Here is a 144179-nt window from a genome sequence, read left to right as displayed (position 1 = left end):
GGTTTTTTTCACATTAAGGTGCTGTCACATGAAGGGTAATTTCCTGCTTTTCAAATTCCTAGTCAGGACTGTCTCATTTACCAGAGAGTGTGTCTGATAGCTCTTTTCTGGAAATGATAGTTGTGTGCAACTACATTCAAAACTGATCCTGAAAAGTGCATGATCCACAGACATTTCATGTTCCCCAATGTATGGCTGCTGGTACCCCTGAAGAACTTAAGTGAACATTATGAGAAGTCTAGCAAGTTTTACTGACAGTGGAACCAGGGTAGAAAAATTTATTGGTGTTTCTTTTTAGATAAAAATTTTCTAGGCTTGTTCTTAACAGGAGCACTGAAGGTAACTGAAAAATAGGTATGAGATCTCTGGACTGCAGCGCTGAATCTGAAAGTATTAGAAGTACAAGTTTTCCTGGTGGTTAGTCATAGTCCCACTGCAATCAGTTCATTCTAGAAGCAGCTTTGTGAAGATTCCTATTAAGAGAGAAAGGGAGCAAGTTAAACAAGAGTGGGAGAAATCAAAGACTGTGTCAGGGGGAAGTGGCTAATAAATGCTTAGGAGCAGGGATGAAATTCTACTAAGAGAGGAAGTACTCAAAAGGGGAGACAGAAAAGGAGAAGAAGAAACACACTGAATGGAATGGAGCAGAGAGTGGAGGGCAGAAGGAGTGATCTTAGAACCCAGAGATTAGAGGGGAGAAGATGAACAGGAATCCAGCTGAACAGCCCTAATCAGCAAAAGAACAAGAGTTAAGAGTGTAAATGTGAAAAGTTACTAGGAATTGAAGGGGATTTGTGAACTCTGGCATATTTCTGTGTTCCACATAAGCTATATCCAACTCCAAAAAACAAGGCCACCATTGTGTTCCATCTCATGTTCCTGTATGTTGCTGTGGAAACAGTGTCTCCTTCCTGGACACTCTCATTTATACAGCTCTTTACATCTGAGGCATCTTCTTACAGCTGGTATGAAGGCACCATGCTGAGGTCTTGGTGTTCACTAGGATAATTAGGCAGTTTGAAAAAAAATGTAGAAATTGCATGGAGAGGGATAGTGTATGAACAAATGAACCTATGTTTGTATATGATGTAGATAAAGACATTTTTAGCTATCCACCAGTTATTTACAATGAGATATTACCATGATCTTTCAATATTTCACACCATAGCCTGGTCAAAGCAGGTCTTCAGAAGAAATAAAAAATATACTTATCGTGGAGTATAATTGAAGTGTCCTAAAGAAACACGACTGGTAGAGAATACATTAGGAGGTACAGGCTTTGTGAAAGTAGTTATTTTTACCTTCTGCATTGTAAACATAGTTACTATTACATACAGCTAAAATCTATAAGCCATGTATTTGTGCTTCTTCAAATGGGGGTTGTTCCCCCAGTTTGAAGGGTATTTTTACTTGGATTATGCAGACTCTGGCTATAATATGAAGCAGAAAGTGGAATGAAGATTTCATAGAATCACAGAATATGCTGAGTTGGAAGGGACCCATTACAATCATTGAGTCCAACTCCTGGCCCTGTGCGGGACTCCCCAACAGTCACACCATGTGCCTGAGAGCATTGTCCAGACACTTCTTGACCTCTGTCAGGCTGGTGCTGTGAGCACTTCCCTGGGGAGCCTGTTCAGCGCTCAGCTACCCGCGGGGTGAAGAACTGTTTCCTGATATCCAACTGAAACCTCCCCTGACACACTTCAGGCCATTTCCTTGGGTTCTACCACTGGTCAAGAGAGTTAAGAGATCAGAGTCTGCCCCTCTGCTTCCCCTCATGAGGATGTTGAAGACCGCAATGAGGTCTCCCCTCAGTCTCCTCTTTTCTGGGCTGAACCTATGACTCTGTTTATTCTCTAAAATCTTTATTATTCTAATTAAATGAAAAGATAAAGACTCAAGAATGTCTCATAATAAACCGTATTAAGCCATGTCACTGGAGACTACTGATAGCTGGTTTTGTAGTTTATATGTTTAAAACCCTACATCATTTAATCCCTGCAAGCCTTTTCCTCATCGTACATCTGCAGATTTTGGATTACTTAACTTTTTATTGCGTACAAATCAAGCAAAACCATCTCAGAAAAATATGCTGCAGGCCAAGCCAAGGCAATACCTTATAAGGCATTTCATAGCAGTTCCAACATGTGTCACAGAACAGCTTTCTGCTCTTCATCATCATATGTGAGTCAAATCTGCAATGCCATGGGAGAGGAGTTACTTCATAAAATGTGTATGAAATTAAAAGGGATTTGAGAGAAACTGTCCTGTAAAAATGGAGTTATTTCTTTGTCGCTCTGATGATCATTTAACTAGTTTAATTTGTAGCAAAACCAAAAACCGTACAGAAAATTCAAACTGATGTTTAAACTTTAGCAAAATATGTTCAGATATTTTGTTATGCTACCTGTCTAGGAAAATACTTTTCTTACTTAAAAAAAAAAAAGGAATGAAGAGACGTCTGAATTTGCCTAAACCTGAGGGTTTCACTTTAACAAATTGAAACAAAATAATGTTTAGTCCCGTAATAACAAATTTTGGATTAGGCAACCAAACTTGAAATGTTACTGACTTGGATTTTATGCTTTTAATTCTGTTTTTAAACCATTGGTTAAACTTTCTAGTTTACAGGTGACCTTTCCCCTTACCCCCACCCCCCAGTGCATTATATGTATGGCAATCAAATAGGTTAATTTTTTAAAAAGGCACAAATAACCTATGGCCTTAAGGTGCCTGTAACTGAGGTGCTTGATTCAGCCATTAGTGTCGGGTCAGCTGCACAATTCAGACCTCAGTTACTACATCCTCCAAATATGTGAAGAATTTGAGACTGGAACTTAGATTTCAGTCCCTTTCAAATTCACCATTTTTCAGAAAAGTGAGGAAGCAGTCGTGCACTGCTGGGTGAAAAGAATCCTTTGGAATTGAAAACCTCTGAAGTTAACATTAGTCTTTTTCCAATTATTTCTTCAATGAGTTTTAGACCAGACCATTTCATAGTCTTTTGACATTCTTTATGGCTATCTGGTAAAAGTACAATATAACAGAAATGTGGTATCATTGGCGACATGCTGAGAATAATGCAGTAAGCACAAGGTTAGAGAGGCTCCTTTCTGCTGTTTTAAGAACCATTCCCAGCAGAAACCATGGGAATCTTATATGAAAACCAGAATGCTTTCTTCAGAACAATAATTATTAACAGATTTTTGCAACAAAGAATACATGTGGTGAGTTCCCAAAGAAGACAGACTAGGCCAAGGGCTGAAATTTTAACTATTAATTGTTACCATCTCCTTCCTACCATTGCCTCCCACAGCAACCACTAAAAGCTAAATTTCTTTGTGGGAACTCAGGGCAGCAAATCCAAGTTTGGAGGTTTTTTTGGAAACTACTTGATATATCTGCATTTTTGTAAATTTTAACAAGTACTATTTGAACCAGTCCTGTGTTCAAGTTGTTGCTAATTCCTTGAGGAAGATCTCCCTCTGAAAGTGGCTGATGAATTTTGCTGGTTTTAAAAAAAATAGAAGCAGGAATTAGACTATTTATAGCTCTAGTGACTAAGCATATAGATGGCAATAGTCATATGTGAGAGGAATCTCAGGATGTGAGACCATCTGGTGCTCTATGAAAGAGGCCAAAGGCAGTTTTCAGTACACATCTGTAGTCCATCAGGTCATGCATATCCCTTCCAGAAAGAAGAGCTGCTTTCCGAAAATTTGCTTCTTTCCAGAAATTAACATTATGTTATTAGAGTGCTATCCACACAGGATTTTTTTTCTATCCGGTAGCACAGAGTTTAAGGATGTGGCTTACTTCTTTTAAAAAAGGTTTAGAACTGAGTGAATTTATATATGCTCTTAGAATAGAGCACAAATTAATATTAGAGGTTTATTGCTTGCATTTATAGCGTAAAGTCAGATGTTGCAGCTCTTGATGTGTGTCCATTAGAGATAACCTATTCGATATTAATAGAGTCTAAAAACTGATGATTTTGGTTTCGTAACACCGGAGGAAGACAAGGAATGTGAGATTTCCATTCCTTTGCCTTCATCTGACTAGGTTTTTATTACTTTAGCTTTTCAGTTTTAGTTGGATCTGCTAGATCTTATTTTGAAAAGCCAAGTGGAACAAATTATGTAAGAAATAATGTTTCTTCCAGCTGTGAATGGAGGCCTTATAAAAAAGCTATAGCAAGAATTGTTGTCAATTTTCTATCAAACATGTTTTCACTGGTAAACTGTGATTTAAGTGTGTAATTGGCAAAGGATATAGAGATATATATTTTTATATATATTTTAAAGGGCTTGTGATACCATGCAGTACCTTGTTAGAGAGCCTTGTCTGCTTCCTTTCTGACTCATTCAACTTGCTGCTGTGGAGCCTTGGCTTTCAGAACCTCACATCTAGGGAATATCTGCAATCTGTTTCAGGACTAGAGATTGCTAAACTGCCAAGAATGGCTTACTGGTTTTAGTTCCCAAGCATGAACTTCCTCCTTCAGGTGTGGTTCTAAGGATGTCCTGGTACCTGGGACTCAACTTCTCAGCTGATCCTGCTTTCAAAGGGGTGAAAAACCATAGCTAACCCTGCACTCTAGTTTGCTCCATTGTAAAAGCAGCACGTACTCTCCAGTATTTCTTCTGGGTATTCTGTTTTATTTTGGCTCTTTTAGGTGTACAATAGAAATGGCAGGAACATCCATCAAGTGGCAATGCTTAGCCCTCTCAAAATTAGGAAAGAAAGAAAGTTATCTTTCCACTAAATTTTTTTTCTTGTTTTTGAATTCTAGATAGTGTAGATAGAGTTCAAATTCTACTTAGACAAAAAAGTAAAACTTGTGGGCCAAAGATGCACTTTTATTTTACTCCTTTTAAATAGTTCCGTTTAAACTGCTGGACCGGTTTTATAGCAAAATTCCTGTATTTTTATATTGTGAAACAGATTAGAAAAACAAGTTGGAGTTTGTATTTTAGCATGGGTATAATTCTGTGTCTCAAAGAGGGAAGAAAAAAAGGGCAGAAAGCAGCTTGTTTTCAGGTTCTTCCTTGGAAGGGTTGAAATGTATTACTTTTATGGAATATGTTTTGCAATGAAAATGTTACAATCTTTTGGCCTAAGCCCTCTGGAAACTCTAAGCAGCTCTATTAACTTCATCTAAGACAACCATCTTAGATGAAGTTAAAATCTCCTGTATGTGTATTTCTGTTGCACAGACCTCTTATCCAAACCTGTATTTCTTTCCTTCTTATCACATGAAATGGTGGAGAAGATTTGATGACTCTAATCATCACCTTCATCATCTAGCAGTTTGCAAGCAATATGCTGAAGGAAAAGTATGCCAGAGTTCCATTCCACTGATGTTTCTGGACATATGAGCACTATTCCAATCAAAATACTGTCAGAGAACCCAGTTCTATTTTGTATGTATTCATTGGAATAAGTTCACATTGTGCCACTGAACTCCACAGTCTATTCAAAACATTTTTGTAATAAATTACAAAGCAATAGGATGCTGGGAAATACAAGAAATTAATTAACTTTTACCTGTGACAAAGAAATTACATGCAGCACTTGAAAGAGTTATGTAAGTTTTTCTCAGTGAGTTTATACTGACTGCATTCCACACATACAGTAATGGAGGAATTAGTTGTGTCAGCCACTGAGTAGCAGCCAAAATCCCACAGGAGTAAGAACACTATTTAGAAGCACCCATCTACAGAGTAAACTCTAGAATGCTCCATAATTGGCTTTGTATCTTGTCAAGTGCATCTATACAGGACTTCTCTGCACTGCAGTGTACTCTCTGCTTTCCTGTTGCAAGCAGATCACCTAATGCTTTCATGTTCATTGAAACCATCCTAAAAATTTCCTTTGTTGCTTAATAGAACAGGAGATTCCAGTGAAAATCTTGCCTTACCTGAAGAGGGCTTATCTTAATTCTTGATGAAAAGCAGTTTAGTTCTTCAGACTTTACCTTGAGTGTTTTGTCTATTCATGCCTGACTGGACATTTAGCCAAGTTGACGTGGAGACTCCTGGGCAGTTTGTACATTCTGCAAGAGCTCTGCTCTGTCCATGAAATTGTTGTTAGAGACAATCAAGGTGTATCACCTGCCTGAACATCAGTTTCTAAAATATTACTGGGACTCTGTCTAAACAGGAGACTGAGCCTGTCAAGGCCTAGAACAAGCAGCGAGTAGCTCTGAATCCTGGCGCCCGTGCTGTTTGCCAGTGTCATCGTGGTTATTCAATATCATGCCTTCCTGCACCCCTCTAGTGTTTCATCCATCCAGGATGTTGAGTAAACATTAGATCTGGCTGCTCCATTTACTACAAAGACAAAAGAACAAACAGACCCTCTGATCATATCCCAGAAGGACTCCAGTATTTTGTTGGGCTGCCTTCCACATAGTCATTCAAATGGTGAAAAGCCCAAAGAACATATTGTTTCTTTTTGGGTGCTTTCAATTCCCTGTTCACTGTGCTGGGGATTTTCATCCCCAGGAAACCTCAGAATAAAGGAAGCCAATCAACCATCTGCTGAACAGCATGTGCAAAACACAAGGTTCTCTGACCTTGGACAAAATCTGTCTTGATTCTGGAGAATCCCACACAGTCACAGAGGGTTTGCAGGAGTGGTCAGCTTCCCAAGATATTTCCCCAGGGCTTTGGTACTTCACTGCACTCCAAAGCTTCCCCGCCCCCACCCCCCCCGGTTCCTTTGGGCTACAGACACCTCCCTGCTGTCTCAGCACTGTTTTCAGCAGGATACTGGCTAATGATCAACAAGTGAGGGTCAGGAGGACAGTATATTTCCATTGAATGTTCCAAGACTCCTCTCAGGAGCCAGGCCCATGCAGCCCAGACTTAGGTCTGTATTGTTGGGTACCACTGTTGCTTAGTAACAATTAATACCTTACTTATCTTCCTGTGCATAGGCTAGAAAACGTACAGCTTCACAGAGGCAGCCAACACACATACACAGACATGAAAAAACAGCATTATCTGATGGATCTTCCCTAGGCTCTGAAATACATGAGATGCCACACAAAGAGGCAGCCCCTGATTTTTTCATCTCCTGATAACAAGACAAAAAAATACCTCTCTTTTCATCCATGTTCCTCTTGAAATTGCTAAGTCTTCATGTTTTCTGACAACACTTAGAATAACTTAAGCCAAACTGTGCCAAAAATCTTTAACATTTGGGTTTGCACCTTACAAGATGCTTTGCTCTCCCAACTCTCACTTGGTGGCCCAGTACCATTTTCAAGCAATTTTTCATCAGATATTTTGCCTTTTGTAGCTGAAATACAAACCACTAGTGGGACCAAGTTCTGTTCTCAAAGATACATTGTTGCTCCTTCCTCTATACCACCTCTTCTGGAGCCATGTGCTCCCGCAGCCCTGTTCACGTTTTCCATTGCAGTCAGGTAACCCAGCCCAAGCAATGTTTGTCACAGCTCCAGCAGAAAACTTTTCTGCCCTTATTGCAAGTGAGATCAGAAAGAATGAAGTGATTGAGCTGACTGCAGGAAAAAAATAATCTTCTTAAGCACATGTGGCCTTTAGCCAGTCTGGGGTCTAATAAGGAGGGATCAAGCCTCAGTGCCTGGCCCTATATCCAGCACCTCTAGCACTGCTGCTGCTATAGGTGAATGTGGCCATCCCTGAGGACTGGGACCTTAGCCAGCACTTGGCAATGTCTGTATGCTGCTCCTGTCCCACCAGCCTCTCCCCTCTATCACATTTGGAGAGGTCCCATATGCCCTGCTGAAACTCTCAGTTACAGTGCCCTGGTTACTTAACTTTTCATGTGCAAAGGAAATATTTTGAAATCTCAGGTGTTAATACATTTAATAGTGGACATCACTGTATAAACTTTGGCTGGTTAAAAACAGGTCTCCCATATATGCAGTAAAGGCAAATAGGAAATAAAAGCTATCTAGTAACGAAAAAAATAATGATACATGGCTCGAGTCACATGCATAACTGCAGTCTACTGTAACAGTTCCAAAAATCAAAAAGGAGTCTCTTCTTTTCCAAAATAGAATTGTCTTTAGTACAAACTTTTAATTAAGCAATCAATTGCATTACTTTTGAGCATAAAAATGGATTTTTAGTCAAAAGAAAATTTCTAATTTTTGTAAGACTTATCAGTCTTATTAATATTTACAGGTGTATACATAATTTAATATATAAATATCCAAACTATCCTTTCAAACACAGGTCTTAGTAAGTGTGCATTTATTTTAATTGGTTTAATTAATTCAGTTGTTGCTTGTGTTGGTTTCTCTCACATTAATTTTAAATGTGTGTAGGTGAGTACAAGTTTGGAGCAGTACACCAAATACAGAGGTTCACACAGACCCATTGAACACAGCTGGCATTTCTTGTTTCCAACAAATAGTTTTCAATTTTCCCAGGACATTCTACCTCCTCCTTGCAGAGTGGTTTGGCCACGATTTCCAATTGTGTGAGTCAGATGTTCTTCCTTTTCCATAGCCTCCCACTTTTGTATCAATCTTTTCCAGATTCATGGAGCAAAGAAATATAAAGCATTTGAGAACTGAGTGATGTAATGAATGATTCTAAATTTTAAAAAATAGTAGCCTTTTAATCTCTGAAAATAAATTGGCTAGTTTGTGAATTGAAAGTGTACAACTACCAAAACGCAAACACAGATATTTTTTGATACTAAGAGATTTTCTTTCTGTAAGCAAGAATTTTAATTTAATAACTTTCAGTCAGCTTCTTGGCATAGATTTTGAGCCACAGATGAGACATTTAATTGATTTTTTTCTATTCCCTAGCACACAGAAATCCAGTTTAAAAAAAAAGTAACTCCAACAACTCCCTTGCATCGAATAATCAGACTTGAGGGGCCAACACTGAAGCCAGATGAATGTTTCTTTTCCCACACTGGCGAAAGCAAAACCTTAATTACAGACAAATTATTATTACAGAATGTGTTTCCCCTAATATTCCCATAATGTGGTTCGTGTTTGGATAAAAGAAAGCTGAAAAAAGCAATTTGATCCCTTCTTCTGCTGGCTATAGGGCCAGTACTTCAGCTTGTTAGTTTCTTAGAAACCCAGCTAGTCCTACCACAAATAGGTAGACCCAATTGGTGCCAGGAATGTACTGGCTTATTGCAGCTTTATTGCGAAAAGAAACCAGACAAGTAATGAGGGGAAAGTGCACTAGCAGCAATTTTGAAAAAGGAGGGGTTTGGCATCCAGTGACATATTTTTCAATTTCTTAAAATATGCTATCCAAATAGAAACTTGGAAATAAATAGGTGGACTGATAAACTCTACCTCAGAAAAAAGTAGTCTGGCTTCTGACCTGTTATGCCTGTGTCTGTTCTAATGAGGAACTCTGAAAGCTCTTCGTTCAGAAACTCAAAAAGCAGCAGCGAGCAGTGGAGAGCATAACACTGCCTCAGGGAGCCAAGCCCTGAGGCTAATGACAGACATCTCCCTCAAGTTAAATAAACATGCTGGAAATGAATGAAGACAGATGTTTTTTAAAGTCAAATATATGGCTGAAATCTTTCCAAACTCATAGGAACTTTGTTCTTAATGTGTGATTCCTGTGTACTCAGAACTCTGCCAGAGGCCTTGCACTCCAACAGTCTGTTCCAAGACCCTACAGGAAGACATTAAATACTGAATTTCTGATTCTTCCTGAGTATTTGGAAATAAAAAATTTCAAAACAAAATCTATTGGAAAAGTTGTGATGTATTTATACAGAAAGATCTCTATTTATTTGGAAATGTGTGAAACAAACCTCTAACCCTGTTTTGGTATATAGCCTACCTTTATTCTGCCAAAGGAAATACAAGTCCCAAGTCCAGGCAAGCTGGGAGCCTGATGTGCTCTAGGTACCTGCATTGCTTAAGATAGGCTTGGTAACATCTCCTTTTGGTAAGGCACTTCTGTGTGAAAGACTGAGTCGTGGAACTGCATGGCACCCTGGCTAGCAGCTGACACTGCTGCAAGGTGTGAAGGGGTGTGAGGTGGCAGGCTTGGGCTGAGCGGGCATAGCTGTGCTTGTGTTCAGGGAGTCTGGATTTAATTATAAATTATTTAATTATAAAGACATACTTAAGTTTAAACCTCTATATAAGCAGAGCTGTCAAAGTGTAGTCTGAATATGTGGATAAATGTTTATACCTAACAGATGTCACTTCAGAAGTCAACATAGCTCCCACCAACAAACCCTGTGCAAAAAGCCCACAAAAACAGATTCATACCTTCAAAGTCAACAAGACTAGACCTTCTCAAAACAAATCTCCAAGCTGAGAGTGGTCTGTATCTATGACATTTTCATTGGCAAAAATGTGCTGGATGATTTCAATTATCACAATACTGCATAAAGACAGACATCCTGTAAGCATTCAGGCTCCAGAATGTCTAGCATGTAGATAGTCTCAAACACTACCTGAAATAATGCTCAGAAATGAACAAAGAGAATAAATGCCATGCATTCTTTATGGTTTGCATCATCAGGCAAACAGACACACGTCTTACACCATCATTACTAAACCACATTGCTTAAAAATTTAGTAGCTTAGAAAAGAGTACTTGAAATACTACAATCTCAATTTTAAGAGGTCATGACTGTTCAAAAGTAATCCATATTAGTATCATGTTAGTTGTACTATCTCATACTGTATTTGCATATGCTACGAAAAGATTTTAACAGCCTAAACCAGAGACTTATGGCTTCTGACCAGCATCAAAACCAAAGGCATTGAAATTCTTTGAGAAATACTTTGCTTATGTTATTTCTATCTCAAGTAAAAGCATATGACTGTCAGAAATGCCTTGGGGACAATAATCACTTTTCACAAAGTGGTCATCATGATTTTGAAATCATGATAGATTCCTAGAGTTTAAAGATACAGTTAAATACCTACTCTGCATTTAAAATCACCCCCAAGTTTTAAGTTTTTAGCTGTCCCTGCCTCTGAACCCAAACTAATTATCTTCAAGTAGTTCAGCACTGTACTGATTATTGATAGTATTCCATAAAGGACTTCCTCCCTGAGGTAGTGTATAGTAGGAAACAGTGAGATGTAAGGGTATTTAGTATTCTTTCCCTACTAGCAGACCACTAACAAGGAGCATGTGTTTATATTTGTTCTTAAATTTCAAGGGATTTTGGAGAAAGCAAACCAAAGTAATTGTATTAACAAAACTTACTTTTTTCAACTGAGAAAAACTATAAAAGGAAAGTAGAGGTCTAGGTGGTACTGTTTTTCATTCTCAGATAAGGAAACTGGGTCACAGGGGGTTAAGTGCCTTGGTCAAAGACACCTGCAAACTTTATCCATCAGTTCTGCTGACAGCTATGATGCTTTTGTTTATATGTATAGACACATGTATCTTTATATTGCTGTAAGGATAAGTCATATCTGTTTCCATATTAGTTCAGTTCAACAGCAGCTGTGAGAGCCATGATCTTTTCTCACAGTTTTGTAAAATGTCCCGTGAAATAGAAACAGTATTTGATTGACTGTAGTGACACATCAAAGCAAGTGGCATGAAGTCATGTGCTTAATAAGCAAAACTTCTGGGTCAGTGGAGAAAAGCCTTTGGCAAAGGGATTGAAATCGACAAATATATGTTGATGTGGAGATTAGACAAAGTTTCTCTCCTGTAAGAGACAATGGCTAAAGGTTACATGACTTCAAAAGTTCCTCTATTAAAATAGAAAACTGTGTTCTCTTACTGTCACAGCTGAATACATCCCAGATTTAGCTATTGTTTCATATTCTAATACTTGAGATTTCACTGCATTTTTTGATAAATGTTAGAAAATTAAGTTCGTATTTTTATAAACACCAGTGTGTTTAGAGGTTATGTACTGGATAGTATACTATCCACAGCTCCCACATCTCACTGTGTTTCTGGACATCTTTAGTCGTGGAACTGTTTAACCAACAAAAGAAATAAGACCTGGAAGATCACCTGATTGTACAAATTCTTATTGTTACACTTAGATCTGTTTCTGAGGTAAACATGCTTTTATCTCTCTGTTCTAGTGTCCTAAAATAACTGCTGTGGTCATGTCAATATTCATTCACAAATCTGTGTGAACAGATTTTTAAAACCCCAAATTTCACTTTACTGTGCTTTATCAACTTTGATAGGAATTTAGGGTTCACAAGGAATGCAGAATTAAGATATGGTAAGCTCTTAGTAAGGTAGATAGAGAGCAGCTTCTCTCTTTCTGTTTCATTTCATTGTTATTTTTCTGCATAATGTTTTATTTTCCATGACACAAAATTAACTCTTTTGGTATTTATTTCTAGCTTCTTACCAGTAGGCATTAAACTCTAAAATGTGACTCTAATGCAGTCTGGTTGTAAAATCGTTTATGTGTAAGATATTATATGCAGATTATAGGACATATGAACTGTAACATTCAGAAACACCATATTTTGTGACATGTATAGAGCAGTGTGCATATGTATTTTTTTATATATATATACACACACACATATACTTGCCACATACATATGTGTATGTATAAATATGTATACACCACACAAGGGAAAAAGCTCAATTAAGGAATTACACCTCTTCTTTCTAAAGAAGGATTACTGCTCAGCGCTAAGGAATGTAAGAGTCCTATTCACAGCAATTTCTGACGCAGCGTTTAGTATAACCATACACAGACATAACAAGCAAAAGAACTGGAAAATATTTGTATAGTTTTTAAGTGCTAATAAAGCTGATAACAAGCACAACTGCCACAGACATTATGCAACATGGAGTAGTAAGGTCTGTTTCTAAAGGATGTGGTTTGAAAGAGTTAGAGTAGAATATTTTTTAAGGGATAGCATCACTCAGCAAGTTTCATATGTTGGAGTTTTTCATTTCTCTGGGGATTTTAGATGCTAAATTTTAGCTTGTCATAGGGAGTATACCATTCATGTTTGTTTTTTAAATTAGGGAAAGGACATATTTTGGAGAAAAAAGAGACATAATAGTAACAAAAGCAACAATAACGATGCCATGAACTGTTTCAGTTCTGTAGTTTAAAATAATTTAGAAATGTAATTTGTTCCATGGCAGACGAGGTATTAAAGGCAACCCTTCAGCTAAGTAGATGGAAAAGAGAAAAGGAAAGAATGACAAGTTGTTCAATCAACTTTGCCTCAAAGGAAAATATATCATCAGGCTGCAGTCTCCTGCCTTGCTCTGTGGTGCACTGAAGACAGTTTTTGGCCCCTCGGACATGTCATTGCCACTTGACACAAATCACTGTAGACAGCAACCCATGTTTTGCCGAGTGTTTCCAGGGAGGATCATGGGACAGAACATGTTGCTGCTTGCTCTGTGTGCGTTCTTGCTTTCTCCTTCTTTTTTATCATTGTGTGGGCACAGAACCAAGGTCTGGGCATTTCAACATTCCATAGCCTCTCATCCGTGCTGTTCCATCTTCTCACCGCGCCCTCGCCGCCACGCGTGTGCCTGTCCTGTTCCCAGCACTGCTGGGCCTGGCAGCCGTCCCTCAGGACCCGGAGCTCAGCCAGTGCTGCAGAAGCTCTGCTGGGGACTGGCTTCTTTGTAGCCCTGCCAGGGACTCACTGTGTTTCTGGCCCATCCTGGTGGCCCTCCTCAGCCCCAAGCCCCACACCTCTGTGCCTACCCCACAGCTGAATTGGTGCCATGAGCTGCACCTCCTCATTATGCTCAAGCTTCATTCCCATGTTCCTCCCTTGCCCCAGGTCTCACTCCTTCATCCCTGCCTTGCCCCTGGAACCCTGCCCTGCCATCTGCCTTCTTACCACACCTGGTTCAAACCATCCTCCCAGCCCCTAAGCTTCACCCCACCAGATTTACTCTGCTTCCAAAACAGCACAAGGCCACAACTCCTCAGTGCTGCCCTGCCTGTCCTACCACCTCTCTCAGCCCAGGGCCCCGAAGTTCTGGGCTGCACCCCCAATGGCATCACACCTCCTCCCAGTACTCCCGATTCCATGTCTCCTGTCTGCCTTTTCACAAACTGTGAGCTCAGTCCCACTGTCCTGTGTCATGTGCTTGGTGGCACATATAAAACTGAACACAGATACTGTCCAAACCTCACTAATTTGTGGTTTATTCTCTTAAGATGAGCACTGAGTTTATGCTTTACTGAGTGTAGAAACCTATTCATTAATCTGTCAGATAGGCATGAAATGAAGTGCAGGACAAGATTTCAAGTATCACAACTCTCACACGGTTCCTGGGATGGCAGGTCTCTGCACTGACCTGTTGTGACTCGCTCTCTATATCTTCTGTAGCTGATTTCACGTGATTAAGTACTTTCCATATTTTTCTTTTTATGGCCTGATCTTCTTTGACTTAGACTTATTCCACTGAGAATTATGGTCATCATTATTCCTAAACTACAAAAACTCTTAAGCTCAAGTTTAAGAGGCTTATCTTTCTGAATTTCTTCTTATCATTATGGAATTAAGTAAATTCGACATGTTTTTCCTAATTTTCTTTCCTTTTTTTCCCTGTCTGCTTAAGTAAATGAAAGTGTGAAGAAAAAAGTCCTTTCTAGTTTCAGATTTGACACCATAACCAAGAGAGTTCTCATATACTATCTAAGCACATACATTTTTGATCATCAGAAGAAAACAAAAACATCTTTATTTCTGGCGATAGGATCTCTGACTTTGACATATATCAGGAAAACAAGTACTTTGTTTTCTCATCTTATTTTGACAGTACTTTAAGTTACTTATTTATATTGAGGATTGTCAAATCAGTTATTATGGTCTGAAGTGCAATTCCAGTGGTGTCTGGATCCTTCTTAATAAATAGCTACAGTTAGATTCTTAAAACTCAAATGCAAATTCACATTTCCTTCAAACTCTGAGACTCAGCTGGCAGAGGAGAGTTTCAGTTAAGTTTCAGACTATACAGACTCTCTTTGACAGTGAGTAGATAATATATTTTTATTTTACAAAAACATACCTGGAGTGAAAATTTCAATTTTACTTATAGTATTTCATTAGTGCATTGAGAACACTTTTGTATTAACATAAGTATTTAGTGAATGCTTAACTCTTAAAATACTTCGGCCGCAGACTTATTAAAACAATGTAGATCCATGTCAACTCATGCAGTAATGCAAGAATCAGAATGGAGAACACTATCACTGAAATGTATTTTCATCACAAGTGAAATATTGACATTTTCATAGAGTTCTGAAAAAAATAAGAACCAGAATGCCAAAATACTGCATTTTGACATAATCAGAAAAAAAACCCCACATTGAAATATTCATGATTCTAAAACATTAATATCCATTTGCTTACATTTCAAATTGATTTAGAATGAAACAGTATTTCCTTCAATGTCTTCAGGGAGATGGAGTTTGAGGAGTTTTCATGTCCCCATTTTCTGCATTGTCTAATAAAACATTTCAGTAAAAAAACTCATAAAAATGCAGCACAGGAAGATTTCAAAGGGCCTCATCCTTTGCAAGTTTCATCAGTTGCATCCTGCAAAAAACAGCACTGGCTCTGATGCAGCATCTGCAGTGAACTGAGTGCCATTGGAACTGTTTGTAAACATGTGTTATTAGTTTGGAAAGATATTTTTGTGTTTACAGGAAAAATACAACATCTCAGAAGCCAACATTACTTACATATGGTTCCTCAAGCCTTGCTTCTCCTACTGTGTGCAGACAGCAATGTCCTGCAAATGGCAAAGCAGATAATGGTTTTGATCCTTAGTGTATGTCTGAAAAGAGGGCACATCTTATGTTAGCACCACCTCCCCCATCTGAGACATCTTCTACATCTGGTTAAGTTAGTCAAGTCAATGACTCAATATTGTTAAGACTTTTTCAGAGCTCCATACATAACGTGATATAAACATTTTGTATTTACTGCTAATAATCATTCATCAGATTGTTATTTTTGGCAGTCATTATCTTCCCAGAGGAATAAATAATTGCATTAAATTGGAAACGGCTGGACTCTCTATAGTATAAATGAAAGAGAGTTAACGACATCTCTTGTTTCCACTTTTATAGGTTTACTTCACTTTAATTTTAAGCCATGATGAGGGAGGACTGCTTGGAGCAGCTGCTTCCTAATGTATACACTTTAGAGATGATTGTTAAGTAAATATTTTGTAATGTGAAGATAACTGCATAGCTCCTTCCTGCATTGTTTACAGACTTTCAGACCCGTTGACTTCAGACATTTTTACACTGTTTTCTAGATCAGTCAACAGCTAACTGGAAGAGAGAGTAAGATGATTACTGGCAATTCTGGGAATGGAATAGCACTGTAACAGCAAATTGTAGAATGGGAGAGAAAAAGATTAGTAGGCTAATTCTAGAGGCCATGAATAATCCACAGGATAATGACAGAATAACATTTTTACTGTCAGACAGATATCCTGCAGAAAAAACCTTGATCAGATCACTTCGATCAACACTGATCCACATTCAACTGTTCATGTTTGGCATCCTCTTAAAGCCTTAGAGCAGAGCAATTAGCACAGCAAATACATTTTATACAGTTTGATAAATGTATGCTCAGTTAGATTACACAAGGTTATTAGATTTTGGACCAGATGCTGTGTTTCCAAAGCGCAATGGCTTGGAGGAGCTGGAGCACAATGAATCTTCCTGTTCCCTTTCAGAGAGGCGAAGTCAGGTCCTGGAATGTATTCTGGGGCTCCTTCTCTGTCTCTCAAGGACCCTTGCAGCAGGGCAAACATTTGTCTTGTGCTGTGCCCCATCACTGCATGGATGAACATACTGTTTAGTCTAGATTAATGCTGGCTGCCTTTTCTGGTAAGATGGCTGCTTGACTGAAATGGGGAAAAGCCATTATGTAGCCCACTACTATTTGGTATTTCAAGGGAAGATAAATAAGTTCTAATTGTTTGGGTAAGCACAGTGTTATTTATTGCTTTACAGTATTACAACTTAGCTGTTCTACACATATTCACAAAAAATCCAGAGAATATAGAATTAATGTGACTTCTGAGCCTGTAGGAGCCTGTGGCAGTCTGTCTGCTAGGAAGCACTGACACAACTCTGCTAGGTGCATGCACCGCTGTGCATTTGTGAGGTGGACAGAGGAATAATCTTTTTGCAGTCATTTTGCATTTTGCTTTCTGTTGTCTTGCTGACCTACAGTGGTGCCTCTCAGTAACAGGCTGATTACTGCCTACCTAGAGTTAAACTGGAAGTAGAGGCATATACACAAGGTTTATTTTTAATACTTTACTAAGTATATTTGTCCACTTAATCTCTTATTACAACTGGCTTCTGTCAGTTGTAATTTTTGTAGAAATTCCAGCCTGGCAGTTCCAGAGACATTTTCTGTCTGTCCAATAGGCTGTAACTACAGGGCTGCTCCAATTTAGACCACTTGAACTGTGCAAGCCCCATTTGATGGGGCCGTAAATCAGAGTGAGTCAGTCTCTATCACTCTTTTTTCCTTTATCTACTTTTCATTTGTTTTCTCTTTTTCAACATTGGTGTAACAGGCTAAAAACAGATCAAATAAATCACAAAAGGAGTATATTAGAGACAAAAAAAGGGAATGTATTGCATATTCTATTTTCTGTCCTCTTTATATTGCTTCCTTTCAGAAGAATGAAACCACGTAATGACGCTGTCCATCTCTCATTGTGCCCGGGCCACTCATTTCTATGAATCAAACCACAGATGGATAGTTTTGCATTGTCTGCTCATCTGTCCATTGTCTGCTCATATATCCACCCCTCCTTACTCCTCTTTCAGCCATTCACATTCATGCTGAAGGTTCACAATATTGTGACTTAACTATTCACATTTCAGTTTAGAGAAATATACAAGGTCCATGTGGCCATGTAGCCAACTGGTAACAAACTGGTTTGTCATGTTTGCTTTCAGGAATGTCCTGTAACTCAAAATATCTGGTCACCTGTATCCCCACAGTGCCATTACTTTCAGGTTATGGTCTCAGCATATTTGTAAACAGGCCTATATATGCCTGTAAGAGAGGCTGGAAAGTGGGTAGGCCTGAGGCAAAAAAAATTGAGGCACAAGTTATTAGGTTTAATGAAGTTTTTAACTATCAGTTATTCAACTATAGTTTTTAACTATTTATATAGTGTTATTTGACAGGCTCTGATATTATTTTGTCATCACTTTTTAAATACAGACAACACAGGAAATTATCTCCTCAATGTTATTAATTATATGCAGTGTATTGACAATTACGAGCTGATTTGTGCTGCAAGCCATACACCAATCAGATTTACAAAATCAAATCAAGAAATGCCTGTGCTTTTTATCAGCAGCAAGTTGATTACAGAAATTTATCAAATTTTTGCATCCATTTTACATGCAAGAACACTTGAGTATTTCTGTTTACCAGTGTGAAATGTTTATTATGAAACTGTCCATTCAGTATTTGTTTTCAGACTCTTATCACTGAAAAATAACAGTAAAACATACTTGTGATCAGCCATGTCACAGCTGAAGAGAGAAGTTTGGCTTAGACCGGGTCATCAGTGAAGGGGAAAAAAGTTTAAAAAAATGAATTAGTTGAAAAAGACAACATAAAAGAAATTAGTCAGTGTCATTTCATAAACAGAAGAAACAGCTGAATGAGTCATTATTCAATTAGTTTCATTATAGGAGGAAAATGTATACACAGTAACTACTGTAAAAGATGGTGAGTATCTCAGCAGCTGTGACCATGTAGTCTGTACTCTGAGAACATCAAAGATTGGATGGCATCAGCAACTAACAATATGGCTAATTCTAAGTCCCTGAATAAATATACACAGACCACAGAAAACACGGACACTCTGACAAACGTGTTTCCATCCCTGGAGACGTTCAGATACGAGGTGTGACAGCTACAGAATTAATTTGTTGAGACATCAGGAAGGGCAGCAAATATTAGCAACCAGTGTATATTCTTCTACTTATCCCTTTCTCCTTTATCACAGTGAGAAATGACAGATGACAAGCGTATTGAATACCTGCTTTTGGTTTTGTCCCCATCCCTTACTGTTCTATTGTTTAATGTTTCCCAATTCTTCTGAATGTTTCGTAATAGACAGACAGGATTTAGTCCATTTCTGTATTTTGCCACTGAAATAATGACAAGGAGTGAGATTCATGAGATTTCTGAATTCATTCTGTCTATATTACTCATTCTTACTTGTAAGTAAGAACCAAGAAAAAATCACAAGAGATTGTCTGAGAAACTTTGCTATCTACACTCCTAATGTCTGTTTACTCTCTGATGACTCAAGCACTTAATATCCTTGTCCTGAGGCATCTCTCCTCTCCTCCTTAACTTTCCTGTTGCAGGAGCTTTTGCTTCTGACCATAGAACTTTTGAGACATCAGTTGTTTTGATTTCTCTGTCTCACCAAATTTTCTGTACTACACCTAGCACTCTTTGCCACATGATATATAGAGATGGAATCTAAAGAAAAATGGACAACAGCATGAAAAATGAAACTCTTTAGCCACTATTAAAAAGCTACTTCTCTGATCACTAGTAGGCAGGAAGTGAGATTTACACATGAGGATTTCTAAATTATAAAAACTTGCAATAAAGATGAGTATGAGACATGAGGAACTTCCTTCCAGTTACCAAAATTACAGATACTTCCGAAAATCTGAAGTGTTGTAGAATACCAAAATACCGTCATTGAGTTCTCATGAAAAAGCCTGAAAAGCAAGTTGCAACATGAAAGATGTGACTAATGGCATGATTTACAAACATATTAGCAGAAGAGTTTTTAAAATAAGGTATAAAGGAACACAATACCACGTTTGGAAATTAATTATCTTTACACTTTCAGTTTCAAACAAAGGTTTTAGGGCATTACACAGCAACACAAACTGAAACACGGAATAGGGATTGTCAATATGGATAAGAAAACTTACAGCTACTTCCAACAGATCTGATCAGATGCCGTTTAAGAGGCTGCATCCATGGCATGCATTGTTATACCATGGCTGAAACACTATTTACTTTGACCCCCAGTATTTGTTTCATAACCCTCTTAGAGTGATAAGTAACGCAGACCACACATGCTAAAATTCTGTGGATTATGCCTTTTGTTCTTTTTAAAGTATCAGATACACATTGAATGTATACTTCTCTGGGACCTAGTGAGAATGGAAATTCCATTATTCTGTGGAAAGATGGCATACAAAATTATTGTGTTTATTAATGATTTTCGAAATAATTCAAGGAGATCTGGCTCCAGCTGTGACTCCCGATGATGTGGATGTTGAAACTTCTTTGCAGATAGCTGGTTCCTGAGGGAAACATATCACAGTTGAATGTTTTTATTAAGATTACATTATCAAAATAAAAATACTTTGGTTTTGGTGACTACTACCCCAGTAAAAAATGCAATGTTTGATTTTTTTTTTTTAATAAATCAGGTGGAAATAGGAAAATGGCCACTAATTTTAAAATTTCAGCAGTCTTGTTTCATGAGTACTATTAAAGTTGTAACTTACATGCAATACATGTATTTTTCTCCTTACACTGAGTATGGTGCACAGCAGACAACAATCAGACAAACACAATAAACAAAGCCATTTGTGACAAAGTCAGCATACTTTTATACATAGATTGGAGGGTGCTTTAGGAGTGTAGATGAGCACAGCTGCCACCAGTTTACTAAGCAAAAGGCAGGACTAAGGCCTGGAGGGCTGAAAATAGTTGCTGGACAGCAGAAAGTCGGGCACAGAAGAAGGGGAAAACTATCTAAGGACATATCCCTACATTTAACCCAAATCTCATGCAAATTTTTCCTGCAAAAGTGAGGAAACAAATTACTATAATTGAGTAATTGTATGGGGCCCACTGTGAGTGCAGGTTTCTGATGTGTCCTGGTGTGCTTTCAAATACTCCATTCTGAGCTGTACCACCCAAACCACTATGACCCATGGGTTTATATGGGTTCAAAGAGAAGCCAGAAACAGCTCAGAATCACCTTTTGCCTCTAACTCTTCTAGGAGAGTTATCCAAAGCAATCAATTTCTAAATAGTTTTTTATATGACATGTTATTTATCTTCTGAGCCAAGTGTTGACAGAAAGCTGAATTACTTCGAATTGACTTTAAACAGGGAAATTGAAGTGTAAAGTTCACAGGTCAACAAGGTGAAGAGTAGCAAACTCTGTGAATAAGAGTTTGCATGATTAGCCCATAGACGTTTGTTTTGTCTCATTGCTTTACTGGTACACAGGAAGGACCATGGGAATTCCCAGATGCATCCACATCCTTTGGGTTTTACACTTTCCTCGTTAGCGTTATCAGCAACATTATGTTTTGCAAATATGCTACGTGGACAGGAAATTAGTATACTGCTATTGCTCATGTCAGTTTGACAACTTCAAATTTTAGTCACTAGAAAGAGGGTCAACATCCTTTTTTTAAAAAATATCTTTCCATTATTAAACACACAATGATTGATGCAATATGTTATTTCCCTAAATAGCTGCTCAAAGAAGATATTTTTACCTTCCATCGAGTGTTTTTGTATAATACATTGCCTCATAGTTTTCTCCACTGTAATGATATGCAGTTACTAGGACAAATGTAGCTTGTTGTGAACAGCTAGCAGCATGCTAACTCTTTTTGCTGCATGAATGCTATCGAAGTACAGTAGCTATCCCACGACTTTACCCATAATGTGACAGAGTAGGAATAGTGTTTTTCTGTGGTTTAATCACAACAGATGACTAACAGTCCTTGGTTTATGTGCAAAGATAAAAATAAATCAAAACTGCAACAGTATCTAGACATTTATATACATTTTGCTTTACATAGGTCTCAGTGTAAGCCTGTATTTCAATTTACCTAACACAATAACATTTTACACAATAAGATTGCTTATAATAAGCATTATGAACAGAGTGATGAGTTGTTGCTGCAGAAGCAGAATTATTACTTGAAGTCTCAGAAAAATGCAGTTCTTTAATCTTAGTAATGGAAGAAAGTTAACTTTAGTGACAATACTACAAAATTAGTTAATATTGATCTTACTGCTATTGTAGGAAAACTATTTCTTCTTTCACTTTAAGTGATCGATGGAAACATTGACACAAAGTAATTCTATTTTGTATAAAACTATATATTGATACTGGAATTACCAGCAGGCAAATGGATGAAAGCAGAGTAGGGCTGGCCAATGACATGGAGTTCCATGCTTCTGATTTTAGAATCCAGCTGCTCTGCCTAGCTGAACTTCATGGATATATGCAGGATAAAATTTTATAAGTTCTATATATAACATGTAACAATATTATATATATTTTTGGATAATGGGAAAAAATAAGTATCATGGAAAAGACTTTAGATTTCAGGATTCCTCTCTCTGAAAAAAGTTGTTCATAGTATTAGATTCCAGGAATTCTTAATAGAGTATTATTTCTCTAGCTATTTCACATTTAATTAGGTTTTGCAGACCAAACCACTGTTCTTAGCAAATATTTCAGCTATTGCACTCTTACCCTATAAAGAGCTGTGTTTATAAGAATGGCTGCAGAAATTCTGAGTTAGAGCTACTCATCTGAGAGAGTGCTGATTCAATGTAAGTTTAATGAAGATGAATAAACTGTTTACTTAAGTCGTGCTGTCTCATACTCTGTAACACCACCAGTGACTGCTGGTTCCAAGTTGATTTTCTTGTTGATTTTCTTCTCATGACTAATTAAGGTGAAACATAAATTGATCAGGTAATTTATGAGAAGTCTCTGTAAAAAAAATGAAGGTAAACCAAAGGTAGTATAAAGAGTGGGTCAGATAAATAACAGACATCCGTGGGCCATTATCTGACTCAACATGACTGGCCACATGCAGATTTTATAAAAGGGCCATTCAGACATCAGTGTTTGGAGAGCAGATTGATGATTCTTTGACAAGGGAGCCTATTGGCACTAAGCAAATAGCTAGTCACCTTTCCTCCTGCTCTTAACAGGCTGAGCGAAGCAGGGTGTTCAGTATTCCCTTTTCAAGCAATAAAGATGCCATATCTTTAAGTCTTTTTAACATGCATTGCAGTGGAACTTTGGATACTGTCAAGTTGTACAAAATTTATGCAGAAGCACATTATTTTCCAGGAAGATCCTTTCCCTGGAATTCCTGCCTAAAATAATGACTATTCTCAGGTATAGTAATTGCAGTAATAGGCCACACTGTGCAGTGAATACAATGAAATCTACAAATGGACTACTAACTTGAGTAGATTCTGTGCTGGCTGCCTGTGCTGTTGTTGGGAGCGTTACATTTGAATAAACTAGATGGTCTAATGCCTTCTCTGTATAAAACCGTTGTTATTTTTAGGAAGAAAAAGCAGAATAATATATGCTGCTGCCCAAGACTCACTAGATATTAGCAGACTTTGTTTTAAAAAGACAGCTGATGAATACAGAGAGAATTGTACATGCTGTTAAACCTCCATACAATAAACATCTAGACACAATAAATCCATGAAATTAGGGTGACATTTCCGCTAGAGGAACCAGTGAAAAGCAGTGCTTGGAAAATCCAAAACTGAAAGCAACAACAAAATTGCACTCAAGCCTCTTAGCAGAGCCTGTTGGAAAGCAATGCCCTCTACCTGGGTTTGCCACCTGGAGCTCGTAGCTCGGAGCAAAGCACAGGCTGCCAGGACTGCTCGAGAGTGACATCCAGTGGGAAATGCACGGGGCAGCCGCTCCTACTGCAGTCGGGGCACTTTGAAAGGCCGACAGTCCAAGCTGTCTCTTTGGATTCAACACGATTATTTTTCGCTGGCAAACACTCAGTAGCCAATTCCATTAATGTAAATTGTCCTTACAAGCATCTTGTGCTGGCAGAAAAGACTTCCCTCTAGTCCTGGTAATGATTATACTGCTTATCTTAGTGTTGATAAAAACCACAATACTGTGGTCTCCACCCAGCTAATGAAAACATCTCATTGTTTTCATTCAGAACTAGACCCGACTCTGTAGGTCGCAGATGTTTCTCCAGATTCCATGTGGTCCAACTTGATTCCTTTTGCAACCCCGCCTGATTTGGGTTTATCCTAAGTTACTCCTTTCTCTTTGCTTCTCTCAAGAATGTCTTCCATCCTTCCTCCTATTTACACTATTTACAGAACAAGCCATCTTTCCCCAACCTTACAAATCCACAGCTTACACTTTTCAATTCCTCTAAAATTCAAGCAATTCCTTTCCCTGGCTTTTTGAGAGGATGCTGTGAAGAGCAATATTACTTGTCTGTTCTCTCTATTGAGACACACAGGTGTCTGCCCTTTGGACCAGAGAGGGACATAAACAGTCCTGAAACACAGACATAGTTCCAGCTCAAGCTCTTTCATATTATGCTACCCATGCCATTTACCAGTCAGAACCCTGAGTACATTGAAATTCTGATTTCCCACAAAGGTACAGCTGTAGTCTCGTCTGGCTGGGTAGGTAATGTACCGTGTGATCCTGAAACATTGATCCTCTTGATCTGTTCTAAAACCTTGAAATGAGTCACCTCTAAAGCTTATTATCAAGTTCAACTCAGCAAACACTTTCCTAGGGTTAGGCTGTGCTCCAGCTTGTGTACTGACGGGAATGAAAGGGCTCTTCATGCAGATCTCTGCATCCTTGTGTGGAAAGTGGAACAAATTAACCTTGTGGTATTATACTCTTTCCTTGAATGATTCATATATTTGGTAAATCACAGGAGGGATAGTGGCTTGCAGCAGTAATCTAAAACTATAGAGACAGTAAGATGTGCACACTCCATTTTTCTAGACCCCTGGCTAAGCTACTCAATGATCATTATCTTGAAATAAAAATAGAGCTTCTCAATGCATTGGAGATATCCAGAAGAATTCGGTTAATTAATTTTGTTATTAATTTGTTAAATTCAAGTGAGAAGGCTGAGAAGTAGGCATCTCAAAAATCATCAAATTACTAGGAAAAAAACATTGCTTATTTTATCTTTTGTGCGTTTTCATCATTATATGTATAAAAGAGCATTTAAAGAGTCCAGCTGTAAATGTATGATGAGGTGGGGTTTTCTAGATGTGCAAACAGAAAAGCTGACATGGAGCATCATAAAGAAACTAACTCAAGTCATCAGAAGGATTGGATTCTTTAGATACACAGGACAGACATCAGCCAGTGGATCCAGTGGAGCAGTGACCATACTAGCAGGCTGATCAGAAACCTGGCACTGTGCTTCAGGTTGTCAGCCAGGCCCAAGTCTGTCAGAGCACTCTCAGGTCAACACTGAGGATATTTGCTGACAGCAGAGGAAAGGTGATACACTGCTTGTGAAAGAGAGTGGTAGCAGACCCAGATCTTTTTATCATTCCCCACAGTCTTAATCTTTTATGTACCTTCAGGACTTGTGCTATGGCTTGTTTATGCCCATACAGCTTTCACAATCTGCCCTCTTCTTCCTTGGTCAGTTTTATGCCTCCCTATACCAGTTCTAGCCTCCCTTAGATCTCAAGTTCCTACTTTTTTCAATCTTCACCTCCCTTTTCAGCCATTTCCTCCTGTCTTTCAGTCTCATTCACATCCAGCCCCATCCTTCCCTCGAATCCTGCATGCTCTCCCTTGCATGCCAGTCCTCCGTCCACCTCCTCTCTCTGGCTGCCATTCCCCTACTGTCCTAGACTTACATTTTCCTTGTTTCTAATGTCTTTGCTGAGCCAGTCCTGGCTTTCAGTCTGTTACTGTAGCTCAACAGAGGCATAAGTGAGATGAGGTCATAAACACCAGGTCTTAGAACGCAAACCTGACTAGCAGCTTGAACACAATAGGAGGCATTATGTTCAGTTTCTGGGTGTTACAGTTCAGGATATTCCAAGAAGCATAGCTACATACAGAGAACAGAGCCTGCCTGCTAAGCTATTGTATGTAAGCAAGACCATTTGAGAGCGATGGAAATTATGCTCAGCTGCACCTTCTCTAATTAGGCAGAAAATGTTTGCTTTTGAGTTGAGTTTCTCAGTTGCTGTGTCCTGTTATTAAAGTAATTGGTGTCTGTTCCTTGTCCTACCCAGAAGGGGATACAGATAGGGATAGTCATCTCACTTAACCAGTCTAGCAAGGAACTGTCATGTTTTCATTTAGCATCTTCCTCTCCCAATCCACATTCCTACTCCAGTTTTAACCAAGTAGGTTTCTTGGTAAGAAAGTTGAGCCCTAAGTGCAGACAGCATCAGGATTCATTCTCAGTGAATAAACACTACACTCATAAGAAATAAGAACTTTTTAATTAAAGCTTGGAGTCAGGAAGCTTAATTTCACATTTGATTTTTTCTGTATATTCTGTGTGACTTCATGAAAAACAAAGTCGAAAAATGCCCATGAAGTTACACTGCTGCTCATCTCTCTTGCTGATGCTGATAAACATGTTTGAAGATGGTTAATATGAAAAATATCCTTTAAAAACTACTAGTCTTGGAAGCGTAAGTGTTAATCTCCCTTTTTGTGGTTCCCCCACTGCAACACACCAAGCAGGTTGAATGGTTAACGTCTTAAAACACAAATAAATCACTGTGAGTTCCCGAGTACTCCAAGATTGTAAATATTTTCTTTTCCTTTACAAGAAACATTACTTACTTGAAAGATCAGCGAAGATTTATATGTGAATGTGGAGCCTCATCATACTAATCTCCCATGGAAGTGGCTGTAGCTGGATACAAGATTGAAATGAAGATATTTGCATTATAAAGTTGGCATCTTGTGCATGTAGACCAGGGGACTGAGACCAAAGGCTCCAATATGGGCTTCTCACCAGAGAGAGAGCACAAGCCAATGAACACCTCTCTGCCCAAGTCATTAGTGCTCACATAAAAGGAAAAGTTCTCTAATAATACTCTTTTCCCAGAATTCATTTTCATCTCATTTCTATTTCAACACTACAAAATGTCACTTCTAAATTTCCCTGCTCCTCACCGAATGGTCGAATGACTCAGCTGCAGAACCAGGCTCTATCCTCTCAAAGCGGTAAGACAGAAAATTCAAACTCGACCTTTTGGGCAATTTTGGGCAGGATTGGACAAATAACAAGCAAGAGGTTTTGGTATTACACTTTGGATGTGGATGTTTAAATCCTTTGGTCCGATCTCAGCCTTGCTTCCTGGTATTTTCTTCAGCTGTAGCATGTGGATCCTCGTTTGTGAATACTGGCTCACCATGGTGTGAGGCTCTGTGCATTCATCCCAAATGCTGAGCTGGAGCTCGAAACTGGGAACCGAGCCCCACCTAGTGACACATGATAAAAGTACTCAGCTGCTACTAAGTAGAATAAATGTTCAATTTGATCATGTTTGAAATTCAGGAAAAAAAAGTACTACAGTTAAAACATTTCATTTAAATTTCTTTTTAAAAAATCCTATTCTAATCTTGAGTTGTTTTCTAGTATTTCTAAGATAATTTCTGCTAGACTTGCTGAAGAAATAAAATAATTATGATTGATACTTCTCAGTACAAGCAGGCCTCTACTGCTGATTTCAGTGTTCTTACATGAACTTTGGTTACTTGGATTCTGGAGTTTATTAAAAAACATTTGTTCCACTTGCTGTTTTCCTCTGTTCACAGTAAGAATGTAACACAAATCTTAAGGAGGATCATTCAAAAAGTGCCAGATCAACAGCAAAATATTAGCATGTGGTGACAGCAAGTCATCAGATTCTAATATAGGCCTTCATCACTGGTATTGTTGTTCAAGATGATTTTTCTTAATCAGATAATGATTCTGTCTCAGAAAACTCTTTGTGTCTAGGTTAAAGGTTATTAATAATTAAAAATAAAATAATAATTAATAATAAAAAAATTAACTTCTCTTATAAAAAAAAAGGGTTATGTTTCATGTGAAACTTCACATTTGTATTTCAAGGCAAAATGGCTTTTTCCACATATTTTTAAAGCACAATAGCACAAAGTGAAGGAAAAGCTATTTTCTCTGTTTTGGTTTTATAAGCACAAAACTACCCTTTCAGTTTTAGAATTTTATTCTAATTTTCACCCAGATTGTTAATTTTGGAGATATTGTATAACTTAAACTTTTGGAAAAATGTCGTTATTTCCAGTCAGCTTAGAAGGACTCTGAAATGCTCTAGGGCAGAGATGAATTCCTTTTTTTTTAAATCTGTTTCTGATATTACCTATTTACCTACGTTTGTCACCAAGGCTTCATGCTGCACTTTCTCCAGAGAACCAGAATATGTTGGGTTTGTTTTGCTTTTCTTCCCTAGACAAGGCTGGCCTAGTGCTGTGTCTCCTATACAAGATGGACCGATTCTTAAACAGTTTTGCAAAACAGCTTTCATTTAATTCAATTTTATCGCAGTTGCAGATCTTGTGGTTCTTAAAGAGGACATTTATTTGTTCCACTGACTGTCAGGAAGAGAACAAAAACATACTTTTAATATCCTTTCAATTTGTAATTTTCTCTAAATTATTGAGCTGAATTTAGTGAACATAAAATTAAAAAGGCAACAGGGACAGCACAGAGAAAACATGTTATTAAAAGTGGCTGATAATTCCTGCATTCCTTGGTCATCTGAGTTACAAGGATTGACATAATTCAGCGTTATTCCTCTTACTGCAAGCTATTCCTGCATGCAAAATTCCTATGAACCTAGACGAGAGGTATGTATCGCCTAAAACAGCACATCAGCGTGATGTATCTGTACAAACAACAACCAAAGAGAAGCTGAAAAGGATCTATGACTGACTGTGTATTGATAATGCAGCCAGAACAGCCAGACGGGTATCAGCATCAAAGGGCTTTACAGGTAGGAACAGCCCCCATTTTGTGCTGGCAGTAACAAACCTTCAGTTACTCCCACATATAAGCTCATGAAGGGTGAAACATAAAATGCCACCCTGGCCGGGGGCCCTGTATAAACCTGAGGCTGTGGAGGAGCTGCCGGCGGCCCCCGAGAGCGCGGGGCGATGGCCGGCCCCGAGCGCTGCGTGCCCCGAGCGCTGCGTGCCCCGAGCGCCTCTCCCGGGAGCCGGGCTGCGGGAGTGAAGCGCCCCGGGGCAGCAATGCCGCTGCCTCCCGCCGGCGCAGCTGCCCCGCCGCTCCGGGGCACAGCCCGGCCTCAGCGGCGGGCGGAGCTGCTGGCGGTGCCACCGCCCGGCCGGGGCGCTCCGCCCGGCCCGGCCCCGCGGCGCTGGAGCCGAGCCCCGGGCAGCGTCGCTCCGCCGAGGCGGCTGCGCCCCGGTCCCGCCCGCCGCCCGCGCGGAGCACGGCCCGGCCCGGCCCGGCGCGGCCATGGAGCGGAACCGGGAGCGGCGGCAGGTGAGCTCCGGGCCGGAGCGTGCCCGGGACACCGGCGGGGGCGGGCAGAGAGAGCGGGGCGTGCGGGGGAGCAGCGCACCTCGCTGCGGCAGAGAGCTGCCAGGTGTTCGGCATTGAGAGCGCCAGGTTACGCGCTTACTGAAATCTCCGCAGCTTGGAACTTGATTTAATTTTACAGGAAGTTCTGTTGTTTTCTTTTCTGTTGTTTTCTTTTCTGTTTAGGACTCTGGAGATAGTATTTCTGAACTACAGGAATGGAGACCAGTCGCTTACAGAAAGTGCACAGACACTCTCTGGCTGCTCCTCTTCTGTCTTTTCTGGGCTGGCTTGGTAAGCACGCTTGTTTGGTTGGTTTTTTTCCTGGAAGGAAAAATCAGATCCAATGTTAATGGGATTCTGCATAGTGTCACACTAAATCTAAACTGAAGTTGTCACGGGCACACGTCCCAGGATTGCCCAGGGACGTGTGTCTGTCGCACTTCCAAGTTCTGCCCGCGTGCTTCAGATACCATGTATACAGAGGGCTGGGTTATTTAGAATTCGCTTTTTTGTAAATCAGTCCTGGCTCGGACCGGGCTCTTTATTCTACTTATTCATTGTGGCTTTAATATCTTGCAACGTGTGTCCATCTGATGCTACTTTTAGTCACTATCTGTCCCGTGCTTACAACAGTGTGCAAGCTTTTGGGAACAGGCTTTGTCTTTCTGAAGTGTGGATGGGGTTTTTTATGATATGCCTGCGTCTACTCAGGATTCCCATAAATACACTTCTTAATTCCATGCATAGTAACTTTTTAAATGGAAGCTAATACAGAATATTACCTACATATTTTGAATACTGCATGAATGTATGGTGAACTTTTGTTTTTTACCTGCTGTCCAATGTTTAGTGCTTTGATCAGTGGAGGGAATGCCACAAATGAAACATGTCAAATGGTAAGGATTTAGGATTTTTGTTTGGTTTCTCTCACTGTTTTTATTGCTCAGTTTCTGTGAAATAGCGTTTTGCATACATGTATCAGTTTTCTTGTGTTTGATCTTATTTTTAAAACATTCAAGAAAATGTAGTAACTCTAATTTGTTCACATAGTGAAAAAAATTGAAATCACATTAATAGCTCTGTGGAAATGGATATCACAGCCATGTATAGATACACCCCTGTAGCTATTACTCTGTTACTTAACAATATTTATGGCTTGTATCCAGGATTCTGCACTTAAAAGAAAAAGAATCACCTACACAGTGGACCTGTAACACCCACCTTTAGAAAGAATGCCAGAATTTTTCTGAAAGCCTGTTTCATTTGAGTTACAATTCCAGCTCATTTCTTGCCTTCTGAGACCATTTTAATTATTAACAAATACTTGTTCTGTAAACAAACTGGATCTGGAAATATTTTGTTATTGTAGCAAATCACATCCACAAGTAGTATGTCAGCTTGAATTGAGGAGTCTCTACAAAGATGTCCATATTGAGACAGCATTAACATGCCATCATAATTTTTAAAAATTACTGAACTAGTTAAGACTGCAAAATAAGAGTCTACTATAAGCAAAAATGAGGACTAAAGAAGCACATATGTACACATTTGTGTATTGAGACGTGTTTTTGCCCAGATCCAATCTTTAGTCACAAGCATTAAAAGTAGAAAAACAAATAAAGGCTCTAAAGCTTAAGTAAGAAAGCAGTTGTGCTGGATCTGACATGTGCAATCTGTCTCGAGCACAGCCAGTATTCAGCCATATCCATTCAAAGTAGTAGTGGTTAATGTGGGACTGAGAAATTTTGCTGCTGCCAGCAGCTGGCGCATAGCCACTGAGCCTAGTGATTGTCCTTGGTGGATGTGAAATGGGACTTGCACCTCATGGGAAAGAGGAGAAGATTGGGTCACTGAGTTCTTCAATAGCTGGAGTGCTGTGGAGACCAGCCTTTGGGTAAAATAGTACTCAGGAGTTCACCAGTTTCAGAGAAGAATTGCTGCTTCTTGGCACTTGCAAAGGTACTTTCCAAGGGTTATTTTGGCTCTCACGAGGTACAGGAGGATTTAAGCTGCATTCCTAGACAAGGTGTTTTATTTTGACTAAGGATTGCTGCTGCTTGGCCAGCAGAGGTACTTAGCAGCCTCTGGGGTTTACAGGAAGATGATCTACTGGAACTTTGATCTGACAGCAGAACAACTAAAAGGTCAGGGCAGTGCACAGTGTAGCTTTCTCCAGGTTTTTCACATGTGTTAAGGAGTGCTCCTTCTGAAATTTCAGGTAATCTTCATGTTAATTATACTTGGTGTTTAAAAATACCTTTCATTAAATTCACTAGCAGCTTCAAAGACCCATTATGGCAGCAGATATATTGCCCAAGTGTGTCTTGAAGGTCACCCTGTAAAATCGGATGCAGTGAGCACATGAAAAATCACCATTTGAGTGATCTTGCCTAGTGACACACATGAACTTCACTAGGGACAGTGTTTAGCATCTTACTAATGCTTTTATTTTAATCAGGACCTCTATCTTTCTTCTCCTGTGTTATTCTGCTTATTTTTTATACTTTCAACAATAGGTGAAGGAAAGCTCTAAGGAAGCAATAGGGCTAAACTTGTCCATATGACTTGCTCTGGCCTTGTGCAGACGGGTAAATTTTAGATTTAACTGTTTGCAACTGCAAGACAAAAACGTATGACTTAAAAGGAATATTTATTAAATGGGAAGAAAAAGCGATTGTAGCAGGCTTTCACATTAAAAAAATATTTTAACAGATGTTTATAAGTGGCTATGCTGTGGTGGCTGGTGCTGCAGAAAGACTTGTGCTTGGATATGACAGCTTTGGGAACATATGTGGTCGGAAGAACACTCCTGTAAAAGGAGCAAATCTTTCTGGATTGGACATGACTAATAAAAAGTAAGTACATCAGATAATGCCTAAATAAATCAAATGTTTGAGAAGTTAGTAAAATGCATATCTTCTAGTTGTCAGTCATATACATCTGTGTATCTATACATCGTTGTATTGAAAGGCAAAAAAGGTGGGAATAGTGCAAAAGAGGAGTGAAATTAAAAAGTTAAAACAGAATTTGAAAATGTGCTGCATTGTTACACTTTATGCAACTGCCTTCTTAAAGAGGGTCTTAAGTGGGACTTCAACCAAACAGGCAGTCATTCTATATAGCAAATCTTTGTACTTAAGGAAGTTGCAGGCTGCAGTTCCCAGTCATTCCACTGACTCCTTCTGAAAAAGTTTCATTTGCTTTGTAGCACTTTAAAAAGATGGAAAGAAGGTTCAGAATTAAAACTTATAGCAAACCAAGAAAGCTTGTTTTTGAGAAGAGGATCTTTTTTTCTTTCTAGGTACGTGTTCTTTTTGAATTCATGCAGCCTGGAAATGCAAAGCCTCAGAGTCAGTTCACTTTCCTTGTGCGTGTCAAGTTGTCCACAAGAGCAACTCAACTCCTTGGAAGATCTCCAGAGTTTTGCAAGGAATAATGGTGTGCCACAGGGAATATGGGTATCCTAGTGTATCTGTAGAACAGTTGAGCAGCTTCCACTTTGTTTTTTACGTTTCTTACACTAGGGAGTCATACCTTACCATTAATCTCCTGAACAGTTCATGGTAACAGAAAATAAAATGTCTTGTTTCTGTTTAGTTTCAAAGCCATAGTTTCTAGCTCTCTTATGCTAATTACAAAGTTGTTGATCAATTCCTGCACAGTGCTGAGGTTATGTAGCAGAAAACTGACTTCTGAGAATGAACTAGTGAAGTTTGGCAGGGGTGCCAGTAGGTGACCAGAGTTCATATGCTGTTTGAGGAACTTGTCCAATTGGTTCCTTTAAATTTAATTAAAATTATGGTGGAATTACTAATTCCAGGAAGACACAAGTGTTTTTATCCCTCTAGACATCAGATCCCAATGTTTGGTATTCCATTTTGTTGTAGTTTTGCTATTCCATTTTTGTTGCACCTAAGTACCACACAGCCTCTCACTTCCCAGCAAAACCAGGACACACCTAGAAATTTTATTTGATTCTGGTGTTCAAGATGAAAATGCTGTCAGAAGTAGCTGTTGTGTGAAAGAGACTCCAGTTTATTCATGTCCAACATGTAAATAAAATAATCTGTAGCCTAAGACTTATTTCATGGAGTTTGTAGAAACTTCAGACCATATGAATGTTAAAGGCCATTTTTGTTAGAGGTCAGTATCCCATTCTTTTTTGTTTTGATGTTTTGATTGGCAGGGATTGCTATTTAAATGGACAATATTTGTTTCAATTTTATTTTGGGGTAGTTTGACATCATTTGGTGTGTACAGAAAGGTGTAAAAACCTGTGGTATTATACAAGTATTTTCAGTCTAACTAAACATAATTGTATCAAATTCCAGCTGCAACTGCTTACATGTTTATGTCAAGGGAGAGAGAAGTCTTGCATTTTGAATGGCTTGGATGTATCCAGACTTTCTTTCCCAGAAGCACTGTATAATGGAGCAGAGTATTATTAGCAGAGTACCTGGTAATATTTCACCAACATCCCAGCACAAGTTAGGTTTCTGCATACATGTATATTCTATTCTAACTCATGAGGGCCTGACTCTATTGTGGCTTCCCCCGTTTTAGATTTTTCTCTTATCCTAATGAGCAAAGATTAATAGCCAAGCATGGCACTGTGGAACAGTGTGCCTGCCTGGAAGATAAGTGTAGTTAAATCTAGAAGGCAAAGGGTTCTTCAGAGGTTGCCTTAGATTTACTCAACTACCTAATTTGTTACTTACATTCCCACTGGAATATCAGGGATGAGAATGGCCTGCTAAGGGATCAAACCAGAAGTGCAAACAAAACTTAGTTCTTAATGATTTTCTCTCAAATTTTTACTAATCTTCAGTTACTTTTTTCTTTTTTTACCTTTTTTAGGTTCTTTTCTTTGCATTTACAACCTGAATGTTTCCAATTACACACTAAATCCAAAGGCAGCTCAGCTCTGTCCCACACTGCCAGTTCCACCAAGGTAGGAATTACTGGGTATTTTATAATATCCCTGAGTCCGAACAGCTTCTTATGGATTGTTACTTCCTCACATTTTGTGTTTGGCTTGATAGTTCACAGTCAGGATGGGTTTGTTTTGTTTATTTATTTTTGTCCACGTATCCTTAAGAGTTCTTTTTTGTGACTGTGAACATGCCAGTGTCCTGTCCCACAGAATAAACAAGGACTGCATTCCCTTCATTCCTTTATCCTTTAGAGAGTTTTCCCTCTCCAAATTAGGAAAAAAGCACTCCGTATGAGGAACAACTTACCTCCTGCACAGACTTTTTCTCTCTCCCTCAATGCCAAGGATGTTATCTCGGGCTTTGCTTCTTACCCTGAGCCCAGAAATTTCCATCAGAATAACTTTATAGCCAGCTGGTTTGAAGCACGGATCTGTGGATGTTGCTGTCTTTATAATCTGGCATTTGTGAGTCAAAATTCTTAAACCCATGATTTTAAGTGCCACTGTGTCATGAAAATTCAGCAGAGAATTGGAATCTGTTTGCAGGGCTAAGTCATCTAGTCTGAACAGGAGAAAATGGAAGAGCAAGGTGAACAGAAGAGAGTAGGAGACACATAAAAACGTTTCATGCAGTGGATCAAAGGACAGCATGTAAATTGATGAAAAACTATGGCGTTTCACTTATTTCCTCAACTTTCTAGGCTTTTTTCTGGTTATCAAGAAACTTAGCAAAGTTATTCATCTTGCACAGTAATATTTCATAGTAGAAGCCAAGCTAGTTAGAGGAATTTTTAACTGTTGATGACAAAACCTCTCCTTTTCAGGTAAGAATATGCCTTTGACTGTTGTAGTGCAGCACTGCCAAAGTGGGACAATAAATATATGCAAGAAGCTTGGCTGGGAGTGCCAAATAATTTTGTATAAATGTTTGGTGCCATTAATTGTACCTTGCACACATTGTTTTGGTATGGCTTTTAGAATGCTTAAATATCATAAAAACATTGCAAACTGTTTGTGATCTAGAATTATCTACAACAGCGTAGGTTACAGCTATGTTAGCATGAACTTCTTTTTTACATAAACACATGGGAGCAAAGCAGATGGAGCCTGACTAGAATGGGAATAGGAGCTGTGTGCTGATGCTGATAGTAGTCAATGAGAGAGATGTTAAATGTTTTCCCCAGGCTGATCTTGAATGGATCTGTTCTGGTATAGCGAAACAGCCATGGCACCATTAGGAGTTTATTTTGAAGCTGATACATAAAACTACTCTTTATAACAGAATGCTCTCTGTGGAGAATGGCAGGATGGATCTCTGTGGATTTTAAACTGTTTGTCCAGTAATTAATATTTTTTACTGCTTTTGTTTTTAACCTTTCAGTAAATCCTTTCCATTATTTAATCGATGTGTTCCACAAAATCCTGAATGCTATTCCAAGTATGCATCTGTCTTAATAAGTATGGTTAATGAAATGGATGTTTTTCACCGAATTCTGAGTGGAATATTGGCAGGAAGAGATACTGTGATAGGACTGAGTGTCCTTGCACTAGGTAAGGTTATAAGTAAAAAGTGAGTAATGATATTCCATTAAAAGGTTAAAATGTTTCTTATAAGTCTATATGTTTATTTCAAAAGTGGATTTTTTTTCATATTTTCTGGGCATATTTTAATATTTTCTTTATTTTTAAGAAAGAGTGGTCAGGTTTTATCAGGAGGCATTTAATAGACTGGTGAAATGCAGATCTCTGAATTAGCAGATTCTGTGTTTCATTACATGGTTCTATACCTCATTTTAGGGGACTGTAAGAAATTGTTGATAAAAAAAATGACATCAGCATGAGCACTTGAACTTAAATCTTGTATAAAATGTTATTTAAAAAGCTAGTAATTCCTGTGGTGAAATATATCAGCTATAAGTTCCTTGTTATTTAAGTTACAGGTAACTGGGTGCTTTAAATATTAAGAAGGTTGCCAACTTTACTAAATGCTGTTGATTTTGAGACTACTGTTTAAAAATAAAAGCCAAAATTCTACAAGAACCTTAAATTTATATTTAAAATCAAAAGATTGTAACACTCAAACTTACTACATGTATTTTTCAGCCTTCTCTTTGATACTGGTTTTAGCCTTCAGATTCATTCAGCCTCTCCTCATCCATACTCTGATTGCACTGGTTGTTTTTGGTTTGTTGTGTAAGTATATTTACTGTTTCACTGAACTGAAGGATTAGCAGCTGAACAAACAGTTATCCTTTTTTTCATGGCCATCCTCAGTAACCTTCAGCTTACCATAGTAATTTCCAAACTGAGGCCTGCTTGCCTTTTGGTGCCAAGGTCTGGCTGTGCTGTTCCAGCTGCTGAGTGTTAGGATGAGGGTGATGTTTATTGTTTTTATAGATGCCTAGTAACAACATTTCTTTTGGCAGATGAATGCAGTTATAAAAATGCTACTGTTTCAAAGAATGTTTAGTGAACTCTTACACTGCCTGCTTTAGAAAGGGACAACCATAGGAATGTGTCTGGCTAAAGCTTGTCATTCTGTTAAATTTAGCTTTGTATCTCCACAATGAAATTACATGCCTGAGCCTTAGAATAACTGCAAGAAATCCAAACATTCTGCTGTGGTTTTACCTCACTCTGACTATTGGAACTTTCTCTGTGATCACTGATGCAGTGCCTCACTTTGCTAATTGGCAGTATTCCCGAGCCACGCGTGGGTTAGCGGGGAGGGCGGGAGACTGGGGAGGGAGGCCAGGCAGGCATCAGCCTGCCAGCAACAGCATGCACTGCCCACCCTCATGCTGCTCTGGTCTGCTCAGTCATCTCAGGTGTTCTCTGGTGGCTCCATTATGACTATAGGAATGATCCCAGCACTGAACTGGAAACAGAAAAGGAAAACGTAAAGTTCCTACTTGGATATGCCATCTTCTCAACAATAGTTACTGTAAGTAATGTTTTGCCCTAAGCAATGGCAGAGGCTGTAACTTGAACACGAGCTACAGTGGTTCTGCAACAGTAAAAATAATTCCTAATTCTATTCACATTGGAAAATGAGAATAAATTCTAAGATCTTCTTACATGGATTTAAATATAGTCATAAAATCATAGAATGGTTTGGGTTGGAAGGGACCCTAAGGATTCCTAAAAATCTAGTTCCAACTAGATTTTTAGGCCCCCATCAAAATGACAAAAATAACTTTATAACTTCATTGTGAAACTTGTTTGTCAGCCCCGCGACACTTCAAATCTGTGCAAACAGTGTTAATGTTGTTGGTGTAAAAATGCAAGAATTGTTTTCCATCCCCATTTTGTTCTGCATCAGCTCACTGGACAATCATGTTGAATAAACACCAGGGTTTTGGCTGAGTATGGACAGGAGATCTGTGGATTCATCCCGCCCTGTCAGTAGGAGAAAGGGGTGGCAGCTCTTCTAGACAATAAAAGGGGCAGTGAAACACAGGCAGCATTGTCTAGACCTCAGGTTCTGGGGTCAAATTCTGTTTTTCTCTCACTGACCTTGTTTTACAACAGAAAATCTGAGTGCAGCTTGCAACTTCTTAAGTGATTTTTTCACTCTGATGTTGCAGTGTTAAAGGAGCCATTGCTCAATTTGAGGGTACAGTCAATTTGTGTTTCATGAGACATTTGTCAAAGTGATTGTCCTGTTTTCTTAGAGATGAGTAAGATCTATATGGAATTTGCCAGATATGAACAGTCTGACAGTTTACAGTGACAAATATTAATGTGTCACAGATAATTTTTTTATATCCTCCATAAGTTATGACCTTTTTACATCTGCTGATGCTAAAGGGGTAAGAAAAAGTTTCTTTGAATGCATGTGTGTTCCAGTACAACTGACCGTTGTTTGCAGAACTGTGGGAACATCCACTGCTGCAGGTTATGCTTCTCTTCAGAGCTGGTAGCCTCTTTCTAGAGCAGGCAAAAAAACTAGTGAAGCAACTGCCACTGGTTGTATTTATTGTTCTATATATTCCAACCTCCCTTTTAACTGCTGTTCATTGTTCCTTGTCACGTACAAAGAACTGGGGTTATTGTGGGTTTTTTTACTCAGGGTTTTGTTATTGGAGGGTTGGTTTCTTACTTTGGGAAGAAAATAATTTATTTAAATAAGTTTTCATTTTATGTCTGCTTTGCTTCCATACATACATAGCTCTCAAACTAGTTTTGTTGTGGACTACAGGAAAGGACTGGTTCTCCTACCATTGTGAAAGTGAACAGTGGCAAGCTGACCTGAGTAGAAAGAAAGTTTAAAAGTTCATGACATGCAGGGTATGTGAAAGCAATGTGTAGTGTTTAATGTACATTTACATTTGCTGTAAAGCAAAAAAGACTATTTGCATTAGAAGAATTAAAGTTTTATGAAACCTATTTTGTTTAAAAATCCAGCAGCAATTCTTGCAGAAAATGAGATCTTAATCCACAGGCTCTTTGGGAACCTAGGGAGTGTCTCAGGTGGATTTTCCAATGTGTAGTAAGATTATCTAAATTGCTTTGCTGTGATGTCTTTGTGAAGTCTGTATCCTCTGATCCCACATTTGACAACTCTGATAATTTTCTTGAGGTAAAACCCCCAATAACTTGTCTTTTTATTTCCTGTAACAGGTTGTTCTGCTCTCCCTTATCTTTGTACTAAGAAAGAGGCTTCAGTTTGCTGTACAGCTCTTTCGAATTGTTGATAAAATCATTGGCAGAATTCCTTTCCTCCTGTTCCAACCACTCTGGACCTTTCTGATTCTCATTGTCTTCTGGGTATTTTGGGTTGCTGTATTACTTAGCTTAGGAACTGCAGGTAAGTAAATGATTTTCATGTTTTTGACTGAGTCCTATCCATTTCCTAAGTTCTCTTCTTACATGTGGGACCTCTTGGTGTATAAAATGTGGGCTAGCATTGTTACATGGCAGAGTTACTTGTTCCCTTTATTTTATTTCCCACTTGTTGGAGTCTTCTACGTTTCCCTTTTGCTTCCATATGTGGACTTGAGTTTTGTTCTTTCTCATTTATTTGTTAATAGATTGTGGTAGGTACAGTATATGTTTGGTGTACTTAAATGAAGAAAGCAACAGGAAGGAGGAGACAGCTTTTAGTGCAATTGTTACAAAATGAGAATGTTTGTCTCCTCTAACTAAACAATATTAAATTGTCACAGAGGCAGAACATTGCTTCGGAGCAGTAGTTCAGTGGCAATTGCTATCACTTGGACCAGTGCAACAGTGTTTGGATATCCAGTGGTTCATGCAGTTGTAGAGGAGGTGCTCTGTGTAAAGTCAAGCACTATGAAAGATCTGGCAGAACAGATTTTTAGTATGGAAATGGTATTACTGAAGGATATAACTGTAAGATCTGTCACAGATTGAACCAGGGTAATTTGGATGCTGTGCCTTGGCCCAGCACCATGCCATCCAAGAGAGAGAGAGGTTGTCCTTCCCTGGAACATCACCCAAAGAAGTGAAGCTAAATGCTGTGTAGCTCTGGGGATAACTCTTCATGTAGACATCAGCCTCTGTCCATGAAAAGTATTATGATTTAGGGGCTGGTATTTTTTTCACTTTCAATTTCTAGGGCCACTGTTAGGAGCTAATTGTTATCCTTTGGGTTGAAATGGATGTAGAATTGATGTGGACGGAGACCCTTGTTTATGGGTTTTCTCTTTTCTGAAACTTGGCAGTGATTTCTGTGTGGAAAACCAAATGCAGCCTTATTCTTCAAGTGCTTGTGTGTTACCATTTTACTTTGGATTTCTACCATCGCTTGAGACAGTGGCTGCAGTAACTCCTTAGTACAGACTTACAGTTTCCTGCTAGGCCAGGAAAGCCTCCAGCCTTTCCATAGCTGAGCCCATTTGGCAAAGCTGGCTGTATTCCCTACCTCCATGGATCAGGTACCTCACTCCTCTTACATCATAACTGCTTCCATCTCAGTTAATTATGGCTCTTTACAAGACCAAATTCACTTCTAACACAAGAAGCTGAGTCCATGCTGGCATTGCGAATCACACCCATTGCTTAGGCTAGATTGGGATCTGTTTCCCTCCAGCTTTCGTTGGCCAGTGATCCAGATTTGCAAGTCTCTGTTTCTGCTGCCTTTTTCTGAATAGCTCATGTCTGTCAGGAATGGCTCCTTGAAGCCGCTGATAACCTGCTTTTCCTGCAAAAGGGTCAGACCTAGCATGGCCAAATGACTCACCTGCAGTCTCTTTGTGAATGGTTCCTCCTCAATAAATAGTCAAGCTGATGCCCTTTGCTTTAGATGTCATGGATATTCCTTCTCCACACTCCTTTGAGTTAGATTTTCCCAATACAGAAGCAGCATTGTGTGCTGGACACAGCTCTATATTGTTGTTGTTAGCTTTTCTGCAAAATCTTTATACCATCTATGTATGGATCAGACAGGCAGCAGTAATTCTGAAACTGGCCTTGTGGGATACCTTATCACTGCTTCAGACCAGACTTTATAGAAAGGAGCAACTTCTGAGCTATCAACCAGCTGTTCATTTCATGCACCTGCTTGGATCAGATACAATTTAAGACAAACATTAACTGTAGTAGATTTAGTAACAGGACAACAAAATTAATTATAACACACAGATTTTCTAAATGTATAATTAACAAGAACTATGAGAGGAAATATTACATCCTTGATGTTAAATCCAGCTGACTTAATATGCACACATAAGGATGTAAAGCTTGCCTTTGTTATATCTAAGTTTAGAAAATGCCAGCTGAGTCTGTTGTATTGAAGTGCTTTTGGAAATGCAGCGGTCATTTAAAGAGTTGAAATATTTTATCTCACGTGACAGAAGAAGCTTGATTTTAAGGGCAGGATGGGAAATTATTTGGGTATTTTCTGGATGCTTTTACAGACTTTGCAGGAAAATAGTGACTTGCACATTATATCCAAAAGCAAATTCCACATATATTCACAGGGGAGTAAAACCCAATGAAAACTGCTTTTGAGAGGCTTTTTATACTTTTTCCATGTTGTGCCATTCTCCTTCATTGGTTGTGTTCTCTGTTTCCTGCTAGGCATTTTCATTCAACTTTTTTTCTTTTTCCTCTGCCTTCTTGGAGAGTAGGATTCAGTTTATGACCTGCTGTTACATTCATAGTGCAGCACACAACTCCTGACTCAAAGGTATTTTAGGTTTTCTCTTCTCCCTAGCTGATGTTTCCAGCAAGTGATGCAAACAATACAGTACAGAGGGCAGCATAAGCTTGCTGCACAGCACAGTGATGATAAAGTTTCAGTTTTAAAAGAATTGACTTTTCTCAGATTTTGCATAAGAAGGGAAGGTTATTTCCAATAAATTGTTTATATGAGCAACCTAGTAAAACATAGGTTTTGATGGAGGTATTGTGGCAGGATATTTTTAGTGTAGATGTCAGTCCTTATAAGCTCTTCCTGTCAGAAGCATGTTCATGTTTAGAAGAGTATGTGCATTTGATAAATAACCCAAATCACTTTCTCAGTTAAAACTGAGGTCTGAATGCAGATGGAAGATGCCGCTCTGTATCCGCTTATGCCCCTGGGTGAGTTCGGCTCTGTGTGTGTCCCGGCTGTGTCGATGGCGGCAGTTTCTGCCGAGCTGTCGGACCCTCGCTGTCCCCCGCCGTCCCCCGCCGTCCCCCGCCGTCCCCCGCCGTCCCCCGCCGTCCCCCGCCGTCCCCCGCCGTCCCCCGCCGTCCCCCGCCGACCCTCGCCGTCCCCCGCCGTCCCCCGCCGTCCCCCGCCGTCCCCCGCCGACCCTCGCCGTCCCCCGCCGTCCCCCGCCGACCCTCGCCGTCCCCCGCCGACCCTCGCCGTCCCCCGCCGACCCTCGCCGTCCCCCGCCGACCCTCGCCGTCCCCCGCCGTCCCCCGCCGACCCCCGCCGTCCCCCGCCGTCCCCCGCCGTCCCCCGCCGTCCCCCGCCGTCCCCCGCCGTCCCCCGCCGTCCCCCGCCGACCCTCGCCGTCCCCCGCCGTCCCCCGCCGTCCCCCGCCGACCCTCGCTGTCCCCCGCCGTCCCCCGCTGTCCCCCCGCGCCGCGGAGCCGCGGCCGGCCCCGGGACTCCTGCAGCAGCGCCCGCCAGGGGGCGCCGCAGCACGCGGGGAGTGCCTCACGCCAGCCCGGCCGCTCATGGCCGCGGGCTGGGAAACTCCTCCCGGAGAAACACGGGAACAAAGGCTGCCGCAGCCTCTCGGTGTTCCGCGGAAGGAGTAAGGGTTGTTTGATTCGGCCCTCAGGCTGAGGAGAGCTGTACGGGCCACAGGGGGCTCGCGTTAGCAGGATAGCTGTTTGGATTTCCAGTCCCTTACTCTGTGTCAGATTTGTTCTGTGATTCAAAACTTGGACGTTGAACAGTAAACGAGATTTGGTAATGAGAATATTCTGTTAGGTTGTACTTCAAATTTTAGACCCAAATATGAGTCCTCTGAAATGCTGGATTAAAGCAGCTCACCATAAGATAAGTTGGGGGTTGTTCTGCTGTTCTAGGATGACTCGTACTTACGCATCCTGTAACGATAAATGCATACAGAACTGTATGGTTAATAATGCACTTTGTAGTATTTATTAGTTTTCTACAATTGTCCTGTAAGTGGAAGATATTTCTTTTTATTTTGAGGTTTGGGGACTTTTTGCACCTCTTGAGAGTACTTCTCTGAAGACCTCCAAAGATACGCTTTCTCTTACAGAGCAATTTGTTTTCTTCACTGACATATAGTTGTCTATCTAGGATTCAGCTTGTAAAATACAGGTGGTGATTTTCTTGGGTTTGAAATGTTGATGTTTTTGTCTTGCAAATATATTTTCTGGGGCTGTGTAGGTTGTATTTTAAATGCAAATATACCAAGAAAGCTGAAAAAAATGAAATGTTTACAAAAACACTAGTCTTTTGTCTAATACAGAGAGATGGTTTAAATGAAATTGGCTTGCTGCTGTGCTGCACCTGCTCTTAACATTTTCCTTGAATCTGCACTAGTTATATAATATTTATGGTGTCTCTGCATCTTAATGGTTCTGGAGCACTTGATCCTCTCTTCAGCTGTGGTGCACCTGATCATTATGCGACCGTGCAGGCACCTTATTTACATCTCCTCCAAAAGTTAGTGGTACTGTGAGGAAAAAAATCTAACTTCTTGGGAACTATAGAAATCTATAGCCTGCACTTGAAAGGTACTTATGCACATGACTAATTTGAAACACATGGATAATCCTATTAAAATCGGTGGGACTACTTATGCATTTTAAGGTAGGCACTTGCCTAAGTACCTTGGTAATTCAGAATCTGTAACAGCAGCAGAGACTGAGTGAATTCCAGACCTAGAAAACTAGGAGAAATGCCAAGATTTCATGAGACTTTAGGTAGCACAAGCAGTGGCACCAGTAAGAACCTTAGCTGGCTAAGAATGGAATTCAGCTGTTCTTTGGAAAAGCTGATATATCTTAGGGTTATTGAGTTTTATTGTTTCCTAATTTGTGGGTATTTCACAGCAGAAGTGAAGTGGCCAGTGGCACAACAGAGCATGTCTTTCAACCTTCCAGCACACAGGAGCTGTGAGGTCCACATGGTGTAAATACTGTGCATGTAGGATGAGAAGGTGGCGTGATTTTTTGTGCAATGAAGGTGCATCCTACAGGCAAGAGAGCAGCACAACTGCCACATAAAGCTGTGCAGCAGCAAAATGAGCAATAAAAATATCTTTCCTGCAGGGGCCTTGACATTCCAATTACAATCAGGTAGTTTAGCTGTAAATACCTTTACATGAAAAAGCACTAAATAAGATAATCAATTCTGTTGCAGGAAGCACTAAGATTCAGTGTATGATTCCAGAACCTTTCCTCACTTAGCAGTGGGAGGCACACAACAGATTTTCATGTTAACAGGAACTGATAAACAGGCTCTCAGTATTCTCATCAGTGGCTCTTTGTTTGTGATAAGGAAATTGCTGGACTAGACTTCCCAGGAATTTTTGTCTCTTACAACAGCCTATTGCTGTAGGCAGCAGCAGCTGCTGAGTAAGGACATCTGACCTAAGTCTGGAAGTCCCAGGATGTAGCTGAAGGTACTGCATGCACCCACTGCTGACTGGTGCCTCACTGCTCTGCTGTGCTGGCTGCCAGAGCAGCCCTGAGCTGTGAGTCCCATGGGGAAACTCTCCTGGGTTCTGCTGCAAACACTTGTGTCTGTTCGCATTGTTAACATCACTTCTTTTGAAGTACTGGCAGCAGATCAACATTTGTCCTGATCAAAGGCTTCCAGATTTGGTAATTCAGCTGTAGGGACTTCAGTTCTTTACTGACTTGTTACTGTTATCACTAAGAGTGTATGGTACACTGGAAAGATTAGTGATTGTGTAGTTGGAGAAAAATATTCTGCTGACAGATTAAACTGTATTTCAGGACTTTGTTGAAAAAGTTCAGTTTGTATGAACAGATATATCACAGCACAGTGATGAGGAAAACGGCATATACTTTTCTCAACAGGTTATCTAAAATAGCTTTAAAATTTATCTGGGCTACTGATATAGAAAAATAGCATTGCATGTAGTTCTGTTGACAAAATCATGCATGTCTGGTAGGCCCAGAAGACAAGGAATCAGACACAGATGTTTACACTGGTAAACAGATTTTTGTGAAGTAACAAAGAAGTTTACCATACCTGACCAGCAAAGTGATCAAAGGTGAATTCGCAGGTGGCTCTGCCTGATTTCTGTGCAGCTGAGCACAGCACTGTGTACTTGTACAAGTATAAGGTTGTCCAAGAAAGACAAAGCCATTACTGTTGTTACTGCAGGTGGTTATTTCATTAGGCTGGTAAAAAGCAAACAGAATTAGCTTGCCATATGTACATTTATCAGTCTTCATGACAACACTACAGAAACAAAGCCTGAAAAAGCCTATTTTGGAAAAATAAATGTTCAGGTGGATTGTATGGTGGAAAATGTGCTTAATTCTGCTACCAAATGGCATAATGGCTTTGCATGCAAATGGAGAGGTAGGACACCTTGTATCTTATTGACAAATTGTTTGCTTAAGTTCTGTCAGTAAGGGCTGTAGGCTATGGATAATGAGTGTGTTTGGCTAGTTGTGTGCACTGCAGAGAAAGGCAGTCTAGAGTTTCTGGAAGAAATATGGAAAACGAAAGATCTCTTGAATTCAGAATTATATAATGCCTCACTTGTTTTAATGACCTAAGTAAATGATTATATCCTAAAAACTCCCCTTAAAAAAACCCCTACTTTTGCAAACTTAAAACCAGGGAGGCTCAGGATGGGGAGGAATGACGGAGAGTTTGCAAGAAGAGATCTGAGTAGTAGATTTTTCAAACTGTCAAATACTTTGCACTTCACAGACTTAAAATACATTTGAGTATATAGGAAGCACAACAGTATTTCTGTGAATGACCAACTCTACAGCACTGGAGAGAGCTTGCGTGTTCCACCAATATTGTTAACCTCTGGGAAAAGAAAATATCTAGAACATATGTCTGAATTTATGCACCCATGTAGCACTTTTTTATCCTTCAAAACACATTAAAATAATGTTGCAGTGTTACTATGGGGTAGATGAATATTTTTCTTAATTTTACAGACAAATAGACCTTGGTTCTAAAAACTTAAGAAAAGCTTGTCTAAACCTGATGGTATTGCTGAAACAAATCTTTACTGTTTCTACTTTTAGTTATTCTTGAATAAGAAGTCTGTGGCTATAGAAAAACAGGCCAGAAAGGAACCATTTCCTAGATAGCTTTGTATAAGTGGTAGTTTTGAACTTGAAGGTGGTGTGTTGTCCTGGAGGAGAACACACACTCATAGAATCATTTAGGTTGGAAAAAACCTTTAGGATCATCAAGTCCAGCTGTAAATCTAACACTGCCAAGTCCACCAAATGAATACATGTAGTATTAAAGCTTAAGTTTTATTGCTGTTCTAGCAGGAATAGTCAATTCTGTCTCACTTTGTTATTTCTTTCATGGAGTTGGAATAAGAAACTACTCACCTCCAGAGATTGTTTTGTTTGGTGAACATGTTTCTCTTTAAGGTTAAGAGACTTAAGGCTCAGTAAAAAAAAAAAAAAGCTTGTTAGAAACCTAGAGACCTTTTACTAGGATCAAATGGTCCTAATGCCATTATCCCTTGACTAGCCTTCAGAGTCAAGTGCCATAAATAGGATGGCACAAAGAAAGGTCTGATTGTTGAGGAATCTGAGTTGCCCCCACCTTTTGTGAAAAGCCATTTATGAATATGGAATAAATTCTTTGTGAGTAACAGAAGTGGAAGGAATGTTTTTAGCTTGAATAACTTTATTTGTCCATGTTCCTGGATACAGTAGTAACATTGGAGCATATACTACCATACAGATGTCTACTTTTTTCCCCCCAGAGAACCTACATTTATGTGCCTGTATTTTGCACAAAGATTTCAAAGTATAGAGAACAGAAAACTAATGACCATGGTTCTGATTTGTAATTGCAATTAAAATATTTGTTTTGTTTTGTTGCAACAGTATGTTATGTATCCTTAATACTTTTCTGCAGTCTTTCTCTTCTGCGTCTTACAAAAAAAAACCCCCAAACCCTAAAGCATTTTTTTAACTATGAATTTATTTCAAATTTAAATAATGGAAATTAGGATTTCATTTACTTCTGAACTATGTGTCACTCAAGACTTGAGTAATGTCTTCTCAGAAATCTTTACTAATATGTAGCTTTCCTCTTTATTGGTAGTTGTGTCTCAATCCCAATTTAAACACAATCTTTTGCTTTTTGTGAGATTTTATTTTTCAAAATTCAATTTAAATTACAAAATGTTGTTTCTCTAACTTTGTTAGAATGGACAGAATTAAATGGCACTGAATTTTTTTTTTTTTTTGGTAACTTTATTGAAGAGAAGTTAAGAGAATGTGTGCAGAAGCACTTCTATGTACTTCTATGTCCCCGTCCCCCCTTCCCTTTCCCCCCTTGTCTGGCATGTTATAATAATACAATGGTGTAATCCCAACTTCAGGTACTGCAGAGTCCACTTCAGGAGGACAAGTAGAATACAGAGCTCTGTCTGGAATTTGCTACATGGCATGGTATCATTTCGTTGGCCTTATCTGGACTAGTGAATTCATTCTTGCCTGTCAGCAAATGGTGATTGCTGGGGCAGTGGTTACTTGTTATTTCAACAGGTGAGTGCAGAATTGCCGCTTGATAGTTTTGGGGATTTTCCAGCATTTATTTTCAGTCTATTTCTAGGAAAAATAGTCTCAATTAGACTGCAATTATGTCAATATCTGGAATCCAATTTACTATAAAATTATGTTGCTTGTTGCAAGATCTTGAGTAAGATTTTACAATGTGTGTGGTATTAATGTGACTCGCCCCTACTGCTGGAGATGCTGGGCCAAACTGAACTTTGATACAAGCTGTTAGAGGGGGAATTACCATTCAGAAGGCATAGGCTGCATTTGACCCTTTTCTGGGAGACTGCATTAGCTCCAAATGAGAAGCAATATATTGTTCCTTGGTAATTTCATGTATTCATGAGCAGTTTGACCTCTTTGTAAGTGTTCATCCCTGCTCTGGGTTTCCATGTGTTCTGCCTGCCTAACTGCCTGGTCTAAAACTTTTTTTTTTCATTCTGTGCAGATATTTTCAGTTAACTATAAATGCTTTAACACTGTTAAGGATTTAGACATGTGCAAACAAACTTCCTTGAATTTTATACACCCAGAAATGTAAATATGGAGGAAATGAGGAAGAGTAAAATGAAATTAAATTGGGTTTATGCACTCATTGCAGGAGCAGATTTAAATCTCACAATATGTTGTTGAGTCTTTTGATGATGAAGAGAGCATTTTCCCGATAATATTTTTCCTCATAACTATTTTATGAGCTCTCTCATCCTCAGTGCTCTTCTATGCCCAGTGATGACATTTTCTGATCTGTGAAAAACTGGCGTTTTAAGGCATTTCTTCATTTTGTATTAGAGGAATATCGTGATAACTTCAATTTGTTGAAAAATTAACCCTTGAGGAAGGTGATGTGAGATTGAGGTGAGGAGCCTGGCCAGAGTGAGCCTGGAGCCCTTGGAGCACTGGTGGCAGCTACCCAGGGCCATATGGCTTGGGCAGCTGGGAAGGATGTCTTTGGGTTCTCCAAAACTTAGGGAGCAGGTTTCCATTGATGGTCTCCAGAGTGTATCCTTGGGTGTTTCAGTCACTGATCAAGAGGCTACTGCTGGAAGGTCTCCAAATGATGTGTTCCCCACTGCCCAGCAGAGACACCAACACAGGCTCTGCTTTACAGGACTTGCTCCATAAGGGTTTCCTGCAGCAGCTGAGCGACCTGTGCTGCTCCAGCCAAAGCAGCAAGGCTGGAAGATCAAGGAACAGCCACTGCCCACCCCTGGTTTAAGCAATATTTTATCATTCCATCCAAAAAGCCAGGGCAGGACAATGTTTAACATGTGTTTCAGGAGCTTGTCCATAACAGGATACTCTACACAACCAACAGCTGTGCCACTGAACTGGTGCTTAGGTAAGAGCAAATAAAACCTAAAACTTCGCTTTTTTAAAGGTTGAAATCTTTTTGAAAGAGTGACATAGTCTCACCCTTTTATTTTACATGTCATAATAGGACCTGAAAAGGGAGGAACTCTTATTTCTGATGTCATCTCTTTTTTTCCTGCTGAAGGTCTGGAACTCACATGGCTGTGCTGCTGTGGATAGTGAGCTGCCCTTCTCTTCTAAGCACATTGATTTAGCAGCTGAATGCTGAGGCACTAAAGGTTCACTTAAACTGGCTTGAGAAAGCACAGGAAAGTAAAGTACTTCTGCTGAGTTCCTGGGCTCTGTGCTGCAGTGCATTTTGGTGCAATACACCAGATAAATCCCCAGGGCAAAGGCACTGTCCATATCTTGTTCATGTAGAGCAGGGAAGCACCTGTAGAAACTGCCGTGATGACATTTACTGCTCTGTTGGGGGCTTCTGCCTTCCAGCTGTTTTTTACTGCTGCAGGGACTGTCTGCCAAGTACAGAAGGTTCCTGCTCCCAATTGTATTGGTATCATTTTGTGCAACTACCATCAAGCTCTCCCCTTGCTTGCCAGATGACCTGTACTGTGTTGAGAGACTTGTGTTTGCAAGAGGAAATGCAACTTTTCTGTGGTAGTAATCCCTTGTCCTGGCCTTTAGGCTGTCAGCACAGATCCACAGAGATGCAGAGCAGTGTGGGAATGGGGAGAGGGTGCTTAGCTGCAGGAGCAGTCACACCAGCAAGGGCAAGGGTTATCTCCAGCTGTTCCAGCAATTCTGAGCTTGTCTGCTCTGTGTTTTTAATGTATTCCCTGAGGCAGCATCATAAGGCATGTCACAAGAGTTTGTTTATGGGATCTTACAGACAGGCTTACTTCTTGGCCTGTAAGTGCTCCGAGGAAATAGCATAGCCTTTCCATGTGGAAATCTCCTTCCACAGCACACTCAGCAACGTGCTGCATGGCAAACAGCATGAGTTGCAAATGGGGTGGCCAGGGGGTCATTTTATCTGGATTAGCATTACAGGTTACATATATTTGGCCTGTAATACCATGACTGAAAATGGATTTTGCCTTCTTTTATTTTAGTTGAAACCTGAATACACAAAAGTTTTTTATTAATTTAATAAAAATAAATACAATTTTTTTGCTTAACTATTACATTTTACAACTTATGAAAAGGGCTCAGTCTTTTAAAAAACCTTCTTTGTTACAATTGCTGTTTACAATTGCTGAGCTTTATTCTCACTCTGATGTTCTTAGGTGTTATGTATTTACCTTTGCAGGGAGATGAGCCTTTCCCCCTCTCTGGCAGTAAAGGAAGGTGATATGGTAACTTGATCCATGCCACAGGCATCACTATCCTGTCCATGTCTGAGTTTCTTTAGTAGCTCCAGTGCACTATGTCAGTGCATGGACTTGAAATTAAGGATTGGGGTTATCTACCTGACTAAGGTGTTCAGTACCACAACTTCCAAGAGAAGTGAAATGCATATCTCTCCCAGTAAGTAAAAAATGAAGGTTTACGGATGTGCACCAAAGTCACAGAGAGTTGAACTAGAACCCACTTTTAAAGGCTTCCTGTTCAAATATATCTGCAATATTTATGGACATCCTTTGCCCTACTTACATACGTGACCTAAAAGAGCTACCAGCATATATGTAGTCAGACCTGTCCTGTGTGGCTTTGAGATCAGGTAAAAGGGAGGTTGGAAGTACAGTCTGTGTGGTCTCTGTTAGTCTCATAATGTCTGTTTTATTAAAAATCTCATAATTTATTGTTTTTTTAAAAACTGAGATTCATATTTACTTGAGGAATAGAAGATTCATTCCTTAACACTTCTAAAGTATTTTATACTAAAGTTATTTTTAGACAGTCTTTGAAGTTGGTGAGGCATGAGTGAAGAAAACTGTAAGCATAGCTCCTTAAGAGGAGAGGATTTTAAAGAAATGAAGAAATATCCTTTCCTCCCATTCAAACTTCTGTGTCTGTTGGGTGTGTTAAGATTACATTTTTTTCTTCTCACAAGATGCATGTGTGACCATTTGAATCAAGGAACTTAGTGTTTAAAAAGATATTGAGTGTCACAGAGCTCACAAGTAAATGAAGGCAATTGACAGTACTGAAGAAATAAAATTATTAGAAGATAATGTGGTATGCAACAGAGGTCCACAGGATTTTGGAATAGTAGTGATGTATGTAAATCAAACAATCTCATGTTATAACATAAAATAGAAATACCAAAGAGGAAAAGCAAGTTGTGGCTCTACTCAATCTTATAATCAATCAGGCAGATTCCTAGTTTTCCCTGATACCTTGTGCACATGCAGTGGAGTTCACTTGCACAGAATCCACTGCATAATGATTGTATGCTTGTGCTAAAGTCACGTCAGGACTGTAGCCATATAATGTACAAAGGTGGGTGAAACTTCAGCCTCGAGAGTGATGGGAATAGGTGGACGATTGGGTCAATCTTGAGGTTGTTTACAGTCACAACCATCACCTGTTGCTGTGTTTAGCCTCTTTCCTGTGTTTCCTACTCTGAACCAGAATTACAAGGAAAATCTGTTCTTTTTCTAATCTTTTTGGAGACAAAGCAGAATCCTTGTCAGACCCTGTTCTTCAAAATTCCTTTGCTAGGAAAAGAAGGTGTGGAATAACCTCCAAATGTGTAAAAATTTATCTAAACTAAGCTTCAAATTTTGACATTCCTGCTCATTATTTAGTCATGTAAAAAAAATCAAAACCCTTCTTCATTTTTCTTTTTAGTAACAAGTATGTTATTAACACAGGAATAAACTTTATCCTTTCTGTGTTTCTTATCACTGGTTAACCTTTAACTTGCAGAAACTTAACAATTTATATTCTGAGATCAAACTGACATTCATATGTAAGGTAGTCTATGGGGGAGAAAGAAACAATGGCTCAATCTGAATAGAATAATTCATCACATTGTGATGCATGTGTTTCTAACACAGAAACCTGATGGCTTTAAAAAAAACCCCCAAATTGCCTTATTCTGTATAAAATTCCACTATCCCCAGAGCTGTTCCACTGGTTTTAAAACAAAAATAATAAATGTAGCAACTGCTTTGCTGGAATTTCCTATTTCAAATAATGTGGTATATTCACATATTTAAATACAACTTCACCACTGCAAAAATTTTGTGTTTTGAATAACCTGCAGTGATACCTTCAGGATTCTTGCACAACTGTAATCCCTCTCTGAAATACAGTGTGTACAATTTAAATCCTTTCTGAAGTGAGGCTTTAATAAAAATATATTTTTAGAGCTTCTTAGCCCAAACCAGTCACTCTCTTATTGGTGCCTTTTAATTTTTTTATTTCTTGTGAAAACTACTGATTTTTCAAGATAACAGAGGTTTTGAAGAAATCACTTCTGAAAACAGGGCTTCTTGTTTGTGATATTAGGTCTGGTCTTTACTTAGCTACTTAGTCAAATGGCTGCTGGTTCTGTGCCTAACTAAATTTTTCAGGGTTGGGCCAGTTGCTTAAGAGTTACTTTATAGAAGGTCTAATTATCACTATTGATCAGTATGGAGTTTTTCAATCCTAAAAAAATCCTATTTTTAAAGGTACTTAGAGTGTTAATTTAGTTGACTTTCTTTTTTTTTAACAGCATTTGACAAGGGATGAGGGGAGTGTCTTTAAGTTGATTTCCTGAGGTTTATATAAATTCTTGAGAGCTGTGTCATGCTACCATCTGTAAATGACTGACATTAAACTGACCTTTATAAAGGAAGCAAAAAAATAAGACTTGTATTTAGGCCATATTTTTGTTTTTGCTCTTTGGCTTTTTGATTTTGACAGAGACATTATTTCTCCGAAACATTACAGGTTAGTGTGTGCTAGAACTACAAGTTTTTTAGTTCAGGTTGTAATTCTAAACATATAGTATGATATTCCTTTTTTGCTGTATTCCATTATAAAAGAAAGCCTGTTCTGTGGAAAAAAAAAAAAAAAGCATTAATCATTTTAACAAAATTTAAAACAAACTTTGGCCAAATTGCAACTATAAAAGTAGATAGCAACTCTCAGTTTTACATGTGAAAACTTGCAATTTTATTTTCTAGTTTTAATTTTACCACTAAAGAAGAAATAGTGGATTAATTCCCTCAGACTAAAATCTTGAAGAACCAAGAGTGAAATAAAAGATTGCAGAGAATAAGAGAAGTGACAGAAACTGGAGAGATGTGTTCAAGGAGTATTCTCAGATATTGTTCACTTCTCCTATTTTCCATTTTAGTTTTTTCCTAGGTATTTTTCCATTCCAGAAAACAGTAATTTCTTAAGAATTAAACTAATCCAGAAGTTATAAATTTGGCTGCTTTTCTTGGGACTAAGGAACACTGAGATGAAGTCAGTAGAAAAACTGGAGTAGTTCAAGTAGGAAAGGAGATAAAAACTTAATTCTTAAAATTTCCAAATACTAAAAAGACACAATGTTTATCTTCTTAAATAAGTTTCTAAAGCATTTTTAAATTGTTTGTTTTTCTTTCTAGAAATAAAAATAACCCATCGCCTCACCCAGTCTTGTCTTCCATATCAGTTATTTTTTGCTACCACCTAGGAACTGCTGTAAAAGGCTCATTTCTAATCACAATACTGAGAATACCAAGGATTCTTCTCTTGTACCTTTACAATATCCTAAACCAAAAGGTAGGTATATACTTCTGTAACCCTATAAAAATAGTGATTTAAAGATGAGATCATGGGGCAAAAAAAGTGAAAAATATATTTCTTGCTTAAAATAGATGATATTACATGGATTTTATGTTTCATCATGTTTTCTTCATTAGGAAAGCTTTTTTTTCCTCTCAACTCAGATATCAATGCTTCCTTTTTATTCTCAACTCAGATATTTTTAAAAGCAGAAAATACCAATAGTAAACCCACCTTTATTTAGTGTTTATAGATAAAGGTTTTTATGAAGGATAAAGAGAAAAATCGGCAGACTGCTCTATTAAAAAATTTTGGATCATAAATATTTAAGAAGCAAAAGTAAGAATACTATTGTTAGATTTAAGATCTGTTATAGAAAATACTTCATCTGCCTTGTAATATGATTTTATAGAAAGAATATATGAAATAAGAATGATTCCTGAGAGTTGTGTAGTATCCAAAACACATCTTTTAAGATACATGAAACAAAGAGCTGGGCTGTTTTGAATGTTTTTTGCCTCCTTTTTACCTTTCATGCATCTCCACACCAATTCTCTTCTGCTGGAAATACACCACTGTAGGTAATTCTGGCACTTTTGCAAGGAGGGAGGTCTGGTATGAATGCATAGGCCTGACTTCAGGAGAAGATTTAAGAAAAGGTTTTAAATGTAGGCCTTATCCTCTAGGGTTTACCTTGGCCTTGAAGCATGTTATGTATAGTTATGACAGGATATTTACAGTGATCATACCTATGAGGCATGTGTTTGGTATAGGTTATGAATGCTTAAATAAAAACCTCTTGTAATAAAACACTTGAAATTTGTGGTCTGGGTTTATGTTGCTTTCATTTGAAAGTTTTGGTTATAAAACTTGGTGTGTTAACTAAGAACATTCTATAACAACAGTTGATGGGACAACTTGGAATATTTTCTGCCTTTAGAGAAAGCAGGATAAGTGGACTTGCTCGTTACATGGTTTTGTAATCTGAATAACTGTAGATTTAATTAGCAAAGAGAGATTATTTGTGTCTGCAGCACTGTGCCACAGGCTCCTTTTTGGTCCAGTTCCCAAGCATTCAGTGATATGACCCATAGCTGTAACTGCTGCTAAAGAGGCTAGAAAGTGCTCTGGGCAGCTTGTGTCCTCAGTCCTTGAAAGGATTCTCCCAAGAGTAACCGTGCTCCTTTGCATGGCAGAAAGGACAGGCTGTGGCCCCCCTTTCACTGAGGGCCAGAGTCGTGGTACTAAAGGATGGAGAAGTGACGCTGCATTCTTGTAGGGCTCACCCAAGACTTCCCCACCCTTGCAAAAATGTTGCTGGCCTCTATGAACAGAGAAAAAGTCAGGGGTCTGAAAGCTTGCAGGTAAATTTAAAGACATTTTCTACACAGAAGTCTCCAAGCAGAATCAGAGAGGAGATTGTACTGGAAATCCCTTGCTCTAGGCTTTTAACAAATAGTACTTACTGAGATAATACAGTTTTACTAAAATCATTTCTCCAGCAATACATAGCAAGAGTAAAGTATTCTCTGTCAGGAGTTTGCATGTATAGTCACCATTTTGAAGGAGTTATTCCTGGAATATTTTCATGAACCTTTCTGAAAAAAGTTCAGAGGCTTGTGGTTTCTGCTTGAAAAATGGTAGTTGTTTGGACCTGAGTTTTCAATAGTCACTGGAAGATCTCTGCTTTCCAAAACAAGATAAAAACATCCTGATCTCTGGAAAAATAAGATTAAAAAAACCAAGTATCCTTGAACTGAATTTCCTTTTGTTGAGAAAAACAGCCACTTAAATTTGGAAGGCTACCGTGGATACCAAGATGTCTTTTTCTTGTCTTGAATCATGTCTTTGATGAACTGTTCTGAGCTCATTATGTGATGGGTGTGTGGGGGCATGGAACAAACATTAAGGTTTACTGCTCAGTTTTTACTATGAAATTAATAGCTTAATGGTCTATGAATAACCTGTTCTAATATAAGATTTTTCTTCCTGTCCTGAAAAATGAATGTATGCTCTGAGTTAAAACACATGTATGTTCATATAAGCCCTTCTGCCCATTCTTTTATTATTGTTCGTTAGGGTACCAGTCATTTCAGAACTGTGGAAGGTTTTTGATAAAGTTAAAAATCTGTCCCTGTACTCCCTGGTCACTGTGAAGTGCTGTAAGGATTACTGGCTTGCCTGCCTGTTTTGCTCCCCAGGCAGATGTTAGCTCACAAAGCTGCTCACAGCAGTTATTTTCTGTTCCCAGAGAAGAATCTTCCATCCACAGGAAGAAAAAAAAAATCCACAGCTCTTCAATAATTAATATTGAAAGGTCTAAATTAAAAACAATTCCTAAAATCCTAATTGAAATATCTGCTGTCTAAGTGAAAATTTTATCAGAAGAGTCAGTCCCCTGTAAAGCAAGTTTGTTTCTAGAATGGTGGTTCTGTTTGAGGCTAATTATGTATCCAGTAACCAATAATTTTATTTTATTGCAGAAGAATGCAAAGTGCCTGTTCAGCTGCTGTTTCTGCTGGGTTTGCTGCCAGGAAAGTTGCTTAAGATACTTTAACCAGGTATGCTCTGTCATCTCTGTCCCTCAGCCTAGTCTGGATACTGCATGTGCGTGCCTGCCCCTTAGCATGGCTAAAAAGCCACAGCGAGAGCATGCAGGCCAAAATTTCCTGCTGGCCACCTGAACTAAACAAACAAAAGAACCTCCAAGTGCAAGTGAAACTTGTTGCAAAGAAACAGGGAATTGGCAAATGTGCAAGGTGCTAGATTTTAGAAAACTTGTTAATACAGCTTGAGATAGCCCTTTCAGAGGTCTACTTGCTCTTTCTGTAGGTTAGACTTAACATTTTGCTGAGTTATGCCAGACAGAGTCCTGAAACACGGAGAGTTCAGGTAGGAGGAAGCAATGAAGAATTAGGAAACATACCTGGAGATGTGACATTAAACTAATTACAGTGTTTTCCATCTGAAAGTCCTGAATGAAGAAACTTGAATTCCTGGCTGCTTGCCATTATCAGCAGATCTGGGAATATGAACCATGATGTTAGCAGTCTTGTTGTAAAGGTGTTTTTATTGGAAATGGATGATTTCTGACATACAGCAGTTTTACAGATACTTGACACCTCTTTTTTCCTTCCCGATTCTTTTCTCCAAATGTGTTCCAGATTTATATATATAATTGTAAATAGTTAATTTTTGTCTTTGTCATTGCCTTGTTTTTATCTCTGAGGACTGTGATATTCTTAATGTAAAAGGGAGTCATATTTTCAAATTGATTCCTCTCTCTGACTTCTTTGTTCTCATTGCTGAAGGTAGTAGTGAAGTAAACAAGACAATTCTGATAAAGGGTCTGACTTCTTCTCCTAAGAAGATACATAAATTAGGTTTAATCTTGGACAGTTATGAAGAGAAAGTTTTTAATTTATTGCACCCTAGATTAAAACTTGTGGAGTGAAATCTCTGAATTTTCCAGGCCTACATATTCTAGGTAGGTCTTATGGTCAGTGACTTGGTGAGGAATATCAATGTTCATTTTGACTCCAGGCTTTCCATTTGTAGTCACCCTTTCCCCTTGGCTTGGCTTCCTGCCTTTCAAAGAGATATCCAGCATCCTAGTGTTTACTTTCTCCAGCTGTTGTATGCTATGTATTTGTTAAAAGAATTAATTACTGTAATGTTCTTCCTTTTGTTTCAGAGGGCTGTATTGTAGCTCTTGTTCCCTTAAAAGATTTCCTGTTTCCTAATCTATTTTTGGCAATATTTCTGTTTTTCTATGATTTGTGGTTTTTAATCTAATGATCATAATACAGTGTTTGCTTTTGTTTTGTTTTTTTGAATATCTTTTTAGCAAGGGTGATGGTAGTCCACATGTTCCAAATCCAGGGCAATTTGGGCAACAGTTAGAGAAGAAAAAAGCAAGAATAGGCCACAAGATTTTAATAGAACTTTTATCTGTATGAAAATGTAACATTGATCTTGGGTTATTGCATCTCATAGAGTAATTAATGGATCTAATTATTTATTTCCTTCCCCCCCCCCCCATAACTAATGTGTTCAAGCCTATTTCTTAAAAAATATATTTTAACTGCAATTGAAAATCTTAGTCTTTGATTCTGTAAAATCTGTGGCCAAATGTTAAAGAGAAAAAAAAAAAAGAAGGAAAAAGTCCGCAGCTTTAAGCAGCTTTGACATATTGCTTGATTAACAGAAGTAGTGAAGTCTTAAGAGCTCCTACTGAGATTGATGAAACCTGCTGGGAACAACCTAGAAATTTCCCATAGATGTTGAACATGGACTTGAGAGTAGGACTTGGGAGGGAGGGGTTAAAAAATTGCTTGTACCTGTGTTTCTAACATTTTCAAAGTATTCTTTAAGTTTAGATTTTGATTTTTTGTACCTAAAATGTGGAACAGCTGTTGTAAAATTTGGTCCAAAGATCGTTGTGTACATGAGCATTCCTTACTATTTACAATTCCTTTGCTTTTTATTTTAGTATTACTTTCACTATAGTGAAAAGCATATAATTACCTGAAACTCTAAAAAAACAAGATCCAATCACGTCTGCACTTCTGCACTATTTTCTTCAACTTGTTGTTATGCTGCTTAGGTAATTTAAGTTCTTTCTGTTCCTTCATTCACAAGTTTAATCAGGATTAAACAGAGTACTTTGTTTTCCCTCTGAGAACTTGCAGATGAGAAACAGGTGCTGGAGGAAGTAACCCTGGTGATAGAATGCAAGCTTCTTTCTTCCCATACAGAATCAACCAAGTGCTCTATTATGTTATCAAAGAGTATTTTTTGGGCTGGAGTACCATCCTGCATGTGGGATTTAATACTGACTTTAACAGTTGCATGCATCCCTGAAGTGACTCATTCTCTGCAAGCTCAGAGCTCTCCTGGAAGTTAACTGGAACAGGCCAAGGAGTTACCCTGTCATCTTCCCATCATGACACAGTGCTGTGCTAGATACTGGCAATTGTCATATTTGCAGGGGTAGTTTTGGAGGAGGGGTAATGTAAGCCCAGTGTTCTGTGCAGATTGCAATACAGACAATTGCATTCAGCCTTCCTAAATTTCTGTTGGATTTGCAACTGGATCCTGTGCTAAACTGTGGTGTAGTGTTGTTATGTGCTGTTAAACAGTTCACTCTTAAAGCTGTTCCACTTCAGTCATGGGCAAAGTGATTCATGTGTGTGTATAATCCATTAGTAACAATTGTAAAGCACTCTGGGTTCTGTGGCTGAAAAGTGCTTTCTGAATATAAAGTCATTATCCCTACTTGACAGTTCTGTTTGCCAACACTTGTCAGAATTACCACAGATTTTTCATCTGGCTCTGATGGTTTCAGTATGTTCCAGATAAACATATCCAGTCATCTCAAAGAAAATCTAGGAGATTGAAAGTTTTCTTCCATAAAAAAGAGTATACTGTTTTTTCATGTGCTTTGGGAATTACAAGGTCTGTGTCTCTCCTGCTTTCTTAAGTTGTAGTGGCAGTCTTTTAACTTTAGGTGCATCAAAGTGTTCACATGTTCTCCCTTTACAGCCTTGTTGCAGTGACGTTTTTAAAAAACAATACAGCTGGATAGTTTTGCTTTTCTGTGTCCGCTTTGGGTCCATCTGCAGCCAGTTGGCAAAGTGACCTCTCCAAAGTGCAGTGCCTGGATTTCTAAAGGGGTTGCTGAGCAGGGTGTGGTTTCTCTGTGTTAATCAGCATGTTTGCTGCAGTGTAGCCTTCTGGGCTGTCAGTGAATGTCACTGAATTCAGCAGTGTGTGAGCCTCATTTCCTACGACAGAGACCCTTCCCTGAGACTGAAAGCCGGCAACTGTCTCGTGTAATAAACCAGAAGCAAGTCTGTCTAATGGCTGTATATCCATGGCAGTCATTGTCTCTTAGGCTTCCATCCACAGTTTATCAGGAGGTTTCAGTGGATTGTTCAAAATTCTCCACAGTGCCTTGTGGAGAATTCATCTAGATAAATCCAAAATTCATGCATACTATTGTAAAGCAAGTTCTCCTCTGCATGCCAAACACATTGTGCCTCACCCCATCAAGTAGTTCTTTTTCCTGCCAAAAACAATACTGCATTTTAATTTTACTGGCAAAATTGCTTCTAGATATAGAGCTAATTTTTCAATCCTCTTGAAAATACAAGGATAAAATGTTAATCTTCAGTGAAATCGTATTTTAAATATGTTTACTTTCCTTCTACTGACTTTATGTATGTAATAATAGCAAATAAAATTCCTCAAGTCTTTACTTGTTCTGTAGGATGAGCCATGTAGGGAACAGAGTTGAACAAAGCTGACTAATTCTTACTTTGATATCTTTCTCTTCTTCCCTATCCCATTAAGAAGAAACAAAAGGGGAAAAAGAGAGAGAGAGAGAAAATAAAAGGCATTCAAGCAAGTGACTGGTAATTCAGTGCTTTTAAGCAGAGAAATTTATTAACAGCTCTCTGGAAATCTTCAGTTTGATTTATTTCAGAAATCCCAAACAAGAACATTTTCTCACTAAGTGCAGAAGACACTGAAAGCAACCCCAGTAATGATGTAATCATGATGCAATGGGCACATAAAGCAGGATCCTTTTGATCCAATCCTGTCATTGAAATGGAGCCCACATGTAACACTGTGATGCAGCAGGAAGGGACACTCTACTACCCTCTGAGGAGAAAGTTGTGTTGGTCCTACCCACTGGATGACAGCCATGGAGGGAGTAGATGACACAGAGAATAGGAAGCAAGGAAAGTTGGAAATTTTCTCCAGTAAGTCCAGACTGCAAATATAAAGTGGAATGAACATAAATGAAAGTTGTGCTTTTTGGACTGCTTGGGAAGATTCAGGAGGTTATTGAATGTTCCTTACAGATGAAAATAACAAAAAATAACCATTTCTGTGTTAGCTGTGTGCTTATTGATTAGAAGTGGAGGAGGAGAATATTCTCCATTTGTTTGTCAGCCACAGGACAATAGCCTTTATTTAACAAGGCTGCAGGAAGCACAGAGTCAGTCCTGGAAGGTACAAGATTAAATACTTGCACCGGAAAGAGTGGGATAAATGCCATTGTACAAGTTGCTGGTTATGTTCTCAGTCTTATCTCACTGGGGGGACTGGAAAATCATGTGACAAATGAGGGGTAAGAGCTAAGCCCGTTAGCCATCTATGAGACAGCAGGGAGGGATAAAAGCCAGACAAGATCAGCAGAAAAATCAGTAGATGTAAATTTTTCATGAATAAATGTTGTCTGGAAGTTGGAAGAAGGTTTCTAAGGACCAGAGGGACAACTGTCTGGAATAGCTCTAAATGTAAGGCCTGGGAGAGGGGAAGTCCTAAAAGATTTAAAGAGGGAGTTTTCCATTTAAGAGAAGATTTGTATAATGTGCTAATCTGAAATAGCCAGGGACTGGAGTGGCTGAAATTCCCTTCCAGTCTTGTATGTCCTCATCTCTTCAGTGGGGCCTCACAAGGCCTGCCTTGCTTTCATTTCCCACCACTGAGAGTCATGATACAACTTTCTCACCAGACCACTAACTGCTGCACAGCAGCCACAGTCATTGCCTCTTGCTACCATTGGATTTTGTTTTCTGAGGGGCTTCCACTGGCAGCAGTGGCACTTGCAGGCTAAGACACTTCACGGTCCAGCCTGAGCTGCACCACACTGCACTGGGGGTAGCTAACCACGACAGCCCCTAAGAGATTTGGCAGCAACAAGATCAGATCAGGCTGAAAATACCAGCAGAGCAGAAAAAGCTGAACTGGGATGAGAGACCAGCATGTCTCCTTCTTCTTTTTTAAGAAGATTCTGTTGCTATGGCAATTCTCTCTTCCCCAAGCTCATTTTATGAAAGCAAGCCTTAGAATGGAGGACTGAATTCAGCTGTTACACAAAGTAGCAATTATTCTCAACAATTGGGGAACTTACAGCCTGGATCTGAGCCATAGCGCCTTTCTCATGAAACTACCAGGTCACTTTTTCCAAGACCTTTGACATTCTGTGTTGTGAGGCACAGAAGGATATATTCTTTAAATAGGTTTTTTTGCATACTGTGGTATTTGGAAATATGTAAACATTCCCATTCCCCATTTATTCATCCTGACACTGAGAAATCAGTGTCTAGTTCCCAGGCCCCAAGCCAGAAGAGGCTTGTGTACTTCAGAGAGGTGGCGATATGAGATCAACTTGCTGGTGCAAGGATAAAGGCTGTTCCTGACCCACTGTCTCCCATTTTTTCTGACCAACCCTATCTATCAATGCAATCATTACTTGCTTGTCACCAGAGCAGAGACTACCATTGTAAAAGATCAATTCATTAAGCAAAGATAAAACTGTAAGAGCTATAATAGGTACATAAGGATCAGACTGAGTCTCTTTCTAGGTCTAGTATCCCATCTTCAGCAGTGACGGTGAGTAAATGCTAAGGTAGAACAAGGATATTTCCCTGTCTCTGTGCTGTTTCTGAATCTGATTTCAGCCAAGGGACTTCTTGGGCTGAGTGTGTTTTCTGTATGTTTAATAACTCTCAGCTGATTCCTTTTCCCTGAAACTCCCTGTCTCCGTTGAGTTCATGCAAACTTTTAGCAGCTAAAGCATCCTTTGTCTAGCAGTTCACAGTTTACAGATTTATAGTGAGAAGAAATACCAGCTATTTTCAAATTTGGCTCCTACTACTTCATACTGTCCTGCCCCTGCCTGGACGTTGTTCTGGAAGGAACAGTGAGCCATCTAACCCTATACAGCCTCTCTGCATTTCTCATGAGTTGGTAGCCCTCTTGCTGCATCCTCCTTCAGTCGTCTCTTTTCCAGACAGAAGAGCCTGATGTTCCCCAGACAGAAGACATTTCATACCTTTTGGATCATTCCTGCTGCCCTTCTCTCAAATATGTTCAAGTCCACTAAAGCTTTTGTGCATGGAAAAAGACTGTATTCTGTAGAAAAACATATTTAAATAACCTGTGTCTTAATGTTAGCAGGTTCTTAACTGACCATGGTCTACCACCTCAGCCTTCACAACTAACTTTAATTTGAAAGGCTTTGGATTATTGCACATATCCTGCAATTTTCAACTTAATGGGATATCTAACCTTTTTAGTCCAAAGTCCAAATGATTTGCAAATATAGGTTAACAGCTTGTGTGTGTTAGGTGTTCCTTGATGAGTAAGGATGAGAAATCACTTGAGCTCATTTCAGTGCAATGCTGAGTTTCATGGAAACATATGTTAGCTTAAATGTTTGATGTGTTTTGTCAGTGAGAACATATAGATTTCTATGTGGCTGGATGGGATCAGGGCATGGGGTCTGTATGAGAAACTTGAGACTTGTTAGGCAAGTGTATGGAAAAAGATTCTAGGCTGAACAAGAGACTCTTCAAATATTTATTTTTCTCAGACATGTATTTTTTGCTAAAAGGTAGAGATCACTTGGCTAAGTCTTCCAATTCTGCTGGTAATATTCCTGCTTTACATACGTCTGACTAGTTTTGTAGCCTTCAGCAGTTCATTAATTTCTGCCTCTCTCTTATTCCTTCTATAACATTAGATTATTTATTACCTGGCTGCCTTTGTTTCTTGAGTATTGTCATTAGGTAATGCTTACATGGTTTGTTTTAAGTTATAACTGCTATAAATGCCATTTTTTATCAGCTGGTTTGTAACACAACAAGTCGTTGTGCGGGTAGTGTACTGTCTCCAGCATTATTTTCAGTCTTTCCAAGATAACCATTCTAGTTAATAAATATCAGAAATTCTTTTCATTGCACATTCTTTGAATACCAAAATGGCTACTTCAAGAGTGCAAACAAATGGGTATTTATTTTAAGTTTGGAAACAATGTTTGTACAAGTGCATGTGCATTTCCAACATTCTTTTTAATTTTTAAAACACATTTTTTGCAATTTATAATGAATACAGAATCTCTGTTTAATTTATTGGCAAAATTTATACTGACCTCGCCAGACCAGGATCTACTCTGTGAATTTAGTTCTTAGGGGACAAAAACAAACTTAGAAAACACTTTTCCACTTTGTGTCTCTGTTCCCTCTCTGTTTAATGGGAATGATGAAACAGACTTAACTCACAGCACGTTATAAAGAGAAGTCTGTCCATGTCTGAAATACTCAGTGACTGCTACAGATGGAAGAGGGAGCGTGATGTGAGGCCATCTACCCTTTGCCTGTGTCCTGGGCCAGCAGGGCTGGCACTGGCAGCTCCACTGCTGCTGCATCCTGGGATGTTCCGGGGTAACGGCATCCTGCTGGGGAGGGAACAGCATCAGAATAAATGAAAGTTAGCACAGAAAGCATTTTTTCCTGTTTAGAAATGAAGTGAACTTGCTTGTTTAAACATATTTTTATGCAGATACTCTTTGAGTTTCTGTGGAGTTCATTGGAGTCTCTGATTTTTCATAGAGTAGGCAATAAATCCATGGTCTTTATACTCTTTCCATCTATGGATGTGTTTGCTAATATGTAAGTACAATATTTACAGAAACTGTTTTTTTCTTTACTATCAGAGGAAAAATAACTGTTTTTCATATAAATAATATCCACAACAAAGAGACAAAAAGTCTTTGATTGCATTTAATCAATCTTCTTTCTTGCTTTCTTGCTTTCTTGCTTTCTTGCTTTCTTGCTTTCTTGCTTTGCTGCACTGCAGTATGCTACACAAGTTGCTCAGGGGTAAACTGGACTCTCCAGAAATAAATTTTCTTTGCTTCAGATATCTGAAATTATTTTATATTTTGAATTTTAAGTGAGAAAAAACAGGTTTTTGAACAGGAAGTGCCTTCAGTAGGCCAGTATAATTCACTTTCAGCAAACCCCTTATGGGCTGGTTTTTTTCACTTCCAGGTGAAGCAGAAAGAAATGTAAGCACCACATACATGTCTGGGTTTATAAATTCCGTCAGAACAGTAATCCCTTGCACACTGTGGTTCTTACTGACCATACCAGATGTGACTAAAGTTTTTGTGGCATAATCTGCCTTCTGGTATTTTGAGTAAAGGGAAACTGCTCATAAGAATTGCTGGCAAAGCCCAGAAATGTTTCAGGTGTTGTAAGTGCTGCTTTTCTTAGCTGCTATTTTGGACATAGTTTCAAAACCTTGTTGAGTTCCATAAATGGGACATATATGTCAATTTATGCATAAGTTCAAAAATAATCAAATCCATGAAGGAAAATATTCTATCCTCCCCACCTGTCCAGGCAAGTTTCCACAAAGGGGTATAATGTAAAATTCTCAATACGTTATCTGTTGTTCGGAGTGGGGTGGGGCATGTGACCTCACAGTCACTGGTCTAGTCCAGGATCCTTCACGAAAAGGTTTATTTTATGGCTATGACCACAAGCTTGAATTTCACTAGTATCTAAAGTGTTTGAAAGAGCCATGTGTAAACGTTTTTTAATCATCAACCTTTAATGACCCACTAAACACATAACTTCATTGTTCCACTTACATAGTTTGCCAGCAGTGTTGGAGATAGACACCCAGTAAGTTTGGAGAGTGTGACTCCAGGTGTTTTCTGGTAATTGTGTCAAATTCATTCACAAAAATTGGGGTAGAGAACTTCGGTGTTTTAAAATAAATTGGATAAATGTGGCTTCAGAAATTTATTTAGTCATTATTGTAACATTTGTCAATGGTAAAAACTATGTAGAAAAAGTCTTTGAATTTAGAAGTGTAGTTATTATAATAATTTGAAATAAAATTGCCATATTGTGCAAAATAGCTCTTTATATTCATAAAGTCAGTATTTCCAAATAGAGTTTAAGGCTTTGCATTTTGCTGAAGTAAAATCTAGATTATGAGTCTTTCCACTCTCACTGCATTATTATTTTATGTCATTTCAGCATGCATACACAACTACAGCCATAAATGGAACAAATTTTTGTACATCAGCAAAGGATGCTGTCTGTATTTTGGCAAGGAACTCTGCTAAACTTGCATCCATTAGTTGTTTAGGAGATTTTCTCCTGTTTTTAGGAAAGGTAAGAGTAAATAAAATAACTGTTCTATAAAAATGAAGTGAAAAATCAGGTTTGATTGTCTTTCATTTACCTAAAGTAAATAAAGTTTATCTTTGTTAACAACACTTTGTTCAGTGTTGTTAATACTTCAAAATAAGTTTGGGAGAGAAGAATATTTAAGGAATTTAACTTTGCAGAGTTATTTAGTTGTATTATAGCAGCACCCTTGGTGCCACTCTGGCAGTTCCAATTGCAACAAGTCTTTGGTAAATATATGGCAAATGGTTTCCTCTGCCCTATGGAATTTACACATGGAATTGAACACAAAGTATCACAACTACGTGATGCTGGAAACTGCCTAGCTATCTCCCAGATGAGATGAGCTCTTTAAATACTGGTGTGATGTATTTGCCTCAGGGTTTGGGGGGATTGGTTTTTTTATGAGAAACATTTCTATATGATTAATGAGGCTGCACTGCTCTCTTGCTGCCCTTTACAGGTGTTTGTTGTATGCTTTACTTTTTTTGGAGGATTGATGGCATTTAACTACCACCGGGAGTTGCAAGTTTGGGTAGTTCCTTTGTTGCTGGTTGGATTTTTTGCCTATGTGATGTCCCATAGCTTTTTGTCTGTGTTTGAAGTCACAGCAGATGCCATGTTCCTTTGCTTTGCTATTGATATGGAAACAAATGACGGAACTGCAGAGAAGCCATACTTTGTGGATCAGGAGCTGCTGGTAAGCCCCACTGATTACAGCAAAGATATTTGAGACATTCTAAGCTTTTAAGAACTTTTTCTTTCCCCAATCCCTAGTAATCTGAACCCACAACCCATGCTATTTCCTTTCCAACACCTTAGAACAGGATGGACTCAGGAATACAAGTACATTAATTTATAAACTGAAGTAAATGGCTCCCTCTGACTCCTGTGTGCTAGCTACAACCTGTTGCCTTCTTTTAGGTCATATTCTGTAAGTAATGGCTGACTAGGCCTAATTAGATATATTGTTGGTAATTTAAAAATATAAATAAATAGATGAGCCAGGTGCAGAAATTGATCCATGGGGGTGCCCTAAGATTAATGATTATATTTCTTGTGACTCACTGTACAGTGATGAGAAAAAATAAAAAACAAGTAGCAGCTCAGGGATCCATTCCAAATCCTACAGATGCTGTAGTTCTGAACAAATTTAATGCAAATCTGAGTTGCTCTGCTTCATACCTTTACAGATTCTTTTGCCGAAACACTGTCTTCTATCTCTTGATTAAACTCTTCTGCCTCTGGACAGATTGTTCTGTGTCTTTACCCTTGTAATTACTGTATAATATTACCTTCAGTACTTAGCTAATAGTGATGTGTAGTGCTGTAACTGAAGCATTTGAATATATATGTGCCATCCCTTTCTAAACAAGAGAATATCTGAAGATGCAGATATTAGTTTCCTTTTGTGCTGGTTTTGACAATTCTGTCTGTTTCTTCACAAACCATGCAACAGAGAAAAGCCTAGTGATCCATGAAGACAAATACCCAGCAGCCAGAGTAGCTCATATAACACAAATGTTCTGGATGGATTTCTTCAGGACAATGTCAGAAGAACTGGTTTTGGGTTCTGTTTTTTATTTATTTTTTTAATGCCGCTGTTAGAGTTTCTGTAATGTTCATAGAATTTTGTTGAGAACAACAACAAACAACAAAAACAATGAAAAGGCAGCCTAAAGATAGGCTTAACCCTTTGTACAAAAGAAAGCAGATACATATTCTTCGGCTTTGGTTCAGAATAGTACTTAAGCACATTGCCTGGATAGGAATATGAAACCGAATGGAAAGCTCTGAAGCCTTGACCTCTGTTCTTCCCTCTCTGTTTTGCCAAATGCTAAAATACTTCTTAAGCCAATTTTCCTTCATGAAGCAGAGGCTTTCCTTCTCCACTTCCAAACTTTGTGGTAGTTTCTCTTTAACTCTGGTCTTAATTCTATGTAATTAGCCATGCCCTAGAGCTGTGGGTGAAGAGAGGATTTCTCACAGGGACAAGGAGTCTTCCAAGCAGGACAGGTTCTGTACCCTTGTATGGAAAAACCATGGGCAGCATATCCAAACTCCTCCTCATTGTAAGATCAAGAGTCAGTTTGCTCACACAGACAAGAATTTGGAGTTTCCCAACACATGAAGGCATTTGACTCGTCTGTGTTACAGTCAGGTTGCAAACATCCCCGGGGGTGGAAGGGAGGCTTTGTGGCCCTCAGGACAATATGCAGCGGTGGGCAGAGAGACATGGGAGGGATTTCATACAGCTGGAGTCCTCATTCCTGCAGTAGGAGATATAACAGAAATTCTTGATTCATCCCTCTCAGCTGCATTCATCACTTCTGCTGCCTCTGCAGTCCCTCCCAGTATCACTCAGTGTCATCCAGCCAGGAACCAGCACAGTTTCTTAGCCCTGGGCTAATTATCTTCCTCTACCAGGTATTTTTATTTGCATAATTGTTTCCTTTCACAAACGATCTTACCCTAGTTTTTGCTTGTAGACCTTTGTGAGTCAGAGTAACAAGTTAACAGAAGGGCAAAACCACAGAAGCACAACACCATTCCAGGATAACGAAGATGGGACAGAGCTCCAACCTATGGTGAGACAGAAGCATGGGATGTGTATTTATCTGCCAGCTAATGTGTTTGCCTTTATGTTCCAAGAAGAAGAGATGGAGGTTATCAAGTATCTCCTGACATCTCACAGCAACCAGTATGCTGTACCCAGTATCCTATTTTTTCTTCTATTGCTCTCCCTCCTCAGGAAACCCTCTGCTATTGCAAAATGGATAGGTCAAATATTTCTTCTCTTCTTTCTCCAAATTCCACAGTTTGCCCAGCAGAGGAAGAGAAAGTTTGGCCTGTGGCAAGGGGGTGGAGGATAAATGCTATTCAGATAGTCTTTCACATGCCTGCTGTAGCAAAGTCAGAAGAGTGGTAGGCTGCTTAATTTCATGCTAGACCTGCTGAAGTTCCAGACCTCTAAGATCAGAGTTTAGAAGCCCCTCCCCTCCCCTTTCGTATCAGTATATACATTTATTTACTCTGTTTTATGATGTGGTAACAAACCTGAGGTGCCAGAAGGGAGTGTTTCCCCACACCCAGGCTTGAGAAAGTCCTCAGGGTCAATACTCACTCACTGACATCTGAAAAAATACTGTAAATTGCCCAACCTGAGAAGCTGTCCCAGCAAGTTCAGAATCAGGACTGATTTTCCCCAAGCATTGTGGGGGCCAAGCTAGGGCTGCTAGAGAAAGATTCTGCAGGAACAGCTCCTCTGGCACCCACACTTGCTGGACACTACTCCACGTCGTCTGCCGTCTCAGCTACTTAGACAAGTGTAACAGATGTCAGTGATTTTTCTTGATCTGCTTTCAAAAGGTACCAGGCTCTAGCAAGCTCTCACACAATCCTGTGGGCATTCTGCTACAGGCAGAGCACTCCTCCAGTTTATTACTACAGTGAGGGATAGTTGTACAAAAGTTTTTCATTGTTTGGGTCTGTTATTGCATTCTTCAGTAATTTTTTGCCAAGAACAGAAACCAGAAGCTGGGTGGGTATTATTCCCTGCAAGATTGTGGATTTGAGATACAAAAGAACCTTGGTTGTTTTCCCAGTTTACTCTTATGACATTTAAATGCAGAAGCAGAATGAGTGCTACACATTGTTTGACTCTGTTTTTCTCTCTTTGTAGACTTGAATGTGGTGTACACCAGGAAGTGTGGAAGTAGAGCAGCAATAGCAAAAAATGGTCATAGAAGTAAAGGTTACCAATACCCCAGGACAAAGTATTATTTCTCTAAATCTGTTGTATCTTCTGCACTGGTAAAATGACACACAGTCTGTTAGTATGAATAAAATATTTTGTGTATCATCACATCTGATTTTTATTACTACACTTGTTATGATGGTCTGAAAGTTGTTAATAAACTCACTCTTTGTAAATTTCTATGTTGTCAGACTAAAATTAGTAAGTCAAAAAGGTTATGGAGCTGTTCTTTTGGTGTGTCTGCTAACATGATTTTTTCAGGCTTCTCTGGGTATGCTGTGTCAGTCATCCCTAGATCAGTAAATGCAGAAACATTTGTAGAGGAGGTACTCTGAGATGACTGTGTCCTGATTTATTCTGCATATCTGAACAGCCAATTAAGGACCAGACTGAGCTCACTGATGGAAATTACCCTTGATAGAAATTCGCTGTAGTCAAGATAATTAGCGGTTATGAGGTAGGTGTCTTTCTTTTAATTATACTCTTTTGGGAATAGTTTTTACAAGTTTGTATCATAAACTGTCCAGGTCCTCTGGACAGAGGAGGCAGATGAGGAACAGTCCTTCCTTCCTTCTGCAATTAAAAAGATGAAGCAGAAGAATTTGTATCTGGATTTAGAGCTCGACAAAGTAGCAGATGACAGAGATAGAAGAACAGGACAGACATGAGATAAAAGGATGTTATAAATAATACTATATAGAAATGTTACCTGTAACATGGGTGTGAAATACACCATGGAGGAATGTGGCGACTGTCAGGGCTCTAGGCAGAAGAGGAACATAAGTGCAGACACTTTTAAAAAAACTAACTTGGTAACGGTCTGCCAGCATTTTCTTGTGAGCAATTTTGAAGCTTGTTTAAACTTTGTACCTGGATCCTGATTGTAATACACTTTGGGGACTCCACCTTGTTCTGCGTATGGAGTAGTTTTAGATTTTACTTGGTGGCACATTTTATTCTCTTTGTTCAAAAGCTCCTTTAAATTTTGTTTAAAATTTAAAAACAGGAGAGGTTTGAGTTGGGAAAATGATGCCAACCAGGGATTTCAGTAAATTATCTATACAGGAAGTGAGACATCACTGAGGGTAAGTGACTCAGAACTGTCTTAATGAATATATTGATAAACCCTTGATTAGTCACAGCTTGGAAATGACGTACAGAAAAGCTCATTGATGGCCTGAATAAGAAATCTGTTTCATTTAAATACTGTTTCTCCTGCTGTTGAAAGGAGACTAGTAATCTGCTATGGAATGCTAAGAAATACTTGCTTTTTGTCCATCATTTAATTAATTTCAGTCTACTTTAATATGAGCCACTTCAAGAAGCTGTGGAATATAGGATAAATGATGAAAAAGGGAAAGAAACAGATTAATTACTTTCTGCCTGGCAGGTGAAGCTGATAATGTACTGGCTGTGACTCACCACCTCTCCTTATCTAAATCTCTACCCTTGGATACTGTTGGTGCTCGGCTGGTGGATGCTTTGGGAACTTCTGAAAAGTCCTGGATAAGCAATAGCTCTCTAACCCTGAGGAATTGTACAGATATGGTACTTACAAAGGGGCAAAACTTTTCCTCTGCCATGGGTTTGCCAAAATTGCTTCAGAGCAGAAGTGTCTTCACAATGTAAACACAATATTTACCAATTTACAAAGCGTAAGAGGTTTGCTTTGAAGTTAAAAACCCCCCAGTTCTTATTACACATTCGGGGTTTTTTTTCCTGTTTGTATTTGATACTCACACTGCATGTTTTGGCCTTTGACTCAGGAACTTTGGTAGAAAAAAGGGAGGGAAATTTTTATCTAATCCCTAGATGACCTTCAGAGGTTCCTTCCAATCTCAACAACTCTATGGTTCTGCTCATTGCAATTATGATGCAGTGTCATTTGCCTTCACTGCATCTCCAGAGTGGAGAAAGGACTCTTACAGACACTTCCTATAAATTCTGGGTTAACTTTCAAAGAAGGGAGGTACTGAAAAATGCTGGTTAAGCTGTATTTGAGTGTATTCTGTTTAAGGAATACTCTATTGTCATTAGTCCAGAAATTACATTATAAAATAAGTTTTGAGAACTGTGTGTATTTTTATAGAAGACTTCCAAACACATAGCTTTTCATTAAATTTGTACAGAAAGCATAGCCTTATAGCTTTCAGTTATAACTCAAGACCTCCCAGTCTTACATACATTGCACTAGCAATTGTGTCAACAACCTCCAGCTGCAGTATTCCTGTGTGGCAAGAGTTCCTCACCTGACTTAGAGGGATAAGGCACGCCTACAGAAGCTGATGCTACTTAATGCTTGTTTCTCAGTGCTGCCTTTCCCTGCAGAGTACTGTAGTCAGGCAGCTGCAAATGAGGCTGTATGTAGGCACAGCTCTTGGGAATACGGTTCCTGCTGGTTCTGAGGGTGGGCTAAGCCACTTCCAATAATTTGAGGTCTGCCCTGCAATGCAGCCCAGTAAGGGTGGACTTGTCTTTCCTGCAGCTATGGAAGATTAGATTCAGCAGAATGAAAGGTACTTTTATAACTATATTCCTTAAAAATAGGAGGTAGGGACTACTGGTGTCTGTTTACCAGAAAATGGCTAATTATTGCAGCCTATGGTTTTAAGCAAGGCAGCTTGATTTTGGTCTTGCTTGGTGTCTACTTCAGACTCTCAATTCAGTTATGATTCCACTGGATACCTCTGTGGATGAAAGAAAACATGCATACTGACAACAGTTTGTGTGTTGTTTGTTTCTTCTGTTCAAGTACATAGTAAGGGTGAGCAAGTAGTTTAAAGCCTAAGTTTTGGATTCAGAAGAAGCAGGAAGGAGGGCATGGTCAGGCTTCCGAAAAGAGATTGCTTTCACCCAAACTACAAAAACAACAAAGCTTTTGCTATTGATTTTAGAACTGCTTTTCAGCATTCAATACAACAGTTCTAAATAGTTAAATACTATTATTTTGAAGGGGGAGAAATAGTGTCACTCAGGAAGAACAGGTCTTAACAGATGTGTTGCTAATAATTCTCTTGCCTCAGATGCACGGCTTGGACCAGTGACCTCTACAGAGCCTTTCTAATTTAAATTCTGTGAAATAAATAAGCTTAAGACTTACACAACAAATAGGTCAGCTGAAAGTCAGATCACCACATCACATTCAAAGATGATGGAAACTAATGTAGCACACACAAACAATTTCCAGTCTGGAAGGGAACATCCTTCATAGACCCAGAATGTGCAAATATAAAACATTTCACATGTGAATGTAGTAAGTTTAAGCTGCAGTAAACACTTTGAAGACAACCTTGAATTATTTTACAGAAGTCAGAAACTGCAACGTTGCCCCCCATTGATACATGCTCTTTTTTCTCCTTTTAAAAACAGTGCAGGTAAATTAATATAGCCTCTCTGCACTCCATGGTGAGGAAGAAAGCATCCTCCATTTAGGAATAAAGCTCTGCTATCAGTAACTGGGATTGCAGACCAGCAGGCACAAAGACTGGGTGTCTCTCTACATAAACTAAAGCAAGGGTATTTTGAGTTCTCCAAGTGATGGTATAAAGGCAACAGACTGAAGCAGAGGCAGCAATAAACATGTGTGATCCTTTTTTGCCTTGAGAAAACGCAGGGATTTAGTGAACAGCTAAGGATCTCTGGTCATAACCTCAGAGTCATGAAGAGGGAAAGTGAACCTGGCTGTGAAGGATGTACATTCCTCCCCTCTTAAGTCAGTGTCACTCATTCCTGAGAGGTTTTTACAAAATTGTTAGATTAAATCCCATGGAAAAGAATGAACCTGAACTGCAACAGACCAGAGTTCTACATTACCCTTAACACAGGCAAAGGTGATGCTTATTTGGGAATAATTCTTGTGACATCTAATCTTTAAGACAGATAGCATAACAAATGAGACAAGATTGTCTACATACCTTTAAGAAAAAAATATTTATTTATAAAAATACAATGGGATCAGTTTGAGAAGTGTGGCAATAAATACAGTTCAAGGAAGAAAAAAAGCATTTCTACATGGATATATTATGGCACAATAAAAGGTAAATGCACCATCAATCATGGAACTTCTGTTGGCTCAAGACTTTGTACAAGCTCCCTTTTTAGTAAGACAACTATTTCTAAGTTTGGTCAGTGTTGATAATGGAATGAATACACAATCACAAATGCAGGACTTACCATTAGCAAACAATACCTTAAGAAACATAACAATGATATTAAATCACTAATGAGATATCTTGAATTTCATTGGCAAAGACCACATGTAACTTTAAGCATGAGATTCTTTTATCTCCTCTGGAGAAAAGCTGTAAATATGTAAAATGAAGGCTTAACTTGGTATGTAAAGACCTACTTAAGTAGAGGTTGTGAGAATGCATAGCTCCTTATTAAACAACCTGGCTGTACGAGAGCACTCCCCCTTTCACAGTATTCCTTTTACTTCATATGCAGTTATTGTTTATGCTGTAGACTACAACTGTTACAGCACTAAAGGCAACTAGACAGGGAAAGGGCAGAGAAAGGAAAAAGGAATGTATGTAAGGCAGTATTTCTTTAGGTACATTAAGCATAATGTGTAGGGAAGACAAGTAACAATTCCACAAGGCTAGTTTCGTTCTTACTGTATAAAATAATGGACTAATACTGAACTTTTGATGCAAAGCTAGTAATCAATGCCCTGGTCACTGTACTGACCATGGTAATCTCTTTGATAGTCATCTTGGTACTCTCCGTGATAGTCATCTGGGTATTCTGCCTGATAATCACTATCGCTGATTTCTGACCCGTTAGTTCCTGTTCCTTGGCTGCCATTATGAATGACAGGTTCTGTGGGTGCAGCACAGTACTTGGGGTCATACACTTGCCGTCCAAGCCCGTACACACTCATTCCCTTCTGTGAAGCTACTTTGTTGGTACCCATTTGTAACGAAATAGTTGAGTTATCCACAGGTTGTAATATGTGCTTCTGATCGTAGATGTCTCTCCTGGTACCTGGTGCCAGCATACCAGCCTAATAAAACAGGATTGTAGAGGTTCAGTAAGAAGGTCAAGAGCTGTGATTACTGGATTTATGGTTTCAACTAGTATGCCTCACTGAAAGTGCTGAAAATTAGGAATTAAAGTATAACAAAACACAGCACAGCAGCATGTGTTCACTAGTAGGTAAGTTACAGATTAAAGTCCTTGCAAAAAGGTCCAATTTATGTTCCTCTTTGGAAAGAATATACGAGTACTCTAAGATGGTGCCAGTAAGCAATTTCTTTTTTGCCTCTGTCTAGTTAATACTTAAAATGAAGTTACTGTTTTCTTCAGGCATAACACTGCCAGCAGGAAATTCTAGAAGCACCAGGTCAATTTTATGCCTTAAGACACTTAGCACAGAACACACTGGTTAAGGTAAGAGATTCAAGTTCCTCAATTACTGAATAAGAGCACAGCTGAACTATACCCACTCACTGCTGCCTGTTAGACTCTGCTACTGGGCACCACTCCAGGCTCTCCTCTCCCAGTAGGCTCAGAGCTGTGTCCACCCTGCACATGTCACACACAGTCCTGCTTACCTGACTGGCTCCTTTGTTAGTGCCCATCTGTAGGCTAATCGTCGTCTGGTCAAATGGCTTATCAGTTTGCATTTTTGGATCGTAGAGGTGTCTTCTAGTTCCATAAGCAGTCATGCCTGCCTGACTGGCACACTTGTTGGTGCCCATCTTTATTGGGGAAAGGAAGAGGTGGACAGAAGAAATTATTTTTATTTGTACATTAAGAACAGTCTAAGGAAACAAATATGGTTGGTAACTGTGATGGCTGATAAAAAGAAGTAATTTCAGTGCATGTTTTCCTCATGTAGTTTGACCACTACCTGTAATAAATTACCCTTTCTCCTTACTGAGTTTCAAAAGGAAAAATAAAGGCAACTGTCATCCTAAGGCATTTCAGTGACTGGCATTTGCCCAACTGCATTGCAATTGGAATGGATGTATGCCTCAAAATGTAGTAAGTAACTTTTACCTTGGACAGTAATGAGTCATTTATACTGCCACGACTTCTCTACCACAGGAATTTTAAGATTTTATTTTGGCTTTTATGATTACTAAGGAAAGAGAAGAGAATAAAAAGTTTCTACCATACAAGGAACTTCAGCTATCCAAAGACTCCTACTTTAAAACTACCTTAAAAGATGAGGATGATGCTGCTAATACTAGCTGTTCCTTTCCTCCTTATCACTCTTACAGAAGATTTAAAACAAACAAACCAACCTTCCAGGCAGTGACTTGAGCTTATAAAGCCAATCAACTGCTTACAAGAATTAAAACCTCATTCCTCCCTCCAAGATAAGAATGTAGTGTTATTCTGCACCTGGTTTTTCATAAACAATGTATCAGTTAATCAAAGCAAGGAAGTTATTCTCAAATGTAAAAAATTAACTGCAAACTTGAATTTCATACTTACCTGCAGGCCAATTACACTTTGACCAGCTTTTAGTTTTCCTGCATCAAAACTTCGTGCTTGTTTCTCTGCATATTTGACACCGATATCAATTGTAGTATGAAAACCTTTAGTTTTTGCCTATTTAGGGAGAGGGAAAATAGAATATTCAGTGTTTGAAGTGTATTTTCTGTCTCCACACCTTGAGCCTGGGTTCTCAAATGATGCCACAAGCAGGTCTATCTCCATGAGACTGTGCGTCAGGGCTGAGAGAAGGTACCAGTTTCCTATGCCATTTGAAGGTGGCACTCCAGAGCTACCTGAGTCAAAAGGATATTCTGCAGGGATTAGTGTTCTCCTGTGAGCCTCCCCTGTTCTGTGTAAGCACATGGAAGCAGTCAGGAAAGGAACCCTCACTCTGAACTAAGCCTTCCCTGGGGCATGTGGGAGCACACAGCCCTCTGAAGTGCAACCTCTGCAGTATCTCAGACTCTCAGTACTGTCTGTCCTCTCCTGACAGGCTGGACACTGTTTTCTGTATTTACATGGGTTGTAAGGGTGCATCTGAACTGGCCTGTGGATTTGGGCCAACTCCAGGAGTACAAATACTTACCAGACCTGCCAGTGCCACTAGAGTAGTCTGTACTTGAGTCATATTTCCATTTTCAAAAAGATCATTTGCTTCAAAAATATCATGTGGCTTCATGCCGTAGACTTGGATGGCTTTGATAAAATTCCCAATGTTCTCCAGCTAAACAGAAACAAAAAAGCCAGTTTTCTATACAGTGTTTCAAATCAGAAACTAAGTAATTTTAAAGCCTTCTGGTGTTGGTTGGTTTGTTTGCTTGTTTTACTCAAGTTCTTTGCCTTGTGCAAACTGGACAAAATAGTTGGCGTGGTTAAGAGTGACTGGTGGGAAGTCTGGGATTATTTTTTGTTAGTTTTAATACTGATTTCAGAAATCAGACTAAAAGGTTATCCAGCCTGGCATTCCTCCATCAGTGAATACCATATACTTTGTTAGAGTGGGCTTTGATAAGAAAACTTGTCTCAACTGTCTGTCCCTTCCAAGAGAAATTCTAATCTAAAACCTGCTTCAAAATTAGAAAATTTGACATAGTGTCCATGCTATTTGACTTCAGGAACTGATAATTTTGAATAAAATAAAAACATAACTATGTGGATGGGGTCCTTCTATGGACTGAAGGCATTATCTTGCTCACCTACTGGGACAAATAAGCTTTGGGGTTTATTAGCACATTTTAGCACTATGTGCTGTAGAAATTGGGAGGCAATATGGAATACAAAGAGTAAGGACCAAATCTCATCTTTCCTTCTGAAGTTTTAAGAGGTATTAAAACTTAAAAAAAAAATCCTCACCCATATTTAGAAGTGTTCAATGCCAAGAAAACAAGGGGGCTGACATAACAGTATTAAGCTAGACCCAGCAACAGCAAAGGCAGCAACCCTTCCAATGCTTGTTCCAAGTGCATGGTGCATCCTCTCCAGACACATTCTGAGGAGGATACTTCATACAGAGATGTCTAGGTACAGGCAAGCTGTTGACCTAATACCTTGCAGCACTGCCTGGATGGAAAACTCAGTTGCAATTTAATAAAACGTAAACATCTTGGTTTTTTAACTGGGAAAAGGCCTTGCTATAGGGCTCTAAGTTGTTCTTCCATCTGACACTTCCCTGAGCAGCTAAAGTGCTGCTATTAAATACAGGTACTCAACTGCCATTGATGAACCACCTCAGCTGTAGCTGCATTCTGTTAAACACTGTTCATGTCTGCAGCATCCTCAACTCTTGGATATGTATCATATGTAAACTTGGTGCTACTAAGATTTAAGATGTACCACTTTAACAGCAAATTTGTTAATACAGAACAAAATAATTGTTTGGGGGTTAAGGGGGTTAGAGGTGTAGTTCTGAGGTTGGGTTTTTTTTTGTTTTACCTGGTGCCAATTTAGTTTTGATTGATTAATTTTCTTCACTGATCCTGGCTGCAGCTTATTTATAAGCCTGGGGAGGTGAAAAAGAGGGAAATGCTTAAACAATAAATCTCATCCTTATACCATCTGTGCAGGCATTATATAATACTTTTACTCATGCTTTATTAGTTGCATTAGTTTCATCAAAATGGTTAATTTCTTGGTTCATACAGTGGATTAGCTCAGGTCTCACAAGTCTAACAGACTAACAATTTTTGTGTGCCATTTGATTACTATAGAAATGAGTTATGCCATTAAATTTAGAAACACTTAGAAATCTTAGCTGCAATATAAAGGAGATTTAAGTGTTCATTTTTCCAACAGTTTCAAAGAAGTTGTCTCCTGTCCTATAGTCAGCTATGTTTGACTGTTATTGTTGATGTCTTTTGAAAGGGAATCTTCAGAAAGTCCCTTCTTAGTTCCTTGAAAGTAGAAAGCTCCTAAAAATAAGGTTACTTAATAAATGCTTACTCGCATAAGATTATGCCATCTTTTAATCCCAGTTGAAAGTTTGCACCAATACTCAGCCCTGTAACCTCTTCTATCCAGTTACGCAGATCTTCTTCTATCTGGGGGTCATATTTCAGGGCAATCTGTAACACAAGCAGTTATAAAGTTACTTCAGGAGAGAAATCTCCAACTCTTCCCCACCCCAGTTCCATTTCAGAGTATGCGATAGCTGTTATCCAATAATTTTACTGCTGGATTTTTAAATGGTATTTTATGCATCAGAGTACAAATGTAACCACTTTATCCCTCTAACTATAATTTTCATGGCTTTACTAAAGGTCTATTTGCAAAAAGCACTTTGAAGCATGTAGCAGTTTTTCCTAGGGTAAGAATTCCTGGAGATCCTGAAAAGTCTTTTGACAGCTGCAGAGGAATGATTTTTGAAAAAATATTTGACTCAAGCTGTACTTTGGCAGGAAGTAAGGAAGGGAAATAGTATATTATGAACACAAGTATTCCGAATTGCCATGCCATCAAGTACTACTACTCACATGTAGATTTCTACATGAAAAATTTTATGTAATAGATTTGAAGTTATTCACCTGAAGATTATAGTGGCTTTGCTTTTACAGCTAGTTTATGATTAATGGAGACAACCTAGTAAATTTTCTCCTTGTTGCTACAACATTAAGAGTTATCTTGCTGGGGATTCTGGGAGCTGCATGGGTGTCTTGGTTTATCATTAACCTTTAGTATCCCTGCTATTTCTTTTCTCTACGATCTTCCTGGAAGACTCTTTTGGAATAAACTGTGATCTCATATTTTAATTGCAAAGAAAGAAAACCTGCAATAATCTTTGAAGTTAAAGGCATCAAGCAGAGACCCAGAGCTGTTAGCAAGATGACTTAAAAACTCATTTTCCAGATGTTCAGACTTCACTACTCTGTAAGTTTATGCTTCAGTCACTAGAAATCAATCCATGTGAAAGGAATGCTTAAAACCAGTGAACTTCAACAGCACCAGCTGTCAACAGCATCCGTGTTCCTTCACTCCGCCCTTTGTTCCCCTCCCCTGAAGGCACCAAAAAGCAGCTCCAACTTCCTTCAGGTTAAACCTGTCACCTTTGCAATCCTTTTCGCTATTGGCAAGTTGGACAAAATGGATTCTATCACTTGAATCATCACTACTTTTTCTGCAAACAAAACAAGTTATCTGAGCACAATTTTGTGTGAGATAAATAACCTCCACTGGTGCAGAGGTTGGCAACACTTCCACCTTCATTAATTGTCTTGCATGGGTCAGTAAGCAAGGTGGGAAGTGAGGTTACCTTGAGAAACCTGACAGGCAAGCACAGAATGTACCTGCAGTATTTCTAACACGTAGAAAATCAGCTCGGCTACACCAGTTGCTTACAAACTCCTGACAAGAAACTCATGTACAGCCTATCACATTTAGATCGAAATGTACATTTGAGACTTTATACATATAGTTTTAAGACTTCAGCCAAGAAAAGCCAGCTATTAGCAGCTATATTTATACTGCAGGAGATTATAATTCCAACATATCTGAATTACTTGGATAGAGGCAATTGCTTCATTTTGGTTAGCATTAGTAATCCCTGACTCCAAACTGACCAAACTACAAATTACAGTACTCTGTTCTCTATGTTTCTTCTAAGGGGAATGGAAAATTCCTGTATCTCTGGCTTTACTTCAAAAACTTGTCTGAGTAATACTTATTTTCCTTAGACTATTTGTAATAGTAGTGCTATGGTGCCTTAGTTACAGATGAGGATAATGGACTAACCCATTCCTACATTCAGATCTTGACTAAGGTGTAAAATTTTGGTAATTATTTTGTACAAGATGACAAGGAAAATTTCATAACTTTATTTTTTAATCAAACCTTTTGGATATTAGCTAAGATTAGAAGCAGACTAGGAAAGCTAACTGAAGGTCACAGCTTCAGACATGGCTGTGGTCTCCCCTCTTGAGTGGCAAATAGCCCCTCTTGCACTTCCCTTAAGTTTAGCACCAGCAGCAGCACAACCACATTCATTTACAGTGATAGCAGGTAGTAATAGCAGGGGTGGGTAACATCTTGAAAATGGTGTATGAAGAAGTCAGCTGTCATCTTTCTCCTTCCTAACCTGGTGATTAGCTTACAAATGACTTTTCATGGATATTTTTATTTCCTGTGGAAGCCAAGCTTATGTGATCACAGCCTTAATTTGTCTCCCCAGTAACATCTGGCAGAACCCAACTGGCTTGTTCAAAATTATAGAAGAGAAGCAGTCTTGGACAGAATTGAGTCAGTTTAGATTTTGTGTGAAAATAAATATATGTGCAAGGGAGAAAGATACCAAAACATCCCCCCCAAAAGACTGAAATGTAGCATTGTACTCTTCTTACAAATTAGAGACCTATTAAAATCTTGCAAAAGTGACCTCACCCACAAAACTTTAAGTTACGTGTACAGGCAAGACATATAGTGTATAATTTATTTCTGTACCCCACTTCAAATGAAGGAACAGGATTTATAGAAAAGCCAGAACTTTCTATTCTGATGCTTCAGTCAGAAGACGGCAGATAATTTGGGCTGGTCATTCATAAGCTGACAGTTCATATTGTGATAAAATCACCATTCCAGCATGCATGTGGGTACAAAAAAGGGGTTGAGCTAATCTCCTCCACAATTCTTTAGTTACATATATAAAAAACATTGTGCTTTCTGAAAATTCAGGCAGTTTCAGTGTAGCCTAAAGACAGTGCTAACCATCCTGCAGTTGAAATTTTCTGGAATAGAACTAGATTGTTTCTACCACTTTTGTTTATTTTTAAACACTGGCAGTATTTTTTTTCTTTCAATAAAAAAAAAAGGAAATTAAGTTTGTGATCATACCACCAAGACACACAGTTTGAAGATTAAACTTTTCTCTCCCAATATTAAAAAGAAAAAGTAAATATGGAAGCCAGTAGGAGTGAGAACCCTGAAGACTTCTGGAAGTGGGGCTATTTTAATCTTTCATGGCAAGCATATAAAAGAAAAAACATGACAGAAATTTTCCTCATTTAATACTAAGTGCATTCCATATGTGAGATTACAACTGAACTGAATATTAAATTGCTGACCCCATTGCTTGGGGACCTTAGAAATAATCAGGTGGAATTTTATCACTTCTGAAAAACATGTACTTTATGTTGGAGTACTTTACCATGTGTTCAAATCTTGAGCTTTTCAAGAGGGTTTGTTTTGGGATATCACTACAGTGGTTATCTAGAGATAGGAAGTAAAAAATGCTTATACACATGAGACTTTTCTTATTGCCACTAAAAGTGTTACTATTAAATCTCCTAGTTTTCAAAGTTGTCTTCACCTACTGCAATGTTTGACTTAAATATGATAACATTTTTGTTCTGATTTTTGAGCTAGTGGGAAACTAAGTTACAAAAAGTAAAAATTGGTGCTAGTTTCTCTGCAAATTATAGTCAATCTACCTGAAAGCTAGTGATGTGGAATCTTTAGAATCAGGCTTTAAACATGTGAGAAGAAGGGATTAAACAGGGAGAGTAACAGGTCAGATATTACCAGAAGCAAGGCATTATGCTTACTCTAAATTCTTAGCTCTTCTATTCCCAATGGCACAACCAGAAGTTATGTAACACTCTTAGTGAATATTTCATATTTTCCACATGTGGATATCAGAGTTATTCCAGTTTTCCTTTGATTGCTATCTATGAGGTGAAGACAGAGGCTTTGATATAAATGTAAAAAATTATGTCTTTTTCCATTACTGCTCATCAACGTGCCAACATTTGATCCTTTATAAATACTTCATGGAAGATACTTAAATCTTACAAGTCTACAGCAAAAGAAACCATTGTCTACTGAAGATGAAAGCAGCAGCTAAGTAGCTTCATTCAAAGTATCATCAGTGCCATGAAAAAAAAAGCTAGTTTCAGAATACTGTAGAAATGATTCAATTGTAGCAATGGATATAAGATTTTACAGAAGTTTAATATAAGATAGCAGAAAGCCAACTGTTAATTTTTTTCCTTTCTTCTGAAAAATATATAAAGTTGTAAATGTTGCTCTTTTTGTTGACACTTCAGAGATACAGGTTTAATAGTTAGAAATATCTTCGAAAGGAAACTAATGTTTATACAAGTGGTCAAAATTATAGGTGATCCAAGGTTGTGGAAGGAAAAGACTGGGTGTTACTTGCCTATTACAAACTGATATACATGTGTTTATGCCAATGTATGTATGCCTCAGGCTGGAATCCTTGGGTTAAACTTGATTCCTTTGGCAACTTCACACCTGATCCTCACACCTAGTTCTGTTCAGGTAGGACTTTCTGGTTTGGGGCATGTTAGAGGGTAAAAACCCTCCCTCAATGTGTAGTACAGGGACAGTAATAATCATCACTGTTTTTATCAAGCTCATGAATTCCTGGAAGGTAGTGAAGTTCTGCTGGCCAACTTTAATGATCTGTCTGTGTCCCTTGAAGTTACTCAGTGTGCCTGTAGCATGTTTAGTTTGAGTGATGATGTTAACCAGTACTTCACACCATAACTGATATCATATGGACTTTCAGTTGTCCTTTTATACTAATCTTTTCCAAATTACACAGTACACACTGTACACTAAGGGCAAGGCGTATGCCAAATCTCCAGTTTAAGAGTTCAGCTGGCTGTATTGCTGCTATTCTGGAAAAATACTGTAACAGGATCTCAAGAAAGAGTTTAAGCACACTGCACTTCTTTTTACACTGGGACTAGCAAACACAAATCTTACTAAGTTAAAAAGCAGGTATAAAAGATAAAACTTTCAAAGTTAAACATTGTGTCGTAACAGCTTGCACTTCTTTGTTCTGATGAAATTTCTGATTAAAGCTGCAGGCTTCCTTTCCTCCCCAGCAGGAGTCAAAGGTTTAATGTACAGCATGCTAAATTTAAAGTACTAGTAGGCATTTGAAAAAACTTCTCTCTAGTCATAAGTTTTGACAAGAAAAGCCTGTACTTGTCAAAGTGCATCAACAATTCTATCACAGAAACTGTGTTTGTCAATAAAACTTAAGATGTATATACATATTAAACTGCAGCAAAGTAGGTTGTACATTTTGGTTTTCCAAGGTAAATAAAGTACAGGGCCATGTACAGCAAGAGAAGTAACCAGGACTTTACTCCAAGATAAGACAGCATTAGGAAGATGTTACATATATGCTTTTTCACCAAAGTGAACAGAAAAATATATAGAGCCTTAAGTTTGGATTTTAACGTTCTTCATAGGGCAAAATTTGGTATGGCCCATATTCTTGCTTAAAGTGACACAAAATTACTCTTTTTAATTAAAAAACAAGATTGAGTAGAGAAGGCTTACTGAATTTCTAATAAGTATAGGAGCATATTCATCTTATACTGAATTTAATTAATGTCTATCCAGGGGGTTAATATTAATTTTACTTTTACACATTTAGATCATAAACTACTGAAAGCAAATAAAAACAACAAATGGAAAACTCCAGGTTTTAAGACCTAAGGTTGTACAGTTTCAGTTTTAAGTAGCAATTTGTTCCTGTATCAACTTTTCAATCCGTATTAATTTGGAACTATCTGAGTGAAACTGAATTGCTGTGGTTTCAGTGCTGCCTTTGCAAACATCCTTTGCATTGAAATGAGCACTACCTTCAGCAGCGATTTGTCCTGCTGAGGCCAAAGACAGCAATGATGATACTTGTTTTTTATTTGCTTGGCACTAGTTTGTGATGAAATCTTTTTCCTACCCCTTTTAAGGCTTTATGATGGGGTATGGGGAAAGATGAAAGCAAAATTCTCTCCTGGTATCAAGACAGAAACAGCTCTTGAAAGTCCTTACTGCTCAGAAGTGGGGAGTCAGGCAGACCACAGCCAGTCCCAAGTTTTTATCCAGAATTCCTGTTGATCACCTGGTGTTCCAGAACACACTTTTGAATCACCTATCTAAAATTTACACAGCAAAATATCTGGGAGACGAAAAGTGTTAAGAGCTTACTGGCTATGTGAGTAACCAAGAAAAAGGCACAGAAGAGTAAACTTCTCATTAAAGGAGAGGGAGAATGACTTTCTAATTTTTTTCTTTTTAATTTTACAAGCAAGCTAAAACTTTCTTTTAAAATCCTATGGTGTGAATAGATTACTATACATATCTAATCTTCAGCTTCAGAGGTGACAGAGAGTGGCAAGGACATAATCATTGATTATTTAGTCATAGCGTAAATAAATAGCACACCCTGTAAGTTGAGACAGAGAACCCAAGAGTGGAAAAATATACAGTTTGATTTTTACTGAAAGTGGATAAGAAGAGGAAGTGACAGGGTACCAAGGTGATTGTCAAGGGGAGCTTCTTGCCATTTGAACTATCAACCCAATGAGCTTTCATCATAAGGACAAATTAAAATTCCCTGTTAATTTCATGTACGAACTCACCTGGATTGCATGCAAAAGCAAGTGTCAGAGGAGGCATAGTTGTGCACTAGAAACCCAAATGTAAAGGGAATGTGACAATCCAGATGAACACCAAAGGGGAAAGTACTTCAAAAACTCAAAACCACCATTCAGTATGCCCTGGTTTTTGAACATGCTTTTTTTTTTTCTGTCATTATGGACTGTTGTACAGAAAGGCAGAGAACGCTGCATTAAGACTGAAAGATCTCACTATATCCCAATATGCTACTTAGAACAAAAACTTTACAGATGTATCCATTTTGGTTAATATTCAACAGTAATTTTTTTTTTATGTGTAGCATAACTGATACCCTGCCAACATCTCACTGTTTTCTCTGTAAATCAAAATTTAGGCTACAATCTTTAAAGAAGAGATGGATGAGCATTAATCCAAAATTCTTGGCACTCTTCTCATAGGCACAAGTTTAAACTCTGAAGTGAGAATGAACCATGCCTCAAAGTTTCCAAGTCATCTTACAAGTACAGATACCTGTAGTCATGCATGGTGCTTGCTGCCAGATCAGCTGGCTGGAAGAACAGTGTTCTCCCCCCTGGCTGTGCAGTAGGACTTCATGACATTTTGCAAGCTATTCAAGAAGCCAGTGCTATCATCTCTTCCCCCAGAGTGCACCAACACTTGGGACACACGCCTGCCCTTGGACTGAATGCTGGTTCCCTCTCGTTCTCAAGCAGCTATTGCAACACCCTCACTTATTCAAACGTGTTCTCAGTTTTTCTTGCACTTCTTGCTCTTATCATGTTTTGTCAAAGTCACAATTTTCTGGCTTTTAACTCCAATTTTCCTTAGTCATCAGCTTCCACTGTCAACTGTAGCACCTTCTGGTCATGCCACCATACATTATACTTCTTGGTATTGAGTTCCTTTGCTCTGTTTATTTAGTCTGTATATTGCTGAACTATTTATATTTCTTCACAGAACATGGTTCCAGTAGTATTCACTACCTATTATTTTGAATCACTGCTGGTTTTTGTTTCAAAAAACCACTGGGATATGAAATTTCTTCTCAGCTAAAACACAGCTGGTCCAACCCAATGAAGAAAAGCCTGTTAGTCCCTGATGGGAACTTAATTCTCCTTGCTCTGAAATCCACCACCAGTATGACTGATATGACACAGCAAATCTGGGGCAGGCTCTGACATCACAAGCAGCACTATCTCCTGAAACAACACACTGAGTGCTGCATGGAAAATCCTGGTAACCTGACAGACCTCAGTGATGCCTAGTTAATCTTCTTTTGTGGGAGAAAGGAAAAAAAATCATACAGAACAATCTGGTGCATAAACAGAAAAAAACTCCAAAGCATCTGAAAACAATTTAGTTTTTCCAGTAGCAACCCAGGAAGCATCTCCTGAGACAATTGTTACTGTAACTCTGGTGGAACAGTAGTTCTCAAAGCCTAGATGGAATCTGCAAACAGAAACAGTAACATCAATCATCACTCAGTCTTTCTCAGAATACTTTTTTAATCTATTGCTACTACAGAAACCCAGGAAATTATATATTCTTTCAAGCTTATTCACTTTTCTCCCCAGTAGAATGCCTTTTAAATATGTAATTTTATAAGCGAACTGTATTGTGACTTGGTAGCCCTTCCCCAAGGCCCAACTGTGCTGACAAGTCTTGCAAATTTATCTTCCAAATAGGACTACAGAATCTGATTATTTCAGTCTGAGTCTCTCTCCACACCTTTTTTCTTTCTTTTCAAACCCTCTTCACTTACCAAAACCAGAGTAATTATGTTCTACAGCAGCAAGCAGGTAACTGGTAACTCAAACACACCTCTCAGAAAAGTTGGCTAAAGAAAGTGCTGTAAAATTTACTCAAAATGCACATTCCTTCTGCCTCTCAAGCATAGGCACAGTCCATGCTGCATTTCCTCAGCACTTTTTCCAAAGGTAAACCTCAAGACTCTGCTCTTATCTCTCTAATTTGCCCGCACCCAGTAAGCTCAGGTACTTGATTCCTTGCTGCCAGCTGTGATGCCAGACATAGGCTTGACTGGGAAATGAACAGATGACATGGCAGGTCCTGAGGCAACAGGCATTTCCCAGTTAATAGTGCTCAGCGTTTCCCACCCGACTGCAGTGACACTACTTGGTTGCCTGTCAGCCTGCACCAATTTAACTCCATGAACTCACATTAGCTGAGCAGCCTCACTGAGGGGCCTGTGATAGGTATTCATACAGAAAACACAGATTCTTCTCATTCTTACTGCCATTTCATCCTTGCACATAACAATTCAATTTTGTAATTTAGGTGAAAGATATGATTTCTTGAGAACTTCCTTTAGCTGCTTCTAGTAGTAAGAGCTGCCTAGATTTATCTTTCATAAAGGTAGTAGATCAAAATCTTTCAATTCATGCATTGCATGTTTTTCTGGTTGAGGTAATTTTCCCCATTGCTAGTTTTCTTAGCAGAAGCACAAGAAATGCAGGTTTCACACCCTAAGCTTTAGAAGACTTTGTTTATCAACAGCTTCATACTCTGGTTTTGCTTTACTGCCAGCAAAAATATTGCAAGAATGAACTTGGCACAAAGAATGAAAGACAACGATAATCTGCTGCTCCTGGTCCTCCACCTCACCCCCTCCTGGGTATATCTCTGACCAATTTAAGTTCAGTAGGTGATGCACAAGGCTGGTTATAATCCAGGAAACATTCAAAAATATTTTGGATTTGGCCACCCAGACAAGTCGTGCTTTAACCACATAAAAAATGTTTTAATGATTTTTTTTAAAAAAAGGTTGATGGCCATAAACACGTTAGAAAATGTTTATTTGATTTTCTAATAATATACATCTTTAAGAAGAAAGTCTAAGAAAAGTAAGACAAAGTGACAAAATTTATGATTATGAACTTCTAGCTCAACTTTTTATTTAATTTTTATTTAATGAAAATGTAGTTTTAGTAACGTACAAATCAAGCCATAAGCCTACTACACAGGAGTTTATGAGTAAAGAAGAAAGTACAAGTGTGAAAGCAGAAAAGACAGTCAAACTCCAAAGTAACAGGTTCTGATTCAATACCCTGTAGAAACTTTCAAAGCAGTATTTTTCAGCAATTCAACACAAGCAGAAAGAACAGCTGGCACTGCTGGGGGTGGGTAGGAGATGCACATACACACTACATCCAAAACTCAGGATGCTACAAGGCAAGCTGTGGTGTCATTATGCTGCACACCTGAACTGACAGATTTGAAATACCCACCCAGCAGAATGGGGGCAATGCTGTGCTGCAAATGACTGCGAGATGTCTCAATCCTCAATTATTTAAGGTTCCATAAGTGTTCTGTAGAAGAAAATGCTCAGGTGCACTGGCTGACTAACTTTGTTAGTTATGTTTTGTTCCAATACTGTTCCATTCATTCAAAGACCAGTGCTTTATCTCTGATATTTAATCTCACAATCTTTGTTTACTTTTTTATTAAAACCATCTAGATTCTTTCAAATAGAAGTAGCTTTCCATATCAAAGACATTTTCATACCATCATTTATTAATGATAAAGGCTGCTATCAAGACAGACCATAGTAAGAAGGCATTAGTCTTTATTTTCTTCAACAGTTACTTGTACTTTTTACTTGTATAGGGCCTGATTAATACAACAATGTCAGCAAGGTAAGGGAACAGCTTCTTGTGAAATTAAGCAAAGAGCATTTAGTCTTAGCACACCAGATATGTGCCTGAACTACACATTCATGAACTATATCTTCATTGACTTAACACTGTATTGACTTCCAATTATGATATATAATGGAACTTCTAATTGATCCCCCACAGTGTTATGAAGTGAACCAAAGCAGTGGCAGCTCAGCCTGGTCACACAGCAGGAATCACAACAGGAGCTGCAGTACAGGTCCTGCTCCAACACATCCTTCTGCTTGGTGTGTACTGGCCTGAGCTCTGACTTTGTGTTCTGCCCACGCTCAACACAGAAGGGAAATACTCCGGTGGGGTCTATGTCAGCAGCAAGGCAGGAGCTGCTTTTCACCATGAACTTTTAACTATAACCAAATCCCTTCCCAAATGCATGTGTATTTTATGCCTCACCTTTTTCTGTGAAGACTTCTAGTATTTAGTCAACTGATTAGGGACAACAGAAAAATACTTTTTAATTAAATTATTCTTATTCAAGCAAAATCAGGGATACTAAGATAAAGCTGTCTGTAAATAAGAGGCTGTAGCAGTGGAAATATCAGCAAGAAAGCAATATAACAGGAGAGCTTTTGTAGCAGGAAAGCAAAGTAAGGTTTTTACAATAGTGACATCCAGTTTTATCCTGGGAGGAGCTATGGTACAAACATGCAAAGCAGGGCAAGATTTGTTTAGAATCCATCTATAATTCAGCCAGCTAGGATTTTCAGGAGATCAGATTCCATCTTCATGCAAGCATTTCTGAACAGCAAGAAAGCGCAGAAATATTTCGGTTTTGCCCAAACTTAGGAAACCACTTGGTGTTCAGATCCTGTGTGTATGCACAAGCTACATACTGTTTCACTTCACTGTACCTCTTAAGGATTACTCGGTATAAAGGTCTGCCTAAATAAAGTCCTCAAGAAAAATCCTGTGTTGACCCCAGAAGACAGGGTTGTGTCTTGGAAGGGAAGCAGCAAAGGCACTGAATGGTTAAAGTCTGGTTTCCATGAGCAAATGAGTATCAGTGACCAGGGCAAGCTCAGGCTCCCAAGGCTTAAAGCCTGCTTGGCCCAGCTGCTGGGACCGGGCAAGGCGCTGGGGAGAGTCCAAGCAGGGCACTAGAGCGTGGCTGTGACAGCAGCACTTCATCCTCGCTTCAACGGCCTCCCCATACTGCCAGCTCCTCCAGGGGCACCAATGCCTGCCAGCCTTTGCCAGTTATACATCCAGAATAGCGTCCACTTCGGGTAAAAGAGAGTTTTGTATAAGCAGCAAGAAGTTTAATTAGGTTCCCCCTCTAAATATCTACTAAAATCTGAACAGGTTGGAGGAGGAGGAGGGGGAAAAAAGAGGGGGGAGGAGGGAAGGGTGGCTTAAAAAAAAAAAAAAGTCCCAAACATGGAACCACCCACCTGAAGAAAGTCAAAACAGTTTTTGAGAAAAACACTGTAGTTCAACCCCACTAAGTAGAAACAATGATATAAGTTACTGTGAGACACTACTGCAGAACCAAATGTATTTACTCAAAAGAGAGTATGTGCTGCTGAACATAGCTATACAAGTTAACAGTTGTTTAGAATCAGATTCTTACAAAAAGCATTTTTAAGCAAAAGTCTCTGTTAAAGAAAAAAAGAAGGATTTTCACATGATCTCACTTAGAAAAAATCTGTTTCAAATTGCCCTACGTGTCCTGGCCTCAAGCCCATTTTTACTGAAGGCCTTTCCTGTACAGTTCCATAGGGGATGGGAATCTCTACAAAGTTTGCCTTAAAAGGACGCGTCAGATGCCCAGTGTATACCACGTTATGCAGCTACAGAAGCTAACAATTCTGAGTACAAAGAAGTGTCTATCCTTTATTCTCCAAGGCAAATTATAAACTATTTGCAGGCAAGAAAAAGCATCCAAATTAATGTTCTGTCAAAAAAAAGACAAGGTGAGACAAAAATCAGTGATGTGCTGCTCTCCCACAAGAAGGTGTGCATTCATCTGTTTTATGGGTATTGACTCAGCAACAGGACTATAATCAGTATTTTTCTCTAAATTTTAAGCTAAGTCTAACTCTGAAACCACATAAAGACCACATTCATTTGTAAATTTTAAACAAGCAAGCATTACTGTAATGCAAATCATAGTTTTTATTTTCTGAGGCTGCTAATCCCATTTAATTGTCGTGACTGTCAAGCTGTTTGCTTTCTTCAGAAGTGTTCTAGTCATAGGAGGTACACTGTGAGCTTGCATTCAAAGGATGCACAATACTTATCTCAGATCCTTAAAAAATAACCTTAGCAAGTTTTATGATTTTCTGCCACCAGTGTAAGATTTACTAGAAGGTTATTAATCCGCCATAAACAAGGTCACTGTAATACACTTTATACAGGCACAGAAAATGCTTTAAATTTTAAAGTGCAGACACAGTGTGCTTACTAAGGTTAAACATAACAAAAGTTTCAGCAAACATCCTCACTGTTCATTTACTGGTGCCCCATGCTGGTGCAGCACTGGCAGTCCTGTCTGTGCTGTCCCCGCACACAGGAGCAGACTCGTGTGGTGCTCCACCTCTGCCTTGAGGTTCATGAGGCAGCAGGAGCTAATCCTGGCTATGCCACACCATTCATCACCTTCCTCCTAGAAAAAATGGTGTAAGATGAGAGGCAGAACTGGAAATTACACCCCTCACTCAGGGCTTAACACGGGCAGTGACACCTGCCCTGCAGTTCAAGCATGGCCCGCACTGCTTCATGCCTCAGGTCTGAGGACTCCAAAAGATAACTGCCAACTTTGCAATGAAGTGTCAAAATTTACTGGGGTTTTAAACCACTGGGCAAAGGAAGTTAACTCCTGTGTCAGTGGTTTACAGCAACAGATGTCCCCGGGGCAGCCACTTTCATGTATCTGTTTAATCTACTCTGGGGCTCCTGAGCTGTGACACTGGACACAGGGCATATCTACCAGGCAGGGTTGTGCGAGGGCTCCCACAGGCAAGTCTCGTTTGTGGGCTTGGGCAAGGGTGCAGAGCAGGCATGAGTGCTAACATCCAAGCTGCTGGCAAGAGAAGTGTTTCTGTGGCAAATCACTTGCTTCTGCTCATTGTGAAAAGAGATGTATCCCTGCTATGAACTCTCAACCCAATGCTACATAGGCTCCATCGCCATCAGTCTGTACCTCTTATTAGTGCTGTAGTATTAATACTTCTATTGAAGTAGCCACAGAATTGGAAACCTACACTTGATCATGCCTAAGAGAACAGACCTGTCCTGAGATTGTAATAGTGAAAGTGGAAAATGGATTAGACACATCAAGGTAGAGTAGACACACTGAGACAGTAAAGGATGAAGATGAGTGGAAACATTGTAGGTAAGATTCTCCACTGCTGGCTTATCTTGCTTGTCTAAAAACAACAAAAAAATCTAATTAATCTGCATTAATACCACTTCTCAGTCAGTATGAGAACCCTTCACACACAGGATTTAACACCAGGAGAACACAAATTAATAGGTTACTACAGCTTAATAAAGCCAGTGTATAGATGCTGAAGAGGCTAGCAGAGAAATTTTCTACCTTTTAGTCTCCTGTGAAAGTCTCTGTTCTCACACAAACTAGCTGAGACAGTTTGCTATTTTGTAAACTACTTGCAGGTGCAGAGCATTGTGAGAATGCAGTGGATATTGTTTTGGTTCATTGAGAATAATATTTTGAGAATGGGAACTATTTCTCTCAACCAATCATTTTGGTGGGAGGTTAATCAATAGGCCAATCATGTAATTTCTCTATTGCGAATCATGCTATAAAAAGACAGGTTTTTGGCATTAAAGAGTCGGCCTCGACCATCTTCTCTGACCTGAATTTGTGTTGTTCTTCGTGCCCTCCCTGCAGACAACAGTGACACCAGTGATTCACTGGTTTCAAAGAAAAAAAAATCCTCTGCAGAATTTCCAGCAAGAGACTAAACTCATGTTTCAGCAACTGAGGTGCAAACACGTTCTTAGAAGTGCAAGAGGCATCTGCCCAGAAAAGGAACACAGCATGCTTTGGAAGTGGAGGGCAGCAGGACCATGCTCAAGTAAGTGTTGTTGAATGCAAGTAACTGAAATTTAACATTGTCAGTCAAAGTAAAACTAAGCATCAGAAACAAGTAACCAGCAGAGAAATTGTAAACAAATAGGAGATTTCTCATACATCTTTTTAATGTATCAGCAACCAATTTAAGACTAACTGACAAAATAGATGGTTTCATTTTTTCATATCACCAACATGTTTTTAAGCTATGCACATAGTTATTGTGCCAAACATTGATTGATTGTAAGTTTAACTATGGAATTATTCTACTGTCATATTTATGTTTCATGGACAGTTTTGCTGTTGACTCAATTATCAAAACTGTATCATTAAGTACAAAGTTATGCAGTTTACTTGAACTGTAGATCTGTTACCAATGTCTGTATCTAGCTGGAAGAAAATCACAGTTCTTTGAAAAAAATACAAAAACTGGACACAAAGAGAAAAGTTTTAGTGCTTTCCACAGTGAAACTGATATTTAGCTAGGAAATGTTAACTTCAAGAGCTATGATCTACTATCAGAAACCATGAATTAACCAGAGCAAACTGAAGTTTAATGCTTGCTTCTATAAATTCTTCTGCCACTTTCTCTGAAATTCCATTTTCAGTATATATTTCTATTACAATATTTCTAAGAGCACTAAAATATTCGATTTTTTTATTTATTCCCCATGCAACAAAATGAAGATAATGCAGACGGTCATGCAGGCTGATTTTATTTTAAACTAAACATCTGAATTTAATTCAAAATTTGTAAATGAAATATATTACTTTAAAAGTTACATAGCTGTCTACGTGCAAGAGAGAAGGAATGTGGAGATCTTATACTGCCACTTATGATGACAGAAGATATTGTCCTCTGCTCTCAAAGCTTAAATTTTCACTGCCTTTATCCACTACAGTCTCAATATTTATTACACCATTTCAGGCAACATTAATAGAAATGCACTTTTATCAGCAGCAAACATTCTTACCTAGGGTTCATAAAATTTGGTGGGCAAATCTAAAGGTTCGTTAAAGGGAAATAGTCTAGAGGAAGTACGGAATGGTAAAGCAAATATATAGTAGGAAGAGTTGCATTTTAAGAATGGAAAAGGATATTTTTCTATTTTGAAAGGAGGGATGAGAAAGAGGAAGAAGAGGGCCTAACAGCTGAACCACAGCCAGCCAAAACTTATCTCACTATTAAATCACTAATTAAAAAATCTGAAAGTTAATTATTTTAATCTGGTTCCCAGATAAAAATATTTATTAAAAGAAAAAAAGTAATTTCTGGAGGACGCAATTAAATCTGTTTATTTGGTGTGTAGCAGGTAAAATAGAGGACAAGAATTTTCTTCTCAGCAGTTTCAAGAGGAACACAATAATCATACTTAGGGCTGGTTTGCATTATTCACCACAGACTTCAATTATTTTTCGTTAATCTGAATTTGCCCTCAAGAAGGAAAGCAGGAAACACTACTGCCCTCCTGCACACTTGCAAAATAGGGAGATATTTTGTTTACAGGCTTCACTTGTCTAACAACCTTCCCTTTAAAAAGTTTGTTTCCCCTCCTTTTCCATCTTGCTAGGGCTTGACCTTTCAGGGTGGCAGCTGCAGGGATGGGATAACTCACCTCAGTTATTCCGCTGTCTTTAAAAAGTTTGTAAAATGGCACTGCCCAGTGACAGCTTCCTAACACAGGCATGGCTCAGAAGGAAAGTCAGGGACATGCAATAAATGCTATGCAAAATTTAACTCCCCATACAAACCATACTCCTGCCCATCCTTACTTTCTTATGAAGATGAAACTGGCACTGCATCAAACATAAGAGGAGGGAGAAGATAAATGCCTGCCCCATACAAATAACATTTCCATGGGAAGGGTGGAGTCACTAGGAAGCAGCTGAATGAACTGGAACCTCTCCTCCTGCTGCCCAGTGTTCCTGTTTGTTCCACACCTTCTGCAGCGAGACAATGGAGCATAAATCAGAGACAAATATAAAAACGAGTTTGCAACTTTATCTAATTGCATCATCATCTCATGCTATGTCAACCTCACATACTGCAGAAACTCCCCCATTGCTCAAGAAGAAAATTATTTCTTGCCTGCAGAAGAAACCATCCATTTCAATCAGTTTAAAGGGCTCCCCACTGAATATTTGTTTTGGATCAAATATCTTCTGTGATCTCAAGCAAACAGGGAATTAGCTTCAAAGGGATTACACTAGTTAAGACTACCTACACATTTCTCATGCAGACAAGTTTCCTTACAGCTGGGAACCAGTACACAAAGTCCATGTTTTTTTTGTAGGAATGAGGAAAAGAGACCCCTAACAGAGACCAGACACCATATTGGTGTGAACTAAGGTAAGAAGCAAAACAAGAGAAGGGTGGAGCCTCAAAAGGAAAAGAAAAAAAAAAAGGAAAAAAAATCCCTGAACACCAAACTAGACATAGATTTTAAGCTTAGAGACTGAATCCTGAACCTCAATTAAATAAAATTCTTAAAAAGTGTCAGGACATGTTATATTCATCTATTCAAATACCACAGCAAACAAAAGGTCTCTCTGAACACTAATACAATGTCAAATGAGAAAACAAAAACCAAAACCTAAGGGTTTTTTTATCCAGCACAGCTGGACCCTCAGGCAGCATAGCTGTGAAGCTGTCTGTTTTCTGCAGTAAAACATTGCTTGGGGATCAGCACTGAAAATTTCAAACAAGGGTATCTAACACTATCATTCAAGCAGGGAGGTACTACAGCTACTTACAAACATTACCCTAAGAGCACATTAAAAAACCCATAACACAATAGTTTGCACAAAGGCCAATATTTTAGAAAGCATGATTATAATCAGTAGCAAAAACTGATCCTCCAAGAGTTGGAAACTAATTCTTCAAATCTTCATGAAAGAGAAAAATCTGGAAAATGGCATTTCTGATTTTTACAGAGACATTATCTGCTGATCCTCTAAAATTATACAGATGAACAGGCAGACACACATCGAACCCACAAACACATGCAAGATACTAGATTGGAGGTACACAGTGTATCTGTATATAACACAACTGCTTTGAAATTTGATCTCTTACAGTGAGAACAACCTTCTAAAAGCTCAAGGCTACATCTCTTCTGGAGTTTTTGCTGTTCATTGGTGGCTTTTTTGTTTGCTTGGGTTTTTTGAAGGCAGATGAGTTCATTCCTCTTTGGTGCACTTGAATTATTTTCTATGGCACTGCTGCAATGACATTTCCAAAGAATGCAACAGAAACCTGCAAACAAATAAACTGGAGCTGCCCCCAAACATCCATCCCTCTGCAATATTTGCATTGAAGGCAGAGAATGTGAGTGAAACAAAACTCAGCAAAATGAAGTAGAAGGCCCTTTGCATAAAGGTGTGAAATACACCAGTTTCAAACCCTCTGCTAATGCATGGGCTTGGAACAGTTCCTCAGGAGGGCCTAAGGAGGCTGATGGCAATAAGAAACTGAAAGAAAGAACAAAGAACTAACTTCTTCCCATCTTGTCCCCATTAAGGGATCCCTGTTAAGCCTACATAATTTTGGCAATAATTTTTAAAGTAGAAGAACATCTACTTTCTTCCTAATTAACACGCAATAACACACTACACGTTTTAGGCTTTTTTTAGGTTTGGGGGTTTTTTTGGTTTTTTTTTTTTTCAGTGTGTAATGGTGTGGATAAATCACTAAGTTTAGATGCTGGAAGCAACCACTCTGGAAGACATTTGGTTACATGATGTCATCAAACTTTGCAGCAGAACCCACAACCATCCTAAGAAAGCCAATAAAGAAAAAAAAAAAGCAAAATGTTATTTTGTAAAGCATAAATTACAATGTTTAAAGGAACGACTTTTCTCCCTACTCTCCTTTCTACTCAGCTACAAGTAAAACAGGATTTGGGGATCTGCTGAAGCCTGAAACCAGGCATGCGTGAGAAACAACCGGTTATTAAATAATACCAGGTTTAGACTTTAAGCCTGTGAATAAAGATACTGAGCACCAACTTATCCTCACTTGTTTAGCGGTGTAATTTTTATTGCAAAGGTTTTTCCTCTTATCAGGCAATTGTTCGCTGCAAGGTAGCAGCCACTATAACAGGACACCATGAGACACCTTTTGTTCCTAAGAATATGAGAAGAACCGCAGCAAAGCCGCGCACAACCGGCGCCCGCCGCTCCGGCCGCGGGGCCCGGCTGCTGTCAGCCCTGGCTTTTCTGCCGCTTTCAACCACAGCCCCTGGCACGGCGGCGGCCGCCGGGCTCTCCGTGCTGGCTGTCCCGGCTGGCGGGGCTCCCCGCGGGGCGCGGGCCGCGGGACCCCCGCCCGCTGCCGCGCCGCCTTTGTGCGCCCCCGCGGGCGGGGCGGGGCGGGCGGACAATGCGCGTCTGTGCGGGCCCCGCGCCGATTGGCCGCGCGCCGCCCGTGCCCATGATGTCATGCGGCTGGAATGCGCCGCGCGGGGGGCCGCGAGCCGCGCAGCGCCCGCGCAGCGCCCGCACCCCCCCGCGCATCGCCCCGCTCGGCGGGACCGCCCGCGCCCTGCCCGGCTCTGCCCCGCCGGGGCACCCTGCCCGCCGCGCCGCGCCGCTGGCTGTGGGACTGCTGCGGCCCCTGCACCGCGCCCCGCCCTGTCCCGGCGGGAGGAGAAGGGACGAGCGGGATGTCCCGTGCCAGGGCTGCCGGCACGGGCAGGTGCAGCCCGGGCGACCGCGGGAATCGCGACTCCGCACACGGGTGCGCCCGGCGCTGACAGCTCTCCGGTGCCCGCAAGTTTCCCGAGCGCTGCCGCGAAGGACAGCGCTATCCCAGGCCGGCGGAGGCGCATCTTGCGCGCCTGCACCGCGCGGGGCGGGCGGGACCCCCGCCGGTAGCCGGAGGCAGCGGAGCCCCGCGTCGCGCCTCGTCCCGTCCCGTCCCGTCCCGCCCCGCCGTCCCGGCGCAGACAAAGCCCGGCGAACCCCGCGCTGCCCGTACCTTGTTCTTGACCTCGGCGGAGAGCCCGTAGGAGGGCCCCTTGTTGAAGTGGGTCATGTCGGCGGTCTCCCGCGGTCCGGGGGCGCTGATCGCAGGCGCTGGCGGCTCCGGGCTGAGATGAGAGTCCGCCCGCGGCCGCGGAAAGTTCTAGTCCCTCCCCCCTGGCCCGGCCCCGCGGCCGCCGGAGCCGCCGCGCGCCAATCGGGGCGCGGGGCCGGGGCAGCCCCCCCGGCGGGCCGGGGAGGGGGCGCGGGGCCGCGGGGAGGGGCGCCCGCCCCGCCCGGGCCCGCCCCGCCCGCCGCCGCCGGGCGCCGCCCGGGGGTCCGGCCGGGGCGGGGAGCGGAGCGGAGCGGGGGGACGTCAGCGGGAAGGAATCCGCGGGCACCGAGGGCCGCCGCCGCGGAATGCGCTGCGCCGCGGATTGCTACGGCACGCGGCGGCCCCGGGGAAGTGGGGGGGGCGGAGGTGGGGGGGGGAACTCGGCGAAGGACCGGCGGCCGCGGTCCGGCGCTGCCCGGCCCTCACGGGGGCCTCCGAACTGCCGCGTGCAGTGGGAAGCCCCCGCCGGACCGGGATGACGGCACTGAGGACAGGGAAGCCGGGAGGACGGCGGTGGCTCTGCGTTCGGGGCGATGCTTGCCCTCGGGCCCTTCCCGGGCAGTGCGGGACCGCCGCCTGAGAGGAGGGCTCGGGGACCCCGGGCAGAGTGGGACCGGTCGCGGGCAGGGCTGGATGCCGGGGAAATGCTCATGCACGCTTCTCTCTTGCGCTGTGCCGTGGCCTGAGCTACTTGTGAAATTCCTTGAAAGGGTTACAGAATATCAGGAAACTTGGAACAACTCTGGGAGACGGAGCAAGAGGGAGGAAAGACGTGCACAAGTCGTCGAAGTGAGATTGAAGTGTAGCAGGACGACGGGCTCATGCTCGTCTTGATCTCCTAGTTCCTCTGCACCATGTGCTCCTGGGCACGGATCCTGCGGGAGCCAGCACCTCCGGAGTTTGGTGCGGGTCACCCCTTCCCTACGGCGTTAAGGCACGGAAAGACAGCGCTGCGCTGTGTTAGTGGCCGCTGGGGAGCCGTGGGAGTCCCGTCCCTCTGTGGAAGGCACAGGGCTCACACGAGGTTTGCGTGCTGGGCATACCAGCGGGATTACACCGGATCCAGCCCAGGGAGCGCTCGTTCCTGGGAGCCAGCGGTGGACCACGGCTGGCTTCGGCACTGAAACCACTCTGGAAAGCGAGTACACAGTGAACACTTGGTCCATGGAATGAAGACCCGAAAATACAGCAGTGTGTTTCCTTCAGTGTTAAAGTAGCCTTTTAAATACGGTTAAATTTTAATAAATTTGAAAATAAATATCCTAAGATGATCCACTGGTAGGACTAGTTGGATAAGGCACAGCAGGCTGTAAGGCTGGCTGCTGGAGCTGTGGCCCACTTAGCCACCTACTTGGTATCCCACAGAGAGAACAGGTCTGTGCTTCAATTTCATAGCAAAATACCAGGGCTAAGTGGTCTAACTCCAGCTGAAACCAACAGGCCTCTTTCAAAGGACTTGTGGTGGGGCTGTAACAGTCCTGAGGAACTTGCAGGGCAGCCCGGAGGTTGTTTCATACGGTGGTGCTGTGGATCAGCTCAACTCAAACCGCTTCTCCACTGCACTGCCTCTAAGGAAAACAGCCAGGGCTGTTCCTAATTAAAGGAAGCAGAACTGCCTAAAGAACCCATTGGGAAAAGGAAACTGTGCAAGAGAGGCAGGAAACTGAAGAATGGGGTGAGGGAAATGGCAGTTCACATAAACATAATGAAAGTTCATTAGTTTTTAGACATTCATGTTGGGATAAACTCATCTTTCATGACCTCAGAGAACATGTGATTTAGGGCTAAATTCAACATCCTCCAAAGTCCTTGGAAATGTTTCCATTTACTTAAGTAATGTTGGATCAGGACACTGTTTGTTAATGCTCTCAATCATTTTTGCTGCAATACACAGTGGCTTGGGAAGTTCGAGACATTTACAGTTGGTATGATTTTCTCAGCTCCATAAATTATACGTTTCATCAATTTTGGAATAAAATGGTCCTGATTAGTAGCAGGCAAAAATACGGCCTGCCATTTTCTTGCTGTACAATTAGGTTTAAATTATCCGCAAATAAATCCTGTAGTTTGTGGGGGTTTTACCTCATCTGAGCAGGGCACAAATACCATTTGTTGTTTTTATGCTGATACTGAACATCTGATTAGAAAACTGCCAATCTTTTGGGGTCATTGTTGCCTTTTATTCTGTGATTGGTAATATGCTCACACCCTGGGGGAAGAGGTTGTACAAGAAATATTTGAGTGTAGTTAAAAACACATTCTCTTTTGCATCACTCTGACAACACAAAGCAAATTTAAGCCCATCAGTGCACTACAAAGCAGCTGGAGCATACTGGGCAATCTGGCTCATTATGGGTAAATCTCTTATCTTTGCCCTATTTTTCCACATTTCTTATTACTAAGGCTGTTTGTATGGAAAGAGGATTTGTACAAGAATTATTCCCCACCTGAAATCATAATCCTCTTTGTGACATTGTAATAACTTCTTCAGCCACCACATGTAATATCATAAACACGTGCTGATGACTTCAGTTGGAAATGAGAGAAAAAGAGCTCTGAAGAGTAAGTCTGTTTTCTTGGAAACGTGGACCATAATCTTGCAAATATTCTTGCACATGAATTATTATAAGCATATGTGTAGTCCAGTTAAACTCCCTGAGTTTAAATTATCCCATGTGCAATTCCACCATAATCTATAGAATCAATGTGGCTCAATCAAACTTTCAGAAACACATTTGATTTCTGTGTTCTCCTCAATGGCTGAAGATGTGCAGGGGGGAGACTGTTGACTCCTACTGGTGGAGTCGAGCCTACCCATCTCAGAGGTGCAGCATCGTCTCCTTCTTACCCATCTGATCCTGATAAAGGGCCTTGGTTTAAGCAGCTGGCTCAGCTGAGGAGGAGTGGGATGATTTCCCCAAAGGATAAAGGAGTTAGCTGGGGAGAGCTAAACTCCGTACAGGAAGATAATTTGCCAGGATGAGCTGTAAAGGGTGATCTACAAGGGAAGGAGGAATGCTTTGCTGAGTGGTGTGGCTGGTCTGAGGAAGAAGAATAAGGTTCTGAACGGGGGAGAATGGTGGTACCAGCCGTGGGGCTGGGTAGGAGCAGATGAAGAAATACACCACTGTGTGTGTTTGTGGTCATGGGTGTGATTTTTGCCTGGAGCAGAGGAGTAGGTTCCTGGGTGGGAAGTGGGAGCTACAGAGCTTGGAAGTGCTGGAGTGCAGGGAGAAATCAAAGCAGGAGTTGTGCTGCCTTGGTACAGGCAGGAGGTGACTCAGGGGAGGAGGGGTCCCACACGGCACTGCTGTCGATGGAGCTCACTGGCCTGCAGGTAACCGGGGGCAGCTGGCTAAAGACAGCGCTGGCCAAGAGCCCGGTGCTTCAGGAAGGGGAAGGATACTCTAGGATTTCTGAGTTACAACTGTGTTGTCTCCTAAGGATTAAGAAAAAGGAATACTCCTGAGTGAGTGAGTGTACTGACCTGGTGAGGCCAAAGGAAGGCTGTACTGCTCGCTCCCCCTTTGATGTGCCTCAGCTAAGAGGCAAGGAGCTAACTAAGCCCTTTTGCAGTTCTCTTGAATTTGGGGGAGTTTTTCTCAGGCTGCCATGTCAGCGTGTTAACTGCTCCCAGTTGTGAAATGGCCTGTCCCAGGGTGGTGGTGACAACAACACTCAGTAATGTTTTAGCCTAATTAACTTATGTGACTAAAGTTATTAAAATTGCTGTAGGATAAATACAACTTGTGACTCCAGTAAGACTTGAATCTCACTGATGGTTAAGACCAAACATTAGCAACAGCATTGAAACTGCAAAATAAGAACTCTACAGAAGAGCTTTAGTACTACCCGAAGCTGTTCCTAATCTTTCATTTATTAGGATTCCTTTTCAAAATAATGCGTGTCCTAGGTAAGCTGGTATAATGTTTATTCATATGTTACCTCAAATATCTACTTTACAACAATGCTGTGCTCGTACTGCTAATTACTTTGGAACATTCTGGGGGTTTGCAGCACTGCCCTTGGTACTTTGATTAAACGTGCCATGCTGTATGTGTGCTGTATTGCCTCTCAACTATTTTACCAGACCATTATCATCCCATGAGAGATCCTCTTGCCTTGTAGAACAATTACAGGCACTAAGAGGTGTTCGTAGCCCACTCTCCTTTCCTCTGTACCAGACTACAGAAGACAGCATTTTCTCGACAGTCATTAATTCTACCTAAAAGTAGCTTGCAAGTGTCTTAAAATCAACATCTGGAAAAACTAAGTACAGAGACTTCTTTCAAATACCACAAACTGAATCATGGGGCCAAATTCAGCCTTGATGGAATTATTATCTGATATCTGTGTTCTGTGTTTTCCCTACGTTGCTTGAGTAAATTCCCTTATATGGAGATGTTTTCTGAGATGCACATGAAGCCAAAATGCTCAGAGAATTGCATAGGACCAAACCTAAAATACTGAAGTAGGGAAAAAAAAAAAGGAAATTCAAACACAGACTTCTTGAAAGTGTGTTGTGGTGGAAGTCCCTCATTTGAGAAGAGATTTTAAGCATCAGTTCTGACAGTTGCAATACTGGGAGCCCAGGTCTTAATGTTGGGAAAGACTCCACTTTGTGACTATTTTTTAAGGACATATATGTTACTCATGTTTATGATAAAATAACTTGCTGAAGAGAAAGACTTATCTACATGTTTGTATTTTTAGAGATTAAGCTGTACTTAAACCAAAACAATATATTCAGTTTGTTAAAATATCTAAATGTTTGCTTCTTAGTCTATTACTTTTTCACTCATTCTAGCACTGATGTCATCTTCTGTTCCCCATACTTTTATGAGAATAGGGGGTTTTGTTACCTTGTGGTGCTAGCTGTTCATAAATAAGCTTAAGGCAGACTTTTCTGCTTTTTTTATTTTTATTTGAGGTTCATGACCTTCTCTTAAGATGTGATAGCTGCATTCTTATCAGTGGGGGTATAGCTAGAAGAACAGTTGAATGCTGAAGTACATTCTGTGCTAATATAGAAAAAAAAAAATCTAAAAATAATTTACCAGCAACCTGATTACTGTTGGGGGTCCTGTGTTGTTATGTGCCTCTCCCTGCCTCCTCCCTGACTGGGTGAAAGGCTTGCTGCTGGTGTTGGTTTTTAACTTGCTAAAACAAGCAGAAGGCAACAAAGGACTTCAGATTGCTTGCTGTGCAATCAAAATGCCTGACATATTTCACAATTCTGTTCCTCAAGCACGGGAACAGCAGTCTGTTGGCTTGCAGCAGGTGGATCAGAGGGCCCTTTCTCCTTCTTATTTGATGGCTCCACTTCTCCATCAGTAGGACCTAAACACTTGCAGCCAGACTGTCTCACCAGCATAGAGGTGCCGAAGTGTTTGACTCGGTGCTAACAGCCATCAGTTTCATTTCACAGCGATGTTTGCCTACAACAGCAGTATAGCAATACACACAAAGGAAATGCCTGCAGGGACAGCGTGTGCTACCAGAGCTGCTCCTTGCAAGGAAGACAAGACTTGGTGTGTCTTTCTTCGTTGTTCTGTTTCACGTGTGTGAAGAAAAAAACAACTCAGTTCTTGTATCTCTACTTAAGGCAGACTTTGGTAGGAAAATAACTTGGCACTGCCTCTTTGTGCTACTTGTAAACACTAGAACTGTTAAACTGTGGCCTTTTCCTTCTTAATTATTTTGCTTCTGATGGCTCTTCTTAAAACTTCCTACCAGTCACAGTGTAGCTCCTGAAGTTCACCAGGCCACTTCCTTGGCAGCCCTGGATGAGCCAAGGCTGAGCTCAACCAGCCAGCACACACCAGAATTTTTCCTCCCTGTGGCAGAGGAATGAGCCACAAAGGATGAGCACACACACACCTACTGCCAAAACTGTTTTTGAACTGTAATTCTCTAATGACAGAGAGGAAGGCCAAGTGGTCTTCACATGAGCTGCTGCTGTTTGCAGCTTCACGGGAATTGCTGCTCTGGGAGCCGAGGGAACACCCCAGCCATGGGCACCTTTGCCCTGAGGAGAGGGGGGTGCTGCCTGACTGCCTCAAAATTATAAAGATGGAATATTAAGGAGGTATTCCACTCTTAAACTCTGAATGCATGCAAAAGTTAATGATTATAACACATTAATTCTAATGTAGAATGACTTTAAAGCCTGAAACTTCCCTTATTTTTTAATGAAGCTTTGTAAGTCAGTTTTGCCCTCTTTTGGAGGGGATAGCTCTGTGAGGGAATCAGAGGAAGGGAGAAAACTGTAACTTTGTGGTATTTTGTGCTTCTGTAATTCTTGGCTTCTGGCTACCACTTTTAACTTTCCATCTATACACATGAAATGTAAGTTTTCATGTATACATATTGAAGAAGCAATTTCTGTCTCTCCAGGATGCAGAAGAAGTTATTACATTTACTATTTGGCTGATGCCTGTTCCGCATGATCTGAGATTGATTTCAACACTTTATCTCCCTTTCTGAACCTCTAAAATTGATTTTTATGCCACTTGAGCATGTTCTCCTTGCTTTTATTTTAGTGCAGCTCTTAACAGGTCTGAACAAATTCATGTCTTTCAAGGACTGGTGTGTTAACACCAATTTTTTTCTTCATTCTCCATTGTGTTCCCCAATAATAACATCACAAGATAATTGATTTAAAGTAGTATGTGGTAACTTTTTTCCATGCAACTTCATGCTGCATTATTCAAATTTATTTATTTGGATGCCAAACACAAAATAATTACAACAATTGACCTGTGACCAGATCAGTTATTTGATGGTTAAAGTCTTTGTGCTCACTTATTGGAACAAGACTATTCTTGAGCAGTGCTGATATTTTAAAAGGTTGGTTAATTATCCAGTAATAATAATCTTAATCCAGTCTTAATAATCAAAATCTTTACATAGAAAAAAAGGAATAAAACCCTTCTCCTTGCTGCCTAATTCTGTGACTTCTTCCAATTTTAATTATCTAGGCAGTACTTTCTAAATGAGACTAATTCCTTGTCAGAAATATTTTCTACCTCTGACATGGTATCCTTACAAGCTTGAGAAAATGTGCTGGGTTTTGCCTCTCTGTTAACTTTAGTTCATTATCCTTCTGTGAAATTTCATGAAAAAGCTATACTTAGAAATTAAGATAAGAGCAAAACAATATTTGCAAAAAAAAAAAATAGCAAGTGACCATCAGAGTGCTTTTATAGGGTTTTGTGGGACTGGAATGGTGCAAAGACTGCTGAGTGTTGCACATGAATGACTGGCTGAGATACAGTGGCATTTAGCCAGATGCTGGCTACCATGGCATGGAAACTCAGTTATTACAATAGTTTGGATCCCAAATCTGTTTGAATAAGAGAGGTTTCAAATAATCCATGTCACTGTTAATGTACTTCAGTACATGTCAGAGGATGTGATTCAGACTTGGGGGAGAGAAGGGAATTAGGAATAGCTGATGCTCAGATAACTGAGACTGTACCAGAATACAGAATGCTGAGGTTTTTAGCCACTTTATCCCAGATCATTAATCTTGTCCATTTTATGCTCGCATTGCATCCCACAAAACTTCAGAATTTCCAGATGATGTTAAGTGTGGGGGTTTTTTGATGGTTTCAATTTTTTTTTTTTTTTTTTTTTTGCTTGTTTATTTTGGCTTTGTGTTTCTTTGGTGCTATGGAGAAGTATTTTTTCCCCTTCTTTTTCTTTTTTTTTTTCTCCCAAACTGAAACAAAGATTTAATATTTAAAATAATTTTTTGCTTAAGTTTTAATGCAAGCAACACCGATTTTTTGAAACTCAGTGATATCAATCTGATGTACTCAGTGTGTGCTAGGTGTGCTTGCTCAGTAATAAATGCAGCGTCGGGATGGTTCAGTTCCCTATCTGCAGTTCCAGCATGTGTTGACCCAGCTCCAAAAGGGGTTGTGGGATGGAATAGAAGGTACTGGTAATGTTTACTTGTAAACACAGAGGAAAATTCTGGTCATGGAGGTTAAAACTGTAAGTAAACAGATACAAAATAAAGTTGTATCTGCAGTCTATAACAAACTTTCTTCAGAGGAAAAGCTTGGCAAACATATAGAAATGTTCATTACATCATGGCATAGTGCTGAACTGTGTGAATTCAGTCTAACCAGTATAAAATCTTAACTGCTTTGTGATATATTCTGATTCTTCAATAAACGTGAAAGAACTTGAGGGGGGGAGGTGTGTTAGGGCAGCAAGGCAGCAGTAACAATTTCTTTCCTCTCAGAATTACCTGTTCAATCTTTCCAAAGTAACACTTTACATGGAAGCAGCTCTCTCTGTATTTCCTCAGCCTTCCTATTCTACCCCTAGTGTTATTCAAATAAAAAGTTAGATGAAGATTTTAATGAATTATCACTAGTCTGGAGTTTAATGAAAAATATGTTTAGAATTGGGATATGCTCTGAGATTTTCTTGTCAGTGGTCATCTTCTATCTGGAAGTGACAGAAGAGTGGAGATCCTTCCACCAATAACTTTTGAAGGTATTTATTTTTCTTCTAACTCCACTAAAAAATCTGACTTAGTGTACCCTGATATGAAGTTACTTTTTAAAGGAATTATTACAAGTATTAATGCAGAGCTGCTAAGATGTCACTTAAGTGCTTCTTTACAAATACAGCTACATTACTTTTAATATTCTGCTTTTCAGTGCAGGTATAAAAAGCACATTTAACTGTAATTCCCAGCTGTCATGCTTGCTTTTTTACAAATGGGTGCCTGCAAAAACAGGCCCTGTTTACTGCTGCTGAATAATAATTTCTGGATTACATCCTGGCAGTGAATGTTGGGGAGATATCCTTTAAGCCACTGAATTGGAGGTTAGGACATTCATTTCAGTGTCAGCTGACATCCCAAGCTGGATCACAAATGAAAAGCAGCAGAGTTCAATTGCAGTGTTTAACAATAAAGCAGGAAACTCCAATTGCCAAGCTACTGGCAGCTGCAAGTAGAATTTACAGTAATGCTAACTGAGCAGATCTGACTGTCGATATAGCATTACAAATATCCACTCTTTCTTAAACCAAGTAGAGGGTTTTTTTGATTTTAAGAACCTACTGTGCATTGATGCATAGAAGAGGTAGGATTATGCACAGCAACTTCACTGTAGGGTCTAAAATACTTCTTAAATCTCATCTCAATATTAAAAAAATTCTATAACTTTGTTATGGATTCCTTTAAAAATTATTTGCTGCATAGTGCAAGGACAATTTAATCCATCTAAGAATACTGTCTTCCTCTGAAGTTCATACAAAATCTCTTTGAGCACTTGTCTCACCCCCAACACACTTCCTCGGGAAAAAAAGGCACTCCAAACTGCAAATGAAACATTTTGGGTGGAACAGTGGACTAGTGTCTGTGCTACTGTTCATTAATTCATCAATTTACAATATACTTGTTTAATATGCATAATAACTGATAAAGTGTTTTAAGTTTTTTGAAACATTAAACATTCCTCAGAGAGACCCTCATTTCCCCCATTTTTGTCTGTTAAATATTAGTACTCCTACTCTGTCTCTTGTTAGAGAATAACAAACACATCAAACATCTTGTTCAGCTTTGCTCCTCAGGTACATGCAAAGATAACACAAGATATGTGTAAAACTCACATTATCAATTAACAAATACATCTTTTTATAGATGCATGCATGGTTAAAGCCTATCCCTGGCACAGCTAAATGTGAGATTGCTTATTTCTGTTGCATGCATATTTCTGTCTGACTAGTTAATGAACTGGATTATAAAACATGTTAAAAATTTTTGGGTCAGGAACTAAAATAGATATAAGAAATTCTAAATGGGAAATGTTATGTTCTGCAGAATAGTGACCTGAGTTTAAAGCAGTATGTCAGCAAAGGTCCATCTTCATGTATCATATGCCACTTTCCTTTCCTTCTCCATTGCCATATGAAACAGCAATGCAGAGGAAAAACATTGTCCAAAGCTGTTACTGTGAGAGCTACTGGTTTTCTTGAATTCTTGTGCAAAATTCTGGTTGTTACCAAGCAGCTTATGCAAGATGACCTCTGCCTCTGAGTACTTCCTATTGATTTCAACAATACTGGTCATGAGACTACCATTACGCTATCAGGAAGTATGGTCATTGGAAAAAGTCAAATTCAGGTTTCAGAAAGGTCTAGAGCTCAGTTTGTGCTGCGAGCAACCTGAGGGTCTGCTAGAAGCCTTCATTTCCATTAAGAAGATGTAAGAGGCACAGTTGCTAGAGAGAAATGGTGTCAGCGAGTCTTTTGTGCTGTTTGCCAAGGACTGAAGTGTGGGGCAAAAATGTCTTCAATTGGATGGTGCCACTTGGCACTAAACAAAGTACAGGTTTTTGTGCAAGTGCCACTAACTCCCTCTAAGCTATTCTTCCCTGTAGGCATCCTACTTTCTCTCCTGTCCCAGGGAAACTGGCTGCTGCTTGCATGCAGTCTGTGATTGCATATTGGCTAAGGCACACTGGAGGTGTGCTCATCTGGAGCTAAGCTCATCTGGAGGTGAAAATGAGGTTGGAAAAGGTGTTCACTTTGGGTCTGGATATGCTCTAGAGTCCCTTGCACAGATTTAAGACGATCTCTTTGCTTTACAAACATGACTTGCATTTGTGTGTTTAAAATTATCTATGTGCTATTTGTATACAGTCTTGTATTTCAAGGCATTAACTGTCCTTTGTTATGACATTTGTTATGACATTTGTTATGACATTTGCATGGAAAAACAGGTATCTAAAGAATTATGTGAGTACAACTTCAGAAGTTGTTCCTGAGACTTTGACTACTGTTCCCAGAAATCCTTAATGTCTTGCAAAATGAAACAGAACAGCATAACTTTACTGGAATGGCCATGGCTGAGTTGTAAAAACTTGAATCATTGGCTGAAAGTAGATCTGTCTGTTAAGCTTTCAGATCAGTCTGTTTAGCTTTCTTCTGGTACAACATAGAAATACTCTCTTAAGCTGTTTTTATCAAGAGTCAACCTTTTTCTTACATAGTTATTTTATTTTTAAACTGGTGTTCCTCTTTTACCTTCTCTTCCTCCTTTTTAAAAATAAAATTAACCTGTCTTTAATGTACATTACATACTCTCCACTAGGAGACAACCAGGTCAAAAGAGAAGCAACTCTGAATATTTAATATTTGTCAGCTAATGCCTATCTAGATAAAACAATCTGATAACTAAAACTCATTTAGAGTTTGGCTTTCATGCTAGGACTCAGGGAAAGAATTTCTGGAAGCCTTCTGTTCTCTTTGAAAATCTTTGCCAATTTTGATGATGATATTTCCATAAAGTCATATTTGCTTTCTTTAAGAATATACTTCTTCCTCATTTTGCTTTAAATGTAAAGTATTATGGTTTCCTCTTTTGGAAATGGAGAAAAAGAGGTAATGTATTTCACATCAAACATTCCTTGTATGTAATGCAAACGTGTTTGCCATAATATTAATATTTAAGAGAAAAAATGAGACATAGCAAACCCCAAGAATCTAAACTTAAGGAATCCAGTCAGCGACGTTTAAGTCGTTGGCTAGACCCTGGGAGGGCTGTTTTCTGTTCTGTGCTGGGAGAGGAAGAATGCAGTTTTCCCCTAGAACAATGGACTGTTTGGTCGTACCCACCTTCTAAAAACAAAAGATAAGAAAGAGCTTCTCAATAACAAAATGCTAGTTTACTTCGGCTCCACTGTGCTTTTGGAGAGAACTAGCAGTTATTTGAGATAATCTTTTCAAGGAAAGGTCACTCTGGTTGATAACAAAACTTCCTTTAAGAGAATTTGAGCCAGAAGTCTTTTTTCTGAACTGTCTCCTAAGGCTATCATGCAGGGCTTTGTTGAAGGCTTTGGTCAGAGTTAGGCTGTGATCTTCCCATTTCTGAGCTCTCCAGAGCAGTTCTACCTGCTTCAACTTTACAGACTTCTGGGTCACTTCTAATCCAAGTTTTCACTTGCTAGAACTAATTATAAACAGCTGAAAAGTAAATGCCCTTAACTCAAGTAGGCACTTGAGCCAGTAAGGAAAATAGCAGTACCAGGGAATAGGTAGTGTCCCACACTCTCATAGCCAACAATCTGAATTTGAAACCACTTTATATGTGCTATTTTAACCTGTGTTTCCCACGTTGACCAGAGCAAAGAATGTGCTGTTGGGGGAACACAGGCTGAGATACTCTTAGCTTTGCTCTCCCAGAAGGCTGGCAGTGAAGAGAAGTGGGAAAAGTCTTCCCAAATCCTTGAAAATGAGACTCTTCAACATCAGATGGCCTGGAGCAATTCAGTTTTTCAGGACAGCCTCTTGTGAAGAAATCTACTGTTACCTTCAGAGTGTTTACATGGGAGGTGACAAGTCTGAACAGGCAAGTTCTTTCTTTTAGCAGTAGTCATTGCCATGCAGGTGACAGGTGAAAGAAAATTCCTGGAACTCCACAGTGTTCAAAGGCAGACTCACAAAGTTTATGAACCCGCAGTTGGAAAGCACACCAAAACCCCAAATCCTGCCCTGGGCAGGGCTCTGAGGGAGTAACAGAGCAGCCAGAGATGCTTTCACTGAGGGGCAAATCCCGAGCAGGGTGAGGACGGGTGCCTCCTGCTCCGCTCTGAGCAGCAGCAGCTCGGCCGGGCCGGGCCCCTCAGCGCGGGAGGAGCTGCGTGAGGAACGGGAGCGGATCCCCTGCCCTGCTCCTCTCCGGCTTCTCCAAACCGCGGGCCATTGATCCTGAGCCCTTGCCCCGCGCCCAGAGCAGAGCAAGAGGCTGCCTCTGTCCTCTCCCCTCTACTCTAGTTCCCTTGCAAAACAGAAGGCAAGATTCAGGAGAGAAAGCACTGATGTAAAACAAATTACCAGTCGCCATAATAAAGTCCAGTGTATCTCCAAGTTATCAAACTATCTGCAAGTGTGCAGAAAGTCATAAGATAGTCCTCACTCTGATTCAGGGGGAAAAAAGCCCTTGGACACATCAGATTTACTTCAACCAAGTCATTTTCAAGGACCTCAGTGTGTGCTGCACAAAGGCCTTCTCACATAGCCTTAACCTATTAACGGCTCTCTAATTTCAGACATAATCTTGGTTAAAACCCACAAAAACTCCCTGCTCTGAACTCACATGTGACCACATCAAGGGCCTCTGCTTATGCTGAGGATTATTAAGCCTGTTGGACAGGTTATAACAGCTGGCTTCCCCACAGGGCCTTGCAATATCGTGACGGTAGTTTTCTGCACAATGTTTTCTGATGATTTAGAATGATTTTCTCCATAAAGCAGCCTATTCCTCTGGACTCTTGTTTCCTAACAGCAGGAACCACTGTTTCTGCTGAGCTAAATTCCATCCCCATTCCCTACCAGAATAGCTGCTGCAATGTTTTGACATCTGACGCTGAGGAAAAGGCTTCCGAGAGTCTCCTCCTGCGGCAGCGTGAGGAGCTGCTCTTGGCTTCACCAGAGTCAGGCTGAGCACTCTCGAGGGCGTTTCTATTCCTCTTTGAGCTTTTGTCTTTGTTTATGTTACTGTAGCCAGCCACATAGCTCTGTGTGTGTACAGATGACAGATGTGTTTATATTGCTTTATAGGTGGGATAGTTGTAGAATTACATTTTGCCAGATGAATGTGAAATGATGGAGTATGCTTTCACACACTTACTGCCAACAAAATACCTTTTAAAAGTTGTTCCAATGTACAGGATAACATTTTTCATGGCAAAGTCTTAAGTGTATATTGTACTGTTGAAAGTAAGGTCCTTGAAATTAGAAAACAGGATATACTGAAAGTCAAATTCACTGTATCAGAAAAAGAGGGAAACTCTGTTCCTTCCCTTATTACTGATTTTTTTTCTCTATTTTAGAGCTTGAACCAGTTCAATTTCCCCAGCTGACAGTTTTGCTCTGTTTGATGTAGATTTGGTATGGCTTTTTGTACATAAGCTTTGAAGAAACTACCTCTTAAATTGGTAAGTATTGTGCCTGTAGCATGACACTTGTCACTCTTTTATTTATCTTAAGAAGTGAGCAACAATTTTCAAAAGGTGCACAACAGATTATAAGGACAGCTTTGACAAGACCAGAGGAAAAATAATACCAGTTAAATGCTCTGCGGGTTTTGGAAGACTACAAAGTACAAACTGTCATGAAGCCAACTTAATATAACTGTTTCCTTTATACTCTAAGGATTCACAAGGGACTTCACTGCTAGCACAAAGGAAATAAAGCCTGTTGTGCTAGAAAAGACTTTGTTGCTTACAATTTTTAAAATGACACAAAGTTTCCTTACAGGAAATGCTACATTCATACAAATTCCCATATTTATTTGTAGACAAAAATTACCATTCATATAGCAGGAAAACTAGATGAAAGCAGAGGCAGAATAGACTTAGACCCACTATGGGTTATTGGTGAACACAACTACATGACAGCAATAAATACAACTACACAAAAATTTTACTGAAATGTAGAGAAATCTTTATTGTCTCATTTTTCAGTACCAGCCTAATTTCATAACAGGAATTCTTGAAAATAAATTACTACAGGAATGTGAGTGAGGAGCTTACAGAGTCTGTTTTAGGTAAAGCTTAGCTTTTCTTCTGTTGTTACACTATTCTACCGAGATACACTGACTTGGGATATTTTTTCTTTAGATCAGGCCACTGAACAATGAAATAATCTGAAAAGTAGTAAAGAATCTTTCCAGACAGGGATAAAGTTTCCACACGGCAGATGCTCTCTACATACACAATGATTGTTCTTTTTATTCGTAGAAGGCCAAGAAGAAAAGCAGATAAACAGACAGGAACACATGTTCCTGGTCCATTGCACAATATCTAAAAGAAATGAAACACATTACAAAAGTAAATAATGAGAATTTTCATACAGTAAAGAATTAAAAGTGTGTATATTCATTTAAAATTACATTTACACAAAAAATATATTTCAAAAATGGCAATGGCAGGTGAATACGAAAAAAAGCGGGGGGGCAAACAAAAGACATTATTTCAAAGTAGCTGTCAAAAATACTACATTTCTTTACATGTCATGAAGGAGGAAAAGAGCTCTGAGATGGCATGGTTATTCCTATGAAGGAAAAGTTTACAGTTCCTTGACTCATGGTTATATAACCAAAACAGCTTCTACTCTCAGTCACAGCTTTGTGTCGTATCAGTATCAGTCATGAAATCTGTGCACATAATAAAGCCAAAGAAATTTAATTAGGATTAAACCTGGGATCCACTTATAAACCTCTTAAACCTTGGCTTAAGTCAGCAAAACACTTCAGAGTTGATCAGAAATGTGCTGATGTATTAGGACCTTCACGAGAATCTATTAGCTGATAGGTGTGACTCGGTTTTATTTTTTATTTTTAATAAACACTAGGAGACAGTTACAAGCACACAGGAGGAAGGTGTTTTGGCAAAAACATGTCATGTCCTTGGAGCAGAGGATCTCAAATTCATGTATAAATGTTAACAACAAAGCAAAGTACTCTTTTAATTTTAGACATTGTTCAACTGAAAAACAGACTGCTTAAAAGTAAAAGGTTTAAACCAGGGTATATTAGGCACTCCACTTGGTATCAAAATTAATTTCAGGCAAGAAATTTCTCACTAAACTTAAATACTACCATGTAATCAGTACTTTTCTGCACAGCTGGGATTACATGGCAATAAAGAGTTCTTTTATAAACGCATGGCCCTATACCCCATTTTTTTTTGTTCCAAGTTCACCAGCTTGTAAAAGATACACTGGTGAGGGAAAAAAATCTGAGTTTCTGCTTCAGGGCTATAACAATCAGTTCAGAACATTTCCTTTCCTGCTTCATGGCAAGATCCCACTGATAAAGGGGGAGCCTCACTTAAAAGCAACAGCTTTGGAGCTACAGAGTTCCAAATTCTCTCACCCATGCTTTGCCTTGATCATAGCCCCAGAAATCCAGCTTGGGGATGTGATGATTGCAATGCTGTGTTTTCTTACCACAATCAACAGACTGTAATACTGTTTCTAAAAATGTTCTGATTTTATTGTTGATCTTAATTGAACTATTTATTAATGTACAACTTTGCTGATGTTTTCTCAAAGTCCCTTACAAGCAACATGCTGTATGCAGTTTTAATCTTGAAAGTTTAGGGTATCAACTTCACAGATACTTGAATTTGGAACTTGCAATGGTGTACTTATTTTGTATTATTTTTGTACTCTATAGCTCAGAAGCTGAACACATCAACTGCATACCTGAATTTTGAAATCAGAGCAATATACTGTGGTTTCAAACCTCCTGCTGAACCTGATTTCAAGCACATCCATGCTGGGACTTTAAATCCTACTCTACAATCTACTGAGAATGAAGATCTGGTTTTTATATGTTTGGCTTGGTGAGTAAGGACATAAAACAACCACACATGCTGCCTTTTTGCATTTCAAAGAAACGTTTCCATATCTGTGAACTAAATGATGCATTTTGTTGTATTTTCTGGAAAGTTTAACTAATTTGCAGGAATGTTGACTGCAGTACTGGTACATGGCTACTGACATGTAACTTAAGGCATGCTTAGGTATGTCTATTTGTAATAGCATTTGTTACTGTAGTGAAAATAAAGGCATAGAAAATAATGTGTTCTCCTGTGTCTGCAGGCAAAACCCACCAGCATCCCTGCAGAAGCTGGGCTGTTTCAGACAAGTGCATAAGAACCACCTAAAGCCCCAATAAATTATTTACTACTCACTATTTTTGTGAGTTGAATGTACAGTAAAACTACTGATTTCCTATTCAAAATTCAGCTTTAAGTGAACAAACAAAAATGTGCACCACTGCTGAACAGGAACTCCACTTCTCCTTTCCTTTAGTAGAGCTACCTGGAGTACACATACTGTCTTATCTTCACTGCTCCCTGAGCCCTTTCTCTTCTATTGCCACCTATTCTATTGCCATTTCTGTTCTATTGCCATCCTCTCTCCTGTCCTTTCCTCACTGCCATCGTTTCCATCAATCTGTCTGTACTCTACCCAATCCTCGGAGATGTCTCCCACCCATCCTCTTCCCTAGTTTTCTTTGTGATCACTGGTGTTCATCTCTCTTTGCAACCCTCTTCTCAGGCACCCTTCCAGCTGTCTTCCTTCCTGAATGGCTCTGCATTCTTTTAGCCTCCATCTACTATGAAAGCTCAAGCACTGGTCCTTTAATTTCCACCGTCTGACACAAAAAACATCAGTTGTGGATATGATTTAGGTCAGGTGGCCATCCTAACATTCTACTGAGCCCAGAAGTTGAGAATTGTAGAACAGGTTTTATAAAAAGCTGAATTTTTACAATCATGGTCTCCCTCAAGCTTCATCGTACTTCTCCCCTTTATTAAGCCTGGCCAGCAGCTCCAGTCCTTTTAGTATTTGGTATCTTTGTGTCTAGATGCACACACAGAGGTAATTGCCACAATGAATTCCAAACTAAGTGTACTCACAAAACATCATGTAATGAAATAACAGTAAATGGGTCTATCTGTGAACCTCTATGTAGCTCTAAATGCCACACTGAGCTGCTGTTACTACTTTGCTGAGGTACAAAACAGGCAACAATCGAAATTAAAATCATAACAAAATACCTCTCCTATATTCAGGTTTTGATATGATGTACTCAGTTTATAGCTTCTGCTGACTGTTTATCATTTGTAAGCTGCTTCTCAGATGCCCTTTGATCCATGGAAAAGCACTTGCACACAGGAAATAGGACCAGGAAAATTATAGACTTGACATCTTTAAAAAAAAACATGATCTGATCATAACTCATGTCTTCTGCTCTTTCCCCTTTCACACATATGAATTCAAACAAGACAAAGCAGATGTGGCTCTATAGGATTTCTGTATGCAAAGTCCTCATAATACTCTGACTATAGATGTTCCTATCCCAAAATGCTTAGATTCAGGAACTGGCCCCTGAAAGAGACTGTTATAAACCTGCTGAAGCCCACAAACAAACAGATCACTATCTGAACTGGGGCCTGTGATCTGTAAATCAGAACTGAAGATTAACCTTCAGTTAATCTTCAGTGCATGTCTACAGACATGTCCTACCTAGAACTGGTGCAGTTGCAATTGCAGCGGCAATTCCCCTCCAAAAATCTGGTCTGACCAGTCCTACTTACTCCCTCTCACACTGCCAGCAGGAAGGGAGACCAGTGGTCCTTCTGCTTGGAGTCCAACATCATACACTCTTCAAGGAATACAGGGGAAACTTCTGAGAAAACAAATATGTATGTTATAAAGAAGAGGAATCATTTGGGAATGTGCAAGATAGAAATGCTGCTGTTCAGCTCCTGCCAGCACACAAACCAGAAAGGATGATGGAAAGGAACTGAATAATAAACAGCCTTCCTTAAAGGTGAGAAGATGAGCACTCCTACTAGTGAATTTCAAAACACTATTCAAAAGTAAATTTTGGAGAATGATTATGTCTTACACCTCAAAAAGACCAAGGCTTTTGCTTTACCCCACTAGCAGAATACCAGTGTCTCCTACTGAACCCCATGGCAATCATCAGCATGCTGTGGGGAAGAGGCAGGAATCTATTGGACCAGAGGGGACCAGGGCCTCTACAAGGTCAAACAGCTATTGAGGGTGTTTCCCTCAAATATCTATTTACAATTATCTACTTCCCTCAGTATCTACTTACTTTAGCTACAAGGCTGCCTGTAGAATATTTGTGTTGCATGAGATACATCTCTGAAAATCTGAGTTCAGCCTTCCTTAATGAGGCAGCAGAAAGGGGGAAAGAGGTGGCAAAGACAATTTCTGTGTCACTTTTGTGACCTCTTGAGCTGCAATTGTCCAAGGTCTTTCCGGGTCACTGGGGGTTCCAACTTTGTTGCCAAGAAGCTGTAAGGGACTGTCCCAGAAGCCAGTGCTCCAGGTCTCTCTACACCATTTATATGCACCTCTAATGCAAAGAAACGCCCAGCTCACTGTTAAATTGGCTCACTGGCTGCCTGGGCTCACAGGTCTATAAACTAAGTCCTACATACTAAAATTCACTTCCAATTCAATCAAACCAAACTTTAAACAGGACAATAAACTAATCAAGCTGTATATTACTGGAAGTTTAGAAGTAAAGGATCAGAATACAACATTTACCTTCAGCAACTCTATAAATCTAATTTCCTATTAATCACTTCTATATAAAAATGGAATAGTTCTTGCCTTTGTGTTTCAGATATTTTCCACAGCTGTTGAAAGAAAATAAGCTAAGCCAGCAGTCTGGGAACTGCTGGGAACACTGGCACATGGCACCACTGCTGATAAAAGCTACTTTTGAGTTGGTGAATGCAGCACTGTAGCAGAGTGACATTTACCAGTGAAAACACTGAAAGCAGAGCTTGCAGCTTCACTGGGATTAAATGTCACTGGTTAAAGCAAAAACGTTTTGCAGTTTTTTCTTATAAGTACATAAACATACAATTGCTGTGTATCTTTTAAAGAACAAGTGTTTAAGTACTACTTATATTCCCAAATTATAACAATCAAAAGGAGCACAACATAAGTCCCCCTAAACTTAGTAGAAAGTGGAAAACTAATTTGTGTTTTGCTTTGCATAGGAAACTGGCAACACCTGCTTAATGTCTTCTGCAGAGATTGGCCTTTTGTCACCTGGTCAAGAGCAGAAAAATTGCCCTGCTCCCTGGGGCTGGGGATGGTGGGAGTGTGGCAATGCTGTTTGCTGCTGGGATGTGCATGTGTGAACTGAAGACTGTGCTGCTTACCAGGCATGGAGCGACCTCCTGGAGTACCTTTAGGACACTGCTTGGACCTCCTTCATTCTGGCATTGCTCCCTATTCCACAGTGCTGAACAACTGGAGATAGGACTAAGGGAATAGGAGGTGGTGGTGATAGACAACTACTAAGAGAGGCAAAGGCAAGTGGAGTGATACAAAATGGACCAAAGCTGGGTTAACTGAATGATATATATATATATATCTATGCAAGTCCTACTTTTTTAACTGCTATGCAATACCTACTTTTTAACAATGTAGGAAAAAAAACCCCATTAGGTATTTCTATGTTATAGGAATAATGAATGTTTCCATTTGTGTGGTTTTTGTTTTGATGGGGGAGGTGGTTATTTCTGTGGCACAAGAAGAGAATCTTCAATGAATTGATTTGTATTCTGCTGTGTAAATTACAGCATCTCATGAGCTCACCAGCACTTACTTGGTTTTAATACTATATTACTGTCTAAAAAACTTCACACTCAAATACTTAAGCATGTTGAGAGGGAGTGTTGTTATTGAAGCTTTTGCTAGTCCTGCTCTTTAGTATGTCTGAAAATTCAAGTTTTGAACCTTAGGAAAAATTAACTTAGAACTGTTAATACTTTTTACGGTTTAAAAAAAGCAGGAACCTTTTTCAACAGTTCCTTATTATTGCAAATGATGGGGGAGAAAGAAGAATTTCAGGTTCTGTTTCAACAATAGAAAGGTCATTAAATACCTACTGGTTTATTCTTTCTGAACAGTGAAGATCTTATCCAGTTCACTTTCCTCCACCACCTGCATATAAAACCAGCTAAAACTTCACACCCTATTTGCTGTTTGAACTTACCTGCAGAATGCAAGGTAGGACAAAAAAATGCCAAGAAACTAGCTGTGTAGTCTGATGTAAATCAGGCAATTAAGGTAGAACTGAATTATACCTAGCTACACTTTAATCTTCTACTGTCTAAATCACTTGAATCATCAGGGGTGCAAGAAGGAAGTTACAGTGTCCTACAGCAACAGCTTGTGTTTGGGCTGGTCAGCAGCTGAGCTTGTAGCATTGCCATGAAAACCTTTCTTCTTCACCTCTGGATCTCACTGGTACAGTAGCTCTTGTTATTGTACAATACACCCAGTAAGTGAGGTGCTCTTCAAAACAAGCAGAGACATGTGTGGTCCTACAGGCAGATTACCTAACCAGGATAAATAAGATTAGTGAATGCCAGAGTAGGGAAGAGAGAAGTGGAAGAGCAAGGACTTAAATCAGTACACTACACAGCTGGAGTTCTATTTGTTTCTGAGTATTACTTTCATCATAGAATGAAATAGATTGGGAAGCATCACCTTTTATGCAGCTCTCACTTTCTAAAGGTTTGGGGAGAGAGAGAAAGGAAAATCCTACCTAGTGGATTTTTCTATAGGAGAAAAGGAGAGCTTCTGCAAAAGCACTAGGAACTAGATGTAAGTATTTAATCATAACAGCATTAGGCATTGTCACTTCTGCCTTCTAGGCCTGACCCAGAGTTACCAACCCATTGTCCTCAGGGGCAAGAGACAAGGGAAGAGGCTCAGCTGATGTAATTTGCATCAGCATCCACATACAAAGTAGTGAGGGAAGCTCCTGGATTCCAGCAGAGCACAGGAGCTTAGCTGTGCATGTGGCTATTTGACACTGTAAAGACTTAAAACAGCTCAGGTCTGCTTGTGGGTATGCCCAAGGGCTTTACTGATGAAAATAAAAGATATGACTGGGGTCATTAAGAGTGTCAGAAGTTAGGCAATGGCTTAGTGAGGAAGGTTTGAGAATCTTCGTTTGGATGTCTAAAGAAACATGCAGGCTCTAATTTTTTCTAAGGAGTCTAACCTTAGGCACCTTACGTAACTGCCCCTGTATGCCAGGTGACAGGTCTGCCATTGGGATTAAAAGGTCTTTGGAGGGGTAGTTTCCATCAGCATACTTCCCAGCCTAGTTGCCAAACGTAAAATGACAAACACAGAATGTTCAATTAAAAATAATAATAAATGACAGCTGTGAGACTGGAACTAAGGCTCAAGTCTGTGAAAATGTTAGTGTTGGTTATCAAAACATTACAAGAAAACCCAGGCTGTCAGTGGAACCAACAAAACAACTACTGAGTCTTTTGAGAAACCGTGGGAGATGGGTAGAAGGTTGGTTAAGAAAGAACAAGATTACCAAAGCAGATACAGGGTGGAGAATAAACTAACTCCCTGCCTATGTTACTATGGAATGGGTATGTGGTTTATTGCTGCTGACAAATTAGTAGGAAGTAGAGGAAATTTGACTTAGTGTAGATGAAAAAGTTGGTCATAAAAGAATTCAGTAAAAGGCCTTTGCCAAGTAAATTAAATGGTAGCTACTAAACTACATCTCTAGCTACAACACTAGGTACTATCTGGCTTTCAGCAACATCACCTTGGCTGAATCTGAACCTGACTACATCATCTTGGTCACCATGAGAAATACCATCCAACCTTTGAGCCTCTTTACAAATAATTTTTACATACTGCTTATTGTAGTAGCCTGCTTCTACTTGAAAGGAAAAATTAAATCCAAGGACTTTCAAATATACTCATGTATGTTACTAATAGCAGCCTAAAATGAGCCTTCTATTGCAAATCTCAGTGTGTCTTTCATTAATCGGGCATTTGTTTAACTTCAGTTTGAAAGCAGTATTTTAGGTTAACTACACATGACATTTAAATGTACATAAAACATCTCTGAGCTACTGCCTAATCACTGAAGCTGGTATAGCAGGAATGTGCACCAAATACCTGCCTGAAATATCTTCTTAGTGTAAAACCTAGGGGTGTTGGCAGTCTGTATCTGCATACCAGTGGTTAGATTTAGCAAGACTGTTAATGCTTTATAACATACGTGGAAGTGTGACCAGGGTGTTCATTAGGTTCCTAATGAACCTGATAGCTGATGAGTTAAGACTCTTTTAGGTCTAAGAATGCCTCCTTAAATCTAAGCTAAGATCTCAGTTCATCTTTACTGCTACTTCTGTCCTCCCTCTGAAAAGGAGTGTCTATAGGCACGTCTAACGAGCAGTCACGGAAAGGGCAGAGCTACAATTCGGCTTTGAACCAGCTGATTGGAATAGCTTTAGATGTTTATCTGTGCTCAGCACAGGGTAATTCTGCATTGTGGCTGCAGGGTAGCTGTACACAAGGTAGGAGGGGTGAATAAGACTCATTTTCATCAACACTGAGAAGTTAAACACAAATTTTAATGCTTTCACTTTGGTTTCTTTTTAGATGAAACAATTTGTATCACTGGAGGTCTTAATCCAGTGTTCTTACTCTTGCTTATTTTGACTGTTTTGATCCTAGAAGCACAAGAGTAGATCAGACATACTATCAATCTGGTCCAAAAGAATTATAAACACCGGGGAAAGCTTCAGCATACAAAAGAATGCAGCAGTTAGTCCTAATATTGCATTATACAAAGTTCATTTGTTAAAAAATGAATAGAGAAAAAAACGCCACCACCCAGATTTTGTAGCTTTCCACAAAGTTCCAATTAGAACCGTGATATAAGGGACAATAACTTACTATTTGTCACAGTAATTTGTGAGAGTGTTATGAACTTAAGATATTTTGGGCAGGGCACAAAGAATGGAAAATCTTAGCTAAATGAAATAATGATCTCCTTTCATTTAGCTTACTGTGTGAACACTTCTGTAACCAGAAGCTGCCTCAGTCAGTTTAACCAGTCAGGGGACCAGGCATGTGTGATGTGCAGTCATAAAAGAATAGGTAGATTGCTACAAGCATGGTGAGCTGTGCAGCTTTCAGGCTTCTAGAAAGAAGTTTAAAAAGGAGAGACTCATTCAACTGACAGCTGGTGGGGAGGGAGTGACAGCAGAGCACGTACTTGCTGTGCAAATGTAAACTTACTACAGACTTCCCACAGGAAGGAGGCCCTAATGTGGGAGGACCGTCTTCTTAGCCTGATTTAACCCAGGTTTTTCCAAATAGCAGTCATCTGAAAACATCTACTTATTTCAGGCTCTGTACTGCCCTGAGGCACTAGGAACTGTTGAGAAGTGTCCCCAGAAAAGGAAAAAAAGTGTGGTCCTAAGGGTCCAGAATGTGCAATCTACTAATGAATGGAACTTTATGCAGCATTTCTGCACAATTCTAGGTGAAATTTAATTATATTAAAGGATAGCAAATCACTGACCCAATTACATAACCCATCTATGGCTTGGAAGTGTCTATGGCTATGGATAGAATACTTCTGCTGTGTGGTAGGTGCACATCCTTCATTTTCAGTTTGGCTTTCAGGTATGCCAGAATGACCAGGATAATCATGATCCAGACAAAAGGCTAGATCACCTGAAAACCTCGATTCAGGGTTGGCAAACTAGCCCAAGGACAATGGTTCAGTAAGCAGCAAGAGAAGAGAAGGCCAGCTTCCTTTGAACTTGTATCTACTGACTGACCTCAAGCATATTATAGGAAAGATGTAACTTTAGTTTTGTCCTTGTATAACAAACAATCTGTGTAAGATGCAGTAATTTTCTTTATCTTTGGAAAAAAATATCTGTGCAGCTTGTCTAATTTTTCTGTAATACGAAGGATGTGCATCCTTTCCTAGATAACAGATCTTATAACACCTTGTTCTGGTTTTATGTTTCTTCTTAGCCTTTTTCTCAATGAAGACAATAAAGTCTCTTTTCTCTGCCCAGCTACCTGTTTTCATGGTAGGAATTTGCAGTCTTTGAGACTGTATGTTAAGTCTGGCTACAGCTGATAAATGGTTTTAAAAGCTTTTCTGGGGGAAGGTAGGTGTAGGCAATGTGTGCTGGCACAAGTCTTTCCTTCCCTGGAATTTTAGGTCTCTGTATAGGAAGCCTATCTAAGGCAGATAGATGATGTAAAAACTGCCCACCACACATTCACCTGCAAAACACTCTGACACATTATTTCTGTAATTCTTGGCTATAGAAGCCAATCATCACTTCTGACATCTTAATTGTTACTTGGCTTAATGTCTCTAAAGGGACTTAACTTTGCAGAGCACAAATGCTCGTAACTCAGAAATGGGCCTCCTGAAGATGATCTCAAGCTGAACAACTAAGCTAACTTTTATATTTCTAAAACTCTCTGGAGGCCCACTTCAAGTGTGGGTCAAGTCCTGCAAGAAAGCAAAGATCTCCAGGAAGTCGTTCTGTTCTTTCTGAACTTACTGTCTTGAAGAAAGGTTAGATGGAACTGATTTCTCATGGAAAGTAAACCAAGAAGCTTTGCCAGATCAGTGTGAGATACAAAAGGGACACAGTGCTCATCAAGTAAAGCATATATCAAGTAACTCCTGTGCAGCTGGGTTTGCTGTTTCCCTTTTGCAGCTATTTGTACTCCACAGATAGGCTTAGGTTGGCATAACTAGCATATCTGTTCCAAATCTTGCCTTTGTGCACCTAATGGTTTTGGGCTCCCTTTGCAGTACTTCTCTTTTCCTGCATTTCTTGACAACTGCAACATTTCTGTGTTTCTCTAGATTGTGGGTACTTAGAGAAGACTTCAGTCATTCCTTCATAGACATATTTCTGACAAGCCTGAAATCACAGGTAAGGATTTGGGGATCACTCATGCTTACAAATGACTAAGAAGCAACTCGATGTTGTCTTTCACTCCTGCAGTTAAACAAAACCAGAGTCTAGACTGAAAATGTACAGCACCCTCTGTAAGCTCTACTGTTTAAAAATACAAAGCTCTCAGCATGATGTAATATGGTGCTTGTTTCTAAACTCGGTTGTTGATTTCCATGCCAAAAGTTATAGATGAATCCTGTGAATGCCAGCATTTGTCCCAGCCTTTCTAGTTCTTTATATTACTAAGCATTGCATTTTGCCAAGAGTAGAGTGAGTTTCAATTCACTGCAAACATTTTTGTTGAAAGGCAATTAAATACTACCAGTTGCTTCACATACCATACAGTCTTTTCACTGGCAATGTGAGACATTTTAATCCCTGAATCAGTCTCCTCAGATAAGTGTTTTAAAATCTTTGCAGCTCTCTGAGTTACTATATTTTACAGAATTCTTAAACTAAGATATGCACACGAGTATGTAAGCAGCTTTTAACTGGTACACGATTTGCCACAATGCCAGAGATGCTTCTGCCAGCTGCTATTTGTGGTTGGTAATTGCACCTGACAAAAAGCAATTTGGGTTGCCTTCCCCTGCAGCTCTTTAACCACGGATGAAGACTCTTTGGATCTCATTTTGAAACAGGGGTTACTTTAAACACTGCAAAGGGCTTAAAGACCTTGCTAAAATGTATCCTTAATTTTACAAGGGCAAGTGTTTTTCAAAAACGTTAGTCTTCTGATAGCTTATCACAGTTCATCAACTCCAACACCATTTCTAATAATTCTATGTGTAAATCTCACTGTCACTTTAAATTCCTTTGGTAAATAGAGAAAACGTAGAATTAGATTAGTAACTTCCTGCTTCCTATAATAAGCTACACAGTGATATTTTTCCAGTCAATTTCTTTTGTAGTAAGTAAAAAAATAAATATACATTAACCTAACACAATGGTGTAGCAAAGTGATTATTATGTTACTCACATTCTTCTGTTTGCTCATGTAAACAAACTTGACTATTACCTCTGCCCCAATCAAAATCACTGCAGAAAGAATATGCCACCTTCTCCCCTCTCCCAATTTTATCTCCGGTTTTCGAAACAGGCTTGAAAAACAGTAACTGCAGAAAAAGCTACTTTTGTTGTTCTGCACACTAAACTGCTTTGAAAATTCCAGCAAGCAAGTAGCTTTTGATCTGACAGGAACTGACCAGTACTATTGAAGCAAATGAGATCAAATTACTCACAGCAGCCTCTCTAAACATTCAAAATATCACAAACATTAAAAAGCCTCTTTAGAATTAGTTACACAGTTCACAGAGGGATTTTAAGAAGTCTCTTTACAAGTATCCTCTGTGCATGTATAGATGCGACTACTAAACTATGAAAAATACCTTGTTACTGCACTAGTTTTTACATGCTTCATTAAAATATTTTAAACCTCATAAAATATGAATTTGAAGTTCTGCTAACATAATGCTTTTTAAAAAGCCTTCAAGTTTAGATTACTAACTCCTTAAGATGACACCAACTCTAGAGAGAAGCCAGCTGCAACCAAATTTTTTCTCACAGAATTTTAAGACTTAAATCTAGGAGACCAGTGCACTACCTTTTATGTTAACACAAAACTTTATGGATTGACTGTCTCCTTTGTAGTTCTACCATCTGACAACCCTGAATGCTTCTGCCTTGTTTAAATGTGTGGAATATTTTAAAATAAATGTAATTAGCATGAGAGTGCAGTTTTCTGAACAGCTTGAAAAAGCTACTAAAGTGCTGAGGAGTTGCTACTTCAGCAGTGATGCTTTTTGTCATTAGAGGAGATAATTAATGTCAGTCAGCCAAAGACTAAATAAATATGCATTGTAGCTCAAAAGTCCATGTAAGCACAAGAACTGAATCTGTATATATTTGCGCTGGTCTGAACCTGTCTGTGCCAGACTGGTCATACCATTTTAGAAGCAAGCCCAGCCAACAGGATAACCAGGCTTTCAGGCATAGTTTGTGCTGCTGCAATCCTGAAGAGATATTATCAGGAAGAAGCAATCTTGTTTTTGCTAGCTCTACCAGCAAAACAAGGGAGCGACTCTCTGATGTTACTTGCAAACTTAGAGAGGGAAAACTGGTATTTGCTATTCTAATTCATCAGCAGTGCAACCTGTTCTTTCTTGATGCATTGCTGCTATATTTAATTTAACATTAAAAATAGTTTTCCTCTTAATTGTAAATCTAAGCATACATATGAGATGCAGTCTGCAATGTGTTGATATTCCAAGTGCTTTTATGATGGGGATTAGCAAGTTCTCAATAAATTAAAATTTTCTTTACCTACCAAATCTGGTTTCCGTTTGTAGGTCAGAGGAAGAGAGTAAAGTATGGAGTATAGTGTTGTTACCACAGAGGAGATCCAAGACTGTCTAACCTCACGGCTTCTGGGAATGCGATCAAGGGTGAACTGGAAAACAGCACGAGGAGAGGAGCTGTTACTTTTCTGAGAATGCTGTGGCTCCTTCTTTCTAAATCTGTCTGTAGCAATCTTTTCTTAAATTTTTTTTTACTCTAGTTTGGAGACGTTTTGTGTATAAAAAGCATACAGTAAAGTATAAAAGGTACAGAGGAATACTAGAACTATGTAGCTATTGTTTAGTCCCGTCTCAGGTTACGTCAAACCGCTGGCAAGTCCCCGCAGTTGTGCCGGGAGTGTTGGGCGAGTGCGGCACCTCGTGGGCACCAGCGGCGCTCGGAGCCGCACTGCGGCCCCCGGCCCCTGAAACTCCCGGGGGCTTTCGGGGCACCAAATGCAGCGGCTTTTCCCCGCTGATGTCCGCGGAGTGCTATCAAAAACGTAAAAGCAGCTATCACCATCCTTTAAAGGAGTACTCAGTGAGTATTCAAAAGATATGCATGATGCATGTTCAAAATGCAAAATATTTGCCTAAAGAAACAGGAAAGAACATCTTACCATTAAATAAAAAATAGGTAAAGAAGTAACTTTCTTTGTTCTTTCCCTAAGTGAAGATGATTCACTGTGTGTAAAAAGTACCAAATTAATAAAGCAAGGATGTTGTCTTTTTGTCTTGAAACTCTGGGAGCAGGGAGCAGTTGTTGGGCTGCCAGCCCTCCTTGCAGGTGGCTTTACCTCGATGCAGAGGAGCTGCCCCTAGGAATTACTGCTATGTCAGAAGGCACTCCTCCTGACAGACGTTTTTGACAGTTTAAATGAAACAAATGTAGTGGCTGCAGTGCAGTGTTCAGTGATGCTGACATGTGGACAGTAGTTGTTATCTCACTTCACATGGGACACCAGATCACTACCACTCTGGAAGAACTTATATTGGGTGTGAGAAACTCTAAATACTGAAAATTGCCCAGTTACTTCAAATGCACATTGCTAATTGTCATAGCTTAGTCCTGGTGATTTGTGCCCCTGAGAGATGACAAAAGCTGTATGGTAAGTACAAACTGTAAGTACAAATCTGTTTTGAATAGCAATAACTGGGACTTTTTTAATATATAAGGTGGAAAGAATAAAAAACTCCTAACACTTGTAAATGCAGAATGTTAATTTTCTTGACAGAAATGATCCTGTTTCACTGTGATATGTTTCTTTAATAGCTGTGATACTGGAAGGCATTAACAGGTGTTACAAACTGATTTTTTTATATTTTATTTGTAGGTGTTGAAACTCCGATTGCATTACTCTGACAACAGAATACGAAAAATAAACATACCCCCTGCTCCCTATTCAACAGGTTTCTGGTTATCACTGCCTCTGTCTCTTAAAGCTTTGGAAGAGTTCAGGTAATAAAAAGAAATGCTGTAAGTGGAGTTTAGACCCTTGCGTAGTACTCAGCCCTGCAAGAAATATGGGTATGGTAAGGTGGTTTTAGGCAGATCACGGCTCAGTGGAACTATTCAGATGAACCTTCACTGTAAGAATGGTGTTAAAGAGTATTTGAGAAAAAAACTGTACATTATTTTCTTCATCATTAAAAAACCCAAATAATTTCAGCAAAACTTGGCAGGAACTCCAAACAGTATCAAAGTAGAAATTTACTCGTAGAATTCAAGTAAAGATCAGGCCGATTTTATCTATACTTTTCAAAAAACCTGCTGAAAACTTTGCACATCAGTGTCTATGTCATGTTAGGACTTCAGTCCACACATCAAACAACTCCTAAATAATAATAAGAAAAACAAAACTGGGGGGGGGGTTTGTTGTTGTTTGTTTGTTTAAAAGCCACTGCCAGATGCTTCTGTAATCCCAGACTCTCACCTCATGAAGTCCTGTCAATGTTCCAGACAAAGGTACATCCTGTCTATTTTGCTGGAATACTGCATAATATGTCTGATACCAGAAAAAGATTTCTCCTCTATCTAGTATGGTGTCATATTGTTGCATTTTTTTTCTTTACATCTTTGTAAGTGATGAATTTTTTTTTTTTTACTTTGAAAACAAATGTTCCAAACTGGCAAGTCCATAATGTAATTTCAAAACCAGTGATGTAGTCCTTTACCTAGTAAATATTGTTGTTTTGCAAGGATGCAAGGAAAAGCTGGTGGGAAACTGCAACTGCTGTGAATTATTATAATATGCTTAGCTGAATATACTGCAATGCTTGCAAAGAAACTGGGTTTACATAATTCTTTCTCATGCTGAGAAAAAAGATTTCTTAGCATAGTACCTCTCATGAAACATAAAATGGAAAAGAACATATGGTCAGAAGAGGTTTATGTAAAGGTTAGTTAATCTGGTTGCTCATCTCAGACATGAGCAATGGGGGTATAGGAATTCGTGTTCTTCAGTCAACAAATCTAAGTTGTCTCTCTGCTGCTAGAGGATGTTGACAGCAGCTGAAACAGGTTCTGCAGGAGCACAGAAGGTTCCCTGAGTAACAGCTCTGGGGGCATCCATGTGGAATAGTTGTGGTTACAGGTGGGGGGCAACAAAGAGGTCAGTGATAGCAGAACCAGAGACTTTTCATAGGAGGCATTTTTGATTTCTTTTTCAAGAGACTGAGTGGGTCAAGGTGCAGCATTTTTCTTCTTGTAAGCAAGATGCTCATTCTGGCTTTCCTTCCTTCTCCCTGAATAGCTGTTAAAATGGAGCTAGACCACAGATGAAAAAGAAAAATATTTGGGGAGGTGTGTGTGTTCAACTTTCTTTTACATCACTGATTTTCTGTTACATCATTATTGTAATTTGTCTTCCATCTGGTCCTTAGTTCTGAAAAAATTTACTTCCTTAACAAGATGAGGAAAGGAATGACCATGTGTTGAAGCATTCAGACTTCTCCCTTTCATTTATGCAAAGCTGTAAGAAGCTACTAAGACATAATTTTTAAATGTTTGATGATCTCCAGTGTCCCCTATAACAAAACACACACTGTGTATGAGTGTGTGAAAGCACACTCTGAAAGTTAGCAAATATATGTTACAAGCATGTGATCTTTACTTTCCAAAATTTATCTTTCATTTTCACTCTAAAGACTTTTTCTCAGTAGAAAGAGAATGGTCAAAGGAACATCAGCATCTGTTATCCAGACATCAAACCCACATGCAGCCAAAAGTGTTCCTCTGGCTTTCAACATTGAGGGAAAATATAACTACAGGATCTGTTAGTAGTTGGAGGGTTTATAAAAGGGAAGCTGCTTGGCAAAAACAAGTGAACTATGAAAACCACATAACCTTTTAATACTGAAAATATGTATCTTTAAGAAATCTAATAATTTAGGGTTGGAAATTTTTCAGGTAAGTGAACATGACTGTGTGAATGGCTATTTACCCAGCCAGATTTCTCTGAACAGGAAATACCTCTGGTCACTTTATTAAGCATCCATCCTCGGTGCACAATGAAAGGTGAAAGTTGGGGTAAACAAACTTAAAAATGTCATTCCTAAGTGAGCCTGTTGTTCACCTTAGCAGCAGTTGCCTTACATTAAAAGGGTTTATTCTGAAAATCGTTGGTACTGAGTCCAACAGTCTTTTGTCCCAATAGGGCTGCTGACGACAATGGAAGTGCACCATATGAAATCAACACCATGTAAATAATTAGTTTACTGTGTGCTGTCCTATTTGCTCAAAAGAACTTATGATTTCTGTAGTCAGAACATTCATTTCCACTGTACTTATTCCACTTACTCTCTACTAATCTCACTGGATGTCAGATCCCACTTGAGGTCAGCAGTTATGCTGCTGTCTGTTAATCATACAGCAAACTAGTTGAAAGCAAGCAAACATCTGAGAAAAAGATAAACAAGATATTTTAATGATTTTTTCAGGATTTTTAGGAGTTCAGCATTTGCTCAGGTTATCAGTCAGAAAACTGACATTCAGAGGCCTTGCATCCCTTTTAAACACACGTTTAATAATTTATTTTAGAAATACAATCAAGACACAGTCTAGAAATACACAAAGCCAATACAATTTAAATTATGGTTTTCTTAGATAAAATATTTTTATATATAATTTCTTTCAAAAAAAATACTATGTGTCACTGAGGGAAATGCCAAACTAAAAAAAAAAAAAAATCCTCTGCCATATTTTTGTCCCCAGTACTCTTATAGCTACAAGTAACACTTTAATGGCTAGCTGATTTACAAAATTAAGAGACTTCTTTTCAGCATGTTTTTCTTGAGCAAGGGAGAGCCTTCCTTGTACAGTTACTTTCACTACAATTACATTCTCTCATCACTTTAAGTGGATTAACATGTTAAACAAGAGGTAAAGGCTTTTAAGAGAAAGTAAGGAAGGTGGTAATGAAAACAGGGAGCAAGAATGGCATTTGCTATTTTTAGGCATATTTACTTTGCATTTTCAGTGTCTCTCTAGTACAGCATTAATTAGTAGTGTTTATTTATTTTATTTCTAGAACCAGTTTGCATAGAATGGCACCCTTAGCTGAGCTTTAGTGCAAGTGGTCATCAATACCTAGAAAATCAAACGCACTTGTTGATTATATAAATATCCTTTCAAAGAACCACTTCTAAACAGCCTTGAATTAGAATGTCATGTTAAGATTTTTCTTACATGAGTATATTTAACAAGTTACCTGGGAGTTGGAGTATGTTTCAGCTCTTTTTTGTTCAAAAGAACGTATTTTAGCTTCACTCATCTTATCTGAGTCCGCCAAAACATAATGTGTAGGAGAGTATGACTCTGACAAACAGCTAAGTAACCTCAGGATTTCTGTTGTGTGCCCACCTGTTAAACAAAAGCTGCAATTAGTATGTGAAAAATTTCGTAGCTTTCCATTTCTTCAGCTGAATCAGTCACTTTTCATTTTAAAGCATATTGGTACTACTACTACCAGTGAGAGTATCTTCTGAGAGTAAAGGCTTCAATTAGAGGATAGTAACATGGAAAGAACTCAGCTCCCACTGAAGTGGTATTGATGGACGTTTTCCAATGAAATGGGATTGAATCAGGGTCACACAGGCATCTGACATTTGTGCTTAATCTCCTGTACACAGTGCAGAACACCGGGAAAAGAGTGACACTGTAATCTGTACTCAAAGGCCACCCCCTGGTGCGATGGTCAAAATGAAGCTGGACGGGATCTGTCTCAGAGCTGCACCTTGGAAGCAGAACTGCCACTGACCCTGACCTGGGCTGTGACCTGCCCGAGCAGGGGCTGCACTATCCCAGCTCATCACACCGAACCAGCCAGGCAGCAGCACCACCCTGCAGCCACAGCGGGGTCACCCTGCAGCCACAGCAGTGTCACCCTGCAGCCACAGCGGGGTCACCCTGCAGCCACAGCGGTGCCAGCCACAGCGGGGTCACCCTGCAGCCACAGCAGTGCCAGCCACAGCAGTGTCACCCTGCAGCCACAGCGGTGCCAGCCACAGCGGGGTCACCCTGCAGCCACAGCAGTACCAGCCACAGCAGTGTCACCCTGCAGCCACAGCAGTGCCAGCCACAGCGGGGTCACCCTGCAGCCACAGCGGTGCAGCCGCTGGGTGCTGACAGAACAAGCAGTCCTTCTCCAGCTGCTGCTCTGACCACTGCCCTTGAACGGGCCTTCACAACCTTCTACTGCAGGGTCACTCTGTCCCGGAGCTAAACTGGCACTAAACCGAGAGAAGGGGAGGGTGTACTTACTGTGCTTTTTGGGAGCTGGGTTAATTTTTTTTTTTTTGGTCATTTGAGTTTCCTACAAAGCAGTTAGAGTGGGGGAGAAGGAAGATTGTGTGAATAGGTAAAGTGGAGCAGTCTCACCTTTTATCTGTTGGACTGGATCAGACCAACATGAAACCGCACCCATAAGTGTTTACTGGATGTGTTACTTTTCTGCTGGAAGTTGCAGATCAAAACAGTAAACTAAATGTATTCCTACTACCTCCTGCTGTTCGGTGTCTCTAGGCTCCCAAGAGACCTTTGCTGCACAGGTTAAGCACTTGTAGCTGGTGAAGAACTGACAAGCAAGGAGAGCTATGTTGCAGCATTGCACCAGACTTGGCCACCTTTCTGTACAATTTCATGCGGTATTTTTCAAATTCATTTGGAGATATTTTCTCCGGAGTGGTGTTTGTTAAAGGTTTCACAAATTTTAATGCAATTATCTGAGCACTCACAGAAGAGCAGGAGATTTCTACTTAAAAGTCTCACAGAATAGGCTTGAACATTACATGAATCTTAACTGACATGTATTATTTCACCTGGTAAGCTTATATATAGTGGAAGTATTCTTTTAATATGGACAAACTAGAATCCAAAGGACTGAAGGAAAGCACACACATTTCCAGCCCTAGTGGAAGTAAAGATGACCTCAAGAATTATAAAACTGCCAGTCAAACTCAGATTGCAGAAAGATCTTGGGATTATTAGTCAATTCATTGGTGCAAAAACCAAAGGGATACTGAGGTGCTGAAATCACAGCGGGCCTGTATCTGTCAACTGCAAATTTTAAAATAATTTTTTGGGGGTAAATTAATTGCCCTTCAACTCTGGGGGGGTAACAAGGAGTACTATACCCCCTTGTGAGCGTGGGGTGACATTCCTGCCTCTAACGGATCCACGTGTGACTCTCGTAAGTAAATCACAGCAAGGTGGTTTGGGTAAATTGCAAAATGCCACGTATGTAAAGGGCGTGCCAATCTTTGGAAAGCCGTGCTCTCAGTGATCCATCACCACCACTGATTTTCAGTCAGAAGACCGAGAAGCTGCACGTGTCAGTCCTGCACCAGTTTATCGATGCCTTTGCACGTGACTTTGGTGAAATGCACGTGCTGTTGGAGGGAAAGGTTCTGAAACTGAACTGCCGGACATAAACACGGACGAAAATGCCCAAGATGAGTATGTAGCATAACAATGACTCAAATCGAGAACCAACACACCCAAAGACAGGCGGCGGCCCCGAGGACACCCGGCCCGGCCGGCCCGCGGGAGCTGCCATGGCGGGGCCCCGGCCCGGCTGCTGACACGTGCCGCCGCGACTACAACTCCCGGCGTACACTAGGGCAAATCGGCGGCGCCGCGCTGGCTGCGCGCCGCGCTGCATGCCGGGACTCGTAGTTCCAGGAACATGGAGCGGCAGCTCTGCGCCGCCACCGGCTCCCGTCGGCGCCAACCCCCACTCACCAGAGCCGGCCACCACCAGGAGACTGAACGGAGGCGTCCGCCGGCCGCGGCACCTCCTATCCAGGAGCACGAGGGGGACAAGCAGTAAGGAGAGGAGGAGGAGCAGAAGGACGACGACAGGCAGCTCCTCCATCCGCCGCCGGGGCCACCCCGCGCGGAAGCGGCAGTGGCACCTCCCCGTACGGCGGCCGGCGCGGTTCAAGTCTCCCTTCAATCCGCGCTGTGAGCGCGGTGGCGGCCGCGGGGGCGGTGGCGGCCGCGGGCGGGCAGGCGGGGCTCGGCGGGCGCGGTGATGCGGCGTGAGGGGCTCCCCGTGTGCCCGCCCTGGGTTCCCCGCACCTCCGAGCAGCGCTGGCACCCGCTGCCCCGCAGCCGGCGTCCCGGGGCTCCGAAATACCCCCGTAAGCACGGGGATGACGAGAGCCGGCGCTCTCAGGGCCCGCGGGCCCAGCCTGCCGCTGTGCACGGGCGGCAGGAGCTGAGGGGGAGCTGCCCGCTGTAGGACAGCGCAGCGGGGCTCCGCTGAGGCGCAGATGCTGATCCAGGTACGTCTGCTCACATGCGACTGTAAGGTTACACAGCCTGCAGTAATGCATAAAATAAAGAATATTAACATTTCACTCCCTGTCGTGGTTCTTGTTTTCATTCATGGTAGTACTTAAGCTTTTTATTTCAGTAAGAAGCGTGGAGCAACAGATCAGCACTCTTTCTGTCTCCGTCAGCATCCGGTCTTTGTTGGGAGATAGCGATGATTCAGCCGTCGGATTAATCTCAGATGAGACGTGTGTTTGCTAGAAAGAGTAAGATATTGCATTTTATGATTAGGAAAGCGTTTGTTCGTCATTGTCCTTAAATTCTGTGCCAGGGAGCAAGGCCCTCCTCTTGGCCAGTGAATCAGGAGCGATGAACTCTGGAGCTTTATGGAGAGGTTTGACGCTACTGCTTTATGGAGTGAGTTGTCAAACATGAAACGTGACAGCTGTGCACTTGTACCTCAAGTGCACAAACACAATAGATCACACACATTGCAATTCTGCATCTGTCTGCCATGGTTTCTCTGGCTGTTTTTTTCCTCTTACTCATTCTGAACAAATTGGACTTTTTGTATCCCTACCAGCCTTGGAAGCTGAATGTTTCTTTCTCATTTTTAACAAAAATGTGCCAGTTGTGGATTCCAATGGTTATTGTATGTCATACAAGTAAAAGATACACACTCCAGCAATCCTTTGCCATCTTTGGCTCTGAAGTGAATCTTTCTGATTCATGCTCCACAGCTTTACAGATTATGTTTTTTTCTTTACATCAGTGTAACATATAATTCTGCAGTTGTTTTAAGCAGAGACTATTAAAAACAGTATTACCATGGTAAGTTTGTCTTCCACCCAAATGAGTAACCTCACAAAAAGTATCTCACTGACTGGTCATTGTTGACATTTGAAAGCAACAAGGTTTTAATTAAAAGTTCTGTTGATGATGCATGAATTTCAAAAATTCGTTTTGTTTTCCACTTAATTAGCTACATAAAACTAATAAATAGGGAAAATAGAGATGCAAGTCAATGACAGAAGAAAGTACCACAGTACCTTTTCAGGACATTAACTACTGAGTTAAAACAAGACAGTAAATTCTACAGACAATTTAAATACTAATTTTGTCTATGGTCATCTTCTCCCTGCTTGTATTCTCTTCAATGAAAATAATGTCATTGATGTAGAATTTATCCACAGTTGCCCCAGTGGGTGTAGCTAGCAGTTGTTTTATTTAAGGTGGGTTTTTTCCAAGACTTTTCAAGATCTTTCCTTTGCTCTTATTTTCTTTTGTACCATAAGTGTTGAAGTACTGCTTTTTATTAGGCATTTTATTCCAAGAAACAGTCCTGGAAACTCAGCAATAGAGGGTGATATAAAAAGCTTCAACTCCTTTTCTTCTTTTCATGTTATTTATTCTGTATGTACATACTTCCCCCTCTAATACAGAATTCTTCTGTAAAGGTATTTGGTGAAATTAATGAGAAACTGACCTAAAACCAGGGAAGTTGGAAGGCATTTAAAAACAAGAGAAAAAAATAAGAGTGATGCAGACAGGGAAATACCTGTTCTTTGGAGCAGAGAGTTTATTGGATGCAAAGCAAAGTTTTTGACTTCCAAGTAGTCTAAAAAGCTAACCAGTGAGTTTACCTCATAAACTCCTACAGCTAGTGCTTGAAGTTTGCTAATTCATTGTTGAATTTGCAAGAGTAAGGGATATAGTTTTCAAGTAGTATCCGCCGAAGATTGCAAGGCTTCAGGGAGGAGTCAGGGTTTGTTAAGGTTGGTTGGAATAACTAAAGACTGAAGCAACAGTCTGCTACCTAGTTGCAATAAAGTTTTGTGGATATTTTTTTTCCTTTGTGAAAACTAAGCCGAGCTCATGAAGATCCCATTTGCAGTGTAACACTGCTAATTATGCCTTTTCTCAGTAGGACATAGGTGTCTTTGTGTTTTTTTCATCACGGCAACTCCCTGCTCCCTTGATACCACCTTCTGGGCCTGGGAGACTTCAGTGCAACAGCTGTAACAGTCCTGAAGAAGGCAGGTTGCTGTCTACTCCTCCAGCTGCGTGCTGAATGCTTGGCCATGATTCCAATGTGGGAAGTGTCTTGAGAATTCTTCATCTCAGCATCAGCTGTGCATATGAAAGTTAATATGAAAAGCAAGAACTCTCCCAAAATTTAGAGCAACACTTGAGCCAAGTATGTGAAGCAGGTGAAGTATAGGATTTCCACAAGGAAGGCAGTGATTAGTGCTGGATACTGCTCTCCAGTCTGCAAAATCACTGATACTGCCAGTGAGTGAGTGATCTGTGTGTCTGGGAGGAAGCACTTGGTCTGAAAAGTAATTTGACAGAAAGTGATGCAGGTGCAGAGGCTGCCTCTGACACCTCTGCTACTGATGCAGGAAGTTTGCTGTGAACTTTACTGAAGGAGACATGAACCACACTTGTTCTAAATAATCTGCCACTGTTTTGCAACTCTGAAACTCTTGAATAGGCAAAAATAGGTACAGGATTTTTCCATGTACTGCTTGTGAGACAATGTTCCAAAGAAAGACGTGCTGCTCTCCTTTTTATATGTGAATATTCTCTGTGGAAGCCTGCTGGTACATGGGGTGCATGTCTTCTTTGAAAGTTACACTGCTGGGTTCTAAAGGCAACTGAGCAAAGCTCGCTCTCTTTGTGTTTCAGTTTCTTTTGTCTCCAACAGGAAAGACTGTATTTGAAATATATATATTTTTTTCCCCCTGAAATGAAATGTAGACAGCTTTGGCTATCAGTAATTCCCTTCCTAAGTTTCCACCTGTAAGTGATCTGACTCTTAACTGTTAAACAAGAGTCTTTACATTCAACTGAAATACACCTTATATTCATGATTTCTTAAATGGCACTTTGAATACTTGTGATGTTTGGGGTTTTTTCCTTCTAATTACGGGTTCTAAAATTAGGCCTATGAACAAGGGTGAGTGTACTGTTGTTTTCTAAAATGAGGTCATTTTTTCTTGTTTTGGCTTAGAGTGCAGCTCCACAAACAGTTGCATCAGCACTGCTGCTGAGTAAACTAGCAAAATGGTAGAAGCAGTTGAGTGAGAAAAAGGGCAGGAATCACTTAGTCGGGCTTTGCTACTGGAAAAAGTTGTCATGTGGAACCATTTATCATGTTAAACCTCAGTAATTTATTTAAACATATCTCAATATTATTCTTAATTTCTGCATGATATTTTCATAGAAGGGAGTTGTAAAAACAGATACATTCCATAAATAAATTTAATTTTTTTGCAGGAAGCAATTATTTCTTTTTATGTGCTTATGGTGTTTCTAGAAACACTAAGAGAAGTGATATGCTTTTTGATTAGACAAAACCTGAAGGCTTCTAACTGGGTTTCTCACAGTTTTTCTTTAATATTAGAAATGCAAACTGCATCTGGAAGACTCTAGAAGAACAATAACATCCTAAGTATTGTAAAAAGTTGTGGTTGGGAAGGAAAGGTGTTTTTAATTTAATCAGTGGACTAGACCATTTGGGATCAGCTGGAGACAAGCTACTGGCCGATCTCACTTGAAGGCAGAATTGGGATGTTATCAGAGCCAGTCTGTGGCAAAAATTGTCCATTTAGACAGCTGCTACTTTCAATTACTTTGGACCAAGTGCAGTTTCACCTTCTTATGAGTCATTAGAATTACAGGAATGTAATCTTAGAAGTTCTGATTTGTATTTGCAATCAATAACAGCTGTAATATTTATGTTAACATTACAGTTAGTGCTGTGCTTTCTGGTATTAGGGCACTTCTCATATTTAAGATGAGTCTCATTTGTTTAGATATAAAAATGCAGCACTTGCAAACACTTAAGCAGTGCTTGTGCTAAACAGCCAAAAAAGTGGAACCAAAATCCCCAAATAGTGAGACTTTTTCCATACTAAAAACTTTTTAAAATTTTTATTTTTTTCTTCGTTCACATTTGCTTCTCTTTACACTTTAATTTTCAGTGACAGACAGCAAAGTGGATGTGAGTTTACAAAAGCTCAATAAATAAGGTATCCTTCACTCCTACTATTTGAACATTTCCCCCTTGTTGGCAATGTCAAGTTTTCTGAAAATAGTCTTTGGAAGTGGGAGAGGAGGTTATTTTTAGAAATTTGTTTGGGTCTAAATACCATGTACGAATTTAGAATCAGCGTAGCAATTTGTAAGGGAAATGTTTTTCTCTAACAGGCATGAGCCACACTGCCAGCAGATGTTTCTTTAACCTGCTACATCTGAGAGCATGTCTGGAGGGCTGGTATGTGTGGCTTTGATGACACAAGGCATGGTAACCATTTGGGTGCATTCTCAGTGTGCTTTTATGAAGCAGGAACTTTTGTAGTAGACAGCACCGAAATTACATAATGCAACTTGTTGTAATGACTGGGTAGTGTGTTCAGGGAGCAGTCCCTGTAACATAATGTAAAATAATGCTCTTCTATCTGTTCAAAAGGCCAAGAGAAAGAGACTGCTGTTTAAAAGTACTGAGTGTCCTGGAGGTCACTTGGGTGCCTCAGGCCACTTGGCCTGTGAAAATAGGGCCTTTTTTTAAAAACACTCCTAAAAATAGATTTGAAGTCTGTTCTTAATCTCCTGGAAATATGTCTTCTGATCTGTAATGTTAAATGAAATTTGCAGGATACTTGGGGGTTAGGATGTAGGATTCTCTACATATTCACTGCTGCATTTTGACTGGGGTTTTCCCCAGCTCTCCATGTAAGCACCTGTAAGGAGGGTGAGGAGAAATGCACATTGGTTTAGCCTTTCCTGGGTTCCTGCTGTCAGAAAACTGGCCATTGCTGGGGCAGGGAGATAGATGAGACCAGGCTATCAGCTTGTTTTGGGTGCACAGCTTTTCCTCTCTCAGACTGAAACCCAGGCAGCTGTGGGGCTGCTGCTGCTGTCATGGCCCTGGATTTCAGTGCTCAGCTCTCAGCAATCTTAGGCTTGAGGAAAGGGCATCTCATCCTTCTGCATTCTCACCCACCTCTCCTTATGAGCATTCAAAATGCAGCAGAACTCAGACCCTGCTCTGTAGGGAAAGGCTACTCAGTTGAAAGTGAGGATGGTTTTCTGACCTGTTTATGTTTCTAAAGGTCTAGCATTGAATTAATGCCATGCTGGAGCTGGGAATAACTGGTCATATTAAAGGAGAAGGGAAAATGTCTTCTGGTTTTGCTCTACACTGTCTTTCATTTTCTTCTCCTCCCATCTTTTCTTTAAGCAGTTGTGTTTAAAAATATGTCATTTATTGACTATTGTTTTAGGGATGTTGCCAGGTGTGGCTGTGGATTTGGGGATTTGATCAAGTAGTATTTAAGGCAATTGAATGTAATGACTCCGCCAGCTCTTGTGGAGTTTCTCTCTTATGGAGATAAATTGAATTCTTTGCAGAGTTTGCAAGGGCTGCCAAAGGTATCTCAGTGTTTTAATTTCTGTATGTTTGTGTATAATTCTTGCAAGACAAAATATTAAAATTTCAAAATCTGAAATTCTTTTTTTTTCCTTCTGTATAGTTAAAAATATGTAAGATGGCAAGCACAGCAAACCCCATCAAGAAAAAGATGTCACAGTGTAAAGTCGAGCTACTGCCAATATAATTTGCCTTCTGCACTGTACTTTAACAGTCTTTAATTATGTGATAAGATTTAAAACCAGATACCCCTCACTTATATTTTTTTATCAACCACAGGTGATGTGTAACACTGTTCTGTCTGTGTTTGACAGTACAAGAAAAGAATGTCCTTGCCTTTATTACAGTTTTAATGAATGCTAGGAAATTATAAACCATTTGCTTTAGTTACTGTGAATTTAATGCATCGTTAAGGTGTCAAGAGAGTTAGTTGTTCAACTCCAGTGCCTGGGAATTAAACAGTGATAATGAGACAATTGCTTAGAGTTAAGTTACGGTATTAATTATTTTGCTGACTTGTGATTAATATATTACTGAAAAGAAAAAGCTTTACACATGTGAAACACAAGTTTTGTGTCACCTTCCAATGTCAGCTTCCAATTTACTAATACTGACTAAAACAAAGAAATAATAGAAATAATTTCCAAAAAGAAACCTTACATGTGATTTCATACTCTTTTTAGAATACTTTGAAGGAAAAATATGTTGTCTTTTTGATTTTACCTTCGTGTTTGAGAACTGGTACAATTGTAAATACAAGCAATTGTTAAGTAGCTAATAGTCAAGCCAAGAGCTTGTATAAGTCTTGATGATGATGATGATGATTATCATTATTATCATCATTATTATTATTTAATTGATGAACTGTTTTTAAGGTATACTGCAATCACCTTTAAAGAGTACTGTACACACAAAAGAAAAACCAAGTTTGTTCCAAATGAAGAGTGGATATGTGTGGAGTACAGTGTGGCCAGAACTCACCTGACCTGGCACTGCAGAACGTGGCACTGGACTGGAATGTTTTGGTCTGTGTATGTGCAGGTACAGTTGTCCAACATACCTTGAGTTGTAAAGATTCCACTTTCAGTGGTGAGGTTCCTGTTTCCACTGGGGCATAATTTCCACGCAGAAAAAGTGGACATCGCCTGAGGCACTCCAGATGTGTGATGTCCCTTATTCAGCAAATCAGATGAACAGGTGCTGAAATGTTGGCTCTTCAAGCAGTCCCAGTAGAGTTATTACAGAAAAATGTGTATGTTTACTACAAAATAAAAGCAAATTTGCAACACTAAAAAGAACCCACGACCAAGATATTCTGATTTGTGTATATCACAATGCAATTTTTCTGCAATTTATTCAGTTAGACAATACATTTGGTGCAATTCACAAAATGACTTTTCAAGTTCACTTATAATGTTTGCATGATACACTTTCATGGTGAAACTCTTCCACCTTAGCATTTTTTAATCTCTATCTATCTCTATCTGTCTATCTATCTATCTATCTATCTATCTCACATATAGAATTAGGATTATTTTTGTATTTTCTTTATTTTAGGTATTCTTGGGTTTATAGTCGATATTTTTCCAGTATTTGTCTAATCAGTAATGTATGGTGTTGAATAGTGTCACTGGAAGTAGAAGCCTAAACAAAGTTTCTCACTTGATTTGGAAGGCAAGCTTTCTGAATTCTAGCACTGCTGTATTTAATGTAGTTTCTTGTCTTTTTGTATGTTCTTATCAGGACTGCTGTCTTAAATCTTAGATTTGAAAGTTAGCAGTATAGAGTATGATATCCTTCCTGTAACTAGAATTGTATAGAGGAACAGAAATATGTCTGTATGAATTAACATCCAGATCAAGGCCTTGGGGGCGTGGGGAAGCACTCCTGATATCAAGAAAGACTAAGAATTAAACCCTAGGTCAGAATCTGTAATAGTGCCAATGCAAAACTAGAAAAGAATTACAATATTAACAAGTAACAGTGCTAAAAGCAGGGGCTTTGCTAGAGTTCATTATTAGCAAGAAAGGAGAAACGAATAGTACATTCTGGACCTCCTAAACTGACAAAATTAGGACATGAATTATATTTACTTTTGAAGCAATGTATTACACCACTTTAATACCTATCCCCAAATATGAAATGAAATAGTTTTAATATTTAAGAAATAGCAATTTTTAAATCATGTTCTCTGAAAAATATGTAATTATTACAAGTATTATTGAGTACTGCATTTGAGAACTATGTGGAAAACATTTCCTGCTTTCTTATTCCGTTTTTTTAAATGGATTTCAACAGTACTTAGACATACTTGAAGTGAGCGTGGACCAGGTCTTACTGTTTCCTTGTGTTATCAAGCAATTTTCCTTCCTTGTTTCCTCAAGGCTTTCACAGATCAACAGAGGATCAAAAAATCCCTAAATGTCATGGAAAGTTTTTGGAAAAAAAATTAAAAATTGACAAAGCACTCAGAGGGAATTATATTGTCTGAAGAAGCTGTTTAACCTGTTCAGGCTAACACATCTGCCTTGCAAACCATTCTTTCCACGCAGGGGTGTGTGCTGAAAGAGGCCCAGTGACATGCAGTGCAGCTGCTATGGCGTGTGCCAGAGTTTAGGCTGAGCTGAGCGAGGCTTGGAGCCGTCTTTAGCATACAGATGAGTGACGCCATCCAAAGCACGTGCTCTGCCTTTTTACCTGAAGATCTGATGCTATCACATAAAACAAAATACCTCCTCTCAACAAGCACTATTTTGTTCTCCACTTGAATTATGCTGATTTTAATTACCAGTTAGAATGTTAAAACCCAGGTTGCTTTCTGACCCTCTGTATGCTGAATTGTTGGGAAACATTTTGTTTGGTTTTAGCACTGTTTGGCACCAATTTTATTCTTTGCAATTGTGTGCCATTACAAAGTACATCTTCTTCCATTTTCTTCTGTTCTGACATCATCAAATTCTAGTCACTGCCCTATTCTACAGTGCTCTTGTTGCTAAGAGCCTCGACTCACAAAGCGAAAGGAAATATGTGCATGTGAAGAAAAGAATCTGGTATTATCTAAGATTCCTCCTGCTGTTTGTGATGTGCTTCATGTCAGAAATTAGAGAACCAAGAAGTTTTCCAAATCTCAGAGCTCTCTGGCTTAAGCCTTTGGGAATGAAATGCTTTCTCTAGACCTTTCTGGTTTACAGATCCTAAAGATGCACCCAGTTACAGCTTTGTTTACTAAAGAGCCAAAAACACATTTAACAAAGCTGCAGTACTGCCTCCATTATACTCCTTTGTGCAGGCACATCAGAGGGAAGAAAATGCATGGAGGAATGTGAGGTAGACAGTGAAGGAATCCAGGGGACAGTAACTGTGGGGAGGAAGAAAATAAAGTGACAGAAAAGGAAAAGGTGCTAGGAAAATAGATTATAAAGTGGAAGACGGGTAAAAGAGGAGACAGAATGACCTGGAAAAGAAAAAGAGAGATGCCATTCCTGTGAGTTCTGTGGATCATGCTCAGCACATCTGTCTTAATGTGGTTTGATGTCTTGTCATAATGCTGACGTGGTGCATCGGTGTAGTGGTTTGTAGTGCAGCATGGTAAGCTCACAATGTACTGTTTTACAGGTCCTCAGTAACTTCTGAACAGCTATAATCAGGACAATAATACCAGTGGGAGGGGGTAATGCTGCAGGTGAGGTGTAAATAGATGAAAGAGACAGCCTATGATGAAAGACATAAATGGAGAAGACAGAAAAACTGGAAAAAACTGAAGAAGGGACAGGAAGAGGTTCATGAACAGACAGCTTTCCAGAAACAAGCTTTTGTTCTCTTATGGACAGTAAGTACTACTGGCAGAAGTGCTCTCTCAAGTGGGAGGTGACAGGAGCTGGGAAAGTTAAACTCACTGACCAGATGAAAAATGGAGCATGTGTTTACAGGGAGTAAACGAAAGCAGGGAACGTGAAGGCACATTACTACCTAAAAATGTGGTCGGATATGTTACAGTGACCTGTGCTGGAAAGGTGTGACACACGTTCTGTAGCACTCATCTGAGTAGGTGTAGCACAGTATGCATCAACTCACAAAATGGGTCTGCTGTTAGGAAAGCCAAGATAACACTTTCCCTTCAGGGAAGCATACAGCTGGGCAACTGTTAACTGGGTACCTGTAGGGTGTTAAAAAAAAGCCCAGAGCACACAGATTTGTTCTTTTGTCTATGCAAATTTTTTTTGGAGAGGGAGGATTTTTTAGAAATGGAGTATTTTTTTTTCTTCTTCATTCACCGTTTTCCAGGATTTTTTTTTTTTTTTTACTAAAACCAAATTCAGTTCCTTTCTTTTCAGTCTCCTCTTTTCAATCTTGGGCTTTTTGAATTAAATGCTGCAATATTAGCTGCCTGCAGTTCCTGTGATTGGACTCCATGGGTGGTCTGAGTAATTTTCAGACAATGGAGCTGGTTCTTTTCTCACTCACACCACTGTAACTCATTGGCTTCAGTGAAGTTACTCTTGATTCACAGTGTTGTGAAAGAAGAGTTGTGCTTGCTCTTTCATATGTTCTTTAATCTCCATTATATTTTTGCTTACATGTATAATTGATTTTCTGAGAATATCTCCTGCTGCTGACAGGTAGACCTAGGAACTTCCTAAGACAGAAATAAATGTAAGCATTTTTGGGTCACTGAATTCAATCCACTGCTTCTACAATATTATGTTATATAATTTCTTTCATAAACTGCTCAGACTTTAAACATTCATTAAGGTCTGTTCTTACTACAATGGGTAAATTCAGACAGAAAGGTTAGTTACATCCTGTGTAAATTTAAAACCACAACTGAAATAATTTTCAAATGCTCTAAAAGTATTTTTCTTTCTCACCTATGTTTCACTTTTTAGTACAGCAACCATGATAAAGGCTTCATTCTTGGCAGAAGGGGCCTCAGTTCTGGGAAAGCACGATTCTGAAATTACAGGCATACTTTGGAAAGGTTACTGCGTATTTTTCTTTCATGGTCACATCCCTCTTGCAGATTTTAGTGGGAACAGTCATCTGACAAAAAATTTTTGCCATACCTGAAGTGCCACTCTGAAAGTAATTCCAGAAGGAGAAGGGTATGGAACCAGGTGTGTACAGCTTAGCTGGGGATAGATTACTGCAGACTTTGACTTACTTATGGTGGGCTGCCTTCCAGTTACTACCCTGTTGTAACAAATCCCATCCATTTTTTCCAAATTTGTTCTTAATTTATGGAATTAATGGGTCTAATTGACATGAAGCTGAAAATCATCAATATAATCAATAAGTTTTATTGTAATTAAAGGATAAATGAAAAGCACAGCCCCATTTTTCTCTTACATAGTGCAAATGTTTCAGCTGAAGCCAACAGAATTATGCTGCTATCTGCAAGTGCTGCTGTGATACCTCCCTGTCGTCCCTACCTTTCCTATGCATATGTGTTGATATGGAATATAATGTTCTTCTTTGCCTTGTTGTCATGGGTTAGCACAGCTATGGAAGTGACACTCAGCAAGCAGTGGTACACAGGCATTCCACATTACAGGTGGTTTTCACCCAACAATCAGATCTCCCTGTGGTACACAACGTGTTGTTCCATCTTTCTGAACAATCCATTGCACCGTTCCACTTTGCCTGCAGCTGGTGCATGGTAACAGATATGGTACACCCACTCAATGCCATACAGAAGGTAAATAAGTAAGTAATGAGTATTTTGGACCAAAAACCACTACACTTGTGTTGCTAAATCTCTGTTCTGCAGCCTACCTTAGCAACAAGCCCATTGCCTGTACGTCTGTTCTGAAGTTTGACTTCAGAAGTTGCAGTTGTTACTGAGGTCAGCTCTTGACCATTGCCATTTAGCAATGGCAGCTGTGCTTTGCAGCAGCT

General features: G+C 39.7%; 3 protein-coding genes and 1 long non-coding RNA gene across 6 annotated transcripts; 2 read left to right on the top strand and 2 right to left on the bottom strand.

The window, feature by feature from the left end:
* The first annotated feature begins 29182 nt into the window (after positions 1-29182).
* Positions 29183-69418, top strand: SLC44A3 (solute carrier family 44 member 3). Of its 2 annotated transcripts, none has more exons than XM_069022693.1 (16): positions 29183-29307; positions 29530-29637; positions 32059-32201; positions 32648-32784; positions 34204-34297; positions 35661-35830; positions 36383-36472; positions 37099-37223; positions 38903-39089; positions 47287-47452; positions 53323-53479; positions 55966-56043; positions 65329-65466; positions 65945-66181; positions 67971-68069; positions 69164-69418. In XM_069022693.1, exons 1-16 carry the CDS (start codon positions 29281-29283, stop codon positions 69167-69169), a joined length of 1962 nt encoding a protein of 653 aa, XP_068878794.1. In that variant the 5' UTR covers positions 29183-29280; the 3' UTR covers positions 69170-69418. The 2 variants fall into 2 exon arrangements, with proteins under 2 accessions (XP_068878794.1, XP_068878795.1); XM_069022694.1 differs by lacking the exon at positions 29183-29307 and adding an exon at positions 30197-30242 and having other exon boundaries at positions 29555-29637.
* A 1196-nt stretch (positions 69419-70614) lies between these two features.
* On the top strand, positions 70615-96653 carry LOC138113858 (uncharacterized). 2 transcript variants are annotated; one of them, XR_011152365.1, is made up of 4 exons: positions 70615-71754; positions 92117-92303; positions 94594-94649; positions 95967-96653. It is a non-coding gene; the product is annotated as an uncharacterized lncRNA (long non-coding RNA). The 2 variants fall into 2 exon arrangements; XR_011152366.1 differs by having other exon boundaries at positions 95378-96653.
* On the bottom strand, positions 73150-97448 carry CNN3 (calponin 3). The gene is made up of 7 exons (XM_069022691.1): positions 97278-97448; positions 78125-78246; positions 77618-77684; positions 76272-76409; positions 75683-75799; positions 74794-74940; positions 73150-74243 (listed from the first exon to the last, which is right to left on the bottom strand). The coding sequence occupies exons 1-7, from the start codon at positions 97332-97334 to the stop codon at positions 73896-73898; spliced, it is 996 nt and encodes a 331-aa protein (XP_068878792.1). The 5' UTR covers positions 97335-97448; the 3' UTR covers positions 73150-73895.
* A 14380-nt stretch (positions 97449-111828) lies between these two features.
* Positions 111829-132500, bottom strand: ALG14 (ALG14 UDP-N-acetylglucosaminyltransferase subunit). Its single transcript, XM_069022909.1, has 4 exons — positions 132317-132500; positions 129786-129937; positions 125067-125189; positions 111829-112207 (listed from the first exon to the last, which is right to left on the bottom strand). Exons 1-4 carry the CDS (start codon positions 132447-132449, stop codon positions 111977-111979), a joined length of 639 nt encoding a protein of 212 aa, XP_068879010.1. The 5' UTR covers positions 132450-132500; the 3' UTR covers positions 111829-111976.
* Between the last annotated feature and the right edge of the window lie 11679 nt (positions 132501-144179).

This window comes from Aphelocoma coerulescens, chromosome 8 (genome assembly GCF_041296385.1).
Source record: "Aphelocoma coerulescens isolate FSJ_1873_10779 chromosome 8, UR_Acoe_1.0, whole genome shotgun sequence".
Lineage (NCBI taxonomy): Eukaryota > Metazoa > Chordata > Aves > Passeriformes > Corvidae > Aphelocoma > Aphelocoma coerulescens.
This window is presented reverse-complemented; position numbering and strand designations above follow the sequence as displayed.

Bases quoted from the DNA above. Each gene is read 5' to 3' on its own strand.
- SLC44A3 (XM_069022693.1), top strand. From the start codon at position 29,281: ATGGAGCGGAACCGGGAGCGGCGGCAG. The intron at 56,044-65,328 runs GTATGCTCTGTC...ATGTCATTTCAG, and splicing joins GCTTAAGATACTTTAACCAG to CATGCATACACAACTACAGC. The intron at 65,467-65,944 runs GTAAGAGTAAAT...TGCCCTTTACAG, and splicing joins TTCTCCTGTTTTTAGGAAAG to GTGTTTGTTGTATGCTTTAC.
- CNN3 (XM_069022691.1), bottom strand. From the start codon at position 97,334: ATGACCCACTTCAACAAGGGGCCCTCCTACGGGCTCTCCGCCGAGGTC. The intron at 78,247-97,277 runs GTACGGGCAGCG...CTTGTGTTACAG, and splicing joins CCGCCGAGGTCAAGAACAAG to ATTGCCCTGAAATATGACCC. The intron at 75,800-76,271 runs GTAAGTATTTGT...CTCCCTAAATAG, and splicing joins TAGTGGCACTGGCAGGTCTG to GCAAAAACTAAAGGTTTTCA.
- ALG14 (XM_069022909.1), bottom strand. From the start codon at position 132,449: ATGGAGGAGCTGCCTGTCGTCGTCCTTCTGCTCCTCCTCCTCTCCTTA. The intron at 129,938-132,316 runs GTGAGTGGGGGT...TTTGTTTAACAG, and splicing joins CCTGGTGGTGGCCGGCTCTG to GTGGGCACACAACAGAAATC. The intron at 125,190-129,785 runs GTAACTTGTTAA...GCTGTTTTCCAG, and splicing joins AAACATACTCCAACTCCCAG to TTCACCCTTGATCGCATTCC.